This window comes from Lagopus leucura, unplaced genomic scaffold (assembly GCF_019238085.1).
Source record: "Lagopus leucura isolate 7727_CA_CO unplaced genomic scaffold, USGS_WTPT01 Super-Scaffold_100014, whole genome shotgun sequence".
NCBI classification, from domain to species: Eukaryota; Metazoa; Chordata; class Aves; order Galliformes; family Phasianidae; genus Lagopus; species Lagopus leucura.
This window is the reverse complement of record NW_024962268.1, coordinates 4,592,815-4,714,710: the sequence shown is the minus strand read 5'-3', so window position 1 is coordinate 4,714,710 and position 121,896 is coordinate 4,592,815. Positions and strand designations below refer to the sequence as shown.

Below are 121,896 nucleotides of genomic sequence, written 5' to 3'. Positions count from 1 at the left end.
TTCCTGAGTTTAAACATCTGCTCATTTCGTACAGATTTTTTGTCTTTTCATTAAGTGATGGTAACTAGTTTTCTGTTTGCACTTAAGCTCAATTACCCTGCACTACTGAAGAGCAAGGTTCTCCCACAATACCTGATTTATTTATGCAGCAGTTTACAAAGATTCTACACGGGTACAATTATTCCCTGCAGCAGTTCAGCTCAGGCATCACTACCTGCCATTAGTGGCGGTTGGGCAGCTTGAGGAACTGAAAAAGCAACAGAAACTTAACAATGGATGAACATTTTTTGGTAGGAACCAAACTGCACTGTTTTTATATTTTCAACATTGCTATGTACTCAAATGAAACAGTGGTCAAATAAATATCCTTTAATAAAGAAAAAAGGAATCATTTTTAAGCACCAAAACTGTGAGTATGATGTTACATCGCATGTACAAGGTGAGCTCAGTACTTGGTGTACAGGTTTAAACTTCTGAGTCACGATACTAAAAACATGAAATACACAGCAATAAACTTGCATGGCAGGGAAACTGCACTAAAGAAAAAGAGAGCAAAAGGCATACAGTTACAGTTTTTTTAATTTTTAGGTATTGCTGGAAATGTTTGCTTAGTTTACCTTTTTTTATTTTAGGAGATACTTGTTGCCTAATACTTCATAGCCTTGAGCATTTTTAGGTATAGCAAATCTGCAGAGTTGTTTACAATAAAATACGCATTTAATATGTCTTCTTTGAATACAACGGTGTTAAAGGACTTCCTTACTGCCAAGCACTAGTGTTCGATTCTGCCAGTAATATTGCACAAAGCTAGTGAATGGCAAACTGGTTTTGATTATTTCTCATTTATTCAACAGGTTTTAAAAGAAGAAGTTAACATCATTAACCTTTACCGATGTCATTCATGCGAGACAATCTGCAGTCATCTGAATTCCTTTAATCTCATGATGATGTATCTGTAAATACGTAAGACTAAATCCAACACATACAGCAAGCACAGTAACACACTGGAAGATGTTGAGTGAGTGTCCCTGATCCCCAATACCTGTTCCACAACTCAGAAATCAAAAGTGCTCCTGAAAGGATCTGAAAGTCAAAGCCACCTAAGGCAGAACAGTACGGAACAGGTAACAATCTCTGCAGTGACAGCGCTGCAGAGTTAGGGCTGCACTCACAAAAGGCAATCGTCCCTCTGACTCTTTCCAAATGCTGGTTAACAGCTTCAGATACTGGCTTTAAATAATACTCTACAGTCATCTTGAATTCAGCAGAGTAAAATTCATTGCCTGGTCATTTCCACGTTAGAGGTACATCAGGGTATTCACATTTGAATGGAAAGACCTTTTCTGTCAAATGCTGAAGCTCGGGGCCACAGAAGGTGGACCTCCATCACAATAAAGTCCATAAATGTCACAGTCAGAGCTGGGTTTGGGTTAACAGTTAAACTGAATGGGAAGTGCAAAGAAACGTATATACAACAGCCCAGAAATACACCGGCATGCCCACCCACCCTCAGCCCTGCTAAAAATCCTAATTTTAAGTACATGTATTAGGCAGCAATTAAATATAAACTCATTTTATAGGAAAATTTTAAATTACAGTATATTTATAGGTTAAAAACAGCCACTGCTGGGCTTCTTACAGCACTGGCAGCAGTGTGTCAATGTGCTTACTACACTGAAGAGCAATTTGCAGTCAAGTCTGGAACGACCTCCTGTCTGTCAGCCCCGCAGCACTCCAATCGCAGTGCGCTCTCCCAGTAAGGTGCTCCGTTTGCTCCTTAGCAATAAGCTTCGCTTGTTCTTAACGTTAATTCTGTAGTGCTAAACATAACAGTATACTGTCCATGCTTATGGAATCATTACCAGAAATATACACAGGTAAGTTAATTACATAAGCATTAAAATGAAAATAAAATCTGATTACACATGTGAAGAAAATTGATTTACAAATTACACCCTTGAAGTTCAGTGCAACAAACAAGTGAGGGGAACATTGACCAATGACAGTTTCTGCTTCCTCCTCTCAGTAAGTTGCATTTCAACAACACATCTGTCATTACTTAATATTAGACATTACAGAATATAGTGCTTATATATCAAAATGATTCTTTACAAATAACATAGTGAAGTTGAGTTCTATCCCCAATGCAGCCACAAAAAAACCACAATATATAATAACACTAAGTTATTTTACAGATGCCTGGTTTAGGACGCAGACTGTCAGATTTTTTTAGAAAACCTTAGAAGTGATGCTTAAGCAAGGTAACTACAACGTGAAAAGAAAGTGAACGCACTAAGAATATTGGTCGTTTTTAAGGGATCTGGGACCTCTGTGAATGAGAGGATGAAATTCACGTTGATGCAGATGCAGTTTCTGATGAAAGGCTTCCTGTTTGTCCGATGTTTTGGTTACCTACAAGTTTCGTTTTTCATTTCTTGTTCTCACTCACAGATGCTTCAGTCCTTAGATAAGCATTTGCACAATAAACATACCTCCAACTCCTTACCACGACGGATCAGTCATACCATTTAAAACAATTTTAACCACAACCATGAAAGCAAGTTCCTAAAGATGGAAAAAGCATGAGAGTTGACAGACTGCTTAAGATAAACAAGCAACAGATGGATGCAATCACCACAGTGAAGTCCAGCCAGAAAGGAAAAACATCAGTGATACGTAGAAAGGCCTTTTTCATGGATGTTCTCCTTCCTTGCACACGTCTAAATGATTTTCCTGTAGTGATGCTTGCCATGGTTTCTCAAGGACCAACACATTCGTTAGAGCTTCTATCAGCTATGAAAGAGCCAAATCTGCAGGATTGTCAGAAGTTCTGTAAGGTTCTTGTGACCACGCTCTCCCTGTTTGCTGCTCCCACCCCCACTGCAAACTGTCAAGTTGCAGAGAAGGATGGAAGATGATGCATTAGTTTGCACACTACGTAAGCACAATTTCTGTATCACAGTAGGGATGTGAAATTGTGACATCTAGTGACTTGTTTAAGATTAAAACCTAGGATTTGGTGGTTTTCTGTTTTTTGGTTTTCTTTTTTTCAGCAGTATGTGAAGGAAAATGCCATTTTCATTCCATCTGGAAGATGGCCGTTCTGAACTGATATAAGCTGCTATGCTCAGCACAACAACTACTCTTTGTGTGCACATAAAACACTTGCTCCCATGAGAAATCCATTTCTATAAACTAAGCTATTACAGGAAACCTAAGATTTCAACTAAATATAAACCAGATTAAGGACAGTAATTTTTCTCAATCATGCACACATTCAAGGCAAAGTTGACAGACCACATGGCAAATAAATCTGAAATCTGCAGTAAAGCACTGAGCTACCTATATTTATCACAACACAACCACAAACCGTAGACACAAACACTGTGCAAAGGGACCACTGCACCTATATTTTAGAATTATGATATTTTGTCTTGACCTCAAATTTTGCTAGAGTCCCATATGCATACTGTAAGGAATGAAAATGTAAGCTGGAAAATAGCAAAACCCGACATAGTTGCTCAATCACCACTATTTATACAGCGCTAAGATTCAGATGAACTGTATAACCTGAATTACCATTCTGCAACAAATTCTGCTTTGTGCTGTGGTCAAAAATTTAATTAACTCAGTTTCAAAGTGCAGTGTGACTGTAAGTGATGATAAACGCAGAGCAAAAATGCACCACTCACAGTACAGGCCACGTCTAATGATTAACTTTGAAATCACTGTTATTGTTGCATGAGCACAGTGTTTGCTTACAACCACATCATTAACTGAATTCAGAAAAGCAATTTAAGGAAAATATGCCTTGCAGCTTTAGGTTCTTGGAAAGTCAGTATCAAGTGTGCCATAGAACTGATCTCAGGAGAGAAGCATATAATCTGACCACTAATACATGCAGCAAAAATCAACACACTCTGAAATTACGCTACTCATGGGTGCTTTAAGAATGGATGTTCACTTACTGTAAATAAGGCAACAAGGTTAAGAAAATGCCTGTCAATAGCAAGGGTACTGTGACATCCTTCTGAGATGTCCAATTGAGTTTTAATTTCAGGACAGCCAAAGCAGAACAGCTGAATGGTCTGACCTCTGAGGTTCCTGCACATAACCTGTTACTAAGGAGTGTGCTTCTGTTCCTATTTACAAAAGTAAATAGGAACACATGCAATCTCCTGTCAGGAACAGTGACACAGTACGTGTTCTGTTGTATGACAGCAGCAAAGCACAACTCCACTCTAAAAAAACACTATCCCCATAATACTTGGTTATTTTACAAGAGGAATGATGAATGGGACGTACTACACATGGACACAGACCGCAGACTTTCAACGCAGACTAAGTCACATCGATAAACATAAAATGCTGGTGAGAATTTAGCTTCCTTAACATTTTAACAGGCTGAATGTAATATCACATGGAGCTTCTGGATGTTCCAAGACTCTCTCTCTCCTGATACCTCTTACCCTAGTGACACACGTTCTCAGTGCAGCTGTCTGCAGCCATCAGCCATGAAGCTTAGGATTAATTCTAAGCATTCACTGCAGAGGAAGTTGTAACTTTTTTCCTTTTAAAACAAAAAGTCGTTAACAAAAGGAAACCTTTTTTTTTTTTTTTTCAGCCAGCAGGCCTTTGGGTATAAAATACAAATACTTCTGCAGCCATTGAAGAGAATAGCTAAAACAAAAAGCAAGAGAAGCATATTTTCAAAACAGAAGTGTCAATTACGCTTAAGTGCTTTGATCTTTTTAAAAGAAGGCTGCAAACAGTATTCAAATAAAACCTTTAGAACCAAACAAAAATAATTTTAAGTATGAAATTACAAAATATTGCTTCTTACAACAAATGATAAAGTATACTTGGTTAAACACAGCTGAATATTATTTTAAAAAAGCATGAAAATGTCTATGTTAGAAAAGTTTAAGATTACAAATGATCTTCTAAAAAGGTGCTGCCAGTATGTCTTGCTATAAATGCACCTTGCTGGAAACACATTCTTAAATATGTACTGAAGTCTGCTCCTATTTCTCATTATGCTGTAGTCACTTGCTGTTTTTCATACTGACAAACACTTCTTCAAACTAAGAAGAAAAAAGTAATAGTTGCACATTACTGAATTTCAGCTACTGCAGTGCAACACGGAATTCTGCTCTTTCTGTAACATCACTGCTAGCTTTCCTGCGAGGACCTACTTAGTTGGTTTTTAAGCAGATGATATATTCAGTGCTGTGAAGGGTAGATTTTATATCTGTTCTGTTGTTTCAGCCAGATCACTAGTTCCTTTAACAGCAAGTATTCTCCCAGCTCAAAATGCTCTCTCCACTTAACTGGCCACACACTACTAACACAGATATGAAAAGTGCTGAAAAGTCAGGCATTCTTGATTATATAAAATGCATGTCAAAACAACTTAACTTTCTACTCAAACCAAAATTTTTAGAACAATTAATGAAAAAAGTGACCTGAAAAATTTACATTTCAAGCCATTTTTTCCAGATGCTGAATCATTTGCCCAAAGAAACACTATTTCTTTGTGAAAGAAAGCCGCCTGTGGAACTCATGGTCAAAACTGCTGGCTCTGAATTTTCAAAATGAAGAGGAAAAGTGATCTTCAACTGGGATTTCTTGTCTCACTTCAGAGGCTGTATATCACCTGTTCGGGAAAAAAAAAAAAAAAGGAACATCTGAAAAGCTAAAGAGCTTTACAAGTCCTCTTATCAACACATTAGGCAAGTCCAACATGCAAATCTGCTATGTGTCTAGGAAAAGCCCCAGCTCTGTTCCCAGGGCAACATTGCTCCCAAGCTAATGATACCTTAACACACAGTATAACAAAGTCTCCCTTTCCTTCTGGTATTTTTGCACTGAACACTGATCTGAGCTTGGAGAAGCCCTGGATTAAAAGGCTGTAGAGAACAGATGACTTCTTCATCCGGTTACTCTGTCCATCATTCCCAGAAACCCACACTTTGCAACTGCCTACAGTACTCTGAATGTAGTATGGCCACCTCTGTGTACTATAAAATCTTCGGATACTTCTGATAAATAAAAATCTTGTTCCGTTTTTTTCCCCACACAGAATCCATTGCATCTTTACGCTGCTTGTTCAGCTGTACCCCAGATACATGGAATGCCTCAGCATTACTGTATGTGGCTTAGAGTGAGGTGTGAAAGACACTGCTCTTAAAAAAAGGGAATCACAGTCTTAGACAGAATTTAACTCACACAGTACCTAATACAAGATATGGCTACGTCTCCCGCAGAAATTGTGATTGTCTTCAAACGTCAGTAATTAAGAAAATTGGTGTACAATAATATTTTTTCATCTACTATGCATATTCTAAGACACTTTTTGGCATCTGATAAACATATAGATTTAGCTTCTATTCTTAAGGCAAATAATCACATTACATTTAGTCTATGAAGATGCACGCATACTAAGCTAAATTTGAAATGCAGCTGACAAAATTCTTTTGTAAAACTGTTTTGAACCTAATATTCCTATGCAACTGGTTTTGGATATGCAGATCTTACAGATAAAAATCAGTATATCAATTCTTTTTTAATAAAGCATAGTATCAAACTGATATCAATAGTAACTTATGGTAGTAAAAACAAAATACTATTCTTCAAGTTCTTTTTCTTCTCTACTACACTTCTGTAACAAGGCTATATGTTCAAGCACTCACCTATGGAAAAAGTATTTATTCTGCTGAATTTCAACATGACTTTGTTTCAGTCTTTCTGTTCTAGCAGATTATTTCACATATTTTGATAGCATGGGTCAGTTTTTAATTTCTGCTCTGTTAGCAAGTTTGCACAACCATTCTTCAATGAAATCTAAGTCTCATCTCATGAGAAAAGGATTGTTTTCTTAATAGAGTAAGACACTAGTAAGAGAAAGCAGGTTCTGGATGGGTGAAAAACTCCAAGTAGTACACGCAACTCCAACACTGCACCCTGCTTTAGGTTCACCTGATTTCACAGGATCTCAATGTTTGTCTGAAGTGCATCCTTAAAATGGGAAATGGCCACAGCTGCAAATTGACAGGATACTTCAGTTCAGTACTGCTTTAAAAGGTGACATGAATTGGTGCACTACAGGTACTGCATAGCAGTGATTTTCAATCTACACTCTAAAATGCATCTAGAGGGCTGTAAAAGGTAACAAGAAAAATGTTGATTTATATAGTACAACAGTGAACTTGTAAGACTTCTGTAAGGATGCAGTTCCAATGGAAAGTGTTTAGGGAGTCCAGCAATTGGATTAAGAACATTCAAAGTCACTTCTGGATGCATACATGTATAAATCCAGAAGCGACTTCAAATATGTGTGTGTATATATATATATACACACACACACACACACACACACACATACATATATATATATATATATAAATGCTCTTTAGTGTTAAATAATACTCTTGCTAAGTGATCTGGGAAACGAAGAAAATAACTGCACTGAGAAAATCAAGCCAATTCCAAAGCAAGCCTTTTCTTTCACCTATGACTTGCTTTCTAATGGTCTGTGAGAGTTTTCAGAATGCAAAATAATATGAATGAACTTTCAGTTTCAGCAAGAGTTTATTATACTTGTCCATAGAATCACAGAATGGCCCAGGTTGGAAGGGATCTCAAGGATCATGAATCTCCAACCCCCCGCCACATGCAGGGCCACCAACCTCCATACCTAATACTTGACCAGGCTGCCCAGGGCCCCATCCAATCTGGCCTTGAACACCTCCAGGGATGGAGCATCCACAACATCTCTGGTCAGCCTGTGTCAGTACCTCACCATTCTCATAGCAAAGAACTTCTCCCTGACATCTTCCATGGGGAAATAAATGCAAAATTTACTTTCCTTTCTAAAAGTTTTAAATATAGTTATTTGAAAATAGCATATCAATGTGCAGTTCAGCAGGTGATGCACTACACCACCAACACACTTTAAACAGCTGTAGCACTTTACTGTAGCTGAAGAGTGACAACTGACAAAAACTAACCAGCATAGAACTGCTTGATGGAAAGCATCAAAAAAGGTTATCCTGCTAGCTGTGTTGCAAGGATAATAAACATTTACCTACTCTTGAAATAGCCTTTGATTTTTAAACAGATTTATAATTTTTGTTCACAGGTTGTCATCTCTCTTCTCTCCAGATTCTAAATAATCACAAATAAATTTAGGGGGACCTTTTATTCAGACTGTCTCTATTCAGACAGCTCAACCACACGTCAGTAACAGAAAGGAACCACCACAGAAGACCAGTGTTGTATGCTGCTGTTGTAATAAAAAAAAAATAAGACTAATACAGCCTTAATTTTAGAATCTAATGCCAATCCCTGTTTAGTTCTATCTAACTTCATCTGTTGAAGCCTAAGATAAGTACTATCAGGCACTGTAGCTTCGTATTAAGTAAGTTCATGGGATTTCTGTAAGGAGCAGAAGTATAAATTGTATTTTTTATGTGTGTGTATATTTACTGCTTATAGTCTAGAAATTCAGAGTGTTCACAGATTGAAACCAAGCTATCAAAGAGTCACACGAGTAGCCAATGAGATTTCAGTGTGCTCAGCAGTCAAATCTATGATCCTTGACTTGGAGCTATTCAGTTGGAAGTGGTAGACCCTACATTTTTTACAAGGCCAGAAGTAATTAGAAAATAATAATAGCATATGTCCAAGAGTGATTGTGCTGCTTTTGCTTTGCTACTTAAAAGTTGCAAACACTCCCTTCAAATTTCCTAAATGAAACAAGGATTTTTATAGCAGCTGTCCTGTCACTATTCAGCAGAAGTATTAGAACAATAACAGACTAAGATGTTGTCTTAAAAAACTTTTACTTAATAGAAACCCTAATTTGCTTAAAAAAGTCAGTGATACTAAATTTCTGTGTGCATATTTTATCACACTGGACATCACACAGTTTAGTCACTTTCATACTACGTATCCTACAATGCATGACCTGAGGCTTAGCAGCTGTTGTTATAAAAAAGTGTTGAAGAGATATGTGTGTATTTTAAATTGATTTAATTACATGTTAATTTTCCCAGTCTGTGCAAGGCAAACTCTCCTCTTCATCCTCTGATTCAGGCGATGCTTCTTTAATTCGTCGTAACGCTTCATGGATGCTCCTTGTCAGAGGGTCAGTATCAGGCAGAATTGTAAAGGATTCTCTCAACACGTCTTTCTGCACTTTCTTCAGTTTCACCCCTTTCCTGATCTGCGCCAGGATGTTATTGCTATCATCTTCATCAGGAAAAGGAGGGAGACTTCTCTGCTCCACTTTTCTTAAGTGAAAGCTCCCACGCTTCAAAGAAGCCAGCACTTCATCCATCGGGGAACTCACTGCAGTAAAATCAAAATACCTTCAGTACCATTTTTACTAAATTTACTCAGTGGCTATTTACATTTCCTACACAATTAAAAGCAGCCATATGCAATTAAAGTAAGAATCCGACAGTATAAGTATAAAGGAGACTGCAGTTTCAATTTCATCATTCTGCAGCTCTATTTTTGTATTAGCTTCCAAATTTATCATTCCTGTTACTAGATCAAAACTAGATTATACTAGATTATACTAGTTTATACTAGATTATAACTTCTGCAATGAACAAATTTCATAATAGGTAAGTACAAAAATTTATTGAAGATGGCTTTCCTATTGTAAGTCAGGAAAATCAAAATATCTGCAATGAATAAGACATAATGAAAGTGCACATTACTTTGTATTTCTTGACTTGGAAACTTATGTAGTGAACAGGTACTGGACTGTTCAGCAACAGGGATGCACGCATAGAGGAGAATCTACATTTTCTGCACTTACATTCTGCGGCCAGTTTTACCTACTGCGTAAGTACTAATGCATACAAGTGAGGGAAGCAGTACAGCCACAGGGTGCATCTCCCTCCTCCTTTGGGTTAAGAAATGTACAAGCACCTAGTTGCAACTTGCCTGTACAAATTACTTTCCTTCATAATTAATTTATCACACATCCTTTCTTTACAATCAATCTGAAGCTAATTCTCTGCAGAAATAAAAATTGGGCTTTGTCTCTTTTAAGAGCTACAAGTAGGTAGGACTTCTATGTAGAGAACGTGATACAATAAACAGTACAAACTAGTTAGCAAACACTAGCACATATCAACAGATGAATATCCAGCTCTAACTCTTTTCTTTCTAAAACCTCCTTTGTATTTACAAGTGGACCTTGCCCAGATCACTCAATGGCTCAACTGGAAAATATGTGAAGAAAAGACAGAAGAAAAAGGATTGCATATTTGAAGGAGAAAGCAAAGACTGTTAGGCACTCGTCTGTTGTAGGCTGACATCACTGAAGCTGCACAGAGATTTGGAACATCTTTCTTTTGAAATCCACAGAGGTAGTGTACAGCTGCTAACATTCATGACACTCTTAAAGAGTATTTGATTTTCTATTTGTCATTTTATGATGTATATCAAGTTGCACTTACAATGTATGTTTTATATGAATGGAAACAAAGCAGTATCAGAAAACATATGAAAATGAAGCATCAGTATTTATAATGAACTTAAGACACTATACTTATGATACTTATGACTAGACTCATAACAGCTTAAGAATCTGTAACTATTCAGCTGTTTCAAGATAATTCAATCCGTTAAGGAGCACTAAAGAGAAACACTCTTGTTTCTGCCTGATAGGCACAAACAGCTCAAATTCTATATGCATGAGGAAAATCGTCAACTGAGGGGTGTTTCCTGCAGTTGTAACTGACATACCCAAATAGAATTCTAATGAAAAGTCATGTTACGGTACTGCAAATCAAGGCCCACCTCAGGTACTGTTCCTCAACAACATTCAGTACAACAGTTCAGTGCTTTTGAAAATTCTATATCCAATTTTCATAAAAAGACCCCACTCTAATATAGCATATTTTATTTAAAAATTGTTCTGTTCAAATGTGGCTGCCACCTCCCCATTTTTATATGATATAAAGTTAAAAGCAGATAGCAGTTACTCAGTGAAGTTGTAACAAATCCACCAACTCAGCCCGAGTCCTACTTACTTACCAATGAAGTTTCTAATGAAGTCACATGCTTGGTTGATTTATTATAAATTTAATTCTCAACTGTAGTTAAATGTGTATATTCTTACTCGGCTCTCAGGATGATTTAAGGAGTTGTGGATTTTTCTATGAAAATTTCAAGAAACCTTGAAGAAAACATTCTCAAGGTTTCCTATGTCCCAAGACAATACTTGTTTTACTAGATCTTAAAATTTGTCAAATTCTGTTTTGAAAAAAAAACAAAAAAACCCACAACATTGCACCCTCAGTTGAAGCTAGCTGCAAGCAAGATAAGAAAGGGTTCTTTAAGGCAACTTCTAGCTACATTTCTAGCTGATTTGATATAGTGTATCAGATATTCAGTTTCACAAGTTGTTTTCTGTTTAATTCAACATACATGTAATATGCTCTCATAAGGATCCTACAATTTGTTTGCCAACAGTTGCCAACATTCTTTAAGTCATTAATGATTGTACCTAAATCACAGCACAGACTTCCCTATATATTCCTCTGCTCAGTACAGCAGAGGAAAGGATGTACACTGCAGTTAAATGCAGAAGAATGCAAACGTTACCTCTCCTTCTCTGTAAACCCTCAAGATCACCTGTCTTCTTAAGCTTCTTCTTGGCACTGACTAGTTGACTGCTGTCAAACAGATATGCTGCTGGGACACTGGAAGAGTGCTGGACTCCCTTCTCTTCACTCTGGCGTTTGACAAAGCTGCCGCTTTTCTCCAAGGATTTGGTGGTATCTTCCTTGGAGGGCAGAGGTGGAGGTGGAGGCAGAGGTGGTGGAGGCAAAGGGGGTGGAAGTGGTACTACACTAACAGTCTCTGTTTGTAGCTCAGTATTGGTGAGTGGAGCAGGACTAACTTGAGGCAATTCAGACGTAACACTGCTGGGAGGTAACGAAATATCCTGAAGTTGTTCCAAGCTCGTGGATTCCTGCACTTGCAAAGGCTGAACTGCATTTTCCAATTCCACCTCTTCACTTTTCTCTTGGATTTGTATGGTTGCTGGCAAAGATTGAGGCTGATCTACAGAGGGCGCTGAGCTGGCTGCACATTTTCTTCTTGCATGAGCCAGTCGTAGTCTGGTTGATTTAAGTATTACTTGGCCAGGGTACCGCTGGAGTATAAAAGTTAATTACAGTTAGGTAAGTATATATAGAAGACTTTTTTAGATACTGAATGCTTGTCATTAGAGCTCACTTTTCCAACCAGTAGAATTCAACTATTGTTTTCATTCATTTTGCTCTACACATAAAACCAAAGCAAATATATGCATACCTTTATGTACATATAATCCATTTTTCTAATTTCAATTCTTAGTTAAGCCATAAATTATACATGACTGGTCTAGGGATACACAAGTTAGAATTAGGATTTCACTAAGTACATTCTGAAGTGTTTTCTTCTGAAAATTGATAATTCCTTCTTGCTTCTCTTCTCTGAAGCTGGTTAAAGCTCTCCTCACAAAAAATCCTCTCCAGCCTAAAACACTGACTTTAGATGTGAATCACACCATTCAAAAAGTTACCTTTAATAGATATCAAACATTCTGAAAATTTCCACTGTTTTTAAATTTAGTTCTTGAATTTATTTTCTCAATATGTCTTTTCAAATTTGCTTCATCCATGGACATTTTTACACAAAAGTAAAAACTTTGAAAAGTAAAAATTCTGAAAGCAAGGTATAAAATATTTTTCAAAAATCGTGACATTGTGTCAGGTCATTATGAAGTGCTGGTTAACATAAGTAAATTTGCTTTAATTTACAGAATGCATATTATTAAAAAGCCTTGCAAAAAACAAGGATATCAAGAGCGTACTGCAGAGGAAGACAGTTTTCCAATAACTTTCTCATGTCTATTTTTATAGCCTACCAATTAATACAATCTTCATTTCAATGTATCTTAATCCCTCTCCTTGTTCTCTACCTTTTATGCAACCTTCTATTGATTACATGACACTAACATTGTAACGGAAAGGGACAGGTATTGACAGATGTTCTGAAGTCAGTGGCGGTGCAGCTTTATCAGATGGCAATGCTCCTTGCAGGAAATACCATTTGGATTATATTTCTAAGAAAGTCTGTTAAATGTCTTGCCACAATGTGTAGATGTACAACAGAAGCTTATTATGGCACTGATAACGTAACAATGAGAGAGATTTGCTACTACCAGTGCCATAATTCATGATAAATTTTCCAAAGAGTAATTCATTACACAGTAGAAGAAATTAACAAATAGTATAGAAATAGTACAGTCTGGTCTGGGGAGGAGTGAAAATTCCTTTTGACAAAAAGAAAAAAAAAAAAGCATAAAAGTTGAACAAGTCTTCTGTTACCTGTTTAAATGTGCGAAGTCTGTCCAGTGTTTTCTGTCGTTCCTGACTAACCCAGGAGCTCTTTTTTTCCTCTTCATCTTGTAGCTGATCTCGCTTCTGAGAACATACATGGAAAACATAAATGTTACATCTAAAGCTATGTTTAACCATATGTTAAACATATGTTTAATCATATGTTTTAATCATAAAAATACTGCATTTAAATAACTCTTCTAATAACTGTAATGAATTATTTAACGTTCTATTTTTCAAATAAACATATTTGAGAATTTCAAAACTTTGCTATCCCCTCAAATAACAGAGCAGATTTGCTATTTTGTAACTGTGACGAAATGCAAGGCTTGGTAAAAAGATTTCAGTGTGGAACTGGAACACTGGGACCGGAAGTTTTTGCCTTGAAAGATTAGATAAAAAGCATATTTAACAAGAATATTAAACTAAAGTTTTGGATTTTATTATCTTGAAGTGACAAATTTAATCTAGCTTGACTTCCTATAATCTTTTTTAAAAAAAGGTTTGAAGCTCTTCCTCACAGCTAAGACAGTATTATCTTTTTGTTTGGGCATCTTAGAAGAAATACACATTTGGATCCCTTTCTATTAACTAGTTAACCACTTTCAGTTATTTATTCTTTGAAACAAAACACTGCAGTCAAATTTATTCAAAATTGGTACTCAGTATCAAACGGCAAAAGTCACTCGTTGGTGTAAGTACAGAAGAAGAAGAATATGTCACAGAACAAATGGCTACAAAGAAAAACCTCATAAGCAATAATGGCGGCCTTAATTCTTAAAAGACTTACGGCATCAAATATAACAAAAAAAGCTGATAAATATTGTTAAAAGTTAAGGTGATCGCCTTCATGAACTTTTATCCTTATTCAATCAACAAAAAAGCAGAGTCAGACTACCTGCCACTTTCATTATTTAGCTAGTTGTCCTTTCCAAGAGCCAGCTCCTGTATTTTCTAATGAGATATGTATTGGTAGATGCATTGGAGAGGAGAACATGCATAGAAAATTGTTAAAACAGGAGACAGAAAAAGAAGAAAGCAATAAAAGAAAATAATTGAGTAAGGTGGAAAAGAAATTACAAGAGTACAAAGAGAAGATTATAGCAAGAAGAAAGTACAGTTCTACCACCACACGTATGTTTTAAATATCCAGAGAGTGTGTTTGTGTCTGCATAAAAACCTATTTTGCAACAATAGTGGGTATTTCTCAGTCAGGTTAGGGCTTGTCTTTATAATCTAAGTTAGCAAACCCATGAAATAAATAATAAAAAAGCCCTTAGTATTTAACAGACAAGAAAATCCACAGAATCATGGAACCTGTTGAGTTGGAAGGGGCCTTTAAAGGTCATCTAGTCCAAACCCCCTGCAATGAACAGGATCACTTACAGCTACATTATGCTGCTCAGAGCCCCATTCAGCCTGACTCTGAATGACTCCAAGGGCAGGGCTTCTACCACCTCTCTGGACAACCTGCTCCAGTGTCTCACCATCCTTACTGTTACAAGTTTCTTCTTCATACCCAATCTAAATCTCTCCTCTTTTAATTTAAAACTATTTCCACTTGACCTATCACAAAATGCACCACTGAAGAATCTGTCTCCTTTTTTAAAGCCAATAGCTTTAGATGCCAAAAGTCCACTATCAGGTCTCCTTGGAGTCTTCTCTTCTCCAGGCTGATCAGCCCCAGGTCTCCCAGCTCATACTCGCAGGGGACGTGTTCCATCCCTTGAACTGTTTTTTCTTCTGGACACACAACAGACTCATGCTTCTCCTGTAATGAGGACTTTCCACCTGGACTTGGTAGTCAGGCGAGATCTCTCTAGTGCAAAGTAGAAGAGCACGACCACCTCCCTCAACCTGCTGACCATGCCATCAAGCCTTTTGTATTTAAGAGTGATAAATGGACTGTAATCAAGATAGGAGAATTATTTGCTTTATTTTAAGAAATAAAATAAAATACGTATTCTTCCAAGCTCCTGAAAGAGTATTCTGGTAAGCGTAGCCTTTTCATAATATAAATTATGCAGCTGACTTCCTGGATAAATGTATCAGTGTTAAAAATGTAGAAGGATAACTGAGAATCATTTTTAATAATCTAACTGAAGTCTGAATTAAAAGGCTTTAGACTTCAACACATCTTTGTCAGTGATCTTTATTAAATACAGATATTACAACAGCATTAAAGACCTTGCCTATAGTTCGAATAGTCTTTAAAAAAGTCTGTTATGTACAACACAACAGTTGGACTAAGTAGCCTGTTCTGTGTTACAAGAATACACAGAGAAATGTGGAGCAAGATTCAGAAATACGTCAGAAATTCCGCATGCAGTCTAACTCTAGCAGTAATCATTTAGACTGTGAATCAAGTTTTAATGGTTCTTTTATTTGATTGGATTCAGTGTCATCCTAACAGAGCTATATGTTCTTCCTCACCAGCATAATATGAAATAGACATCTGATTTGATATTCTACTAATGAATGTATAACGAGCAATGCAAATTATCATCTAAATGCCTGCTGAATAGCAGAAAGCTCAAACTTACTAGCTGAACAGTGTGGTGCATTTTGTACTCCTCTTCACTCTGGTGATGCTGCTGGATCTTTTCATTATGCTTTGCAATACAAATCTCCTGTAGAGACACAAGATGATGTCTATAAAATGTGAATTTCAAATATCAGTGTTCAGTTTATACTGTAATATTTAGCAAACAGCACTAAGAATTGAAAAAATAGAAATTACAACCAAATTAAAAAAGTTGATTTATCTTACAGTCAAACCTTAAAATGTAAACAAAATCAAAAGAAACAAAGCCAAGCCCATTATTTTAAGCTTTCAAAAGAATACACAACTGCTGCTTGAAAAGTCTCTTCTACAGAATGAGTGCATAAGTGGCAAGAAATGCTGATCAGTTAAATACTTCACAAAACTTTTGTGCAATGCCATGATTTGTGTAAATGGGTAATAACTAACTCTTGAATAAATCACGTATTTCTGTTTCTGGAATGAGGCAGCTTCCCATTTACAAGTGTGAGTTCATCTTTACATAAACAATTTGCAACCACAAACATTAATAACATTGGTAAATTTTACATACATACAAACAGGTTCATTTATTACACCAAGTTAGTATCTATAATACATGGTTTAAAAGCAAGCATTGACACAGTATCACTGAATCACAGAGGCTGGGTGGGGCCTGTGGAGTTCAGTTAGTCTAATCCCCCCGCTAAACTAAGTTTGCTAGAGCAAGTTACACAGGAAAGTGACCAGGGGTTTGAATACCTTCGGAGAATGAGACAGACCAATATAGGACATCAGGTAGTTGAGGTATCTAAAGCTGCCTGACTAAGGGGAGCCCAATGACAAGGCCTTCTTCTTACAAATGGCATTGCACTCAGGCTCTCATCCTGATGGGGGATTTCAACCACCCAGGTGTCTGCTGGGGAAACAGGACGATGGACTGCAGGCATTCCAGGAGACTCCTGAAGTGCGTGAAGGAAACTTCCTGACCCACGTGTTGGACAGACCAACCAGCAGTGAATGGACCAGGTGCTCATCAATGGAGATGAGCTCATTGAAGAGGTTAGGGCAGCAGGCACTTGGGCTGTAGTGAACATGGCCTGCCTGGTCAAGTTCACAATCTCAAGGATTATAGGCCTGGCAAAGAGCAGAGTCAGGACCTTGAACTTCAGAAGAGAAAAATCCTGAATGTTTAACAAATTGTTCAGTGTCAGTAAGATCTGGAAACTGTTGTTAGTGACACAGGAACAGAACAGAGCAGGCAGTTCTCTTAGGAAAACTTTCTGAGACCACAAGAGTTCTCTGTCTCCCAGCACAAGCAGTCAGGCAGAGGAGGTAGGAAATAGACATGGCTGAGCAAGAAACTGAGGGATAAGAAGGACATGTACAGGAAGCAGAAATGGGTGGTTTGGGAGGAATACAAGGATGCTGTTCAGACGTGCAGAGATGGGATTAGAAAAGCCAAGCACAGCTAGAACTAAACTTACAAAGGAGGATTTGGGGATCCTGGAAGATGAGAAGTTGGAATTATGCCAGCAGTGTGCTCTTGCAGCCCAGACAGGTCAACGGTATCCAGGACTGCACCAAAAAAGAGATGGCCAGCCAGGAGTGGGAGAAGACTGTCCCTCTCTATACTGCCCTCATGAGACCCCACCTGCAGTGCTGCGTCCAGGCTTAGAGCCCCCAGCATAAAGCAGATGTGAAGCCCTTGGAGCAGGTCCAGAGGAGGCCACTAAGATGATCAGAGCGGTGCAGCACCTCTCCTACAAGAAAGGCTGAGGGCGCTGACCTTTTTCAGCTTGGACAAAAGGTCTCCCAAGAGGCTTCATTGAGGCCATCCACTTACTGGAGGGGGAACTAAGACAAAAAGGAGATAGACTTTTCACACAGTCTCCTTTTTACAAGGGGAATGGTTTTAAACTGAAAGAGGTGGAAATTCTTTACTCAGGGGCTGGTGAAGTACTGGCACAGGCTGCCCAGAGAAGCTGTGAATGCCCAATCATCCCTGGAGGAGTTCAAGCCCAGGTGCAGTATGAACCCAGGCAGCCTGATCTCACAGAATCACAGAATTGTAGGGGTTGGAAGGGACCTCCAGAGATCATCAAGTCCAAGCCCCTGCCAAAGCAGGTTCCCTACAGCAGGTCGCACAGGTAGGCATCCAGGCAGGTCTTGAACATCTCCAGAGAAGGAGACTCCACCACCTCCCTGGGCAGCCTGTTCCAGTGCTCCGTCACCTCACTGTAAAGAAGTTCTTGCGCACATTTGTGCAGAACTTCCTATGCTGCAGTTTCCAGCCGTTTCCCCTTGTCCTGTCTCCACTCACCACTGAAAAGAGTCCGGCCTCGCCATTCTGCCCCCCACACCTCAGATATTTATAGACCTGGATCAGGTCCCCCCTCAGTCTTCTTTTCTCAAGGCTGAACAGACCCAGTTCACTCAGCCTTTCCTCATAGGGGAGATGCTCCAGGCCCTTCACCATCTTTGTGGCCCTCCGCTGGACTCTTTCCAAGAGATCCCTGCCTTTTTTGTACTGGGGAGCCCAGAACTGGACGCAGTGCTCCAGGTGAGACCTCACCAGATCTGGTGGCTTGCAACCCTGTGAATGGCACTGTGGTTCAAACTAGATAATCTTTGAGGTCCCTTCTATCCTATGGCTTTCTATAATTCTGTGAAGATGATCACATTGTATTTCTTGGGGTTTTCTGCATGTTGGCAAGAATATTGAAAAATGATACAGTATTGAAAATTGAAAAAAGAACAGTACTTCAGTATGTAAATTACAGGAACATATTCTCGTAACTGAGGCCTCACTTTCCCGAAATTTTTTGTTTAGCATCAATATTTCGATCTTTCTGAATAAGAGCAATAGTGAAACATATTTTAACCATGTAAAGAAAGAGGAAAAGGTGGACAAAAACATCCTTGGTGCTGATTTCATATTAATAAAGAAATGACCTACTTTAATATAATTAGTTCTGCATGACTTGAAATAATACCAAGAAAAACCCCACAACAACTAGGAGGGGCCGAAAACATGTCACAGCACAGTAGTAGAACTCTGAATCATCTTAATTACCAAAATGTTCTTAACAAAGAAAGGCTGCAATTTCATAAGTGTGAGGTTCTACATGGAGAAGATTAACCTTCCACAAGCAAAGGATGATGGAAAAAACAAAAGTGAGGTGGAAATATAAAAGAAAATGAACTGTATGATTATGGTGGATGACAAGTTGAACATAAATCAATAACCTCATACCCTTTTATAAAAGAAAAGATTATTCCAGCTATAAAGATTGTATGATTCTTAATTAGGAATACAGCCTGGCACATATGTGACATAATCCTTCATACTCTGGACTATTTAAAACTTTAGTGGGGGCATTATGATCAGCTAGAGAGCCATGCTTCATGAAAGATGCTAACCAACCATGCAAACTTCCGAAAGAATCTAGAGTACTGTTTTTTTTAATCATCTGACCAATTTCTGCAGTTCTGTTCAAAAGACAGAAAAAGAGAACTGAATAACCATTTAACTTTTATCAATGGATAAGTTAATACATTCAAAACTAGTAATTTGTAATACAGTGAAAAGAAATCTGTATTAGTGTTGTACTTAGCTAGTTCCAGTGAATTTTACTTTCATACTGAACGTCACAGTTAAAAAATTATCTTCTCATTTAGAAAACTCAGTATGTGCAGAAAGCATATTTTAAGATTTCTATGTGGTTATGCCATTCGAACATAATAGTTATGATATTATGAAAACATACCAATAAACTTACATTAACCGTTACTGCATACATCTGCTTAGGCATGGGCTGTGCTTTAACCTCACTGCTTGTGGAACAATAAAAATCTCCTATTATATGGACATAGCAGAATGTGAAGATTGGTAGGTGAAAGTGTGCACTATAAGAATGGTCCAAATAACTGCAATCGGTTCCTTCTCTTAGCTGCTCAGGATAAGAAGCACTTTTACTGGATGTCAAATAATTCTATTCATTTCTCTGTTTTCCAAATAATTTTTCTAGACACCTTCTAGATTATCTTTATTACCATAACACTGCTAGAAATCTAGCTCTATAATAAAACAGACATTTGTTTCATACTGTAACTTAATTAATACTACTGTGCAGCCAGCAGGGGGTAGACTGAGATAACAATAGACAGAGATCTTCCATGAACGATTCATAACACGCTTTAAAGAAACAAGAAAAATACTGAGTGCTTTTTCTTGTATAACTGTCACCAAGACAAAGGAACTTCAGGAGATGACTGCTTAATAAACGCAAATAGATTTTGTGTAAGGAAATGAGTACAGAGCTTATCTTCACATATCAGAACAGTGAAATTGCACTGAGCTCACTGAAACAAAAAATTTTAAAAATTCTGGCTCAATATTCAGAAGTACAACTGAATAAGGTCTCTGACAGATCTCTAGGAGAAGTTTCTAAGTAAAGATGTCTTAAAAATATTTGACAGTCAAAAAAAAAAATCAACTGCATAAATAAAGAAAATTTCTGAAAAAAAAAAAATGACTACAATCAAAGAAATTTTTATTTACATGTTATTCTATACATAGTAATTGATTATCTGTTGCTATATTATCTCATTAACAGACAAGACCGGAACAACTTCCCCTGAAAAATAAAATCTGATGTCAGAGAATGATTTTCTGTGCTTCCTTAATCACTCATCACCATATATTGTTAATCATATAAAACACAAAATATAAAGATCCTAATTTAAAATGGGATCTCAGCTAGGACTTCCGTATATTTTGAGAATATACAAGAAGATGTGGAAACACTAAGAAGTATTACTTGTTAAACCCCAATTACTTAATACTTTTAACAAGTATTACATTGTTCTAAAAAAACTTTTATCTATTCATTAAATTATCTCATTATTAATGCATATTGATCTAAGTGTCAACTGTTAGGGAACAATGAACAAGTCATACTGGAAAAATGAATGAATATATTTATCTATATTTGACATAGCACATTAAAATCTTTGCTGCATGAAAAACACTTTCAACACAATATTTCAACCACGAAACATTAAAAAATGAAACTGAGCCGATTAATTCATAATAGCAAACCTAGTTTTATAAATTAAGAATGTATACTGGATTACATGTGTAGCTGCTTTCCCTTAAAAGGACAGAAGTAAGAGAAAAATAACTCATGAATCAGAAAACATCCCTGAAGATTTTCTTCTGCAAAATATAAATCAAGACATAAATCTGCTCTCTGTAAAATCATTCTAGAATCTCCACATGCAAGTGATTTGATAAGTGAATAGAAATTATTTTATTTGCTCTCTTCCCTGTCATTAAAAGGTTCTTTAAAGCCAAATTGAATTACCTTAAAATATCAATTTTATTATATATACTTGTTTGTCTAATTATATTTTAAAACAACTTTTAACATATAGTAAATAACAACTTTTAACATATAGTAAATATAATCCACAGAATTTCAGAGATGTGGAAGTTTAATTTAATATAATACAATCTTTCGAAATATAATTTTGAAGTTCTATTAAGTTTGCTAATAATGACAGAAATTTGCCATTTATTAGTACCTTTTTATTTCTGAGGTAGGCTTTCTTGGCTGAAATACGTCCACGCCTGGCTTCCAGCTGGCGGATTTTTTGCTGCAACTTCTGCAGCTCCTCTTTTTGTAAGTGTACAGATGATGCCGGATCTTCTTTTTCAAGCATTGCTTCCATACTTTCGTAAGTGTCATAATATACCACTTCATCTCTCTTCTCTATTTTAAAAACGTCAGCAATAAAAAAAGTACAATCAACAGTGTGTTTTTGGTCAACAGTTTGCTTTGTTACAAGACAATGCCATCCTGTGTTGCAAGATTTAATGCATAAGAATACTACAGTCATTTCAGAAGATGATAAAAAAAAAAATGCAGAAGGTTAGATGGTTGTCATTCAGGTAAGCTCAAACATTAAAGAACAAATGTTACTGAAAATGTGGCACTTCTGACTGTAAACAAACTTGATCACAGTGCCCATGAATGCCTTTGGATCACTTAATACAAGGGACCTACACCATACAATAATATCCCCTGGTCTACACTACAAAGTTCAGAACGTATAGATTCTTACTGAAATCTTTAAGCATGAGATTCTTCTGCCACAACCCACAAGGGAAGTTAGACAATACATTGCCAAAAAACCTCTCAGGATGTTTCTAGCCTTCCAGTCACTGTGCATAGTGGCAGCAGTGGGAAGCCTGTGCAATTCTATGATTCTATGATTCCTCCTTCATCAGCTACATCTTAGGAAGATCACGGATTCCACCTACTTCTGCCCTTAGATAATATGGGAAAGAGGACAGGGTCTTCTTCAGAACACCATCAATTTCAAAAGTGGTTGTTAGTTCAATCATTTGTGCATAAGGTCTCTGCTGCAACCAAAATTTTTATTACATAATGTTGATATTGAGTCAGCAGGATATGGATACTATCAGAAAAAACAACAATAAATATCAGACCTATTCAAGTCTTTAGTGTAGTGCACAGTTTATACAGAATTTCATCCAGACAAAGTTGCTAAATCATTAGAACCCACTTTGAAATAGTGAGTAATAACAAGAACTATGGCTAAAACCTATTGTGTTTCCATACACACTTATAAAATGGAAGAATTCACTTGCTTTAAAATGAGATTTCATTAAGAGTTAAGGATAGCTATTTACAAATGAAACCCTAACAGATGAGCTGCAAAACTGTCAAATGTACAAGACAGAAAACACAGAATCACAGAATATCCTGAATTGGAAAGGACCCACAAGAATCCAAATATAGCTTCACACAGAGACAACCCAAAATTTAAACCCTGTGCCTGAGAGAACTGTCCAAATGCCTCTTGAACTCTGGCAGCTTGGGGCTGCTGGGGAACCTATCCCAGAGGCTCTGGTAAAGAACCTTTTTCCTAATATCCATCCTGAAACTCTTTTGATGTCAATTCCCACTGAGGTCAACATGTTACATATTGTTTTACTGTTTGGAAAGAAGAAAAAAAGCAACACCCATCAAAAATCCCAAAACATTTCTGTAAAAAACATTAGAACTTCCAAAAATGTTATAACATCTGTTCAGGACTTAAACATTTTAATGACACAAATACTTAAAATAAAAGAATTTTTCACCTTCAGATACAATCCATGTGATTTCCAACTGTTAACACCCTCTCATCCAAAACAGTAACCAGCTAACTCATTCTCTGGAGATGCCAATGCATTCACCACAAATCCATCTCATAAAGATATATAGCTAGTTTGTACAGATAGGATAAGAATCTTTCTAAAATTCTAACATAATAAATTTGCATTTTTTGAATGCTAGTATTTGATTAATGAAGGTAAAAGACTACTACTGCCATTTAAAGTAAGATGATATATTATTTAATAGTTTCCAAACCCAGTGTTGGATTTGCAAAAGAAAATATTTATTAAAGAGTATTCCATAAATTTAAAAGAACAAAGGAAGCCAGAACAGTCAACTATTCAGTTGTTAGCAGAGTAAGGGACAGTTTGTATTTTTAGTTGGTTTGTGGCTTTGTTTTTACTATGGATCAAGTCGAGAGGCTAAATTTTGGGGGGTTTTTTGAGATCTCTAGACATAACATTTGTTAAAACTTGTAATGACCAATTATGTTTTAGAGGAGACTTAATCTCTGAAGGCCCTTTGGTTCTACTATCACTAAATGAAAGGATTTTGATGCAAACTTCTGATACAAATTTCTTCTCAATCTCCCATTCAAGTGTTTTCTTTCAATAAAATTAATCAGTGCTCATTACTCAAGTACAAACCACAACACGTGTACAGCAACAAGAAGCTTTCCACGAAGTCACTTAAGTCACAGCCATTTAAGTCACTTAAAGAATTTTCAATCCCTAGCTCCTACACATGCAGTTAACTTTGTTGCCATCACAAACCTGAAGGTAGGACATTCACAACAGTGAGAGGAATCTGTAGTACTCCATGTTTTTGCTTTCTCCAGAGGCAACTCAAAAGATTTAAATCTCTGCTCTTTCAAATGACTTTTCTAATCTAAAAAAAAAAAAAAAAGCCCTATACTCTGAACAATAAAACAGAGCTTATGTGAAGAAAAATATTAAGCATGAAAAGGTCCAAAGACACAACTAGATTCAAAAATGCTGTACAGTTTTCTTGTACCATTTCTGTAGTTTCTAAGTACACAATGCCGTTTGGAAATAAGAGGCTTACACCACTGCTCTACACCAGTGAGACTGTGATAAAAGCTGCTTCAAGATTTTCTGAAGAATTCTGTTTTACAGGAGTCACTTCGCAGGTTTTTATCCCATAAGACCAGCAGTGCAAACATTTCTTCCTGCCTGAATTTAGTTTTTCTAAACTTTACACAGAACCTTATTTGCTCATTTTCAAACACAGATAACGAAAATCATACGAAAACTCCTGCATCTGTACTGCCTATGAACAAGTGTAAATTTAAGTCAGAATATCCAGCTTGTCACATAGTAGAGAAACTGTTCTCATTTCATTCCCGCAGACTTTACTAGACCATTAAGAATAGAATTATCTCTTTTTCAGATCATGTATTAAGTTAAAATGCATGAAGTACCTGATATCAGTCTTCTGATGCTTTCAAGTTGTGCTGTCAGCAGCAGCTCTTCATATTTCAAGATCTCAAACTGCACTTCATATAACTGAAGCTGCAGATCGTAATAATCAGCTTCTAACTGATCCAAGTGGGCTATGGCTTCTGTACCACCCTTCAGACTTTGCATCTAAATGGAAAGAGGGAACAGAAAAAAAGAATAAACATACACTTCCAGGACAAAGAAACTTAATACTACGGATTTTATCATTACATCTAGATACAGCCTGGTATGTTAAATACAGCATGTTAAAATTGAATGCATCAAGAGGCTGGTTTTGATAAGCCACACACTATCAGGCACCTACAATACTTGACATTTTTTTCAGTATGGTACATTACTCCTGATGGCTAAAGTGCAAAATCATACAGTAAGCAGCGTGAAATAACCCTATCACTCTTCTACCTGATTCTCACAAGAGATACAATGACCTTATCTTTAATCCAAAAAATGTAACAGCATCTAGAGAACTACCTCAAAATTACTGTAGTTGAAGTAGGGAAAAAAGTGAGAGGTGGCAGAATCAGGGAAAATGACATGTATGGATTTCTGATAAAGACAACTTTACTGAGAAGGTTATTTCAAAATTAAAAAAAAAAAAAAAAAAAAAAAAGGCTGAAGAGGTGGTTTTTTTTAATTATATTTCCTATCCCAACATTACAACATAAACATTCTTGAATACAGGCTTAACAAAGTAGAATATCTGCAGAGCCAAAGCCTTTTACATTATTTTTTTTTCCAAAATATTTATTAAAAAAAACTTCAAATTTTTATTAGTACTGCAGCTTGGAAGAATCATAGAATCATAAAATCATGGAATCACAAGGCTGGAAATGACCTATAAGATCATCTAGTCCAACTGTCTCTTCATCACCATTGCCACCACAAGCACTAAACCATATCACACAGCACGTCATCCAGGCGCCTCTTGAACACTGCCAGGGACGGCAACTCCACCACCTCCCTGGGCAGCCGTTCCAGTGCCTGACCACTCTCTGAGAGAAAAATTTGTTCTTCCTTGTGTCTAATCTAAACCTCCTCTGGTACAACTTGTGGCCATTTCCCCTTGTTCTGCTCATCGCCTGGGAGAAGAGGCCAGACCCTTTTGCACCACAACCTCCCTTCAGGAAGTTGTAGAGTGCAATGAGGTCTCCCCTGAGCCTCCTCTTCTCCAGACTGAACAATCCCAGCTCCCTCAGCCGCTCCTCACAAGATTTGTGCTCCAGACCCCTCACCAGTTTTGTTTCCAGTTTCTCTGGACACGTTCCAGGGCCTCAATGTCTTTCCTGTAGTGAGGGGCTCAAAAGTGAATACAGTACTCAAGCTGAGCACAGGGGGATGATCACCACCCTGCTCCTGCTGGCCACACCATTTCTAATGCAGGCCAGGATGCCACTGGCCCTCTTGGCCACCAAGAAGAAGGGAAAAGCATCCAAAAAATTTAAGAAGATACGCAGGTATATCCCCTCAGAACATACGGAATCTTGTAGCAGCCTTGTTTCTGGAGCCTTTCAAAGGACAAAAAAGAAGTTTTTGTATTTTTTTCAGTAATTAATTGTGGCTTCAGTCTGAAAAAGTGACACCAGAAACATCAAAAATGAACTTAGATCATTCTCTTGACTTCAGGCAAGCATGCATTCAGCAGAACAATATTTAAATATTGTTGGTTATTTAAATAGTTAGCCAGCAGAAGTGCTAAGGTCAGAAACAAACTTTCTACCTTCTCAAAAATTAATCCCTTGCAGTTTCTCCCATGCAGGAGAGGATGAAAGTAAATCTAACCCTTACTGAAGACTTGTGATCTATCTTTCTTACTGTTCTAACGGAAGGGGATCCAGTTACCATAGGACAGCAACTTCAACACTAAAGAGACATCTACCTAGAAAAAATAAAGGATCTATCCAACCAACCATACATTTTAGAGAAGATAAATGCTACCAGGTTTTTACACTTTGGTGGTCTCTTGAGGGATCAAGGCTGTCAATAACAGACAATAACACAGAAGAGTTTTCTAGGTTTAATCTATCATATATATTTAGACATAATTACACTAGATCAGAAACACCTCTGTACTAAATCAAACCAAAAAAGTATCTTATTGTTTCAGACAAAGGTTGTAAAAGCAAATATCCAGGAAGATGAAATGTAGCAGACAGTGCAGCAACACTTCCCTAAAACAGTTCAGCAGTCTCTCAGAGCTTACAGCTCCAGACTTCTTAAGCTGCCTTTTCTGTTGAATACACTCCCGATTTTACTACGTGACTTTGTTCTATCCCCCTCTTTAATAGCGTGTAAGCTCTTAGCACTTGAATCATTATCCACTGACAGAGATTTCACAGCTTAATTAAACAGTGAGGAAACAACTCCCTAAATTATACTTTATTTTGCCTGAGATTAACAGATGGAAAAACTGTGAATCAACTCTTAGAATTTCTGTTCTTAAAATTTCTTTTACTAAATTATTTACTAAATGCATTTTTTTCCCCAGTTATCAGCCAGAAAGGATGAATAAGTCTTTAAGCGATTATCACAAATCTTACCATCAATAATGCATAGTTCCTATGTTTTAGTCCAGTGACACCACTGTGTCATGCTAAGGTGGTCTACTATTCTACATCCATCTCTCTGCATCCAATTATTTTGTTTACCGTTCTGGTAATAAAGATTGCAAGCTTTCAGGGCAAAACGACCATTTCTTCTGAATGTCCCAGCTCTTAATAGGAGCTAGCTTACAAGAGACGCTCCTAGGTTTTGGCATGTTAAAAGGATTCTCTGTAATACGTTTTTATTTTTCAGCAAATTAACGCAATGTCATTCAACTTCTACCACAGAACACAAACTTCTACTACTTCTAAGAAGTCGTGCTTTGTCAGTGAACTGTGAAATTCACCCAAACTTTTCTTCAAAAAAAAAAAAAGTCCACAAATTTTAAGCCTGCAAACATTGCAGACTGCACAGACACTAAGTATAAGTATCAGCTAATGAAGTTAAAGCAGCTCAAAGTTTCTTTCAGCTGTACAAGAATCTGCAACACAAAGGCCCAAGCGACAACAAAATCTTAGCCTTGCAAGCATGCATTAGAGACACTGCCACCTACTTGATCTATTTAAGGCCTTTGACATCACTATATTCAGTTTTCACATGAAACAGAAATGTAAAATGAATATCGTTGTATGGTTCTCAGATATCTAAGCTATGTAAAAGTGCATAATAAAAAAAAAAAACTGAACCTTTCATTACAGTCATTTGTGAGTGTCTAACCAATGTCAATACCGTGGAGAAATACCAGGAACTTCAAAGTGAGAATCTGTTTACAGGAAATAAATATTTTGCAGCTGGACAAAGAACTAGAATTGAGGAGATTTTAGTTCAATTTCCTGATATGCCTCAACTGCTTGCATTCATTATAACAAATAACTCAATCTGTGTGGCCCTAATTGAAGTAACAGAGTTTCTTTGTTGTCTCATTCATACTAAATGAAGATCTTAATCAGGAACTTAGTTTTCCTAACATTTCTATGGCAGAATGTAGACTCAAACACAGATAGCGTAATGAGGACATAATAGATTAAAACACAAAGACTCTGATAAGAACTCTTAACACACTTTCTAAGATAACAAAATCTAAAAACATAACAATTTAAAAAATAGTCAAAGAAGAAATAGAGAAGTAATGATAATTAAATCTACCTTTCTACCATAACAGAATGCTTGCAGACAAATTAAAAAATAATTGTGGTGTCTTTAGCAAATTGCTATCCATTGCTAACACATATATTGCTGCTAACAAAAAAAAAATGCTTTCTAGAAAGACTTTTTCAGGTTTTCTTGAATAAAATCCTTAAATGATATTTTTATTTTTGAATGCCTGATGCATTCAACACAGGCAAAAGCAAAATAACAGTCATGAAATTCAATACATGCTTACATATTCGAAGTCATCGGAAGTAAATGTATCTTTAATTTAGGCTCACTGCACAAGAAAAAAAAAGAACTTCTACAATTACAAACTACAAAAAAATTACAGAACTCAACCTGTAATTTATTGGAATATATTTTTATGAAAACATAACTAACCACTTACTATGGTGTTTAAAATGAGTGTTTACAACTGTACTGTAACACTTCTAAGGAAAGAAAAAAGGAAATAAAAAAATACAAAACTAGTTACTGATTCCTACATGCCCAGGAAGAGACTTGTTGGTTTTTAAGTGTTTAGCCACACATCTCCATTTGCCCAAACTATTTCACATACTTACAGAATTACAAAGGATTCTCCCTGTGATTTAATGTTTCTGTTTACTGTCATGAGGACACGTCTTGGGAACCAGTCCACAAAAACAGACTCTGGTCTGCCTCAAAGGAAAGTTTTCATCATTCTTCTCAAACAAAATTAAGAATAACAGATGGAATTTACAGAGGTACTGAACAGGAAAATTAAAAGATCTAACTGTTATTTGGGTAGAGTTCTACTTTTGATAAAAGTACTGATAGCAGTAATGCAAACAGTTTCAGCTGTTAAGTAAACCAGTAACAACTGGCCTAATTTAAACTCAATTCAGACTTCTAAAACACTGTTCAAATCCCAAGTATCTACATGTGCAAAGTTAAAGCCCATATGTAGCTCCTTCCACTGTATCTCGTCACTCTATACTTTCAGTTACCCAACTTCTGTATGTACAGCTTCACTAACTTATGAGAAGCTAAATTAAAATATTGAAGTCAGAACTTTATTAAAACTTAGAAGACACTACCTAAATCAAAGATATCATCACTGACATGGACTTCAAGGAGTTTTTGATGTGTAATTAGAGTAGTAATGAAACAGTCTGTGCACAAAAAAAACAAAAACTATTTCTGATCTACTATTTTTTGAGACTTTGTCAAAGAGAGGAAGAAATTAAAATGAAGTATTAAAAAGACAACTTTGTTCCTGAATTTCAACTGCTCACAACAGCTGTTTTACATTATTTTATCCACAAAATGACATACATGAAAATTCAAAAGGATCAAATAGCAGGACACCAGATATTCTTCCCTAAAATGACAATTCCAACTAAACTACTTTATAATTAATATAATCTTTTAATGAGAAGTTTCACATGACTTTTGCTAGCTTGTTATACTTCAAAAATACATGTTTTGTCCAAACAAATGATTGAGTCTCCTACATTGTACGTACCTGGTACTGCTGGTAGGCAGATCACCTAACAGCTGTAGCCACCAGGCTTGAGGGCTGAAAAAACGTGCCTCACCAACTTGAGTAAAGAATTTTTACCTAACATCTAACCTACATCTCTCCTCTTTCAGTTTAAAGCCATCCCCTTGTAAAAAGGAGACTGTGTATAAAGTCTATATCATTTTGTTTCTTAATTCCCCTCAAGTAAGCAGATGACCTCAATGAAGTCCCTTGGGAGACCTTTTGTCCAAGCTGAAAAAGGTCAGCGCCCTCAGCCTTTCTTGTAGGAGAGGTGCTGCACCGCTCTGATCATCTTAGTGGCCTGCTCTGGATCTGCTCCAAGGGCTTCACATCTGCTTTATGCTGGGGGCTCTAAGCCTGGACGCAGCACTGCAGGTGGGGTCTCACAAGGGCAGTGTAGAGAGGGGCAGTCTTCTCCCACTCCTGGCTGGCCACTCCGCTTTTGATGCAGCCCCAGATACTGTGGGCCTTCTGTGCTGCAAGTGCAGTGCTGGCTCATGTCCGCCTTTCATTCACCAGGACCACCATGTCCTTCTCCCAGTTTGTACACTTATCCGGGATTACCCTGACCCAAGTGCAACACCTTGCACTTGCCCTTGCTGAACCTCATTAGGTTCTCATAGGCCCATTTTTTAAGCTTGTCCAGGTCAGTTTGGATAGCACCCCTTACTTCTATTGCATCAACTGCACCGCTTAGCTTGGTGTCACCAGCAAATTTGCTGAGGGTGTACTCAATCTTGCTGTCTACACTGTTGATAAAAATGCTGAACAGCACCAGTCCCAAGACAAACCCCTAGGGAACACCACTCATCACCAACCTCCATCTGAACCCATAGCCTCTGACCACAACTCCCTAGCTATAACCATCCAAATAGTTCTTTCACCAAACAGGCTAATCTTCAAATCCATCTCTCTCCAATTTAGATGTAAGGATGTGGTGCATGACCACGCCAAATATTCCCAGAAACCATGCATCTTTTTGGCAATTCCATGGCTACGTTCTATTAAATGAGCTTGCTAATTTGGAATTTACTTGTACTTTGCAATTTCATTCTGCTTCTGTTACATCTAGCTAGGATTACCCCAGCTCTTCTACAGTGCCATTTCAATCATTTTCGTAACAAAAATGTCCCAGCATACCATTTATGAATTCCACCTTTATTTTGACACACAAAAAAACCACAAAGATCCTCACTGTACTACAGCAACAAATGTACTGCGTGCTAATCCAACACATATCCCTTTCAACACAGTTGTTGCTGTCTGCAGCTTACACAGGCCTTACCAAGATCTGTGGGCTTTTTTGTCTGCTCAACTCTATCTTCTTGTACTAACAGTTTTTCACCAGGCTATTTGGAAAACCATGTCTTAACACTAAAATCAGAAGACCCTCTTCCTGCATAGATAATTATTTATTATTCTGAAGTACGGTATTATTCTGAAGTACGATGCACAGAGAAAATAGTTTTATTAAATGCAAAGGTAAGAAAGAAAAATTATTGGCATATCATGTTAGTTTGGAAAATGTAGTAACTTTCTGTATATCTAAGTGTAAAAAAAAAAAAGTGTTTCATTTGCATACTAAATGAAAACTATGATAAGACTGCAACCCTTCTACCACACAGGATTCGAAGGCACATTTGTCACATCCAATTTTGCACAAAATCACTAAGGCCAGAAAGAATCTTTAAGATTATCTAGTCTAATCATTGACCCATCATCACCATGCCTACTAACCCATGTCCCTCAGTGCCACATTTACTCTTTGTTTGAAAATCTCCAGAGACAGTGACTCCAGAACCTCCCCCTGGGCAGCCTGTTCCAATTCATTGCCACTGTTTCTGAGAAGAATTTTTTCCTAATACCCAACCTCTGCATACTTAGAGCTATCCTATTCTCAAAGCAATAAAAAAGGCATTTCAGAACAGAAGATGGTCTTGATATCATCCCAATCACCTTATTTTAATCTTCAACCTTATTACACAAAATCCCAAAGCACCACAATGATGCACACCTGTCAGATGCTTCTTGTTCCTCTTTTTCAAAAAGCCCCCCAACCTTTCACTTCAGAGACCTCCACCAACCTACTATACTGCATAAATCTTGTTTCTCTGTTTAATCCCGAATGCTTCTCCACATCTCAATAATTACTCACTAATCAAAATGAATCTCTATTATAAAAAACTGTAATTCTAATCAGGCACACTTTAATTTCATGGTTGCATTTACTCCCTTATACATGAAGCTGTCTTCCACAGAAGATCATAAAAAGGGACATAATCTGTCTGCAAATTTATCAGACTGTACTGTGTTAAAGTCGTGAGCTTTCTGAATAACTTTTTTCTAACAGAATTCAGTGAAATTTTGCTGGCCAACAAGCATTGGAAGAGTACTCTTAAGCCAGTAATTCTAAAATGTAAATTAATATCAGTATGCCTGTGAAGTTCTTACAATATCCATAAGACAACAGACTCTAAAAGATTTTTAGCATATTTGTTTTGAGGTAGTATCATAAAATCTAATGCACATGTTTTTTTTTTCTGCCAAGGTATTTAAACACTGTTTAATGCATGCACTCTTTCCTCAGGAGTACTACTGTTAGTACCAATCCCTCTGGAAGACTGCCTTAATAAGCAGGGTAAGCAAAATCAAAGTACTGCCTATATAACTGGCTAGTCATCTGTGTAATTACTAATGTGAAGATTCCTTCCAAACGGACTGTCAAAAATTGCTCAAAAAAAAAAAAAAAAGTGCTTGTGTCCCAAGAGGTAGGATGGAAATTACAGAGCTGCAGATTTCAGTTTCAATTCCTTTTTTAATGCATTTTAGTGGTTAGAAGCAAAAAATTGTAATCCTGGTTGACTAACCAGGGAAAGGTAAAAAGAAAACAAGTGGTACAAAATCATAGAATCACCAAGGTTGGAAAAGACCTTCAAGATCATCCAGTCCCACCGTTCACCTATTCCCAATAGCTCCCACTAAACCATGTCCCTCAACACAACATCCAGCCTTTCCTTGAACACCCCCAGGCTCGGTGACTCCACCACCTCCCTGGGCAGTCCATTCCAGTGCCTGATCACCCTTTCTGAAAAGTAATACTTCCTCATGTCCAGCCTGAATCTCCCCTGCCGTAGCTTGAAACCATTCCCCCTGGTCCTATCACTAATGACACGAGAGAAGAGGCCGACCCCCAGCTCACTACAACCTCCCTTCAGGAAGTTATAGAGAGCAATGAGGTCTCCCCTGAGCCTCCTCTTCTCCAGGCTGAACATTCCCAGCTCCTTCAGCCTCTCCTCATAAGCCCTGTGTTCCAGACCCCTCACCAGCTTTGTTGCCCTCCTTTGAACACGTTCCAGGGCCTCAATGTCTTTCTTGGAGTGAGGGGCCCAAAACTGGACACAGTACTCAAGGTGCGGCCTCACTAGAACCTTTTGAGCTGGAAAGGACCTTTAACAATCATGTAGTCCAATTCTCCCACAACAAATAGGAGACATATACAGCTAGATCAAGTTGCTCTGAGCCCCATTCAGCCTGACTGTGGATATCTCCAGGTACACCTCCTCTCCGAGCAACCCATTAGTGCCCCTCACCACCCTTATAAAAAATGTCTTCCTTATAACCAATCTAAATCCCTTGTCATTTAGTTTGAAACTATCTCCCCTCCTCCTACCCCAGCAGACTCTGCTAAAGAGTCTGTCCCCTTTCTTCTTATAGCCCCTCTTTAAATACTGAAAAGCAGCTATCAGTTCTCACTGAAGCCTTTTCATCTCCAGGCTGAACAGACCCAGCTCCTTCAGCCTGCCCTCGCAGGGGCAGTGTTCTGTTCCCTGGATCATTTTTGTGGCACAGTGGGTCCAAGCACCTCTTGTACTAAGAACTCCATAACTGGATGTGCTATTTGGGAAGAGGTCTCACCAGGGCAGAGCAGAGGGGCAGGATTGCCTTCCTATGCTTCTGATGCAGCACAGGATCCAGCTGGCTTTCTTGGCAGTAAGATCACGTTCAGCTGGATCATGCTCAACTTGCCATCCATCAGTATTCCCAAGTTCTATTCAACATAGCTGCACTCCATCCTTACACCCCCCCAGCTTATACTGATAGCATGGGTTGCTGCAAACTACGTGCAAGTCCCTGAACTTGGATTTATTGAACTTCATGAGATTCACCTGGGCCCATTGCCCGAGTCTGTCTAGGTCTCTCTGGATGGCATCTGGTCCCTCAGGCATTTCAGTTGCGCCACACAGCATGGCATCATCCACAAACTTGCCGTGTGCACTCAACCCCAGTGACAATATCATTGATGAAGATGTTAAAGATCACGCGTCATGGTACTGATCCCTAGTACTTGCCATTGATCTCTAACAAGACATCAAGCCACTGACCACCATTCTCTGGATACTATCTCACAACCAGTTACTCATCCATCAAATATTCCACTCATAAAATCCACATCTTTCCAATTTGGGGAGAAGGGTGCTATGGGGGACCATTGCAAAGACACTACTGAAGGTGAACATCCCATATCAACTCCCTTTCCATGGATGATCTGCTCCAAGGTCTTCCCCAGCACCAGGGTGAGACTAATATGTCGGTAGTTTGAAGGGTCATATTGACCCTTCTTAATTTGAGTACCCTACTGCCCTTTTTTCCAGCCACCTGGGACTACACCTGACTGACATAATTTTTCAAACACCATCAAGAGTGCCATGGTGATACAAAAGTGAATTCCCTCAGGACTCTGTGACACCTACAATAAAATTTCATTTGCTAAATATGATTGAACGTGGGGATTAAAACACAAACTTACATTATTGAAAATATGAAAAATAATGACTTTCATGTCTGTTGGTTCATTTCTTTCAAGTGTATCCATGCTCCTTAAAGGTTCAGTTTTTTACTACGTGTTTAATTCTTCTACCGATTGGTATGAAAAATTACCTCCTCTTTCAGTGCATGTTTCTTCTGCTCTAAACAGATTTCTTTAGCACGCATCAACTGCAGAGTCTCCTTAGAAACTGCATACTGAAGCTTTTCCATACGTTCCACTGCTGCTGCCCATGCTGCCTTACCAAATTTCTTCTGGTCTGCTCGCATTCGGTCATACACAGCTACAGAAGGGGAAAAAAAAAGGTAAACATTTTATCAGTCTTCTCTTCAGATCTCTATAATGATTCTACTGTAGGGACTGTGCACGTTTGTATCCAAAAACATACAAAGTTCTCTTAAGAGAAGTCATTCTACAGAGTAGTAACCTTCATATTTGAGGTTTAAGAATTCTTAGGATTCACATTAGTATGTAATTCCATATTTGTTTACCATTTCGTTATTATAAATCCAATTTTTGTTATTCAGAAAAACTATTCTGAACACATATTACCTGAATGTCAGAACCACAAGTTCATAACTTTTGACAACAAAAATACAGGTTATTGTTACCATGTGGTCTTGAAGTGCATCCCAGGTTCCCCCTGCTTCTGAAAGCCTCTACTGTAAGCTACTGAAATCTCCAGTTTCCCTTCACAAATTCTACAGTGCAGTCATAAATTTAACGCAGAGTGAAATAAGAATTCCAATTTAAAACAGAATTTGAGGTTGACTTCAAATGCAATTCAGAAAGAATAATGAATTTAACAAACCTATTTTTGTTAAACAATGCTTTCTTTTTAAACTCAAAATAAAGATTGCTTTATGGGATAATTATATAACAAGGTACAATCATCCCTTAACGTACCAACTTGAACTAGAATCTTTTAAAGAAGCCCTCAGAGTAGCAACAGTCCCATATGTGACTCAGGATTTCTCTTCCTGAGCCCCAGAAAAAATCTAGGCTAACATATTTCAGATTTTCACCATTTTTAACATACGGAACAATCACATAATATTGATCACACTTAACTTTACAGAGCAAAAGACAGGGAAGTTGCGCAACCAAAAATAGTAGCATTCAGTCCCTAGGTGTCAGAAAATACCAATCACTATTGTTAGAGAATAAATATCTATTTGCTCTCATGTTTTTTTTTCCTCTGTCATCTGTTCTTATGTATGATCTCCTTATGATCAGCAGGAGGCCAAATAAAGCAAACAAAAAAACCAACCTGCACACTTATGTTGTACATTTATCAAAAAACTCCAGGCATTTCATTTTTGCAGTGTCCTTCCCTACAATCCTGACAGCTGTACATGAAAACATTACATGAAGAAAATAAATAAATAAAATGAAAGGAACTCTAAATACACTTTTTATTAACTAATGAGGTGTTTTACTTGCCACATTTGTCATATTAAAGCAGAAGCTAAATACCTTTAGAATTTGCTCTAATTAATATGTTTGAACTAGTTTAGTCCCTTTTTCAGGTAAGATGAAGTTTCATATTAACCCTAAATTGAATTGTTTTACAGTGATTGCTTCTTTTGAAACAGATCTATTCATGGAGATGACACGAAACCTACCCATCAAAAAAGACTTTCTTCCAGGGGTACAGCTCATTCATGTATTTGCACAATCACTAGCACCAAGGCATAGAAACAGACAGGAACTTGCATTCAAGCAGGGGAAAGAGTACGACAAACTTCTGTCAGCAGTATTGCACAGTCAAACAAAAATAGAGAAAGTGAAACTGCATCCTGAGGTTTGTTTACACTAATTAACTGATTATTTTGGTTAAAACCATACAAGAATAAGAGCACAGATGTCTGCACAAGCCATATGTCCTTGCTTAACTACATTGACTCATTTAGTAAAACTATGTGAAACATTTATCTATGAAGACTTTCAAACAGAGCTGCTTCCAGAGCAGTTAAAGCTGAGCTGTTGCTTAGTGTTCAGAGCTATAAAAAATTTTACTGGAAAGGGAAAAGCAATGGACACTTACTATTGTGGTTTGCCATATCCTCTGCACAAGACAGAATCCATCAAGGATTCCATGCTTCCTAAATCTTTTGCAAATGTAATTGCCACTAATAAAATCCCACCGCAAAGCTGGTTGTGAAATTTAAAAATTTATATGCTTCTGCTATGTATATATAAATATAAACTGCTTCTGATAGCATTCTGTAAAAACTTATTTGAGAAAGATTTCAACATACACAGAAATAAAAACAAATAAGAACGACAACTGCCTTTTCCTCACAGAGGTTTGATAAAAAAGGAAATCACATGGTACTATACAGAACATGATAAAAGATCTTTAAAGGTTAATGTTTATTTCAAGTACAGGACAAAAGAAAATAATTACCTTTCTGTGCTTTAGCTGTTATTTCAAAGTATTTAACTGTAAGATCTTGAATAGAAAGTACAGCCATGTGGGCTTTCCTCTGCCAATCAGCATCTTCTTTCTGCAGACTCTCGATTCTTCTGGGGCCTAGGTAGTCATTCTCTATTGAGATCTGAAAATAAATCAGACAGTAGTTAATAATACTGCTTGCTTCTGAACAGTGATCAGATTCAGGCTAAGAACAAAAGAAAGAAAACAAAATAACAAAAAGAGAAAACTACAACAAATCATCATGGCTTTTATTCAACAGGAAAATAAAAAAAAAGGTGTTCCTTTCTGTTGAAGTAGTACATTCATGGCTTCATTATTACTCTTACTAGAAGCACAACAAACTCAAATATAAATCTGATTTACCAGTAACTTCTCATTAAATACCATATCCTCAAACAACAAGCATGCTTTACCCAGGCTTTCTCCCAGCCTGGAATATTCCGATCTGAAGCAAGTGAATGCTCTTAGATAATAATAAAGATGGAAAAAAGGGGATGTCGTGGGATGCTGGGAAATAATCATCAGTTTTAGGAATTCTTCTTTGTTTTAACAATGACTTTAAAAATATTTCCCCAGTGACTGGGAATTTAAATACTTTTTCCATTCCTAAAATGGAAGCAATTTCAATTCTATAATAACTATTTGAAGACAGCAAGAGAACTGGGATTTCTTTTAAAGTAAAAAAGTAGCTGTCTGCCCCTACCTATTTTTTGTACACACTTCTTAAAAAAGGTTGAGGTTGGTTAAGCACTGTAACTGAAAAAAACAAAAAACAAAAACAAAAAAAAAAAAAAAACAAAAAAAACACCACCTAGATTTTCAGTAGACATTTATGCTGGAACCTGCAATTCCAAAGCCTTAATTCTGAATATTTTTCATTTATGTTGGCCAAAAAGACACCTCAATACTTCAGACAATAATCCCCAAACTGAAAACTCAGTCTTCTGTGCAACCAAATATTCAACCTGAAGTTCTAATGTCTCAATGTCAAAACGTCTCCTCCCAGTTTCACAGAGCTTTGGTCAAAAAGCCATTCCACTTTGTAGTTTCACTACAAATAGTAGGCTTTTTAGTGATTGTTCAGAATCTACCTCTGCGTATCCACTTATCTCATTTCTTACAGGGATGACCGTTATAAGCAAATATATATAGATAACTTCTATCCTCAAAAAATGTTTGTAATAGTTTTATACGGTATTTTAATCTACCTCATATATACATTTCATATTTCTGAAAACCCTAAAAAGGCAACAGGCAAAATAAAAATGTAAACAAAGTGTAAGTGAATATTAATTTTTTCTTGTAACACATAATCCAATGAAGCACATATTTATCATGATTTCCATACATAATGATTATGAGTGGACAGGCAAGAATTTAAAAATAGCAGTCAAACCATAGGTATAAATCAGATAATCACGATAAAAGTAATACAGTCAGAAGCCTTCCTTTAATACTCTTGGGTAGAAATTACATAATTTGATGTTGAAATTGAAATGGGATCAACAAGTATTGTGAGTAAAATTATTACTAGACATCACTTCTAGAAGAGTAAGAAGCCACAATATAGCATCTCCTAATATGTCTTCATCCAATTTTGCCTGCCAAAACATTATTTACACATAGCACAGGCTAGAGATTTAGCATCTTTTAATTCTATTGTATCCTTGTTCCAGAGATCAAATATTTACAAGTAAGAAAAACAGGAAGCATCTTTTCATTAACTGCAATCCAATTACATCATCTATACTATCATTCAAACTGTGGTTATTTATTTGACAAAGTACAAAAAAATCTAAGCAGCTTTTGCCTTAGCAGCATTTGTGAAAGTACTGATGACCACAGAGATGGAGACCAGAGTACACCGCTTGTCCCAATCATCATTTGTCACCTGTGACAACCAGAGGTATTTGAGGGTCACAGCAACAAATTTGGATAAGAAAGTGCAAGAATAAGAGACAAGAGTCTTGGGTATCAAGAATTTCAAATGAGCTACTGAAGACTGAGGTTCCTGGGCTGACTCCTGGAGCAGGAATCCTCATCTATGCTAACATCTGTTTGAGACCATGCACTATGGACACTAGCTGCCAGCAGAACACCTCTTAGACCACTCAAGGTGCAGCAGAGGTCAAATGGATCAAAGAAGATTCAGGGAAGTTGACTGTCCTTCTGTAACGCCCAGAGCTTGGCACTGAGCAGCCAAAGATAATCTCATGCCATTGGAAGGAAAACAAGCAATTCACATTACTTCCTCAGAGGACATCATTCCATGGAAAGCACACAGCCAGAGGGACAGAAATATATTCACAAAATACATTCTGCTCTGTACCCTAAAAGATAGGCGATTGCTTCTCTGCTTTTTTTTTTTTCCCCTTCCTATTAGACCCTTCACTTTCTGAATACTCACACTTTAAGAATCTGTTTCGGTTTCTGGTGTCAAGCTCTCTGCCACTCTCCTCCACCCAGCAGGGCTTGGGTAGATGTGCCCAACACAGAGGTTTCCTTTCCTGGACTTGCCTGACATGCACCCTGCGGCCTCTGGGAGCTTCTACATTGGCCTGAACATGCTCCAAAGCTCCCCAGAGGAAAAGCAGTCTCTTCTCATCCAGACAGCACGTTCCATCTGATTCATTCTCTCCATCAAGGAATGCAACAAAGAAAAATGCATTACTGAAAATAAGATACCAATGTAAAAGAAACTACTGTTAGCAAGCTTTCCAAATTACAGTCATGGGAACTAAAAGTCCATGGGAAAAAAAGACAAAATGACTAGTAGCTTAATTAAAGAGAGATGGAAGCTGCAATAAACAGAAAAGGAGGGGAAGAAAGAGACATTGCAACTATCTACAACACCCTCACAAAACAGGAGTATTTTGAGTGGATAAGGGAAAAACACACAGCAACATGAACAGGTCCATGTGTTTTGAAGATGTTATTTTCTATCATCTCATTAAAAACTAATCTTTTTATAAATGTCTCTTTTTATAAATTTACATATTTATAAATCTCTTTTTATCTATTTGTAAAAAAAATAGATGTGAAGGAAATAATTATCACTCTGAAATTAAAGAAAGATCTTCTGTCCCACTGCATTCCAATTCTGTCCACAATGCATCTGCAATATATTTAAGATTCATTTTTCTCACTGCACATCTCTACTATGCCAGCACCTTTTTGTTTTCATTTTCCATTGAAGGACAAGAGAAGGGCCCCACAGTAAAAGATGTTGAAAAGGCCTTCACAGGAACTGGGGATATAGATAGCTAGAGGTAGTTTACAGAAGCAAACATGTAGAGGCTGTTAGAAGAATGGGGATTGCAGACATTGACATCAACAAGGCGGTAGAGAACACAAAGATAGGAGTTTGAGAACAGCCCGAGGACGTCCAGCAGGGAGGTGATAAGATGTCCTCAGGGCAGGCTAGAATAGGATCAGGGGCTGCCCCTCCTGCAGGGTCATAAGTTTACAGCCAGGAAGACTTGTTTCTTCATCCCACGACCACCAGGAGGAGACCCCCAGGACTCACTAGCACACCTGAGGGGAAGGGTCTGAATGCTAAGGGGTTCTCGGAAATCTAATGAATATGTATCCGAATTCCTGGAAACAATTGATTATGTATTAGTGTTTGGCCTATATCCGTAGAATGCTTTTTCTTCATGGTGTGCAAGTTAAGTGCACCTAGCCCCTTGCACCTAGCGTTTGCACACTGCTGGTATAAACACACTTGCTCTATATCCTTAATCTGGCTATAGAGTTTGATTTCTGCACATCACCATAAAAGAGCATAGGTCATTTTACCGATTAACAGAAATAGAGAACACAGTGCAGCAAGAGAGGACCTGGGAGTGCTGGTGCCAGCAGCTCAGTGTGAAACAGCAGTGTGCCCTGGGGACACACCATGAGGGCAAACAGGGATGCTTTAACACAGCACAGCCACACAGTCAAAAGTAGTTTACTATTGTACTTAGTTAGCACTGATGTGGCCTCACTGAATACTGTGCGCAGTTCTGAGCTCCACAAAAGAGAAAGGATGTTAAAGGCCTTGAAGGCATCCAGAGAAGGACAACAGAGCTGATAACAAGGCAGGAAGGCACTTGATATGAGGAGGTGCTGAGGGCACTGGGATTGCCCAGCCCAGAAAAGTGGAGGCCAAGAGGCAACCTCAGTGCTCCCTGCAACTCCCTGAGGAAGGGAGACAGATGTGTTCTGCTCCTGGGAACTGATGGCAGAGTGGGAATGGCAGCATGGGAACTGCCAGAGGAGGGCCAGGCTGGGCATCAGGAAACAGTTCTGCGCTGTCAGGGTGGTCAGGCACTGAAACAGGTTTCCTAGAGAGGTGGTTGATGTCTAATGCCTGTCAGCATTCAAAACGCGTTGGACAAAGCCCTTATTCATACACTTAACTTTTGGTTAGCCCTGAACTGGAAAAGCAGTTGGACAAAATGATCTTTTGTGTCCCTTCAAAATGAATTATTTTATTTTTTTGTAGTGCTAAAGTAATGGAGTTGGAGAAGACCCTTAAAATCAACATGTCTGATCACAGAAGTAACTACCAAGTCTGCCACTAAACAGTGTCCCAGTGTGCCACATCTGTATGTTTCTTAATTGCTGCCAGGGATGGTGACTACACCACTTCCACCCTATGCAGACTGCTTCAATGCCTAAGCATATTCTCTATGAAAAAATCCTTCTTGATATCCAGCCTAAACCTCTCCAGATGCAACCTGAACCGTCTCATCACACCTTAAATTCCTTCTAATAACCATTTTCTCAAAAAGCACATTTCACTCTTCTGCAATAACTGCATTCATTTTGAGAAGAACCATGGTAAAAGTCTCAAGATAAAATCAGCTAAGATAGTTTTTTTTTCCTGAAGATGAATTTTCTTTTTAAGACTTTCATATTTTTCAAGTTTTACTTTAGATTATGCTTTGAAAATAAAAAAAAAATATATTAGTTCTGGCTTTCTCAAGTGATTATCAGTGTTACGGTTTTATGATTTTTGGTTATCAGTATTCCACGTCATAACATCATGTAGTACACTGGGAGTTAAAGAGTTAATGCTCCAGTTCCGGGCACCTGTCTGGAAGAGAAGAACTACATATCCCCAAGGACTTTGCGTTGTGAGAGGAGATATAACCCCTGGCAAGGTCACAAGACCTTCCCCTTTTTCGGCTCTCCCTCATCCCTGCTGCTCGACTGACTGTGCGCCTCACCTCACCACTATGGTGAGGCCTTTACTTCTTTCAGACGGACGTGTTTAAGGCCAGATTGGATGGGGTCCTGGGCAACCTGATCTGAATGTGTATGTTTGGTGGCCCTGCTAGGCAGGGGGGTTGGAACTACATGATCCTTGGGGTCCCTTCCAACCCGGGTGATTCTGTGATTATATTTATTAACTTCAATTTAATTATACTGTATTATAGCATGTTATCTTGCATTCTGATACCATATTTAGTAAATTAGTTTGTTTCTCCTCAGATCACTGCTGCTGTTTTTAATTATTCAGAGTTCCCTGTTTCCCTTTTTCCGGAGGCGTGGCTCTGTGGGTCCCTCCGCCCTGCCAGTCACACAATTGGGTTGAACCAGCCCGTAAACCGCTGACAATCAGAAAGCACACTAGAAAAGGAAGAAAATGCGTCACCATCAACACATCATGTCACCTCTGACTTCCATGTGCTATTTTTCAGGGTAAAAGAGCATAAAAACATATTACTAAACTGAATAGATAAGCACCATAAAGAAAAGCAATTCATTCTTCAAGGAAACAAACTAAAATGAAGTCCCAAGTCCAGACTGTGAGCAAGTGAGAAGGAAGGGGACAGAAAAGTCCTCTTTTCATTGGAATATGCTTTTTCCCCTGGAAAAGTTCACAGACCTTGCTTTAACGTTACACCTTTTTCCCCCCTTTAAAGGGCATAAAATAAGATTACTGTGATACTAGAAACACACTTGCAACTATAAGATTTTGTTAAGTTTTCTGCAATATACATCACCTAAATAGAAAAATATTTCTTAATGCTCTCAAGTATTTTCCATCTCTGACTGAAGATAGCTAGGAAAATAATGGAGGAGACTGGCAAAAAATAGACTTAGTCCAGATCATATTTATAGCCTGGGCAAGGATCTGTTGTACACCTCTCACGCTCCATTTGTTACATCCCTAGACAAAATTGCAATAGGCAGAAAAGGAGAAAAAACAAAAATGAAACAACAGCAGGCCATTATAAAAAAAAGATAAGTTGAGGGGGTGCTACATATAGCAGGAGTCACAGAAAAAGAGGAAAACAGCTTCATACACAAGATTATTTCACCTTCATTCTTTAGGTACCTTTCAGATTCCAACAGGCAGGACAACTAATACAAACTACAGCATGCTGGATATATTAACAAGAAAGTGTGCATTTCATTTTCCTCATCCACTCAGGGACAAAGTTAGTCTCACAGGTTTTAACTTAAACTATGCTCTCAGCCAGTTAAATTAAAACACTCAGCATGATTTCCCAAAATGTGTTCTAATTTTCTGTGTAAAGCTTTAAAATTCACGTTACAGCTTCACTAGTTTTATCCTCATTAATACTAGAACGGACTTTAATGTTAGTATATCTAAATCAGCTTCAATTGGAGGGCTTGATCCTCAACAAATCTGAAGCCTAGGACAACCAATACAAACTGTGGAGGTTTAGACTTTCTGTATCAATATAGAGGAGAATGGCAGATGTCAATAAACACATTGGCAGTAAACGCAGTAACATACCTAAAAGCAAATAAGATATTCACACACACACACAAAGACAACTAAACAAAATCGTCACTGAACTGCAAGTTGCAGTAGTGAATGTTTTTTCCAGACCTACAAAAAATGCTGAAAAATAAAGAAGTATTCAGAAAAGGAAGTAATAAAAGATTAAAGTTCTGGCACGAGTAAATACTAGGGCTATTCAGATTGTTGAGGTTTCTTCTTTTTCTTCTATATATTGTCATGTGCCTGGAAATGTTAAAATTGCTAAATTAAATTAAAATATTTTATACTGGCAATTAATGGGACTAAGAATGTGTACTTTGAGTTGTGCCTTCCCTTGATTTATCCTCCATGCATCATAATTTTAAATGCATTTCTTCATTCTCAGACAACTTCACTGACTGAGTTCCAGTTAGAAAAAAAAAGTTCTGAAAAAAAACTACCTAGTTATTTCAAAATGTCTAAGCTAGAGGTTTTAGCACGTCAGAAAGTTGCATATTACATTTACAGATGCAAATAATTGGATGTATTTCAATCTTCAGTAAAAAAAAAAGCAACAAAATATGAAGCACATGTACATCAAGAATTCATCAAGATAAGGCGGACAATTTTTATATATATAGATACAATGAATAAAAGTAAAATTAAAAAAAAGTAAAACCCTTATGGAAGAAGAAATCTGAAAGAATATATATGAATACCCAAGAACAGGATTAATGAAAGTAACTGTAGTAATACAGCAAATAAAGCCAGTAAAGATCATGAAAGCTGTGAAAACTTGTTTCAGAGTACTACTGAAAAAGGACTAGACCTAAGTCTATTTACAGAATCATATAAACTTGGGACTTGTAAAATTTACACAGTGAGCCAGTTTGAAGGGCTTTTTCAAAGATCTATCTTTGAAGACCTTCTTAAGCCCTTTTCCTCGCCTTTCACAGCCACCTTAACACTCCTGCAATGTCTCTGCCTCATTTCTTTCTCCTTCCCCATCTTCAGCTTAGTAGAAGAAAAAACTTTAAAAAATATCATGCATTTCCAGTTCATATCCTCCATTACTATTACTGCTGCAGCAATACAATCTGATATTTTGCACATTCACAACCTTTTGTGTTTTCATCAAAATGCCTTTCTATAAATGCATGTTATATTTGTGTCTTTTCTCACTCTTTTCCCTAATACTTAGTTCTTCGGTCAGGTACGAGGCTGTCCTGGCCTGTAATTATCATTAACAGTTGGTGAACAAAAAAAAAAATTAACCCACAAAGTGCGGACAGAGCAATACCTCCTCAGCTTCTGTCACTGAACAGCTTAGAAGCTTCTTGAGCTGATGGCTAATCTGAATCACTATTAACAGCCAATGAGGGAACCCGCCTCCTTCTGAAACATGTATATATCTCAGCGTCCATAATTAAACTGGAAATTATTGCCAAAGGGTATGTGAGGTATGTTTAGTAGGAGTTTAGGATTCTTCTTTTTTTTTTTTCCTCCCTTTGTTTGCAGGCTGTTTTAGTAATGCCAAAAGTTCACTGACAGGGCCCTTGATTTCGTGTGTGCACATAAAATAGTGAAATCATTCAGTATTTCCTTTCCTACAACTTTAATGAGTTACAGAAACATATCTTACACTAACTGCATGCTTTGAATGACAAAAATAAAGCCATCTGATTGATCTGAGATTGTTGATATGAAAATACTTTTACCATCCTTATTGCTATTTTGCAACTATTCTTACTCTACAGTTTGTCTTTTGGAGACAAACTAAAACTTCTATGTTCAGGACATGAGTACACACAGACAAATAAAAAGTATTATTCACTTTTCTATTTTTTTCCCCCCCATCTACTAGTTCAAAGTTCTCCTTTCATCTTTAAGAATGCTGAATGGCAAGTTATTGTCAAAGAACTGAGGTAATTCTCATACATTTTTTTTGCAAAAGTAATAGCTAAGTGCATACAAACGTACATGCAGATTCTAATATGTTATCATCACCAGTTTGTACGTGCAATGTAAAAAAATCTATTGACAACTTTACCTGTCACTTCATCATGCAATTATAAAAGAAATTCCCCAAAAAAGGCTTTTGTCAATTTCTATATATCAGTTGATTTCACAGTTGAACATACAAGCAGTCTGTATTCTATTCAACTTGCACATAGATTTAAGTGATTGAATATATGTTACAGTTTTGTAGCAATCTCATGCAAAATGTTCAGTTTCCTCATCACTTAGATTAGCAGCTGCCCAGCTCTAACAAGCTTCCACTGTGTGCACAGAATATGGTGTTTCTCCCTTCTCTCCTGGAAGCCTGCCGGCCTGCCTCTCACTTAACTTTCCAGATTAACAGCAGAAATTCAACACCCAGATACACACATATCTTAAAAAACAAACAAACAAAAAAAAAAAACACCACTGTATGTTCTGCATCAAAAGCAGAGGACACTAAACACTTTTTTCAAGGACTACAGGTAAAGCAACTCATTTCTTCCTGATCTTATTCTGGAAATAGACAAAAAACGAAACTGATTAAACTACTCAGTAAAAAAACAAAATCCATAAAAGAAACAAACTCAAAACAAAAATGATGTCTTCACTACAGAAGGCACAGATAATTTTGACCAATATTTGTATAGACACATACTTATCCCTGTAAGAAAACAATTATCCCCGTAAGAAAGGCTCTGCCTTTCTTACCCTGCCCTACCTATCAACTTTTTTCTCATGGTTGGTATTTAAACAGTATGTGTTCACTAATCTCATTAACTGAGGCAGGATGCATCAAAAATAGTAGCTTTATGCATGAAAATAGAGCTAATCCCCACCATAAAGGTTTATAGAAGCATTCCATTATCTAGTCTTCCAGAAACATGTATGTTGCAAGTTAATAGAAACCATCTCAAGCACAAGTTCTATTTATAAATGAATTCGTCCACCCTAGCTACCCAGTGTACTATATATATATATATATATATTTTTTTTTCATCATAGATACAAGTACTGCTTTCTCTCAAACAATGAAATAAAAACAAGAGATGGCATCTTTCTCAACCATGTAATACAAATGACCAAGTTCTATAACTCAAAAATTGCCAAATTAGGAAGAGAATTTAATGTCCATTAAATGCAACAACATATGAATAACACAATACACCAGAGCATATGCCTCTTTAGCTTACCAAGGTTATTATTTCACAAAAAGGGAAAAAAGACTTTTTAAACCTAAAATCTAAGAAAACAATGAATTTGAAACTAGAAAAGACTCAGTTCATGTTGCGTCCGAAATACAATATTTATCTCTTCTTTTCAAGAGCAATTCCTTTTGTACAAATTAAAAAGAACTATTTAATCATGCTTTGAAAAAGGCTGTGTTGTTCATAATCTTGAACAGCACAATAAATCCAAAAAAAAAAGTTTGATTTCTCTGTGCATCAACATCTATAATTGTGGAAAAACAGGCTTCCAGATCAAGTATCATTATGAAAAATTGACTTTTAGACATAACAATGGCTCAGAATAAAAGTAATTAGAGAATCTTAAGTCCTCTTGCCTCCTTCCCTCATTCTATACTCAACTATAGACAAAAACATACTTGTTTTTAATTGAAAGTAGTAAAATCAACATTGGCTAGCTGAATAAGCTCACACAAATTGACATTTACACTAAAGACTGAACAAAATAGGCCCATTTTAGCTCCTATGTCACGATATTTCTTTTAAAAGACAGAGGGCTACAGTCTATTCAACTGCATAGAAACTATGATTAGTAAAAGTACTTCTGTGATGCAGTAAAGACATCATTTGTTTGTTCTGGTTAAACACTTGAAAGAAATAAGTCTAAAGATACTACAATTTTTATTTTTAGGCGAAACGTTATAAAAACCAGATCTATCAAAATCATATTCTTCAGCTCGTCATAATATTATACCTCCTAGGAAAATATACTGTTAAAGTTTTACAACAAACTAAATACCTTCAGCATGCTTCTACTTTTAAGTGTTTCACAACATAAGTTTAGAATCTACTAGCTTCTAATGGTTTATCAGATTACCTCAGAAAACTAAAATGAAATGTAATTTCCCGCAGAACCTTGTAAAATAATTAGCAATTAAAAAGATACTGTGCAACACTGTTTATATTTTATGCATTAGTACCCCTCCGTAATAAATATGTTTAATTCCACCGGCTACATTCAACAATTAAACAGTTTAACATAGAAATGTAGAAATTAAACAGGTAATGGTTAAGCCACATGTCAGAGATGTCCTCACTCTGCAAAAGCACTCCTCTGAATTAAGGAATGAGAACAGTTAATGGAAAAAACATCACTAAGCATACTGCATAATAAAAGTACTTGTTAATAAACAGTAAATAAAAAGCATGGTTTTCCCATGAATGAGAAGTTCACTGGCTTTTGCCATACCTTTATCTGTTGTCTTCTAAGCATTGCAAGTTCTCTCATATCTCGGAATGGTTGTAGTAAGTACTGGTAGAGCTCTGTGGTAGCTTCTGCAAGACTGCTGTAGGCCTCATCCTCCATCTGATACAGTTCAAGCAGCTCTACCATGCTTTCTGTGTTTTTGTGTTTTTCCAGTAGCTATAAAAAGAAAAACACCAATTTTAATGAATGTTTTCAAAATTCCTGCTGAAAGCAATAACAGTTTAAAAAGTACTTTTAGCCCATCTCTTCTCTCCTCCAAAAATCCTCACTTGGACAGACCAAATAAGAAAGTCTCAATTTTCCTTTCACATCTTGAATTTAGCTAATCAGATATGATCACTTCTCTGGCAACCTTAACCCAGAAAGTATGGCACTCCTATTGATTTCCTCCCTACAAAAATCACAATAAATAATAAAAGAGTACAAAGAGCACAAAAAGTAACATATTCATCAGATAAGCTACTTCAGATGTTTCCCACTTCCAGATGTAGTAGGAGGAATGATGGGGAAAAGTAAGTCAGAAGACAACTCAGATGTTAAGATTCCTAGCTCACCTATTACTTCGTACCTACATAGCTTCATTATATTAATGCTGCTCCAGACACAGACAGAAATCTATGTGAAACGAAACAATGATCTGCATTTTACCCAGATAATTTAGGCATGAAGATCAAATCCAGAGTGTCTATTAGATATTTTTAACAAGGAAATCATAAATGTATTTTAAAATTTAATTAATTTTTTTTTCAAAACATGTGTTTTCATTTAAGGAGACATCCTGTCAGTTCCTCCTTTCAGATCTTCTGAAGTGGAAAATTTATTCATTGCTACAAATCTGCTACAATGTATGTTTTTAATTTATGTTTGCTTTGCATCTATTTTGGGCATCTGTCTGAACAAACCTCACATGTTGCTGAAAATCTTTTACCATTTCCAAAAATATATTCAACTGTTCAGCTATACTGATCTCATACAGATATGTGGAGTAATTGATGTGTTCACCAAGTCAAGATTATCTGAAATAAAATCTTCTCTTACTCTCAGACCCTGAAAGTGAGTCTCTTGTCTTTTCTTTTCCTTCACCACCTCAAAAGCATATACTCACAGTCAAATGTTTAATTAAGCACAGATTCGGAAACTACAGAATAACCATTTTGTATCTTCTCTGCAGTCACGTAAACTGGATTCTCAATTTATAAGAAATATTTGCTTTATACGTGACTGCATCAAGCATGAATACTGGAAAACAAAATATAGGGAACTGTAGATGAGAAAGTGAATCTTTGATCAATAATTCTCTGGCATCTGATTTATCTGTATCCCAGAACTGTCAAAAGACATTTTTTACCACAGTAGTCTACTCTGTTCCATTATGTTCATACTATTCTGCTGTGTTTGTTACTCAAAAGAAAAAAAAACTCTAATACAAATTTTGCATCTGATGATCCCCACCACACTGCGCCAATTTCTCTGAATCTCTAAATATTGGACAAGATTAAGAAACAGGAATCAGAGAGGCTTGTAGAAGCTTAATTTGCTCACTGATCATTGATATGATTGACAGATGACAAGCCATAAAATATTTCCCTCAGCAAGGCTTGTTGGAGATGAGAGGTCTGGATGAGACTGTAGAACAGCGATGATGTTTCTCATCAGCAGTATGACAGTTTGTTGTTTCACCTAAACAGTTCCACCTCAGAAACTGTTCCTACTCCAGGCTCATTCACTATGCCCTTCTGCTGACTGCCAGCACATGTAATAACCTGTGGTGTTCAAGTTCTCGGTGAAGGTACTGGGCAGTGTTCTGTGGTTTGCAGTCCATTAAACTAATGTTTTATGCATGTTCTGTGCTAAACACACACAAATGAACCTCCAACTGAATGGACAGCAGTCAGTCCAGGCACTCTGGATTTGACTCCTAAGTTTCTGCAGACTACACATTATTCCAGCAGTTTTAGCCTTTCAGACTATTAAGCCACCACTTCCCTAGCTCTTCTTGCTGCTGCCAGTGTCTTAAAATACAGCTGCCATACTCAAGCCATCTCCTGTTTGTACCAGGCATACCAAAAAACTTTCCTGTAAGCCCAGAGCTGTAGTTACTTCTCCATCAACATACTGAAAAAAACAAACCTTCTTTTCTCTCAAGCCAACTTTTACAATATATCTATAATACACTACAATGTTAGTTTTCTGGTAGTGGCTTAGGCTGTATTAACTGCTTACTGAGTACACAATTTCATTTTAGGATGTAATCCTACTATTTTGTAGATATACAAACTATACAGGGCAATAAAGAGAAGTAACAAAAATTAGAAAAAATATATCAATATCACCCTTTAAAGGAGTATTTTAAATAATCTAATTTAAGGATAAGAGCAATACAATACAGTTGGTTTTTTTTGTTTTTCTTTTTTTTGTTTTGTTTTTCTAATTATTTGCAGATGACTCTTAAGGCCTTTGTGATAATTTTGGTATTGTGGAAGGCAGTCACAGCTTTGCAGAATTAAGACTAAAGAGGCGCCAGAAACTGAAGATTCATTTCAAACGTATGTCCATCCATACAGTGCAAAGGTATTTCAGGACACTGGCAGCATGCATCTACTTACAGTGCTAGTTATTCAGAGAAAATTCCATAAACAGAAATGGGACTGATATCGTAATGAGGTATCCCGACACTCATGGATAAAGCAAGTAAACAGGCATAATTTCAGGGCCTTGTCCACATTCAGTTTCATTTGGTCTGTTGCTGGGATTCCCCTAATTCTATGCCTACAAATGCTTCCCAACTTATTCAAAATACCAAATCCTCAAGGAGTAAACTCTTAAAAACAAATACAAGCAAGGGCACGTTACGTTATTCACAAACACATATTGTTGTCTTAAATTATTAACACAAGGCCTTTCTTCATTCCTACAGCAACAAACCACACATGCTGCATGTCCCGTGCCTAAAAAAGACTTTTTTTTTTTTTTTAAATTAAAATGGTGATGCAATTTCCACACAATTAGAGTTTCAATAAAAAGACAACACTGGAAAGCTGATTCAGAAACAACCAAGTATCACCTTCTTTGATTTACACCAAAGGGCCATCAAATACGGATATTCTTCAAAATAGGTAGGAAAATTACCTGCCTCTTAATACAGACTACACACACCTGCCTATTAGCACATTTGTATAAAGGCTCAGTCTGCATTTGAGATCTAAATCTCTTACAAAGGCTGCAAATCAGCTCAAAAGCACGTATACACTTTCTTCCATCAGATCAATACCATAAAGCTGTTGGCTCAAATTTCACTTGAATTAAAAGCTACATGAGGGAAAGACGAGACTGAAGAAATATAAATGATCCAGTTTTGGAAAACAAACAACGCAGAAATTATGACCGACATTTGAAGTGATAGTTATGATACGCACAATCTAAGGGTATAAAGAGAAGCATCAAGCTACCCTCTCCCCTTTTTTGAAACTGATGCGATTACCACACTCTTCACCAATGCAGTGAGGCATGATAGCTTTGATTCTCTTAGTAGACATGGCCAGTAAGACAATGAAACGCAGAGGCTGGTTTGTTGTTATCAGTTCTAAAGGGGAGAGCAGACAGATGTCGTTAGCTGTGCCCTCCCATTCTGCTCTACAGTGCAGTCTGAGGGAGCTTTTCCTGTCCAGGAACCAAGTCAGATGAAGTTGGTGTTTTTGTTTGTTGTTTTTTGTTTTGTTTTTGTTTTTTTTTTTTAACTGGCTGCCATCCAGACAGTATTTAGACTATCAGATAACGTTAATCCACTGAATTAATAATGTCATAAGAAAAGCCTGGCCCCCCACAGCCTCACAGTTAATTTAACTGTGCATGTTCCAATTTTCACGCAGGAAGTATCTAAAGGATCTAATTTCTATTACAGAAATACAAAAACTCAGCTATTACATTCTGGTAAGGCAGAGACACTGGTTAAGCTGGCTAAATGCCTAAACCAACTCCAGCACCTTAAAATTGTACGTTTTCCAAACCGTTAGTATAAAATAAATGAACAATTTCTGTGGCATATTTTATGTCCCACCAATGGTTAATTCTTAACACTGACATTCAGTGTTACCATTCATTTACTTTAACCACTTCAACACGAATATTTTTACTTCCACTTTTTTTTTTTAAAAAAAGATATTATTTAATGAAGTGGGTGGAGGAAGGCAGAGTAATATCCTGTACAGGCCTGACTAGTGCAGTAACCATTCAATACTGTATTTATTTTAAGAATGATGTTTCACAGATGTTATATTGTTCACAACTAAATGAACTCATGTATTTTAGGCAACTATTATGCAGATAAACTCTAGTCAGCAGGAAACTTTTTTTTTCCCTGATTTAACTGCACATACACTTCCACTATATACCAAACACTATTTCTGTCTACAATATTAAAAAAGATTTTGTCCATAAATCTTTAAAATCTATACAGATGGCAGTGCAATTGTGTGAAAGTCACCTTCAGCTAGGCTACTTCAAAGCCATCAGTGAAAGGCTTTTTCTTACATTACCTTTGCTATTATTTTCAAAACTTTCACTATTTATATTTTGGATAATCTATAAAAACTCTATGAACATACCACAAAACCAGCTGTAGCTAAAATGAAAAGTAAATATCTCAATCCCTACCTAAGTGCACACACAATTTTAAAATAATAGTAATTACAGAATAGACTATCATAAAATCATGTAATCACCAAGGCTGGAAAAGTCTTACAAGATCATCCACTGCAAATGTCCACCAGTCACCGATAGTTCTCACTAAACCATGTCCCTCAACACAAAATCTAAACATTCCTTGAACACCCCCAGGGTCGGTGACTCCACCACCTCCTGGGCAGCCCATTCCAGTGCCTGAACACTCTTCCAGAGAAGCAGTATTTCCTAATATCCAGCCTGAATCTCCCCTGGTGCAGCTTGAAGCCATTCCCTCTGGTCCTATCACCAGTTACAAGAGACAAGAGGCTGACACCCAGATCATTACAGCCTTCCTTCAAGCAATTTATAGTTATTCTTCTATTAATTTCAGTTCTCAAAGCCTGTACATATTACTTGCCAATCTTGCCAATTCCAGGAATAATTGTACACATTTTTAGTGTATAATTTGAATATTTGAAATAACAGATAAACATGCACAGCTTTTTTTTTTTTTTTTTTTACACAGGCATATGAATTACAATACTGCAAAAGAAAGAGAAAGTACTTTAAGATGCTCCTTCCTTCCCACTAAACATTGGTGCTATGTAAAAAATACTGAATACTCCTGCTATAAACTTGCAGTAGACTTCAAACAATAAAAATAAAAATAAAAAAAAATCTCCCAGAGCACATAGAATTTGGATACAAAGTTTTAGCAACTAATTTTGAACTTCAACCTCTTACATTAGAACATGTCTTAAACTGTTTCTGTTCTTTATTTTCAAGCTGCCTTTAAACAAAAACCATTCTAGTTAATGCTCATAACCCACACATGCATCTTGGTGACACAAAATTTGTTCTACACGTAAACAACTCTTCTCTCTTACAGGTGTGTTCCTTTAGTAGTTAGGTTAAAAGACCAGTCACTTCTAGGACATCCTGGAGGTTGGTGGCCCTGCCTATAGCAGAGAGGTAGGAACTTGATGATTCTTGTTGTCCCTTCTAACCCAAGCTGTTCTATTATTCCATGGTTCCATGACATTCAGATGTTTGCATGAGCACACCGCCATCAACATCCTCGGCTTTGTAATACAGAATGTCAAATTGCATAACTATAGCTGACAAACGCATCAGTAACCAACAAAGCTTGATTCTCCAATCAGATCCAAAATATATTCTATTGTTGAGATATAAATCACCTAAGTGAATACAAAAGTTGGACACAGAGTTGGAATAGCATAAATAAATCACACAGTACTGCTCAGAACTAGAGGTGTATGAATCAGCATTTCACCTCATCTGCCTAAGCTCTTAAGACTGGAAGAAGGTACAAATGAGTGAGTTATGTATTAAACTGATTTGGAAACCACAGGTTATAACTGCTGCATAAAGCAATCCTCCATCCACTGAGTTGACAAAAAAAATCCAGGTGTTTTTTTTTTGCCCCCCAGTCAAGCTTTAGAAGTTAGAGGATTCAAGTCCACACCAATGCATAGCAAAGGTTATTGTCTGGATTTTTAAGGAAGGAGGATTCTGAGTGGCTGTCTGCAGAAGGACTGATCTGAAGTAATAATCAAAACTAACACACATAAAACACACAGCAAACAAGTTTATCAAAATTTGCAGCTAATTTATCAAACAAACACTGAATACAAACAAAGCAAAAGACAGCAGCAGAAAAAAGGTATTGGGAACTAAAACATGTTTTGTTTAAGATCTAGTATATAAAATGCAGAACTTCTGTAAGATGTCCCATACTACCTTCCAGGAGTATGGAGAGCTGCTCACATCAACTAAGGCACTTCATTTTAAACTCCATTTAAAACTGTCTTTTAGCACAGCACCTGAGAGAACATTGTAAGCTTAAGACAGCAGGCTGCAGACTGACCATTACAGTCTCTTTTAATTTGTGCTCAGGTTAGCAGCTCCTGGGACAGCAATAATCACTAAGTTCATTTACACCACTTACCAAAATGCACCTCACTGCAATGCTCTACCTGTAATTCAAGTCAGCAGAACGGAACTGAATTATTGAAGGAAAACTGAAGCAGTATTTTAATGCAGTCAACTGAGCCCAACATTATTTTCATGCATGCAGTGTTACTGAACAATGCACTTTCTCTCCTTCCACTCAACACTCTAAATAGAAATCTTAGCAGTACATTCCACATGGAACTTGGAACATCACAGGGCTCGTTTGCAGCTGCCAACTCTGACAACAATGTATGGCACACAAAATCTCTTCCTAAAAGCTGAAGAGGTGCATGTCAACAAGTAAGTAAAAACTATGTATCTCCTTCTCTGTGAACAAGACAAACATAGGCACAACAGCATACTAAAGTTGCTTTAATTTTAAGACATTGAAGGTGGTACTTGTCTAATCACCTTGCCATATTCCATGGTGTGGCTGTGCCACTCCCAAATTACGCTGTTGCATAGTGAGTAGCCATAAAAGCCAGGTATTTGAATTCAGTATATTACTTTGAAACAATACAGCTACAAATAAACTCCATAAATCATGCAAACAAAAGCTAATTATATAGGACTGCTAGGCATTTTTCTGCTGTTAAGAACAAAGAAGTAAGTACTTACACTGCAATGTAACTTGAGTAAAATAGATGCAAGGTAAATACCTTACTTCAAAGTTAATACAGTAGTCTGGAACTCTTTCACTTTGGAAAGGGTTAAAATAACTAAAACATAAAGTCACTAATGAATCACCAATCACTTGGAACACTACAACTTTGAACAAAAACTTCTACACAACACCTCACCCTGAAGGCTTGGCAAAGAGCTGTCATGTACTAATGAATTCTAAGGAACTTTTTCTGCAGTGGCCCAATTCCACCCCCCCCCCCCCCGCCAAAAAAAAAAAAAAAAAAAAGAAAAAGAAAAAAAGAACATACGTGATGCAAAGGGTTCATACTGTGCCATTATATAGATCAATTTTTGGTCCATGAACACTATTCTTCCGTGCAATGCTAGCTGGCAGAAAAAGATATTAAATGGTGTCAATACTGACAACACCTAAAACTAGCATTTAATCATCTAATGTACCCCTTAAATGCAAGTTATTACTACACTACTCTAAAGCCCCTTTCATTGCGTACAGCTTGCAATGTCAGGATAGACACACTGAGTCAAAACCACTCTGCTGAACAGCAAATAGTCTTCCATGTAAACAAAGTGAGAATTTGATGGCAACAAAGAAATAAAAACAATGTTATCAACATCACACTGAAGTTAACTCCTGAGATTCAGACTTCCAGTGCAGAATTAATACTCATCAGTGCAATGCACTGGCCTGGTAGCAGATATGCTCAAATGCTCAATATTAAGGTAGTGTTCAGCTTTTTAAAATCTAATCCAAAAGTCATAAAGCATTACGCCAACACCAGATTCAAAGCAATGGTAAAGCTGAATTAACTTTTCAAAGCTGAGCTGAGTTTATGGCTTGCTCTTACTGAAAGCATATCCCACTTCCCATTACTTTTCCTTTCCTTCTTCCAGTTCCATCCCCACTCCTTTTTTTTCCCTCGCACAAAAAGCGATGTCTAAGCAGGAAGCACAAATTTCTAAAGTTTATTAGCTAAAATAATATTTTTTTAGAAGTTGAATACAACATCTAAAATGACCAATAAAAAGCCCACTATTACTATTGGAAGGCCGATATATGAAGGAACTCCTGAAATCCCTTATCATGCAATGCCCCATTACCTCCCACTCTAGTAGCAAATACCACATAAATAGCAAGCTATTAATTACCTTCACAAAATGAAAACATTTCAGATGAAATATTTCAGAAGAAATTTTGACTATTATCAGATGAACACAGACTTCTATCCATCTGGGTTAGTTTTATTCTTTCTTTCATGGCAAGTGAGAGGAAAAGAATACAATGCGTAAATAAAATATACGTGATACAACAGCGTGATAAAGCAAAGTTGAGATGTTACATACAATTTACCTATCAAACAATTCCAGGACCACTCCAATATCTGAAGTAGTTTGGAATTTTTATTTATTTAATTCTGCCAGAATCTGTTTATTTTCCTGAATTATACTACTCTAGAGTAACAAGAGCTCAATCAGACATTCTGAGAACTGATGACTGCAAGCTAACATCACACTACTTCCTAGTCTGAATAACTCTTAGAGCAGTTAACTGCACCAACTTGGGCTCTAAAGTCACAAACCTATTTGAAGATACATTACAACCTTTTAAAAACTTCTACAACTACAGATTTTCTCCCTCAAAAGCTTCACGTCAGAACTGTTGCATTTATTTTTTTTCCTTTTTGGAATTTCCTTAAAATTAATATAGCACATGCAGTTCTCATCAAGGTGTTAAAAACAAACAAGACTCACTAATCTAAATCAGTATCTCCTTAGCAATGGGGTTTGACTAAGAAATCTGCAGAGGCACCTTCTAACATCATAATCTAGGATTCTACATTATTGAAAAGCATTTTACACAATCCTCTCCCTACAGTGTCTGAAAGAAAAGCCACTATGCAAAGCTGGCGTACAAAAAGTAGAGCGCTACTCGTTTTAGATGACCTGCATACACTGCCCGCAAGTCATGGCAAACAAATCTGAACTAATTACTTGAACACTTTTCAAAGGAAAAATAATCCAGGTTCACTACGCCAATATCATTGCCCTTTTTTTCCAAAAGAAGGCTATGTAAATAGCTATTTACAAATGCATTTTGGGTAAGTACTATAACAATAGTACAAAGCAGACAAGCATTTTCAGGATTGAGAGAAAAAAAAAGAAGTTGTTCTGCAACATCTCTTCTTAACAACTACTTGAGCAAAAAAAATAGAAAAACATTCAGTGAGCACTCAAATTTTTCTGAGCGTGCAATTGTGTCTGTCCTACACAAAGGAAAAAATTCATATCCATTTGATAATTTTTATTATCCGAATACTACAAGCAGAAAAGAATAAACTGAAAGGAACTGCAGAGATAGGGGTTTATGGGTGAAAGGTTTCTTAACTTAAAACAATCTCTGTCATAACTTCTGTGATGAGTCAAATGACTTATAAGCAGATAATCAGCAGGAGTTTCTTTACATCTAATCTCAGTAGTGCCACATGACAGTTCCTAAAAATCAGCGCTCCAGGGAGCTGACTTCACACAGAAGCACCTTTCTGGCTACAGGTATAAGAGTTAAACAGTAAAATCCAAACTGCAGAAAAGAGCCTTCAATCAGGAATTATCAGGAATCAAGAACATGGATGAAAAGTAGAGGTCAGAAAACAAGGAGACATTTATGGATATGCTGCAAGTTGAAATACAGCCCATGTTAAAATTCTTCATAGAGTCTTCAGACAAACTAACAATGGCCTGGTTCATATTTCAGGCCCAAGTTTTTCAGAAAATAGAAATTAGGCAAGTTTAAACAACAAACTAATTAAAGCAGAAACACATTTCCCTTATTAATTTATACAGTTTATGACTGGCAGATACCAGGAGATCATCCAATCTCCAACCCAACAAATTTAGACTATTTCCTATATTTGTATAATCCCATTTCAAGTTATGCATGGGCTTTAACAATTGTTCTTAGACATTACTCATACACTTGCAGATACCATTAACAAGTTTCTGATGAGTCTGAACTACTACTTCTTGTAATGGCACAGCAATTTGTTTTTCCTTGTTGATCCGAAAACGTTCTTACATATTTACATATTTACTATTAAATAGTATTGTTCTTAAAGCAGGGATTTGGATTTTTGGTGAACTATCCAGGATCCTTATTCCAAATGGCTGCAGAGGCATTAGTACTATGCAAAAGGCATAACTCAAATTATTCTAAAGTATACCAGCTCAGGCTCCTTTCCTCAAAAACATCAAGATCAGTATACAATATGGTTAAATCTACACAAGCCATAAGCCATATACGCCCCTTCCCTGGAGTACTGTCATGCTGGACAGCAGTAGAGCACAGCGCTCATTTTTTAAGACATCTTCTTAACACATCAATTTTTAAAGCATCTTACTTACAAGCTATCTATTGTACTGTAAATTAAAAACTTGTGCTTTTTTTTTTTTCTTCAGTAAGCACCACTGATCACCTACTGGCAGTATCTTACAGAAAGAAATTTAAGAAGACACAATTATTAGAAAGAATCTGCTTTCTAATTCTACACCTCTCTATACAATAGTATCATAGAAACCAAGGAGAGAAAAAACTTACTGGATATTGAAAGCAGCTTTAAAAGGCATTGTCCTGTAAGACATTAAACTGAAAGAGAAGGAAAGCAACGCTGGCAAAATGAAGAAAAATATGCAAGACAAAGTAATGTAAATATAAAGAAAAAAACCCACACAATTCCATATCTAAAAGTGTTTTTATTGCACACATTGTACAAACTTCTTCAAAGTATTTTCACATATGAGAATGCTCTAACTGCCTAACAGCCAGAACTTCAAAAAAATTAAAACAGAAGAAGCCTCTCTCCACATCTAGAGAAACAATTCAAGTTTTGAGTGTAATATCAAATAAACTTCTCACCACAATACTTCCCCAACTACAATATTAATGTGATTCCTCAACCTCAATTCTCATTGCTAAACAGAGCATGCATTGCATTTTATTTCATTTTCCCTTTCCCCCAAGTATTTGATTAAGGAAGAAAAACACGAGACAGACTGGCAAGCTGCTGTGTGCAGTTTCTAAACATTAGGTCTAAGTTTACTAAGCATCATCCTGAATAGTACTGGTACGTTCTACAGAAATTATTATTCTTTTTTTCATGTAGTACTTAAATTCCACCAAGGAAAACTTAATTTTACAAGCAGATGTACTTTTCTTTGTGCACATAGCATGTAAAAATCTTGATAAACATAATTATTTGAAAAAGAAATTATTTTAAAGATTTCAGTGTTTTCAGATACGGTAATAGTATACACTTTCAGCTAACTCTTGTCAAACTAAGAAGATATAAAAAAAAAAATCCAGCACATTAAGTTCATCTACATACGTATGCCATTTAGAATAACAGGAAGGAAAACAAAATTGAAGAAGAGCTATAAATTCAGATACAACACAAGGATCTGACTGAGGCTGGAAAAGACAGTACAAAAAGACTGGTAAAAACAAAGGCCGTATCCAAAACCCTAATTAACCTGCAACCACAAGTCATAAGCAATCACAAGCAATTTACTGCTAACTATAAAAGAGAAATAAAGGAGAAGAACAGAAGAAAAACAATCACTTAATTGGGAAGATATCAAATGGAAAAAGAAGGAAAGATAAAAGATTTCCAAATTAAAGATGAAGTTATTTTACTTCGGACTCAGAAGGTTTTAAATCACAGGCTGAAGTGAAAACAACACTGTAGTAAAATGGTCTAAATGTACTCTAAATGTTGATTTCCTAGAAGACATTTTAAAGCACATGTTTTAAAATAATATATAATAACAGCTATGATTTTCTGCAACAGCGTCCACCATATGGTTAAACTGCTGATATTTATTCATCCCTGCTACAGGGAACCAAGCATCTCTCAAAGGATACAGCCCTCTCAACTTTACTTCCATGTCTTTCAGTAATATCAATTCCTTACAAAAAACATTTAACCTGTGTTCCGTGCATGTAAATAAATGTTACATTTCAGAAACTCACTGAAATCTGAAAGTTTAGAAACTTCGAAAAGCGAAATACCTACCTGGTTTACACCTTCATCATTTGCAGAAAATGCAGAGAGGAACCACTGCACATTTAATTCTGCTTTTGTGAAAACATATACTCACTACCGTGACTAGTGGATATACTTACAGAATGAGTCAGTCATGAACTTTCGGCCACTAAAATGCAGAACATCTGAAATGTTTATTACCTCAAGACTACTCTGTAACGACCAAATGTGACTGCCAATGACTCCAACTGCTGACGAGGTAAGTAGGTGGACGGTGGCCTTCAAGAACATATTGAGGGGGAAAAAAAATGTTTGGTTGGACAGCAACAGAAGTTGCTGAGAGCCAGAGTACAATTCTCAAGGAACTGGTCTTAAGAACGTGGGGCTGATTTACCTGTTGTACAGAGCACGCTCTACAACTGCTGACACTACATTTTCTAGTAGTAACTTACAGTATACTACTTAAATGGCTTATTTACGAAGTATTCAAAATGAATCAAAACAGTTTTACTGGAAAAAAAGTGTTACCTCTGTAACTGAGTACATAAGAACAGAACTCAAACAAAAACAGGCTGCAATTCCAGAATGCTCAGCAATAGTCTGACCCCACTCTATATATTTCAACAGAGATTAAAAACCCCCAAAAAACTAGAGCATATCTCATTTTAATCCTCCATGCATGCCAATTTAATTTAGGCTATGTTCTTTTGTCCCATAAGGCACCGTATGCATCTCCAGAATGTAGCTATTGCAGCTAACATCCAACATTCAGTTTTCTGTATCTCTTTCATAGACATGTTACACTGGTTTTGATAGAAACACCACTGCCAGTGCTTATTTTTTGTGCTAGTGCACTAAGTACTTCTCCATACCACTACGGACTACTTAAATTTGGATAATTTAATACCTTGATGTTGAAATCTTTGTAAATCACACTGTGCTTAGCAGATCATCGAATACAAACAGGTCACTTTACCTACGGAAAACTAATTTTTGTGAGAGCGCCTCCCTACAAGCACACCTACCAACTAAGAAGAAAGTATCATAACAGCTTTCTGTAAAGGAGACAAACAAATGAAGAAATAAGAACCACCACACCAACAGCGAACAAAAAAAAATTTTCTTCTGAAAAAAGTTGTTACCAAGACAAAATACATAAAACATTCCGATCTTATGTTTTGCAAACCTTTCTAGTTGCAAGAAAATAAAGTCAACCAACACAAAACTGAAGTTCACACAGTTAGTTTGGTGCTTAACATTCCACTAAACAAGAGGGATGCTGCCAGCCCCAAGGCAGTCAGAAGTTAGACGCTGAAAACAAGATGCTCTCAGTACTTCTTCTGAACTAAACCATTTACTGACACACTTCTGAGCTTTCATATTGGAACAACTCAAAAGAACCCAGAGAACAGATGTGCAGAATGGTCTCTCAGTCTGCCTACAGTAATAAGAATCCACAAGTTATGTAGAGAAACAGCAAAATGAAAGCAAGTCCGCAACAGGTTTTGTAACTGACATTCAGCGTCACCTGCCAAATTTCAGACCGCTGCAGCTTTTGTGCTCTAAGGAAGAGAGATTTACAGGTACCATTAACTCAAACATGCCAAAGTAGGCATGAATTGTAAAGAGAGGCTTCTCTACTTACAACTTGCTATGCAAGAGTAAGAAAAGGATAAGCATACAAGAGAATGTTTGTTGGCACGACTATGCCACCAAGCCCTGTTAATCATAGTTTATACTAACAGCACTTCTTATTCAGTAAGACTGTGACGAATTCAACCTTTTGCCAAGATAGCTATGACAAATATGTAGTAACCATCTTTGATATTACTGTGTTCACAAAGACTTAAAAGCATGTGCACTTAGCCTGAAAAGGTCCTCCCACATTCTAACAGCCAGAAAACTGTCAGTAACAAGTAGAGAAAATAACCTTTTCTGCCTTCTAGATACAAAATCTTAAGGTCTTAGAAATACTGGCCAAGAAGCTGTAATGCTAAAGAATGATTTGGTGGTATCCACTGCTTTGAAATAGTAACATCTTTTTATCTGGTCATTAACTGGTTTTACATCATGTTTCTACTTGGGAGTTTAGCTCTGTAGCTCAGCACCCAAGGAATTTTTAAACAGGCATAAATCTTAATAAACCAGGCTGCAAGTAAGAGTTTAATAGTTGTCCAAAAAAAAAAAAAAAAAGAAACAGAATAACTTTTACTCCCTTAGATACGAGAATTTACTTTGACATAGTTGCCCTTAAGAATTAATAGTTTTGTTAGAAAAAATAAAAGATGCACTGTTTCAAAACACTAAGTTATGCAGAAGAAAATAATTGCATGTCAAACAACTACTCTGCAACTATTTTTCCTCTCATCTTGGGTCTGTTTCTACTTGTAAAATTCTTCTGGCGTACCACAGGCTTATAATTGTGACAGAGATAAAAATGCCTATTACAAAAAGAAACAACCATTAATTACTTTAAGAATAAAGTGGAGCAACAGATGGCCACGTAGGGTATGCAGAAGCAACGAACAGGACAGGTTCTGCTTTTCACTTTGTCCCTTCACACCAAAAAAAACACAAGCATAAAAAACTGCAAGTTACAGTCTGAAGACTGTAACTGCACATAGAAAATTGTCCTGGAAAAGGAGATACAGGAAGTAATGATAAGCCTCAGAAGCATATCTTACCATGTTAAACCAAATTCTTGGTGTTCTAAACTTGTATTCCTTGCAACATTACATAAATTAAAGTCCTGTACACACTCCTCAGTATTTAGTTGCCCGATGGCCTCCACTCCCTTTCCCACCTTCTTAAAAATTATTTCAAGAAGTAAAATCTGAAAGTAAAATGCTTAAAATTGTTACATCAACTAATCCAACATTCTCAACAGGCAGATTTCAGGCATAGCTAGAAAAGTAAATCAAACTATGAGATGAAACACTGAATTAGCAGGTTCTACCTAAAATTAAGAGAAACCTTTACATCAGAAATACCAACACCCATCTCCCATTGCTTCATTTGCTTAGAATTCGATGGCAGGCAATATCAGCATTTGCTTCAAAGAAAAACACTGTGCACGAAGTAAACCACTAACAAGCAAGGAAAAGAGAAACTTGAGAGCCAAGAGGGAAAATGCAGGTCATTCTATTGGTTTCTTTTCTTAAACATGAACTACCTTTAATTAAAGAAGGATTGACTTACACCACGGACAGTGACAGAAATACTGCTTACTGACACAAGGCACACTAGTAGACTGGTTACCACGAGAAAGGAAGACTACTGTGGTCAAGTAGACAAACATGATCTGCCATTTTGTCTGCACCAGATTAAGAACATTAAGCAGAGAACTGTAAGTTTACGGAGAAAGCTTGTAGTGACTACTGATAACTGATTTATCTGTTGACTACAGCACTGGTGCTCACAAGATCAAAGTTGAGACCCTTTAAGAAGCAAATAGTTTTTGCACAGTAAATTTGAAAGGGTGTTTCTTAAAAAAACACCATGAACTTTAAGTTAGATAGCTAGTACCTGAACTCTTCATTTAACAGGAACTTTTCTCATACTGATCAGCTACTCCCAAAAACTGCTCAGCAGAAGGCCAAGTGAATCTAGGCACATGTTACCAATCATTTATGCAGCCAAAAGTGGTAGATTATACAATTCCACATGCTCTGCATTAATACTTCTGCAGAAGATCGTTAGACTGATGACTAGTAATATGCAACAATTAACAATGATTAATTCAGCCCTTTAAAAAGCAGTGGGAAAAAATAACTAATAAAAAAATATTCAAAAAGATATTTTCTAATTTAACAGTTTGGAAATAAACATGCATCTGACAGTGCTACACTGAAATGCCCTTGCCATGATTTCATCACTGAAAAGACAACATTCTTCTAATACTCTGTAACTTTAATCACTACAGAAATCATAGAATCCTACCCAGACTCAACACTATGCCATCTACACAGATAGCACATATGTATGTTCACACGTCATTAAGGATTAAAAAAAACTAAGATTCACCACCACACATTTCTGAAGGCACAACACCATAGGATACAGGTGAGCTGCAGAAACAGCTAAATTTGAATTACAGCCATACAGCAGAACTTTGATGGTGTTTACAAAAACCCAAAATGCCACAGCCTGATACACGCACATAGACACACCTAGACCTAGTGCATTCTACATCAGGTGACAGAAGTACAAAAAAAAAACAAGAATCTTCTTTTCAACAAGGCAAATCTAAGGTCTCACAGACTCTCCAGTATAGCAAGATGTTAAAAAAAAAAAAAAAATGCTGAATCTGGAAACTATCAGAAGCAACCTCCTTAACTGCTTCTATCTGAGCAGAGCAAGGTACGAGGACAGCACATCTAGCAGCACCTGAGGCCATCAGACACTGGCAATGTGCAGAGCTCTTGCTAGGAACAGACTGCTCTAGCTGAAAACCCAACTCTGAGAACCTACCAAGGCTGCGCAAACGCTGTAGCTATGCCAGTTCTACAAGACATCATCTCACTTGAAATACCAGATTCAGCATCCAGAGCCCAAATTTTTTGGCCTCCAGTGACCAAACTGTATTATCAAAATAAACACCACATGTTGCTGCTCCTTTTAAACAGGCTCCAAACCCATCTCAGCACAAAGCAATGCTACAGCAGAAGTCTGGCAGCAAGGCCTTGCCAAACCCTCCCATCTTTGCTCACAAACACCTGCATTTGATTGCAGAGAGTAAAGCAACGAACCACACCGAGTTGAGACTGAAATCTGCACCTTTTAAATCCTGGCCGTGGAGACTCTGGAAAGGTGAAGCTCCCTGCTCCTACTCATCCCTAGCTCGGTCAATTCTGCCAAGGCAGACCGGCCCAAGCGCAACGAACTACTAGTGAAGGTATTACAGAAGAAAGGAAAGATAACACCGATGTGCAGACCGTGTTGGAGCCTCACCTCCTGGATCCGCCGGCGGGCTCGCTGCAGCACCTCCTCGTAGCCCTTCTGCCGCAGCTCGCTCAGGCTCTCATAGTACTCCTCGGGGTCGTCGGTCTCTGTGAAAAGCACCTGTGAGAGGATCTTCCAGCCGCAGGTGTCTAGGCTGTGCACCAGGTAGACCTGCAGCCGGTAGCACAGCGCGTCCATTTCCTGCTCCGAGAGCTCCGGCGCCCCGAACAGCACGGTCCACATGCCCGAGGGCTCCTCGGGGAAGGCGGGCAGGTAGGGCTCCAGCTCCGAGTTCACCGAACACAGCTGCTGGTGCACGGCGCGCAAGTCCTGGAAGGAGAACAGCCCGGCCCAGCTGCACTCCTCCCCCGCGGGCTCCGCGTCGGGAGCGCCTGCCTCGGCCGCCTCCTCCCTGCCCAGCTCCAGCACTTCCATCTCCTCGGCGGCCGCCTCCGCGCCCCGCGCCGCCCTGCGCGCCGGGCCGCCCCTCGAGGCGCGCAGCGGGCTGCCCGGCAGCGCCTCGGCCCGTTCGGCGCGAGGCGGCATGGCGGGCTCGGCGCCCCTGCGCGCCGCGGGGCTGGAGGCCTTGGGGGCACCGCGGGCCTCGCGGGAGCCGCTGCGCTGGCGCTGCGCCGTGCGGTTGTGGCAGGTGATGGCGAACTTGCCCTCGATTTCATTCCAGGCCACGATGAAGACAAACTTGTGCTTCTCCCGCTCCTGGAAGGCGTGAGGCCTCACGGCCACCCAGTCGGCCTCCAGCGTCTCCTCTAGCGCGAAGGCGGACATGGCGCTGCGCGGCCGCCTCCCCCCCGCTCCGCTGTCCCGTCGGCCGCCCCCGCTCGCCGGCCGGCCGGCAGCCCGCAGCCCTCGCCGCTCACCGCCCACCGCCAGCCATCTTAGTTCCAGGGGGGAAAGGGGCGGCTGGCGCTGCGCGTTGGGGGCGATGCGCCGCGTCCCGGCGCGGGAGGAGAACGAAGAGGGAACGACGGCAGGCGCTCGAGCGAGCTCACGCCACCCACCACTGCCGCCGCGGCGGACAATGCCCGATGCCCCCGCGCAGGTACCGCCGCACGTCACTCGGGGCGGGATCTGTTTACAAGCAGCGCTGGCGCTGCGGCAACTCAACGCCGCGCCCGCCGAGCTCCGCCCGCCGCCCCGCCAGGCGCCGTCCCCATTGGCTGCCGCCGCCCTAGCGCCGCCCGCCCTCCTCCGCCGGCCGCGTCCCGTCCTCGCGCTTCGCAGGCCGGGCGGGGAGAGGTCGATGCCCGCCCCTTCCCTTGGACGTACGACGCAGGCCGTTCGGGCGCGCGCGGGGCGTGATGGGAGGGCACGTGCTGCCGTTGGAGGGAGGGCCCGCGCGGGGAGGGGTGCGGGGTGAGGGAGTGCTGAGGGGAAGCGGAGGCTTTACAGCGCGTCCTTAGCGTGCCTCGCTGTGCCGTGCCCGTCCGCTGTGCGTGGTGTTGCGTGGCGTAGCCCGGCTGCGAAGGGGTGCGGAGTGCGAGGAGATGGGCACGGCTGTCTTGGTCAGTTCCGTGCCTTCAGAGCCGAAACCGAGTGGCTGTTCTCAGCGCTGTGCTCTGTCCCTGTGTTGGCCCATGCCGGTGGAGACCCCCGAGCGTATTCTAGGGCCACGTAGGTTCGTTGCACGGAGCTGTGAGCAGCCTCGTGGAAACGTGCTTGATAGGCGTGGGTATCCAGACGTGATCCGAGGGGGAGCATTCGCTAGATCTTGCTGCCCTTTGGGATATTCTGTTTCACTTTGTGCATAAATGAAAAAAGCAAGTCCGAAATACTTGCATTGGAAATAGGCTAGGCAATGTGTACTGACCCACCTGTGATGCTGTTCCTCTGCAATTTAGGGGAAGCTGGGGGATAAAGTGTTTTCAATTGAGTTTATGGAGAAGCAGAGTGAATCATGATCTCCCTTTTCCTAAAGTTAGCATGCTGACTCGCGTCCTATCCTTGGGGACTGGAGTGCCTGAGGAGCCACTGACAATCCAGCCGTTCTCTAATCATTAACTGAGCAACCTCGTGTTCCGGAGAGTCACATATTGAATACCAAAAGTAACAGCTGTTAGACAAAAAAAAAAAAAAAAAAAAAAAAGAAGGAAATGACAGTTCAGCAGCCAGAGGAAAGGACAGAATTGGGTTCTGCTAATGGTGATGGTGTGCACTGTACACCTCGGAGAATGCCATTGTTTCCTAGCACTGTGAATTTCAGCGCAGATCAAAACGTCTGTGAAATTATCTGAAAGATTTGATTGTAGGTAGCATGTAAATGACCAAGCAGGCAAATGACAATACATTGGTGGAGGAACTGTGTTCTGTGATTGCTAGGTGTTCAGAAACAAATTTGCATTGGATGATAGTAAATAGCAGTCCAATTTTGTAATTAGAAATGCTTGAAAGAAAAAATAAAGAAGATGTGGATCTGTCTGTGTGTATATATATGCACATAAACACAAGCCAAGAAAATTAAACATGGATTCAAGATTTCTCATCAGGCGAAGGATCAGAGTCCTAGTATTTCAAGTATGTTATTGCGGAGGCCAAGGTCTTTGAAGTAGTGTTAGCCTGGCTTTTCTCAGATAACAGAAGGACAAGCCGGTAGAATTTAAAGCAGATATTAGGTAAGTGCAGTATTTGGGAGCTGGATGAAAATTAGTCTAAAACTTAATAAGTTTCTGGTAGTCCTGTTCTAATGCAGCACAAAAGCTGTGCGGTCAGGTCTCAGAAGCTATTCCATGTTGCCAAAGTTGTACTCTTAATGAAAAAAAAATAATTGCAAGGAAGTGGCAACTTTTCAAAATCACATTATTAAGGAGCCTCAGTAACCTTTATAGCAATTTCTTTATTGTTGAGCATCCATAACTAGTCACTTAAAATTACAAAGGGCAGGCTTTCCTGATTTTGTTGATTCGTTTTTGTTGATTCATTGACTAAAGAAGATAAGTCAATGAACTCTACTGAATAAGACAGCAAAAAATTAAAACAGCTTTCTTAAAGACTAGGAACAACTCTTCTGAACAAGGATTCTGGTGGAGTCTGCTGGTAGCCCTGGGCTGCCTTAAGAAGAACGTTGCCAGCAGGTTGAGGAAGATGAGGCCATAGCTGGACTGCTGTGTGCAATGCTGGTCTCCTAGTGTAAGAGAGTCCTGAGTATGCTGGAGTGAAAATGATGAAGGGCCTGGTGCTCCTCTTCAGTGAGAAGAGACTGAGAGAGCTGTGCACACTACAGCCTGGAGAAGAGGAGACTTAGCAGGGTCTCATCAATGTCTATAAATACTTGAAGGGAAAGTGCAAAGAGGATGTAACCAGGCTCTTTTCAGTTGTTGTGCCCAGTGCCAGGACAGGAGGCAATGGACACAAACTGGAACTCAGGAAGTTTCTGCTGAACATCAAGATGCACTTCTGTACTGTGTGGACAGCTGAACACTGACATAGGTTGTCCCAAGAGACTGTAGCATCTCCATCTTTGGAGATGTTCAAAAGCCACATGGATATGGTCCCGCTTGAGCAGGGAGGGTGTACCAGACGACCTCTGGACGTCCATTCTAGCTTCAAACATTCTGTGACTGTACTCTTCATCAATTCTGTATTCTTCATCAATAAGAAGAAGTTAGTTAGGTAGCACCCAATAAGCCTGGCCAATCAGCCTGACTTGTGGTTGATTTCCACAGTTTAGAAAAGTGAAAAGTTTGCGGTAACTGAAACAGGTATTGGAGAGTGTCTCTGTCTCCTAAGAGAATCTGACTACCTGAAGAGAAATGAGCTGCTACACTTCAGCGTGTGTGGATGTTATCACTAAACTGGTAACCATGTATGAGAAACCTCATTAACCTTATGAGTGGGAATATTGGAAGTAGCTGTTTCTCAGTCAGTAAGCTAGATTATTATGTTTCAAAGAGACAAAGGTTTCTGAGAGCCACAAGCATGTATTGCCAGTGAGCTGAAATGTAAGCTTGGGAATTTAATTGATGTCATGCTATTTTTTTAAAGAATTGGGTCAAGTGCCAGAACTTTTATACAGGGAGTACAGGCACTGATTTTTGATATAATTTTGGACTAGTGATCCAGTGATAAATAAACTTCCATGAGTTTCTCTATACTTCTTTCTGCCTTGCAGTTTCATTTACCTGAGCCAGTTCTCAGACCGGCCAATTTTCAGACATGATCTCAGTTCAGATTGGTGTTGGGAAAACAAGGAAACTACACAATAAAAATTCAGCAGTGAAGGAGATAGACTGAATGCTTCTCAGCTCCATTAACTGCAGACTGCCCAGGAAGATCTGTATGCAATAAAAGGGCTGGTAATAACAGGATGAAACCCTATGGAATTGCATGTATGTACTTTTGCATGTGTCAGGTGGGTTTGCAATTTCCTGTCATAAAAGGCTGAGTCCTCTGTGAATTGAATAACCTGTGGTCTCATCCAGCACTGTCCAAATTGTCATCTGCATGCTGGTGAACAAGATGAACAAGAACAGAGATACTCCCATCAGTATTTATACAAACATTCCATCTGATGTGTGATTCCTGTAGATTGGTCAGGCTGAAACACTGTCCTGATTTTGATTTATGTTTCTATGCAAGATTGATGTGATCTCAATTGTACCATTCTTTACAGTAGCTGAGAATGAAAGTGGAAGAGATTCCTTAATGTGCTTTGAAGTACTGTAGCAGTGTGAGTATCTTTAGGTGTCCTGAAATTGGTGTTTAGTATTATGTTAACACAACTATTGCAGATAAGCATTTTTAATAGGTTTCTATTGATAGCATGATTCAAACTTTAGCCAAATAGAAATGTCTGTTGTTAGTGGAAGTCTTTTTCTGGCAAAAGTTTAGAAATGTTTTTCTAGACTGTGTGAAGCAAGACTAGAAGCTGACTACATGAAAGCAGTATTGAATATGTGATGGCTTAGTAGCACTCATACAATAAGAAAACACACTTTCTGTTAATAGTTTTATCTGCTCTTGAAATTCTGAAAATGACTATGCTTAGCAACTTTGATATAAGAATAATTTTGGGACAGTTTCCAAGAATAATGAATTGCATTGTGCAGAGGAGAAAGTATAGCTGCTGTGTATGTAATAGTCCATCCGTTCTATAGTGGAAGACTGAATATACTGTATATTTATGCTGGCTCCAAACTGAAAAATTTTCTGCAACCAAATATTATTGCAGTTGTAGAATGTGGAGTTATTACTGCATGGTAAACTTTACAGATATGTGATTAACTTGAGCAGCTGAGAAAACCCAATAGTTTAAATGCAAATCAATCTTTTCTTGAATGGAATCATTTATAAAAACAAGTATTTTCTCTCTAGCCAAATGAGAGGACTTATGCACTTAATTTGTCTGAGTGACAATGGAGAAAAATATGTTGGTAATGCTCAAGTATCCTTCCCAGGAAGCTGATGGTATAAAACCCATTTTCAACTTAGAAGTGCTATCATAATTGGAAAATTCTAATTTTAACAGGAGTTTTACTGAACTATCTAAAAGTAGTCAGTAGTCTCCTTGGCAAATACAAAAACATTTGCTATGAAAGACACAGTTAGAGCAGTCCTGTCTTTCAGGCTGGGTGAGTTGGGAATGATGGTGTTTGCAGCTCTCTTTAGTGGTTTACAGAGCAATTCTGCAACTTGTTTGTTTACAGAAACTATATTCTCCTGTGCTCCACCCAAGCACATGGGAATAAAAAAAATGATCCTGATGACAGAAAGGACAATTAGTAGTTCTGAGAAAACAATTTTTTTTTTCAAGTTGTTTTAAGTGCAGAAATTTAAGCAACATTTCTAACTTTTTTTTTTTCATGTTTAATTTCTTATAATTAAAAGAAGGAGTTGCATTTTCTTTGAGGATACGCGTGAAAAATTCCAGTCTGAAATATTTTGAGAAATAAAGAAAATGATTTCTTGGCTCCAAACAGTGTCAGCAAGTGCTGCAATATAAAGACTGTAGTAGAGCATTGGAAGCTGTTATTCAAGGAAAGAGGAAGCAATACATGTAGCCACATCCACAGTTTTACTGAGTCAATCAAGAACATTTGTAAGTAGGCAGGGAAAGCCTCAAACCACAGAACAAGCATTGAGTTATAACAGACAAAATACCTACGTGAAGCTAAAAAAAAAAGTAAATTATAGTTCTTGTAGTAGTGAATATAGTCTGCCTTCTGATTAATCGTGTAGCATATGACAAGAAAGCCACTTAGATGTTTTTAAGTAGCTTCAGAGTTTCCATGTTCTCTGTGTCTAATTTACAGATAAATCGATAGACTGAGAGCCTGATCTATCTGCAGGATCACATGAGGCCTACGTTACAATACTTCTACTGTATGAAAAAATATTTATCTGAGAATTTCTGGCCTGACTTTTGGATGAAGAGAGTGTTTTGAAGACCACTTAGCTTTTGATTTAGTGTGTGATCCTAGGACTTCCCATAAACATGTATGCCACTCTTCCTTTGGTCTAAAAACTTTGAATCCTCCATGAGTCACTCCCAATACATTTCCAGGCCATCTGCCCCCTCCAAGATTCTGCAGGACTTGTGTCATTGCATTATACACTGGCTGAGATGAGCATAACAGACTATTGTATGCAGAGCCAATACTGTATTTTGGTCACAATTGGATGGTAAAATTTCTAAATGCTTTCTTTAACTAGCTAGGAATAGATTGAGTAATGGGAATATCAAAACTGTCAAAAATCTCCACTGAACCAAGAAAATGATGGAATTTCTTTGGACTGTTTGTAACTTCCAGAGTTATCTCACCAGACAGGGAGTTCTGCCTCCTAAGATTTCAGGCATGACAACACCTTAAGGAAGTGATAGGAAATTTGTCTTTAGCTGTCCGATTAATCTTCATTGCTTTCTCTGTGTTGCTTAAGTTTTAGTAAATGTGAATGATGTAAGTGAATAGTACATCTGATAAATGTAAATTTTAATTTTTCTGTTTGATGGTAGTTCTATGCCTGTGCGATCTATGGATAAAAGCTATTGAAAAATAATCATAAAATAAATGATAATATCACAATAGTAGAAATTATAAGTCAATTACTGAATTAAGTATCTTGACTTATAAAAATCACCTGGACACTGTTGATTTCTTTTTCAGCAAAACATTTTGCTCCTCTTTCATATGGGTCAAAGAAGACCATGGATATTTATGTTTAGTTTGTTTATTTGCTTACTGTCTTCAGGATTGACAATGGGTTTTGAATCATTTGCCAACTTCAACACAGAAACTACCTAATGTCCAGGCTATATGTAATCTCCCTGAAGCTTCATCTGTACCATTGTTAACTACCCAACTTGCTTCTGTTAAAGTCACCATGTAAACATTTGTGCAAGTTTTAATCAAAGCTCTGTGGTGTAGATGTACCTAATACTCTTTGAAGAGGAACATCTCAGAAAATGTCTACATTTGTCTTCAATTGGCAGCAGAGCACACTGATGTGAAAGGCAGAGTTGGGGCAGAAGGTAAAACACAAGGCAGAATAATGTCTGTATCAACAGACTTTGGAACATAAGAAGTATCAGACTCATATGATGTTTACTATGTATTTTGAAAGCATTTTGAAAGTTGTCGCCTACTAAAATGCAAGTCGGCAGGATAGAGAGAAGTGTAAACTCTTACCAGTTTTTGAACAAAACTGATAGCAATTACTGCTTGCCATATATGTGTTCCAGCAGTTTGGGGATATAACGAGGTTGGAAACAGTTCAAGAAAGAAAACAGCCTGCTGAGTAAAGAAACAGATACTAGTGAGAAAGTCTGGTAACCAAATTCCCCAGAGCAGTCTGGAAATAACACCACACAATAGAATAAACTCAGCTTATGGAGTGAAAGGTCATAACAATGCTGCTGATGCTATAGGAAGCCTGAATACCAAGTGCCCTCATCAAAGAATGTTAGGATGAGAGTCCCACATCTAAGGGAGCTTAGGTGCTCTCTTGTATGCGTCAGTGGAAAACCTGAGATTTAGCCTCAATTATGAAACTGTCATCCTGATTAAGCTCTTCTGGAGTAATGCTGGTTATATGAGCTGCTGTCTATGGACATAACTACATTTGAAGCTGCTATATACTTGAGTCTGATCCTGTTACTCAGCGTGGGAGAAATGGAGAAATAGATGGTATCTTCATCTGGTTCCATCTTCAGCTGAACTGCCCTGTGATCCCACTGGCGGCACTGAGGAAGGGAAGCAGTCCCTGTAAAAAGAAGTCTAAATCTTCTGCTGCTGGGCCTGCATACTATCCTTTGAGAAGTTAAATCCCTCGTTCAGTCTATGTGATCAGATTTCAAAGAGTAGCAAAGCCCTAGAGGCATTTCATATAGATTTCATACAGAGCTGCAATTTGTAGTTTAAATGAAAATGATAAAGGAAAGGTGAGTTTTGTTTCTTGTTATAATGTCACTGGATAATATTGTTTGTCAAGCTCCTGCATTTTCATTCTGCATTGAAACAACAAAGCTCATGGATGTGGGATGAGATAGAGTGTAGTGTTAGGAATAATATGATATGCCATTCTGTATCCAAATCAATTTTAGCATTTATAGAAAATGCTTGCGTATCTGATTATTTTATTACTGTTAGGGTTGTTAAATAGCTGGTCTGAAAGCAAAAGAAGCTTGTCAGACAAGACAGCTTTTCTTTTTAGAAATAAATATTTCTCCTCTTAAGCAGTATCTCAAATTCTTTGCACAAAAATTCGCCTTCTGATTGTGAGTCCTTGAGAATGGGATGCAGCATTCAAATCACTAATGCACAGAGATGTTTTCAGGCAAAAATAGCACATAGTCTTTTTAATTGAAATCAGAAGGTCGCTTGTGTCAGATTTTATGAAGAATATTAACACTGCTATTCTCTAGCCTATTTGATGAGTCTTACTGTTTTCATGTTAACATTTGTGCCTCGGGCAAACAATTTATATTATGAGCAATAGAATATTCAAAACTATTTCCTTTCAGATTTATGTTCTGCTTCCTCAGTTCAACTTTGTAACCCACCCTATGCTCTTACAGCATGCCTCCACATCTGAGTAAGCATCAGTATGAGCAATGACTTGCCCAAAGCTATACTAATAAAGGAGTGTATGTCTTAGTTGGTCAGTCAGCTGAAGTATAAGTCGTGTACACATATGTATAATGATTGATTTTTTTTTTTAAACTTGTAAAAAATGTGTTTACCCTTTGACTCTTTACCAATTTAATTAGATGAACTCTTTAAGTGTCATCCAACCTGAATCATTCTGTCATTCAACACCGTTAAAATTAAGTTACAGCTAGACATTTAGGCAGTTGGATTCATCCAACCTGAATATTTTGCAATTAATACTGATTTCAAATTTGATTAGAACTGGGCAACATGTTCAGATATTCTAAGACATGGAGTAATGGAGGCTCAAACTGGTGGTGACTGTGGAAGCTTTGCTTTCTCACAGAATCAGGCTACCGTAGCATTCTAAGCAATGGGCTCTGTGACTGGCAATTCTGTGTTGCTAAGTCATGCTCTGCTTCTCATATTACCAAGGTTTACTTTCAGCATCCGTTCAATAAATATTCTCCTGACATTGCTGAAAGGAAATGTAATAAGACTATGAAGACCTATTAGATTTTAGCGTGATGTAAACCAAGTCAATTCTCATTACAGTAATGTATATTTGTTTTAAGACTGTGGTCTTGTTTTCTTTTACAGAAGAACAGGACATCCATAGGAATGGTTTTTATTAATGATTTATCCTGTGCTTGTCATTAATCACCAGCTGACACCTTTTCCAGTCAGTCATTCTTTATTCCTAGAATTGCATCATGCAACAAATACATCTTGACATTCTTTGCTGTTGATGCAAGAACTGAACAGGTCTGAATTGTTATTCAAGTTCCTGTTTTAAGTTACTGTCATCATCCTGTGGCAAATCCTTTCTGTTTAATTGTATCAAAACTGCATTTTGTATCTTTATTCCTTTTGGAGATAACTTGGTTGTGGTAACTGTGGTTATAAAAAAGAAACAACATTAACTATTGAAAATAAGGGAAAGATAGATCTTTTACTAGAGAAATACAGCTAAGTGCCCCTCTTCAAGTTTTGTTAATTGAATTCTATCAGTAGGTTGTTGGTAACTCTTTTTTTTTTTTTCTCTACGCTGTCTTCAAGATCCATTTTGGTCACAGAAGAATGCTTGTTTTCTTAGTGATTGTGTTAGTTACTATTTGTTGAACACTGAACGTTGGCCCTTTTTATTTTGCTTGTTGATGCATTGTTTGCCTACCAGCACAGCAAACTCATTTGTGCATTGATGTATTTCTGCATATTTAGTGAATCACTGATTCTGCTTTAATTAACATCTGCATTCTTTTGTGGCTTAGAATAAATTGACAGACTTTAACCTGTGTTCTGTCTTTCGATCATTTTCAGCCGAGGTTTTGAATATGTCTGCTGACAGAAACAAATATATTAATAATCCTCATTTGTTGTAAGTCAAATCAGCTGTAATATACTCTGATTATATTGGGTATGTCAGTGGAGTTCAACATTTCAGTGAGATACTCATTATTTCCTTCTGAGAATGGAGGTGTTAATAGCAGGGTCTCCTCATCAGGTGAATTTGTTCAGCATCCCTTCATTTAAGTCTCACTCAGTACTACAGAGTATATTTTATATGGCAATGAAAAATTGTTTTACTGCAGAACCCTGCTTTTACTTAGTTGAACTGTAAAAGCACCAAATGCCATTTCAGTCATCTAAAGTATACCTTCATTGTGATTTGTAATTCCTTATTACAGCTGTCTTAATTTGTGTCCTCATAGTCCCTTAAATCTGCACTGTTTTATTACTAGTATTTTACAAGTATGGATGTGCTCCACTTCTTTGAATTGTGTCACTGACTTGAATGGAACATCTTCCATTCCAAGATGCCTGGCCAAGATTTCTCGTAAGCTATTTGTCCAGACTTGTTTGCAGTCAGAACAGGCATTAAGAAGCTGATGAAGGGATATGGGGAGAGGCAGATGCTAAGACTGCGTCTTCAATAGGGCCATAAGTGGTGGCAATGTATTTCTTTTGTTAAACAGTTACCAAGAGCGTAGTTTCAGTGTGATTTGACCACGGGTTTGATGTGACAGCAAGTCGGCTATCTTGGTTACTAAACAGAAATGGGATGACAAATCATGCCACTGTTGTAGGCCAGAATTTTGAAGGCAAGAATATGAATGATCTGAAATATAAATGATCTGAAATCACCACCAGGAGTAAGTAAAGAGTGTGGTATTTAGCATAAAGGACTGCCTTTCAGCTTGGTAAGAGATCTCAGAGTAGCAGCAGCTTTTTCCAGGGAGAGCAGTGATGGTGGGGGCTCTTAAGTCAGTGGGGAGAGGGAAGGAACCCAAGGAATAGCAGCTGAGCAGTGAGAGAAGCACTGGAAAGAAGAAAATAATGAGGAAACAATGGCACAGTGTTTATGGAGTCATCTGTGGGGGAAGGAGAGGCAATAGTGACATCCTGTATTAATTAGAAGCTTTAAGCCTGTTTTACTGTAACAAATGAGTCAGGAGGGTCAAAGGTATTTATTTATATGACCCACTGTACAATACTGAGTAGTTAAATATGGACATTCAGAGATAACCAAATGTCTTGCAGCAAAAAACATCTAAAATATAAACCCAGAAGTAAAAACTTTTGTTAGCTACAAATAAGAGTAAAAAAGAACATGGAAAATGGTTGAATGAGATTTTATCTACATCTCTTATTTCCTTTTCCAATAGCTGTAATAGTCTTTGCTGGTTTTGTTTTGTTTCTTGTAATAAGGGAAGATGTTGTATTTGGCAGCCTGTTAGGTAGTATTAAAGATGGTAATAAGTTCTATTTTGGATGAAAAATAAGTCAAGATAATGAGCCAGAGCCGCTGTTATTACTGCTACAGTGAGAAGCCTGATTCTGCCTCTTCAATGATAAATTAAGACAAGAACACACAAAAGGATAAAGGGGAAAAATGCCAAATTAGGAAGTATACCCTCTATTTCTGCTCCTGACTTTTTTATAGTGTTGTTGCTAGAGGAGACTAAGCACAGTAGCCAGTGATTTGGCTAACCTGTACAAGCAGTGAACGTTGCTTTCCTGTTTTAAACTTAAATCAGTGCTGCCAAAAAGGGTCTTCCAGCCAGCTAAAGTGTGAGCTGGAGGCATAGGAAAAGGAGCAGAAACAAGAAGATCTACACTGGTGAAGCAATGGGATACAAGTGAAGGGATACAGCAGCAAGAAACCCTTTTGTCTTCCAGCCCAGCATTTGCTGAAGCTGGCAGAAGAGGCAGCATCATGCATGCACTGCCCTTGGCATTCCCCTTGTCAAGATGTTTCTTAGGGCTGAGGAAAGAGGATACGGTGTGGTCATGGTGGATCTGTTTGTTTGCCACAGCCTTCATGGTCCCTGGTGGGTACCTAGAGGCCTTTCTAACCTTAACCTTTCCTGACATGTACAAATACTATAGTTTTGCAGCCTGCTGCCTCTGTGCAACACTGACATTTCCTGGCTGACTTTTCCCTGACAGAGCTTCTTTCAGGGCATGTCCCTTCGAACGTCAGGCAATCTGAGCTGCTGTTCCTATTATAGTTTGACAGACATGCATAGCTCTTCAAATACCATTATTTACCATGCTCGTGGCTGTGTTTTCTTAAAGAGCCATTACACTTTTAATTGAGTTGGAGTGGATACAAGGGAATAACGTATATGAATAGTTAATGAGCTAGCCCTCATTAACTATATTTTCTTATCTTGGGAGGAAAATCCAATTTTGTAAGGACCTTTTTTTTCCTTCATTTTAGGACTAGAAGATACAAGTGTTTAAAACAGTTGGTCTGGCTGCACTTCCATAGAATGGCCCAAACCTCTGTGCTTCTGCTCAGCCAGCAATGCATGTTGTCTTAAGGAGCACATAGCGATGTGTCCCATCATACAGCCTTCTTAGTAGTTCTCATCTTTCTTGTGCCATTTCAGATTAACCTTGTATCTTCTTTATACCAATTGCATTGGACTTTTGTACTTGGGACGATTTGAGATTTAAGACTTCATTGAGACCAGGGCCTTGGGGAAAAGCCAAAGCTCTTCACACTGTTTGGTTTGCAGGGAAAGAGATTTAAAGAAATTGCAAAGATGTGAAGGAATCCAAACACTTTTTTTTTTTTTTTGTATTTTGGGACTCAGGAAACATTAACTGGATAAGATTGTTTGATAAGTAAATCTTCAAGTGCCTCAAAAGAAGTATTTTCTCCCATTTAGCCACCTGAATCCATTTTCCCATGATGAGCTCTGTCAGTGTTAGGAGACACAGCCTGGAAGGAAGTGGAAGGTGCAGCTATAGAGGGACAGGAACTTCTGGGTGGGAATCTGCAGAGATGAGTTTGTGGCAGACAGACTGATTGCTTAGCTGTGCACTCCAAATAGCTTTGATTGAGTGCTGTCAGTGAAGTAGGTGTGATGTATGTCAAGAAAAAAAGTTAAAAAAATGTGGGTTATATTGTGAGGCAAATGCATTCTCATGGTGATGCACCTCTACAGTTAGAAGACATGGAGACCCTTGGGCAGGAAACTGTAGGTGTAAAATATAAGCCAAACTGAAAACATTTCAGTGGGCCACAGCAAGAGGTAAGCTGCTCTTTTTGTTTCACACTTATGTTCTACATGGAATCTTGATAAACTTGGAAGATGGGCCCGTGTGAACCTAATGATGTTCAACAAGGCCAAGTGCAAGATTTTGCACTTGAGTTGTAGCAATCCCAGATATATGTATAGACTGGAAGAAGAGCCCCTTGTGAGTAGCCCTGCTAGGAAGAACTTAGGGGTCTTGTTTGTATATGCTTGCAGTCCAGAAGACTAATTATATCTTGGAGTGCATCAAAAGAGGGGTGGTCAGCGGGAAAGGGGAGGTAATTATCCCCTTCTACTCTGCTCTTTTGGGGCCCCATCTGAAGTACTGAATTCAAGTCTGGGGCCCCCAGCATGGGGAAGATGCAGAGCTGTTGGAGAGGGTCCTGAGGAGGGCCACTAAGATGATCAGAGGGCTGGAGCACCTCTTCTATGAAGACAGGCTGAAGGAACTGGGCTTGTTCATCTTGGACAAGGTGCCGGGAGAACTTCCAGTCTTCCAGTATTTAAAGAGACTTTATAAACGTGAGGGAAATTAACTTTTTGCACAAGTAGATAGTAATAGGACAAGGGAAAATAGTTTAAATTAAAGAAAGGAAGATTTAGATCAGATAGCAAGGGGAAGTTTCTCACTTAGAGGATGGTGAGGTGCTGAAACAGGTTGCACAAAGATGATACGGATGCCTTGACCCAAAGTTGTTCAAGGCCAGATTTTATGGAGCCCTGGGCAGCCTGATTGTGTGCCTGATTTAGTGGGTGGTATCCCTGTCTGTGCAGTGGGTTGCAACTTGATGATCCTTGAGATCCTTTCTAACCCAAAACATTTTGTGATTCATTATATGATACTTTCCCTGTTTTTTTTTTATTCCTAATTTGCTTATTGATTTCCACTTTCCTCTAACTCCATCATTTGCGTTCTTGTTGCCTGGCCTTTAGCTGTCCCAATTACTTTCTAGCTGCCCTTCTGGATTAAAAGTGGGATTTTTTTTCTACTACTACCTTTTCCTTAAAAAATATAATCTGACAAAATTTTGTTGAAGTTTTGACTATGTTTCTCAAGTTTAAATTTTTTTTCTTCCTTTTTCATGACTATATAGTTAATAGAGACAAAGAAATATTATCTTCTTATCTTCTTCCCTCAAAAAGTATTAAAATTTAAATCAAAGCAATAGTCTGTATGCCTTTATCTTTGGCCAGCTCTGCTCTGTATTCTTTTTACTTCCATTTTCCGTGATTTTGCAATTGCCACTTCCAATTGCAAGGTTATTTCTGATTTCTAGTTACAATTCCCAGTTGCCATGATACCTTTTGTAGCCTCTTGATTACCTTATGGACTCATCTCAATGAAAGGACCATCATTTACAACCTCTTGTAAGCTCTTCCAACAATAGGATGACAGTGACAGTCTGAGTAAGTTCCAATATTCACCAAGTACATGGGTTTGTACCTCAACAAAAGTAGCATCTGCAGCAGCACAGACACTGAAATACAGTGTAGTATATGTGAGTCCGGTTGAATCACTGCATTGCCTTTTTTTTTTAAAAAAACTTTTGTATGGTATAGGAAGTTATGAAAATTGTACAATTAATCTGATACATATGTGTCATATTTCTTTTCCAGTGTAGTGATTTAATTCAAGAAGAACAACACACAATCACAGGTGTTGGGAAGGAGCTCAAGAGATCATAGAGTTCAACCCCTCTGCTAAAGCAGGAACCCTTCAGTAGGTCGCACAGGTTGGCATCCAGCCTGATCTTGAATATCTCTAGAGAAAGAGACTCCACAACCTCTCTGGGCAGCCTATTCCAGTGCACCATCACTCTTACCATAAAGAAGGTCTTCCTCATATTAGTATGGAGCTTTCTATATTCAAGTTTTAGGCCATTACTCCTTGTCCTATTGCTGCAGACCACTGAGAAGAGGTTTGTCTCATCCATTTGCCTTCCACCTCCTTTTGGATACTGATAAACTTATCAGTATTGGCAGACTTAACAGATCCCCTCTCAGTCTTCCCTAGGCTGAACAGACACAAGTTACTCAGCCTTTCTTGATAAGGGAAATGTTGTTAATCATCTTTGTGGCCCTCTGGTGGACTCCTTCTGGGAGATCCCTGTCTTTTTTGAACTGGGGAGCCCAGAACTGGGTGCAGTAATCTGAATGTGGTCTCACCAGGACAGAGGTGAGGGAGAGGATAAATTTTTAATGCACTCCTGGATACCATTGGCCTTCTTATCACTGCTGGCTTATGGCCAATCTGTTGTCCAGGACCCTCAGGTCCTTCTCTGCAGAGCTCCTCTCCAGTAGTTCATCTCCCAACATAGTGTAGTTATTCCTCTCCAGGTGCAAGACTCCACACTTGCTCTTGTTAAACCTTATCAGGTTCCTTGCTGCCAGACTCTCCAGTCTGTCCAGATCCTGTTGAAGCTGTTGACACAGCTTTCAGGTGTTCTAGCCACTCCTCCCAGCTTTGTATCATCAGCAAACTTGCTGAGGATGGGCTCTATTCCTTCATCCAGGTCACTGATGAAGATGTTGAACAAGACTGGATCCAGCACCGGCCCCAGGAGAACACCGCTCTGTTACTGGCCTCCAACCACTCTGCACTACTGATACAGCCCTCAGAGCTCGGCTAGTCAACCAGTTCTCAATCCACCTCACTGTCCACTCATCTGTCTCGTATCTTCTAAGTTTCATAATAAGGGCATTGTTTCATAACAACATTTACTGTTTTCACTAACGCTGTTATTCTGTAGAATTGTGTTCCCTTTCTATTAGTTGAGATGGGGAAGAAGCAGGGTAGAGAAGGATGGCAGCCTGCACTCTTTGCCAAAGAGAGCACTATGGAGGATTGCTCTCATCAGAACTGAATTGCAGCCTTTTTTTTTTTTTTTTTTTTTTTTTTTGGACAACAATTTTACTCATAAGCTAAGAAACACAGAATTAGCATAGTAGCATTGTGCAACTCTTATAAACCAAGTAGCTGAAGGCATTGCTTATTTCAATTTCAATAATATGCACCCAGAAATTAAACTTGTTGCAGATAAAATCCGGATAACTTTGAGTTAAGATTTTAGTTCAAGTACCTTTAAAGCATCCCTAATTTTCTACTGTAATGTTGTATCCTCATTGGATACGAATAATTAATCAGTCAGGAGAGAATCTTAGGACATTTCTTGTAAAAAAAGAAACTGAAAATGTAGGTAGGTGTTTTTAAATGCAATCCTGTGCCTACACATTATTTCTACAGATAAGCTACAGATTATTTATCTGAATATATCTGCATTCAAGTCACAGGGGCAGATTTCTCTGTTCTCAGTTCCAAGCCTCCTTCAGTACAGACAGCCCAAAAGCTCTTGCTTGCTTAACATTTGTTCATGGTCGTGTTCCAGCTGCTGTTTCTCTGGTTGGGTTCCGTTTTTCTGTGACTTGTTTGTATCTGTAAAGTTTCACAGCTCTGTTACACATACATATTTTTGCATGCATTCTCAAACACGCCTGCATGCACACACACTGTTCTGCACTCAAATCAATCCCATCCGCCCGCGCTGCTTTCCCACGCGATGGGAGAGCCCTTTGGACCCCAGAACCGAGCGGCTGTTGTGCCCTCAGTGTGCCGAGTCCCCGTGTGACTGACTTGCTTCTCTTTTGGCCATCCTTGAACAAAGGGTTCCCTCTATAACTTCTTCCCTGAATTAAGCTGAATGGAAGACAATTATCATGCCCAGAAACTTCAGCTAAAAGTGGTGCAATTGCCTGCAGACCAAAGACAACTCACTTGAAATGTAGCTGATAGAGAGTGACATTATGGCTCTGTCATTCTGGAGACAGTGCTGTGTGGGACTGAGCAATATCTGTCCTGAAAAACAAGGTGTGCCTTGTTACTGAAGAATATCTATTGTCTTTTATTTGCATACCTTCACAGTCACTGTTAATTGGTGTACTTTGAACTGTTCTGTCTGCAGGAACCTATAGTGCTTGTGAATGCAGAATGCTGAAACATTACTGAAGGGAGGTGCACAGGAGACCAAGTGAACAGAAGGGATTATTTCTACTTCTGCATATGCATTTTCTGGATTTGTCTTCTTCAGTGAGCACTAGATTGTCTACACTTCACGTATTTTAATGTCATTTTTAGTAAAAATTTTCAGCTTATCTATTTTTTCTATTGGGTATCTAGCAAACCTGATCAGTATTTTTCTTATATAAGTCGGATATTTTTATTGGAATACAGTCAGAATGTCCAAAGAGTCCAAAGTTACTCTGTGAATTTTTCTGTTTTGTTTTGTGCTTCAATTTTAAATTTAGAAATAACATCTTGGACTGGAGGAAATTATCACAAGTTGTGCCAGGAAGGTCTCATTGAGAAGAATTTCTTTATAGAGAGGCTGGTTAGCTCTGGAATGGGCTGCCCAGGGAAGTGGTGGAGTCCCCAGCCTGGGAGGTATTCAAGAGATGTCTAGATGTGGCACTAAGGGATGTAGTTTATTGATGGAACCTGTAGGCTAGGCAAGGGGATGGACTTAATGATCTTGAAAGTATTTTCAAACTTAAATGATTCATCATTCTGTGCTCTTGTATATTCTTCTCCACTGAATCCCTTAACTGCCAGCTTTTATTTGTGACACATAGTTGAAAAGTATGTTGAAAGTTTTCTTTCCCTGAGAGAAAATACTCCTTGTGGCTGTGTTTACCTCTCATCTGGCTCTCAAAGAAGTACTTTTGTCTGTGCAAGTTACCATTTAGCTTGAAACTGGTTAGACAAGAAATCGTTCTAATAATTTTATTTCCAGGGGTTTAACAATAGTGATAAAATGCATATTGATTCTTGGAGCAAATCTTATTTCCTTTTGATAAAAAGCAGCTCAATACCTTTCATGTAGCAAGGGGCCCAAAGCTGAGTGTAGGCGGGTCTGTGTCACCAGCTCTGAGTACAAAGGGGCAATCAGTTCCCTATGCTAGCTGGCCGTATGATTTCTAACGCAAACCAGGATGCCATTGGCCATCTTGGCCACCTGGCACATTGCTAGCTCATATTCAGCAGGCTGTGAACCAGAACTACCAGGTTCCTTTTTACCAGGCAGTTTTCCAGTCACTCTTCCCCAGCCGTGCACCACTGCATGGAGTTGTTATGACCCAAGTGCAGCACCTAATGTTTAGCCTTGCTGAATGCTGCACAACTGCATGCAGCCATTATTGATGCAGCCTATCCAGATCTCTCTGCAAATCTTCTAACATGCAGATCAACTCCTGCCCAACTTTGTGTGTCATTGGTATTTCCAAACTGTGTTTACAAAGATGGTGATTTAGGATAAGACTATGGTCTAGCCTGTTTACTTGTGTAGTGAACGCAAAAGGGTTTAGGATGCCTTCCTTGTTCCCAGTTGTCGCTACCAGTACAGTGTATGGAGCATGACAGATGCAGTGGTAATAACAGATGATAAGTATCGAAAGACTGTGGATCTCTGATTACATAGTTCCTAGTTACTGGTAGTAATGGTAACTGTGTGCTGTTCTGCTTTTGTAGGTTCTTTCAGCTGAGGTGGAAATGAACTTTTCAAATAGTAGGGAGAATTTTTCCAGAGACCCGGGCCCTTTGGTAGCAGCATGATTCATGCTCTTGTAGCCAAGTAAATTGTGCCTAGCACAAATCTTGGCTACTTTGATCTCAGACTTGCAAGGATTTGACTGTCCTGAGCAGAGAAAGGCAGATTTTATGTGGTCCTGAAGTATTTCAGCTACCAGCTGTCCTTCAGTCTGTTCCACACCTCGGTGTAGCATCAGCATCGCATTCCTTCTGTCCAGATACAGCAGCCTTTTACTGACTATGGATTTCTATACAAAGAAAATTATTTCTGTAAACATGGTTCTTCACAGAACAACACAGATATGTAGTAGCAACAAAACATACACTATTAAGTAATGAGACTCACTGTGGATTATCATCATTTGTTTTCCTGTTAGTGTATTCATAGAATCATAGAATCATAGAAAGAGCTGATTACAGATGATAACAGGCAATTCTATGTATTTCCTCTAGAGAGCTAGTCACTTGGTTATTTATCACTTAGCATCTACCTATCTTTGCTTGGTTTTAAACTTTTAAGCTGAAATCTCCCTTTCCCTTCCACATATAAAAATAGTTTCTGAAATATCAGGCATCTCAAAGCTCAAGAAAACCATTTTCTACTAAACCATTTTCTCAGTTGGCTTGGAAAGAAAATACCAATCTAGAAAAAAAAAAAAAATAAAGCAACAGCACCATAGAACATGCAGCCTCTCACTGTCAATACCATGAACATAATGAATGCTGCTCTTTAATTTACTCTTCTCCATTCATTTTCTCTACCTGTATTCCAGCTAGGCAGTTATTTGTCTGTAAATTTGGAAGGGCAGGATTAAATCAAGGCCATATGCAGTTGTTACCTCTGACAGCTGCCCACACTAGGAGAGCATTTTCTTAAACCGAGCTCTGACACTGGATTCCCATGCCAGCTGCACAAGTTGTTCTGCCCTGGTGGATGTTGAAGTTATTCAGAAGTAAAGATATTAAAATGAAATCTCACTGAAATACTAGTGAGAACACAATAAAGAATTGGGGATGAGTACCATCTGGCTCCACAGTCACTGTACTGTGGAATGGAAGGATGCAGGTATTTGATGAAAAATATCTATGCAATAAAATTTTCCACCTGAACTAAAGTGATCTGCTGGAGAGGCCATTGTCTGGTTCCACCACCAACACTGAGGGATTCAAACGTGTTTCTGTCATTTCAAGTGCAGAAGTTTTATTTTATTTAATAGCTGAGATCCAAATGGATCATCCTGAGAGGATGTCTCAGCTGATAGAGATGGCTCTCACTGGGAAGTTTGAATCTATTCTTGTCCTTCCCACACCTAATGCAAAGAAATGCTCTAGATCTTTATTTTCATCCTGCAGTATTTTGTATTTGATACTTTTTCTGCTCAGTTCTGTCTCTGTAGATTTTAAAGTCTCTGCTCATGCTCAGTAACAGGCACTATCCCCAAACATACCAAAACAGTCCCGAATTCACTCACAAAACGCCCGTCGCTGAAAGGCCGTTTGTGCAGGCAGACATTTGTGCCAGCAGTATGATTCTTACAGGACTGTCTCCTTAGGCAACAAGTAATATATCAAGTAGATTAAAAAAAAAAACAAAAAAAAAAACAAAAAACAGTGAAATATAAGCTATTTTACTATATATTTGTTTCTATTGTTAATATAGATGGAGATGTTCGTGGAATCTAAAGGACTACATGTTTTGGCTACAGAATGGCAAGCTGTTTTATGTATGAGCTGTATGTAATTATATTGAAAACAAACTTTGCTTCGAGAACATTTTTGGCTCTGCTGTGCAATAACACAAAGGGCCTTTGTTTTGCTCTCAGCAGAGCTATTTATGTATTGCAAAGGACTTACTAAAGGACATTTTCATCTGATGGTATTCATGCACTAACTCAAACTTAAATGTAGTGACTTAAATTCATACAAAACATAATTACTATATCAACTAGACAATATAATCAACCAGAAAAAGATCTATGAAATGAAAAAGGGAACTGATATACAGTTTCAGACCTGGAACAGCACTGCAGATTGGGGTTTGAGATCCAGGGCTTTGAGTCAGCCAGAATGGAAAATGTGACAAGAGGCTTTGCATAATTCACATCAATTATAATCATCTTCAGTTGAATTGGAAATGAGGCTTTTGGTCTCTTAAATGGAAAAAAAAGGTCTCAGAGAAGAGAGGAGCTAACTGGCTGTTTGGAAGAGAATCACAGAGTAAAGCATGTGTGTGAACATCTGCCAGAAACTCCTGCAGGACCTTAGAAAGCTGAGTAAGGGGACTGCACTTTCTCTGGCACACCTGAAATTGTCATTACGTTAGAGGATTACTTACAGAAATTCTTTTTCTCCACAGTTTTTCTATCTGCCATGCAGGAGTTTGGAAACACCTACCTACAGCTTTCTTTTTTACTTCAAGCAAAATGGGATCATAGAAAGGCTCTTTGGGCCATATTCAGGACAGCTTGTCTTAGTACAAACCTTAGGTTTTGTATCTGCTGTGGCATCTGAGCTTATGAGTGAACTTAGCAATTCAGAGCTCTGTTTCTACAAGACAGGAACCTCATAGCACTGTGGAGGAGTTACGGTAGCAAAGTTAACTTACACGAATCAATTGGAATGTAGCTCTCGTTTTTCTTTTGCTTTGATTTCCCACCTGTGAAACAGGTGGTTGGTAGTTACTTGCGCCACTGGATTCTTGTAAAATTAAGTACTTTGTAAGAGTATGGAGCACTGAGATATTGCAGAAAGGGAGGTTATATAAATGCAAATCAGTTGCATTAGTTTCTTCAGATGAACTGCACCTTCATTACCATAACCCACTGCTACATCCCTGTTTATTTATGTTATTAGTGGTTGCAGAAACTAGATGTTATTTCAGATGAGGAATCCCAGTCTTATTTTTTTTTTAACTTGTAGAAGAATTTTGTTTTGATCATACAAATGGCTTGTAGATCACATTGGCTTTCTGTAGCTGCAAACACTAAGTGTTTCTAAACACTGAGGCCAGCTTCATTAAGAATTTCAGAATTTCTTTACTCCTGAGTTTCCATCTTTGCCATTTCCAGGATCAGCAAAGACTTCAAGCTATAATGTACCTCAAATTTAATTGTCACTGTTTTGGAAATGACAACAAACATTATTCAGAGAGGAGGAGGTTCATGGGCCAGGCTCAGTGAGTAAGTAGACCAATGTGGCATTGTCATTAAGTCTTTGTTTAGAAGGTATTCCTTGACTTCATGCTTTTGATGTCAAGAAAGATTTAAATTCATTATTAACCCAGTAGAGTAGATTCTCATATGAATGATTGATGACATTGTTCCATTGCTTCTTTTAGAAACCACTGAAGGCCAGCAGGTTCTCACATGGAAAATATGACTGTCTTTCACTTTTAAGGAAATACTGACCTATGAGTATCATAGATTTTATTATTTTAATGAACTCCATGCATCAGCTCATTGAAAATTATAACAAATGTGTCGCTATATGTTCCCATAGAAGAATATGATTTTTTAAATCATCATTTTTAAATCATCTGTTTTAAAGAAGCTTGATTTACATGTTCTCTATAATGGAAAAAAAAAAAAAAAAAAAAAAAAAAAGAAGAAGAAGAATGCCCTAATAGATATGTCTGCAAACTGTAGGGTGCCCATTAGACTGAATTTGTAAGTGAATCTATCGCATGTGCAACAAACGTTGAGGCATTACTTTTAGAAATGAGGCCAGGATATTAGGATAAAAGAACAAGAAGAGCTTTGATTTATTAGCTGCAACTAGGCAGGTGAGTAATGGAATAGCCAGTGTTACTTAGAAATCTCTTTGTGCTTTGGATAAATAAGTGCTTGTTAGCCAGACACACTATTAGAACAGATACTGTTCCAGACAGACTGTTAAACCAAGCCATGAACAGTAAAGATGTACCTAACAATGAACACTGCTTCTAGTTCTTCTGCAGCAGTGAACTACGCTATGTGCTCTGCGTATTGCCTCAATCCCAGCTACTCAGTTATGCCACAGAGAAACAACCAGCATAGAGGTCTGGATCTGGAGTGGATCATTTTGATCTGCCAGCATTTAACGCTCACTTGTATGATAGATGCAACTATTAATAACCCAAGGGAATAGTGATTTAGATCTGTGGTTTTCTGCTTTTGGTCATGAGTACAGAATAGCTAATCAGATTTCTCTGTGGCTCTTTTATGAATGTTTGAACCAAGGGACAAATTCTTTTTGGCCAGACAATGTTCTGCATAGAATCATAGAATCATCATAGAATCATAGAATCACAAAGTTGGAAACGACCTATAAGACCATCAAGTCCAACCGCCTTCTCATTACCACTGTTACCACAAGCACTAACCCATATCTCACAGCCCCTCATCCAGGCAATCCTGCATGTAGTGCTGGCAATTGCCATTTGGACATCCTCCTATCTCCTTTCTGTTCTCAGGTGAAGACAACATTCTGGCACAGCTTTTCATTATTCATTCATCTCAGGGTACAAACAAGGTAAATAGTTTAGTGGAAATTAAAGTGAAAATCAAAGGTCTAAATTGCTCTGCTGTTAAACCTGGGGCAGCTGGTAGGAACGCTATTCAACATGAACATTAAACATGAATCGATCATAGTTCTTTGCTTATATTTCTACGAAGCCTTTTTCCATAAACTTAGGTGACAAATCTGATTAACTATTTTAATTTTTTAGTCAAAGGTAGATGTAGTGTGAGCAGTAGTGTGGCCACGCTGACACACCTTCAGAATGTTCCATTTCTCGTAAGTAGGAAGTAAACAGTGGTAAGAGCCTCAGTGTCATCTTTATGCTATCCAAGGATTGTTTCATTTCAAGGCAAACATAGCTAATCCAACCTCTACTTATTTCTGTTGTCATATCAGTGTGAACAGAATGGAACTTCAGGACTTTCAAATCTGAAAAAACAAATGCAAATCATCTTTCAGGTCAATGGTGCAAATACTAATTATCTTTAAGACCTGTCTGCCTAGCATAACCAGCAGAACCAGTCAAACTAAATGTAGGTGCAAAAGTAGGATAGTAGGAAGGAATAGCAAAGATTTGTCTGTGAAAATAATTCTTAAATGAATAAAAGCATTGAGAAAGCCCATAAGGTTTAAATAATAAGGTCTCAACTCATTTGCAGTGCAGCAGAAACCAAGGCAGCAAACAGAAACCAGGCAAGTTCTGGCCTTGTAGAGAGTTGTGACTACAGTGGATGCAGCACTGTGTGCCTGTCAAGTCAGCTAAATTCTGCCCCATTGTGTGCTGGATACAGCATTGTACTGCGTTTAATATTGCACACAGTGCCTCTTTGTCTGCGTATTACTCACTGGATAGAATGAGCACCCACGTAGGTAGATTTAAGGACATGGTTACATTTCTTAACTACTGAGAATCAAGCTATGGAAATTCTGCGTTACAGTAAGGTTGGGCCTTGGAAGTAGCGCTAAATGGAAAGCTGGTATTTAGCTATTTTTTAACTTTAATGCTTCTTAACTACCTTCTATCTTCATCTTTTCTCCACTGTCCTGTTTCATACAATTTTAAATGCTATGCTGTATGCCATATTACAGTCTGTCTTTTCAGAATAAGAGATGACCTGACTGTGTCCAAAGAAAAAACTTCAATCCAGCTCTTTTATCTTGGCAGCAAAATAAGAATGAAATGTTGCACAATTGGATGCTTAATTATCTTTGACAGTTCTTGAGAAAAATTCCTCATTAAGCAACAAATACAGGTATAATTAAGTCTGTTTTGAAGTTAGATAAAAAATAAATCACTCTTCTGCCTTTTGCCTGTGTATAAACCTGAGAAGCCCTCTGAGATTCCACCTTCCTGTTTTGTTGCCTTACAATAGCTCACCAGGAGGCAGCATTTACACATTTTTCTACAAGGCTGTGTATATAATTGCAGTTTGATGACAAATCACACAGAAAAACAGTCTAAGCAAAAACAAAACAAAATAAAACAAAAACAAAAACAAACAAACAACAAAAACAAAAAACAGGATAAGAAACAAGGTTTCCAGAAATCATTTTATCTTTATAGGACATGTATTCAATTTTACATAATGTTGTAGTACTGTGACACTACTAAGAAATGCTTTTTTACAGAAAGGTTTGAAGGAAAATGTAGTATCTTTCAGCAGGCCAACCCCAAACTTTTTCTTACACTGTGCAACTATACAATACGCAGAATATGGAAACATTAAACTTTTTTTGTGAAAATTATTACATTTTTCTAATGTAACAATCACTGAGCAAGGAAAGACACTGGTAAATTTAATAATCTGGATGACAATAATTATATCCAGTTTCATGAAATTAAAATACTGTGTCACAGTCTATACTTTTAGTCTTTTGCAGCAACTCTGGAGATTCAGCAACTTTCATGATATGCATCAGCAAATGCTTATGGTTTTAGCTTTTGTTTACCAGGGATATAACTTCAGATTAGGCTGCATGTAGCCTTTTACTGCTTGCAGTTAACATTTTTACAGCAACAGCATAGGTCAGATCTTTAAAAATGTCCCAAAACTGCAAGACATTCAAAATAAATAGCAGCAAACTAGCCAGTTCTCACAGCCTGATGTTTCAACACATTAGGGTTCGTACAGCTAAATGGGACCATGAAGTCTTGGAAGCAGAACTGGTACAGCTGTGAGCTGGTAGAGCTGCGAGGAATCAGCCTATGGACTGACTCCCAAGACAAGATAGAGAACCATGGACTAGATACATGGAATTTAGAAGGTTGAGATAAACTGGCAAGTCAGGGAGTAGGAATGTTCTTCCTTATGCCCTTCATGGCGCCTCTTTTGTAGGTAAAGTCTTCATTCCCAGTGTGAAAGAAAAGCACTGTTGCTTGACCCAGAGAATAGTACAGTTTTTATTCTTGATTTTTCTTGTGTGGAACTGCTCTGCCTTTCTTTGTTTGACTGAAAATAAAAAATGGGAACATTTTGCTTAATAATAGCTATAAAGCTTGATGCATAAGCTGCTGAAAGGCAATGACTAGCCTACTGGGCTGAGTAAGTCTGATGTCTTGACCTGCAAGCAGATAAACTGCAAAGCAGTGTTTATTCATGTCTCACCATTCTCCTCTTTTGTTTCAGTTGCCAATTTGTCTCTTTCTTCCATTGCATTGAAATGATTACATAAAAACATTTGCAAATTAAAGCTGCAAAACATTCCTGAACCACTCATTGATAACTGATAATGCTTGTAAAGCAGCTTCTGTGCAGTGTGTATTTGCTGTTAGTCATGAGATGGAATCATGCTTCTCCCTCCTACTCCAAATATACATAAGTTGTTCCAAAAGTAATGCCTTCTATTTATTTCCATAGAAACAACAGAAACATAAAGCACCATGACACTGTTTGATACAGCAAATTCTCACATACAAAACACTATTTGTCATTAGAGTCACACCACTAGCCAGTTTGCACAGATGAGCTGATCCAGATGCTCTTTATTTTGTTGTGTAGTTGTATGACACCTGTGCACGGCTGCCTGGATTGTTTTTTCACCGCCTCACTGTGCTCACATCCACATAGAAGTTCAGCAAGCATTAATGAAAGTCAGTGGGTGCCATTTTTTTTCGCATACAGGAACTCAGTGACGCACGTTTGTTTCATACTAATTTCCATGACAGGTGCTATTTTGTCAGACTGCCCCTCTGCTGCCATCTGCCATTTTTTTTTTTCCCCATCCAAACATTATTGTTTGTTCAGATCCCTCTTGGGCCTATGTTCAGTCTAATGAATTAGAGGCTTATTCTTTAGATAGTGAAGACTTTTGATTTTCTTTTCGGGACTCAAACTACTAAGGTTCAGATCACTTCACTTCTGCTTCAAGGTAAAATTAACTTAGAACAAGGACTCACCTCTGTGCCTGGGAAGACTGCGGTACAGATCCTCCCAGAACACAAGCTAAGGCATTGTGAGATGAGGATGTGATCCAAGATAGCCAGAATAGCTTCACTAAGGGCCTGACTAGTCTAGTGGCCTTCTACAGTGGCGTGACAAAATCGATGGTCAAAGGAATGGCAACTGATGTTATCTACCAGGACTTGTGCAAGGGCTCTGACATGGTCCTGCACCACATCCTTATCTCTGCATTTGAGAGACAGAAGTTCAAAGGGTGGACTATTTGGTGGATAAATAATTGGTTGGAAGGCCACAGCCAGAGCATTGTGGTCAACGACCCTATGTTCAAGTGGAGACCAGTCAAGACCCCCCCTCCAGGGGTCCATCTTGGGACCAATGCTTTTTAACATTGGTATAAATGACTTAGATGGGATTGAATGCAACCTCAGCAACTTTTCTGATGACATCAAGCTGAGTGGTGCAACTGATATAAAAGAAGGAAGGGATGACATCTAGGGGCATCCCTGGGCAAAACTGAAAGGTTGGCCGACATGAATCTGATGAGGTACAACAAGGCCAAATGCAAGGTGTTGCATTTGGGTCAGGGCAATTCCAGATACGTGAACAGACTGGGAGAACTCATTGAGAGCAGTCCTGCTGAGAAGGATTTCGGGGTTGTGGTAGACAAAAAACATGAGCCAACAGTATCCTGGGCTGTATCAAAAGGGGGGTTCCAGCAGAAGAAAATGACCAGCAGGGAGAGGGACATTTTCTAAACTAAAAGGGGGAAGACTTAGGTTAGATGTTATGAAGAAATTCTTTACTCTAAGGGTGATGAGGCTCTGGCACAGGCTGCCCGGAGCAGTTGAGTTGGAACTGGGTGATTTTTAAGGTCCCTTCCAACTCAAGCCATTCTAGTATTCTCAGATTCTCTGATTCTGTGCTGTGGGAAAAGACTGGATGGAGGTGATCTCTAGATTTATGATGAATAATTCACTGAGGCCACAAAGAAGGAGTGAACAAAGAGTCTGTTCAGTCAGGGAAAAGAAACAGGGAATGCATGTTAATGTTCAAATGTATAAAAGGCATCAGCAAAGACAAATGGAATAAATTATTTCTGTATGTAATGAGCTGGAAATAATGGATTCAAATTCCACCAAAATACATTCAAATTGCATCAAGGAGTATTCAAATTAGGAACAGTTTGTTAAGATAAAGGAAGTAAGAGGATTGGTGGGTATGGCATAGAATCTCCATCATCAGGTGTGTTTACAATCAGTGTAAAAAAATGATCCTGCCTCAGGGTACTAACTAGAGGCCAAGACCTTCTAAAGACCCCTTCACTTTCAGTTATCTAAATTTTCAAATAGACTTTCTGAGGAAACAAATTTCCTAGATTTGTGCTGTCAGTCTGTGCCTTGTTGCCTTAACAAGTCACTTAACAGACCATGAGAAAGAGGTGGGAATTAAGACTTTGTTGGCTGATTTTATTTATGCTATCTTCTTGGCTGATTTTTTTGTTTGTTTTCCTGAAGAGTTTGGGACTCTGAAGTGATCAGTAAATCACCCTCTCAATTAATTTTCATCTCACTGGCTGAGCAACAATCAAACAAGGATTGTGCATCTTCCCCCTTGGGCACAATTTCATTTTGGGTGGTTTTAAATCTCCTCAGTGCTTCTCTTCACTGTTAAATTTTGTTCTTTTTAAGCTGGCTTTCTTAACTTTCTTAACTTCAGTAGGAATTTTCGCACGTTAGGACAGTTTTTAAAAAAATCAGACCAGGAGTCCCTAAACTGGTAATGATTGCTCAAAGCACTTTTTTAGCAACTGTATTTTAATCCACTTCACATGAATACACCTTTAACACTGAAAACATTTTGGTAATAACCAGAGTGGATTATTCCACAGATTTTGTGTTATTCCACTTTTTGCAGGAGGAACTGCGAGAAGGATTTAGGAAGAAAGGAAGTTTAATGTAATGTGTTTATATCTAAACAGATGCTTTTCAAATAATCTACATTTAAAGATACTCTTTTTTTTTTTTTTATTTGTGAGCTTTTGGCACTCAGGCATAATTTCTAACTAGAAATTATTTTAGTCTGTTGAAGACATGGTGAAGGAAGGTGGCTTTCTCAAAAGTCTCTATGCCAGTAACAGACTGAAGAGTATACCACAGAATCATAGAATGGCCTGGGTTGAAAAGCACTGTCATGATCATCTAGTTTCAATTCCCTTACTGTGGGCAGGGTCTCCAACCACTAGACAAGGCTGCCCAGAGCCACATCCAGCCAGGCCTTGAATGCCTTCAAGTTATACCTCAAGTTTCCCATTTAAGTGCTCAAATATTTCCTGAACTATGAATAACAGCATGGACATAGAAATAATGAAAAAAGCTGATTCATAATAAACAGTCCAACTAAGGCTTTCAAAACTGCAACTTCAAGCATATCTTTGCAGAGGTATTGACTTCAATGCAGAATGGGTGGGAATGAGATTCAAGATAGAAATCTAAATGGCATAGTATTTCACAAAAATAAGCTGTGGAAGCCTGTCCATCATGTGTAATGTTTTCCAAGTACAGCAATACCTTTCCTAAGGAAACCCTCCAGTGTTCAAATTTCCTTGATTTTTTTTTTTTAACTAGGTGGATTAATCATGGAATATTTTACTATTCATATATACATGAGTTATATTTAGGAAGCTTCAGTTTTTAAGATCTTGTCTGAGATAAGCACATTTTTTTCAAGTGAGATATATAGAAATCAGTTGGATCATTTGGAAAATTACAGTAGTTTACTTGAGGTACGCTACTCAGAGCTCATATGATTTAAAGTGTCAAGATAATACAATACAATTCCGTGATATTTTTAATTTATTCCGTATTTTCTATCTATCACAATAATCTCTTAAGCTTCTCAATCTTCCAAGCAGCAAATTGGGTGTATGTGACTGGTGTCACACTGGAATTTCCAGTTTACTTCTACGCTCTTGAAGTACATGAATTTACTATAATTAACTGAGCCTGAAGCACTGGCAGATTGTTCATGCCTGAAGCTGGCCCTCAGCAAGTCCTGAGGTCTGAGCTGCTCTCACAGATTTCTAAACTAAAACAGACTCAAGAGTACTAACGTAGTGTTTATAGATGTTTTTTGGTCTATGCACAGGTCAGTTGAGCCTAGTATTACTTATACTACTTCCATGTGATCTGTGTCTACCCAGTAAATGGCATCTAGCTAACTAACAGAAGATCAATTATAAGAATCCAAACCTCTTCCCAAACTATTTGGGAAAGATTTTATTATCAATGCTTCTCATATTTCATTTGTAATCACATTTTCTTTGCCTCTTTCATTACACGTTAATTGAACAAATTAATAGGGCATTAATCTTCACAAGTTTTCTCTCAAAGGATGAGATGTTCTAACATCCTAACATTCAGACAATTGCAGCCGATTAGAATTTCTGTTTCTGGAAAAGCTCCTTCAGCTGCTGTTCAGTTGTTGCTTCTTTCTGCTGCATCAGCTCCCTGGCTCCTTTGGTCACTCCCCAGCCATCTGGCTTTGACATTGAAGGACAATATGGCCTGCCTGAAGCAGGCTTCAGGTTCTCCCAGTATTCTTTTCTTGCTCTAAAACAAAGAAAAGCAAATACAGCGTTTGTTTCAGCACTTCACAATACCGAAGATATTGCGGCCATTACAAAGGAACCTCTGACTTGCAAAATCAGACTTTATGTTTAGATACAGAAAGATGAACAGAACTATACAAAGAACTGCTGCACTTTTCAAAATAATCTTTACATCCTCAAAAAGAGCACAGTAAGCTGTCAGTAGTCTGTCAGGTTTCCATTTTAACTTTCATGAATTATTTTCACATTAATTTTTATCAACTTTTGCAGCTCTCCTACCGCCTCTGCATCTCTTTCACTGCTCCCAGATCAGATTTAATTCCTCAAAATTATTAACATGAAGAAAACTTAAGATGATACTTAGATCTCTGAATTCCGTCTGCTTTATGGACCAATATAAGTCTTTGCAAGGATTGCTTTGTTGTGCCTTCCAGTTCAGATATACATACCTTGCTCTGACCCAGGGTTTAGTATGCATGCTCAGGCTATTGCCCCAGCTACCATGTTTCTCAGAACCTTCTGGCAAAAATCCTCTTTCAGGAGCCAGCTCTTCAGCTATTGCTCGGATGTGATATGGCTCAAATCCACAGCAGCCTCCAATATAGCGGATTCCTAAGTCATAAGCCTTTCTTGCATATTTTTGAACATCCCATCTAGTGATGATTCTTGGTTCCAAACCTGCAAAGACATTCATACCTTGGGCTTCCACAGCACTCCACTTCAGCAGATTTTTAGTGAGAAAAAAACTTATTGAAACTTGCACGCTGTTTGGAAAACTGATGGTAAATACAGATATTTCAACTGTCTAAGCTAGAATTAATGAGACAAAGTTTCCTAAAGCTAGCTTTTAGATTCTATTATGTGCTTCTGAACTATGCTTGTCTTAAGCTTCTTTCACCTAGCAAAACAGCAACCAATATCCAGTGAGAGTGATCAAGCCCTCAGCCACACACTTGCCATTCTGCTAGAGTTCTTTGCTGGAATACTGGACTGTTTTCCATGTTACACTCACAATGTGCAGCAAATAGCTGGGAAATCTTATTCTAATCTGTAAAGGAGATGATGCTGGCTTTCCTGCAACTGCAATAAGCCTGCTCTTTATTAATCAAGAGCACTTAACTTTTTTCCATGACTAGCTATTGGCAGCCAGCTGTTTGCTAGCCCATCCCTTACTTAGTTATATTCCCATCCACTGCTTCATGTCCCTTCCTTCCTTCTGGAAAGTTCTGAGTGCAGAATGCTCAAAAGAAGGGTGTTCCCTTGGTTGTGCTGAGTCATTCTTCCTACCGTAGATCATAATGAGCTGACTGGATGGACAACAAAGTTGAGGAAACACTTGTGGAAGAAAAGCAACAGAAAATGTGAAGAACAAGAAAAAGCACAAGGTAGGAAGGAGGCACAAGAAGTGGCAAAACTGGAAAGAAAGAACGAAGGACTGCAAAAGAAATTTGGAGAAATTGTAATACAGAACGTCCTCCTGCTCCTTTATGCACATCTGTAGAAGATTAACAAGCATGAGGAGAACTTAAAGTCCAATGAGTTGCTAAAGAGACAGGATTAAACAAAAAGCAGAAATGTTCCTCAAAAGAAAATTATTGGTCACAATGAAAGTGGTCAAAAGAAAATAAAGTGACTCATCTCAGAGGGAAAAACAATGCTATCTTAAAATGCTGTTCAAATATAGTAAGTTGATGTACAATCCTGTAGATGTAAGAGAAAGCATCTGAAGAACCACTTCACAATTTCCTCATCTCTCACACATTATTCAAAAGCAAATGCAAAAATCAATACAAAGTGATGAATTGTAAGAATGCAGTATCTTTCACTCAACTGATGCCTGTATAAACAACTGAACTTCTGGGGAATGGTAGAGGGTGTTGTCTTGATTTTTTGATCATCTACTCGTCACAACCAGTCCTTATGCACCAGCCATACCCCTCTAAAGAAACAAGCATTGATCTCACTGTGCCAACTGGCCACACATGGGGAAACACGATGATTAAAAAAAGAAGCATTCAATGAAAAGTTGCCACTTAAATCATGCGTTTCCTTTGATTTCTTTTTTTTATTGTTGTTGTCTTTTCTTATTTCCCCTCTCCAAAGTCATCTAATATTCTATTTTCAATGCATCACTTTTTACAGTACTTATTTTCTTATCTTCACTCAGATTAATTACCTATAGCTTAACTGTTTGGTCATTTATAGTATAAAAAGGTTGATGCTTTCATTGATAAGATTGTAATTGGCTCCTAGATTTAGCCCTTCCATGCATTCACTCTTGAAACAATTGAGAATGCTTTGACTGACCAGCACGCTTCTTTCTAAAACACTGTCCTTGCCTTACTGGTGATTACATAGAAGGGCAGACACAAAACTGGAAAAAGTTCTAATGGTTGATAAACATTTCTGACAGCTGTTGCTGGAGTTTGCCAGTATGAGGTTTTCTTGGCCTTTTACATTTCAAATATCTAAGTGCCTCTTCTGCACACTATCTTTCACATTAAAAAGTTAACTAAGTCATTTTAGTAACCAAACTGCTTATCTGCCATCAAGTGATCAGTTTCCCCTTCTGGACTGAAAGATACTCATGGCATGAAGCTTCTGCAATTGAGTCATGATATTTCTGAAAACTAAAGTCTCACGTGGACTCCATGTAGTGTTCAAGCCAAGAACCACAAGAAACCGAGTAGTGAATCCTTCTAATAACTTGACTATTTTCTGGGTCTGTTCTATCTTTTTGCTTGCAATCAGAGAAGCCGTACGAAGGAATGAATAGCAAAAATGAGTTCCTGGCATTTCAGTATTCCCAAATATTTTCAGAACACCATCATGCTTTTATTGCCTAATGAATGCCTTGTGCTCATGCTTCCAGTTTTCCTTTATTTAAAGAAAGGAATTTAAAAAAAAAAAAAAAAAAAAAAGATATTCCTGAAAATTGCACCTACTTCATTTTTTCTTCCTACAAATTCAGTTGTTTTATTACCTTATGTTATAGACTGAACTTGAAAAGAAGAGTGTATGATAACTGAAAACAGAGACATTTCTCAAATCAATTTAACAGTATTTTGGTTGATTTAGTCCTCTCATCTTAGGAGAATGTGATCTTTTACACCCCAGGTGTAAATAAGTCACAAAATACAAAAACCTTGTTTTTGAAAACCTTGAAACCTTACATACAAAGTGGCTGAGTCTTTCAGATTTCATGAAATTAATTTCTCCTGAGCACAAGTGATGAAACGTCTCCAAATTGCTTATCCATTTGTTAGCAACATCAAAGAACATAATACTTCTGGTTTCCCTCTAATCTTACATAAGACTGTGACACTTAAGAGACTGAACACTGGTGGTGAATGGAGTTAAATCCAGCTGGCAACCAGTCATGAATGGTGTTCCCCAGGGGTTGGTATCAGAGCCTGTCCTGTATCTTTATCCAATATATTTAGTGATGACCTGGATGAGTTTGCAGATAACACCAAGTAGGCAGGAAGGGTCGATCTGCCTAGAAGTATGAAGGCCCTATAGAAGGATCTGGACAGGTTAGATAAATGGGCTGAGGCTGATGGAATGAGGTTCAGCAAGACCAAGTGCTGCACTTTGGTCACAGCAACCCCACTCATAGCTACAGGCTTGCGACAGAATGGCTGGATTACTGTGTAAAAGAAACAGACCTGGGGGTAGTGGTCAACACTTGGCTGAACATGAGCCAGCAATGTGCCCAGGTGGCCAAGAAGGCCAACAGCATCCTGCCTTCTATGAGAGAAAAAAAGCAGCAGGGAGCAGGGAAATGATCATTCCTCTGTACTCAGCACTAGCGAGGCTGCACCTTGATTACTGCGTTCAAAACCTGAAATATTGGTGAGTTCCAGTCCAAAGGTATTTTAAACTCTGTGTTTTTTTAAGTCTATTTGTACTTACTTATTTCTTTACTGTTCCACGGTGGTCTTGAACAAGGTTCTTCAGCATGAGGAAGAACTATACATTTAATTGAGTTCAGGTCATAGCGTTTTAACAATTTCCATCAAAATTTCATTTTCAGTAACAGGCTGTAGTACTACTGAAATACTCCTGCTATGCGGATGAACTTTAATCTGATATTACACTGCAAACCCTCTATGCAGAATGCCAGACAGGATAGTGGGGACTCATCCTATTGTATAAAAGGACATCTTATAGCTTTGGTTTTGATAAAAAACAGGAAAGAAGGAAGTATGTAACAAAAAGCATGTCTTACCAAAGGGAAATTCAGGAAGATCAATAAACCCCTGCTTCCCACAGTCAGGTGTATGGAAAGCAAGTGGTTGAGACATCAGGTGGGCCTTCAGCTTAGCAGCTTGCAAGCCCTCTTTCATCAGTTTCACAGTTTCCAGTACAGTATCTGGATCAAAATGGCAGTTAACTCCAACAATGGAAGCACCTATGAGAAGGACAATAACTGTTTAAGTCACATATTCCCAAGAAATAGGCAGTGAATGTTTTTAGACACAGCACTCCAGAAGCAAATCAGTCCATCTGCACACCAGCCCTATGAAAAGGCAACTGAGCTGGAGTCAGTCTCAGCTCTCATGTGGCAGATCATACTATCTGCATTTCAGCTGCTCTCCTCTTAACCTTCCAGATGAAGTACCAAGATGAAAAGCATCCACCGTCACATAGGCAATTATCTAACAGCTTTCTAATGCAGGTTCTGCCTTGGAATTTTAACTCTAACTCCAAAGGAAAAGAGCAGTTCAGGACAGATATAACGAAGCCCTTGTATCATCCGTTATGCCACCATTCCTTCTGTCCTTCCAAGCCAAACCATTCTATGATTCTACTTGTCCTGCAGAAAATACAGCTTTTGTTAGACAAAAAGAATTCCCCCCCCCCCCGCCCCGTTTCTCATCCTGGATTTGAACCATACTCCAGAAAGTTTTTAAAACACAGAATCAAATGTTGCTTATGTTTCATAATTTTAAGCCTGGGATTTGGGGCTGTCTCTGTAACCAAAAAGGAATTTGTTTAGAATTTTCCTCTACTCAGCATTAGCTACCTGTGACTACCATTCCCAATCTTGGTTAATATGATTTCTTAGCTGCGGTATTCTGTGTTTTCTTGCTACAAGACTTCCTACAGAAAACTAAACGAAAGTTCTTTTTAAAGACATAATCAGGAAGTTATCATCTCCTTCACATACCCCTTCATGTATCTGAATGCCTAAGAAATGTGTTTTGTCCCATACTTTTAAAAGCAGTTTAAAACAGTTTCTTACCAGCCTTCACCAGTTGGACAGCACACTGCCCAGGAGGCACACCATGCATGTCTCCTTCTGGACCAATGCACATTGTAGCTGCAACTGGCTTGCCAGACTCTTTTAGGACTTCAACTGCCCAGACAGCTTCTTCAACATGTTCAAAATACTGCAAGTTATTAAAACAGAACTAGTTTCATTTCTTGGAGATGAAGCATAAACATTAATTCAGATGCCAAATTCATAAGCAACACAATAACATACTCTAACAAAGCTCTGTTGAGTTCACTGACCATACCATTAGAAAATAATATCAGTTGAATGCATTTATTTTTAACTACAAATGTACCTCTGCAATGAGGAAGTCCACATTCTTCTGCATGAAGATATCAAGCTGCTTTCGAAAGACTGCTTTAACCTCTGTTTTGTCCTTGCAGCTTAAGTATGATGGTGTCTGACTAACTCCTCCAGCTACTACAGCATCGCCTTCACTGGCCACTTCTCTGGCAATGTCACAAGCAGCTTCATTCACTTTCTGGCACTGCATGAATACAGATTACGTTAGTTTTACCCCATCAGAGATAAGCATGAAGCTTTAGAGCACAAAACAGATTAAAGTCAAAATCCATAGTAATTTCTTCATATTCATTTATAATTTAAATGTATTTTTAAATGACATTGATTAGAAAGATTAACAAACTTTCAAAAAAGTAACAAATGTTAGGAAACAAATTTCTTGTCACCTCTAAGCTATTATATCATACTATCAAATACTAATAAAAAGCATACTATTTTTAACACAGTTTAAACAATTAAAGCTATAAAAAGCAAATAAATATTTGATATTTAGTACAATTATCTTCATTCTTTCATAAAATGATAAGAATTTAAGTGTACATTTTTGTGGGTGGAAGAAAAATACATAGTTATCTCAGCTGATTTTTCATTCTATTTTTAATTTATCTTAGTATTTTGAAACTCATCAAAATATAATATGTTTATATAGATCTATTTATGACTTTATCTTTAAAAAAAATATATAATTCATTATCACATATTAGCATGGCCAATTTAAGAACATTAAGGCGAAACTTAGCACTGTATATAATTAATTACCTAGACTGAAGACATTCTGATTGTACTCAGAGGTGTCTACAACAGCTTGTGAAAAAGACACTAAGTTGAGGAAGAAGATTTTTGGAAAGGAAGCATTCGGGATAGATAGCAAGCACTGGTTAGAGCAGGTCTGTTTCTGGCTCACGGTTTATTCAGAAACTTCAGTCTTCTCACAGCTGAAGTGTTTCATGGATGCCCCAGAAGATCAAGCTGTTTTTTAACATTGTTCCTGACAAAGTGACTTCCATTTGCACTGGCACTCACATTTAGTAATTCCAGGATCTGGAGCCATACACTAAGCCAAGCCCAGAGAACCTGTTCTAGAATAAGCAGTGAGTCTTAAAAACTTTGCTGCAAAGCATTTGCTGCACTGGTGCTCTTCCCTCCTATCATTTTGCGTGGCAGCAGGTGCTGCAGCATGGCTTGTTCCACAGGCACTGTGCTTCTAGAATAGATTTTAAACGTTGCATCTGTGGAATTCAAAGTAAATTTGGTCATACAACATTATGACTGATGTTTCACACATTGAACAGCTTCTGGGGAATAGAGAGAATGTGGTGGTTTTTTTTTTTTAATGCCCTTGAGTTGGGATTTCAGCTGTAGTGACAGGAACATTTCCGAACTGCAATGCCACAAGCAGCAATAAAGCATTATTGATAGCATACGAATGAATACATAGAAACATCCATGATATGCATGCACTCAGTTGGCTGGTCTGAATGATTTAATAAAAATGTTGGGTAAATGTGGCCATATTCTAAATGGATATAAGAAAAAATGAGAAAGTACTCATTAAAATGTTTGTTCTGACTACACTTAATTAAAAAGAACCAGCATCTTCTGAATCACTCCCACACCAGTATCTTCTAAACTGTGTACAGTACCTCAGTACTTATGATCAGTGTTTCTCCCTTCCCCTCCTTAGAATATGAAAAATTCTGATTAATTCTACTCAGAATCACTTACATAGAAAGTGGCTCCAATTCTCTTATTAACTGGAAAGCAGTACAAGAACTAGGCTCTCAGATGTTTCTTTTATTTAACAGGTTGCCCACATAGATGAGAGCTGGTGTCAAACACTGTGATTTGAAAACAATGCTGTAATAGCTCAGCCTGACCCATACAACAGTTTTAGGGTAATAGTGACCTCCCAATTTTAAGCTACAAGTGTTCCACTAATGTCCAGTTTCTGGCCCTGCAATACCTTCTTCCCCCAAGAGTATCTTATCTATTTTCCAGAGGCTAAAGCAGACAACGTGACCAAAGGAGAAGGGATCAGGGAAAACACACTGGCAAATCTTCCAGTCTCAAAGGAACTATCTAGAAATGTTTATGACCAAAGTCCCAGGCGAGCTGAGGCCTACAGTTAGTAAAACCACTCAGCATCCCATGTGTCCTTAGTGCACAGAGTGAGAAAACACCACCATTGTACTTCTGTTGCTGTTCCAGACTACCCTCATACATGAAGATGGGAATACCGGCCACAGAGCAAACCTTGAATTTTTAATTATTACTTTATTAAAGAAATGACCTTAGAAAAAACATTCAATACTTTTAAACCGGCTGCTAATTTCTAGAATTCTTCACCATTTTAGCAGTTGATTTGTTTCAGTGAGTGTTAAAGTATTTCTTCCCCTCTGCATCCCCAAATGATTTTGCTCTCTGTGCAAATGATTTTTTCCCCCTACTCTTCGTATCAAAATTCCAGTAAGCTAGTCTCTTCGACAAGAAAAATAAGATGCGGGTATCCTCTAGTCCCATTTTGTAATTTTGCTCTCCTTTAACCACGTCCTTCTTATTATTCCAAACTCTGCATCATCTCATTTTTGGTCCTCAAATATAACCAAAAAAATCACTCCAAAGAACATTTAAATTGAATCCACTTACTTCATATCTCCATCAAAGTTTTATTCTACTCACAGTTATTTTCTCAGCTACATAGTTGCCTCTGTTCTCCAGTTTGTCCTCACTGGCATAAAAGGTGAATGTTTGAAGAACATTGGATCCAGCTCTGAGGAATTCCCTGTGAAGCTGACGAACTAAAAAAAGACAAGAGATGCTTGGTACAGTTATTACTGTTGGTATCCTAAAATTAAATGCTTACTGAAGTAATGTTACTTTGACATAAGTGATATAGTATTTACTAGTAAAGCCTGTGAGAAAGTAGCAATAGTAGTATATGCAGAATTTCTTCTTCCCCCCCCCCCCTCAGTCTTAAACATTAGGTAGAAAACGTAGTTATTCCCTGCTATAAATAAAGAAGGATTTCTATTCAGTTTTCTATCAGCAGATCCAGTTTTGTCTTGCACTTCACCTATCTCCTGCTTTCTGCACTCCTTCACATCTCCCAGTTTCACATAATAGAAATGCATCATAGTTCAGGAACGGAAAGTAAAAAAAAAACCACAGCAAAAGCCTGTGAAAGAATGACAAGGAATAACAAGCAAAAAGAACATCACATGAAAGAAAGAGCCAGTTTCTCAGCTTCCAGATCATGACTGCATTAAGAGGTTCAACAGCTTACAGCACATACAAGAAATCAATTAACCTCTAGATATTGCAAACAAACAAGAGAACGCTGACGTTTCTATGGCAAATGTTTGGGGAAGTTTTCCTGATGTCCTGGTTTCTCATACCTCCTTGCCCACAGACAATCTGTGTCATTAGCAAAGTGTGTGACTGTGTCATAATGAAGCTACTGCCTTCAGCTACAGCAGATACAGCATTCTACAACAGGGAAGCTCAAACAGAAGTTGCTTGTATCAATCACACGAACACATCTGCTTTCAGTGAAGGAATAGTGTCATATTGCTTGCTTTTCTCTGCTGGTGCAGTATTTCATTTTCAGTAACAGCCTTGGCCAACTGCGGTGTGACTTAATACGGTGCCTGTTTACCCTGCAGTCAAAAAGACCTATTCAGAAACACAGATTGTAGCAGGGCTACAGATCAAAAAGTCCCTGGAATCTGCCTAAGCTATCAGGATCAGATTTCAGTTTTTACAACTTCTACATTAATTCAAAACTTTAATATTTCTGAGAGAATTCTGCTTTCTATAGCATTAAAGTAGAGCGTTAATCACAGAAAAAATAGATGTTTCTATATGTTTGTAGTGGTCCAAAGTGGTTTTTGGTTTTGTTTTTTATTTTTCCATGAGGAAGAGTAGAAAACACTGGTGAAAACTAGCCAGGAAATGGGAAAAACTGAAAAAATTCCACAAATATTTTCTACAAATGCACTGACTCCCATAACAAACAAGCTTTATTTACCCACAGTGTTAGTTTGGTTTTATTTAAAATTACTGCATTCCTGGAAAAAGTCTTGGGCTTTGGGTAAATAAGGACAGTGATATAGATAAACAAATGAAACAGTAAGAAACTTATTTCAAACTGTTACTTACACAGACCCACTCAGGAGTCTCTGTCCACATTTGGGGAGAAAAAATGGCCTTATAAGTAAAGTATCAGTCTGAATCTCATTCAATCCCAGGCAGATGTTATTATACCCACAATATTCTGTTACTATTTTAAAGCCTGCAACAGCCTGCACGACACTAACAGAAAACCCCAAACCACCGTGTAAATCATTATGTGACTGCTAGTATATTACTCAAACTATGGATTCCTCCACCATTTGACAAATGAGGTTAAGAGCTACGAGTAGGGCTAAATAATGATTTCAATTCACCACAAGTTGGATATTTAACAATAGACAGACTTAAGCTAACAGGAGATGGAGAAAGTACATATGTACACTGCCCCATGCAGAGCAGTAGTTCAAATACCTGGTCTGGCTCAGGACAGTTGTCAATCTCATAGAACTTCTTCCTTGTAACAGAGTGAATGGCTTTCAACTTGTCTTTTTTGTTTGTTTGTTTTTGGATTTTTTTGCACACGCCTTGCTGCATTCTAAGAACCTCCCCCACCCCCCTTTTCCCTCTTCCCTTACAAAGAGGAGGGGGGCTGTTAGCTGTATGGATTTTGTACCAGCTGGCCCAGCCAGTTGCTCCTTGTGCTCTTTACACCTGCTTTCCAAGTAACATGACTCTTAAACACGCAGGAGCAAAAATCAGTAATGGAGGGGAAGCAACACACCACACTACAAGAAATGAACATATTCCCAGTTGAGTGTATGTTCATAAATCGCCTATAAAAAGGTTTATTAAACTGTTGTAACTATTACAGACATAAGCAGCATGTTCTATAGATAGCTACCAGCAAATCAGCAGTAATGCTTAGATGGCTGAGCTCTAACCAATGACCGCTAGGCAGTTAATTAAAGCAGGCCTGTGTGCTCATTTAGCCCAGCTAACTCACCTATGAGAATATTTTTCTACATAGAACGTGTCGAAGAAAGTAAACAGCAAAATTCCACTGAAGGCACATCCAATCCTTTAAAGCACAGTCTGAGAACAAGAATTCAGCATGAAGCAGAATCTCAGCAAGGCAATTAGCACTGTCTGGGTTAAGCCAGCTGATGTTAGCTCATAACCAAAAGACCCTTCCCAGATTGAATCGCTCAGTAATATATACGCTATTTCTCAGGTGTGACAATTAGAATTAAAAGTGTTGTACAAAAAGGTAAACAAAATGCACATTGACTAACAGAATCTGTTTTAGCACTATTTATGCTAACTAGTCTTTATGCATTACAATCTTTATGCTGTAAGGCACTGTAATTGCTCATTTAGTCCCCCTCCACTGCTGGCAGTTACTCCATTAGACAGCACAGGCAGAGAAAATGATCTTATTTCACTGTAACAGTTGGGTTCTCATTCCCCTTTTCACAGTGGAGGCGCATACATTAAATACTCCATTCCCATTCGGTTGTTTATTTAAAGCCACTACTTTCATGAAAAAGAAAATACACAGACAGTATTGATTTACAGCAATATAAAAATCCCAGAATGGTCAAACCCAACAAAACAGAGAGTCACCTGTAGAACTCTTTGTCACAAGATGCTGTCAGTGATAAATTTGATACTGGCTCGAGGACAGACAGGACAAGTGCATGAGAGAATATTACTGAACACAAAGATAGCATATCTGGTTCAAAAATTATTGAAGACAAGAAGCATTCTGGAGAGGTATGACTATATCATGTATAATGAGGTACTACTCATTCTTCTCCAACCAGCTGCTTTTAGCCGCTGTTACAGAAAGAATATAGGGTAAGTTGAGCTTTAGGTCTACAGATCTTATGCTGTCCTTCACAGTGTCTAATTCTACAGCAACATTTCTATTTAAAAACTTGCTGCAAGTTCTATAAACTAATTATTTTTCCAACTACTTTTACTTTCGTTACAGGTAAAACTGACCTGCTTCTGGGTGTTCTACTGTTGCTTCGGGAGTCCAAGGTCCAGCTTTCACATATCCCCTCTTTTCAAGGGCAAAGACAAATCCCCCATCTCCAATCACAATCTCTCCAGCATCCAAGCGCTCTAGAATACCCTGAAGAAAAGGAAAGGTTAATAATTACAGATCTTCAGTTTCGTGGGCATATGTGACTTGTTGTCATATCCTGTATTTGACAAGACAGAAATATCCGTGGGCCACAGAAACACCTTTACTATAATAATAAAACGTCATCTATTTCCTTCTTGAAATTCTCTTGAAAGAATAGTAGTAGACAGTCTGTTTTAAAAGCCTTCTTTTTCTATGGGAAACACATCAAAACAATATATGTTGATTGCGCCTAATTAGATATATGAGTTTTTGTATTTGATTCATTGCTTCATTGTCCTGTTAAAATTCTCCAAAATGTTCTATGCTATTACACTGAACAGTACTACATGCTGCATACAGATTACTACCCTAATTCCGTAAGATTTCAAGAAATGAATGAATGCAGACAACACATTAACAAATGTAAAAGGTACAGAAAAAATTATGGCTGTATTTTTCTGATGGCACATTTAGTGGTTTAGCAAATGAAATCTGAGGGAGCAAGAAAAGGAAAAGCCTGATGGACAGAGTTGAGAGTTATTTGTGTACTCAGAGTGTATCTTGATAATTTCTCCGCTAATTCATTTATGCTATCACACATATCAGAAAGACAAACATCTACAACTTCTCATCGCTGCCCTTTAGGTGGGATGAGAATATATCCTCTCAACAAGGAGTACCATTTATCTCAGACAGGTCCAGTACCTGTATCTTCAGAGTGCAACCACACCAGGGTTCAAAGCTCTGCTGACACAGTCAGCATTTTTGGTTCAGGGGCTGACATGGCAGTAAGGTTATGGGGCTGCTGTGCAGATATGAGCCTGGCCAAGTACTGGCTTGCAGATCTTGCATCACATTCTACTGCACACTGTGGACTTGCCAAAACAGCAACCTGACTAACTCTAGCATTTAAGAGACTACACAAGTTTCTCATTTGGCAGGACCCGGGCAAAGTTCAGTCTACAATACTGTATCTACAAAACTGAGCAACTTTCAGCAAGCCCACCACTCATACCTCAACAGATGGAAGCTCTGTTGTACGTCCAAGTGTTGGGAGGCTTCATGAAAACTGCAGTTAGACTGAATATAACTCAAATGGGGCTAAAGAAAAGCAGCTGAGGAACTAATGACTGAGTCCTTCCCTCTCCTGCTTGCCAAGGAAGGTTGAACAAAGCCTGCTTCAGAACTTTAATGTGCAGGGAATAGGACCACAGAGGGAAAAACCCTGGAGGTAAAAGCAATTTCAGGTGCTGCTGATTGATTGAAGTTGAGGGAATAGATACATGTTGACATCATATGTACATGTTATATTTAAATGCACTACAACACTGACTTTTTTCTTTTAAAAAGTAATTTCTTGGACCTGATAGAAGTTTCCCTTCAGTTATGGCTTTTTAAAACACCACTTTAAAATAATCTTCACTTTTGTCACACTGAAGCAATGTAAGTTAAAACAGTATTATCAGCTGTATTACCAGCTCAGGTTAGTTCAAAAATGGAAACCACTTTTTTGCAGGTTAGTACAGATGGATATTATCCCAATGCACCATCGTTACTTGTCCTCACTGAATGAAATACCTTTATTTCAACCAGCATTTTGTCCTCATTTTGTCCCGTGCAGCTGTGTGTTCATGCCTAATCTAGATCAAAACTAAACCATGTGGTGATCCACTAGTACAGAGATCTGGCATAAAGTAACAGGGAAAAAGAGATGTAAAATCTCAGGCTTTCGAGACATCTTTTCACTTTTCGCCACCACGAATGACATTGCGTCACTTAGGGCATTCACCAAAGTGGTCTATCTACTCACCAAAAGAGAACAAATGATTGTATGAAGATATTTCCAGCTTGCTTAGGAGTGAAACTGAACCACGTCAGCAGCCTGCTTGTTTTACCTATGCCCTACCTTTCCATTGGTGAAGAGAAAGAAAGCGTCTGAAAACTCAGATCTTACCCTGACTCCCTCATTCACAACCGGTTTATGTGAAAGAGCCATAGACACAAAAATGAATGATAACTCCTCTAAGAGCTGTCCTACTGCTAAAAGCACAGTCACGGCAAGAAGGAAGAATGTGTTGCTTCATGCCCCTGCCAAACAGTGACAGGCAGCAGCACTTCTATATGCCAGAGTTTGATTCACACATTGCTAGAAGTTCTGTCTTAACAGGCAGAACAGCTGATGCCAGAATAACTTCATACTGACTAATTTCTTCAGCTGAATGAGAGTGCAAAGGGCATGCATACACTGGGGGTGGTACTCATGTTACACTGCTGGTATTCAGTCCTATCAATCAAGGGAAGAACAGTTTGGGACTTTTAAATAGAGTTGACTGGAAGCAGAAATCCCACCTAATGAAGGTTCGTGCTGACAATATCCAGAATTTCAGTGTGTTGCAAATCTTGTTTAATTTTTTTAATCAAATACTGTAAAGCTAAATGGATTTGGCGGCTGCAACGTGTGCGTTCCGAGAAAACTAAAATTCTAGGGGCTGGGGCAGCACCAACTTCAATTTAATACGCCCGACTATCCCACAACAGCACCCGATCTCTTTAAGAAGCTTTGTGCCCAGCAGGCATCGTTACCACCTGCCTTTAACCGCAGCCCCACTCCGCGCCCCACCCGCAGGAGCAGCGGGTCCCTCCCGCGGGGTGCACAGCACCGCGCGCGGAAAGGCGCCCTGAGCGCACGGCAGCACGGCAGCACGGCAGCACGGCAGCACGGCAGCACGGCAGCACGGCCCCCAGCGCTCAGCCTGCGCCGCTCTCCAGATGCGGTGCCGGGAGCGGGGCCAGGAAGGGGCGGGGGAGAGTTACCCTTTTGCCCTGTTTCAGGGTCTTCGCGATCGGCAGCATCTTCCTCGCCCGGGGACGCCGGCTGTTCAACTGCGACCCGACGGCTAGGCACGAAGCGGGAGGCAGTCTCGGCGTTCAGACAGCGCTTTTATAGCTCTGGCGGGAGGCGGTCCGCGGGGCAGCGCTGCGGGTGACACCCCTGGCCGGGCTCGCCCCCCAGCCCCTGACCTCCTGACCCTGCCGGCAGCCCCCGCTCTCCGCCTGCCCCGAGGCGGCTCCGCGCCCCTCGGCCCCGCCCGTCCCGGCCGAGGCCCGGGGGTGGGCGGCCGGCAGCGCGCCCGGGCTAACCCGTGCGGCTGTTCCAGCCAAGGGGCGGGCCGGCGGCCTCCGCGGGAGGAGAGTTCGCGGCGGGGCAGGAGTCCGTCCGCCGCCAGGAAAGGCGCAGCGGTAGCGTTCCGCATCCCTGAGCCGTGCGGGATGAGCGCGATGCTGCGGGCTGCCTTGCGGCGGCTGCGGCTCCCGCGCCGTGGCGGCTGTCCCAGCCCCTCCGCTGCCTCGCGGGCCCTCGGCGGCGCCGCGGGCGCCCGGGGTGGGTGAGTGCGGGCCATGTGCCGGGGGGCTGCGAGGGATTGCGGGAGCGGGGCTGGCTGGCTGTGGTGATGCGCGGGAGGTGTGGGAGGCGTCGGCCCCGATTACGGCCGTCCCACCGGGGTGACTTTACCTGCGAAGGTACGGGAGCCGCACCAGAAAGGTGAACCCCGTGGGGCCCCTCTGTGGGGCGGGGTGTGCGCCTGGGGAACCTCGCCTGTCGGAGAGCAGACCTGCCCGTGGGGTTGTCGTTGTGCCGAGCCCCCCGGTGTGTTCTGGGTCAGGTGGGCACACACACAGTGACATTTTGTCGCATCAGGTGGAGTTTACAGGGGACGGACTTAGTGGATTCTGACCCTGCTTGAAAAATGTGGAGGGCCAAGGTATGAAGCCTTAAATTCAAACTGCAAAAGAAGTTCAACGCTGATTAATGTGTACCTCACTACAGTATTCAGTATAGGAGCTGTTGCTCTTTACATCAGGCCATTAAACAGTTTAGTGATAACTTGGAAGAAGATTAATCTGTAACCTCAGAAAAGATCGTGTGTAAGTGTGTGTAGCTCAAACACAGTGAACTCATGGTGTCCGCTGCTTCCCTCTGCTTTGTTTCGCTGCCACGATTTGTTTCGCATGCGTATTTATCCCCACATTTATATCTACGATATGATTTTGTAAGACTGTTCATAAAGCACATAACTAGCAGCTTGGATTTCTGAATGCAGGTGGGTGAAAGTTCAGTTAATGCATTAGATAGCCTTGTGTCAGAGAAGTTGGCAAAAGTAACAAGCAAAAAGCTGTGTAAAGGTATGGAGATAAAATTAAATGAGTATTGATTAGCTGTCCTTGAGCAACAGATGCTGTGGTTTCACAGCTATCTGGAACATCTCCTGCACAAAGAGGTGTGACCTTGTCTCACTCATACAAAAAATGGCTGGTTTTAATTTGGATAAATTTCCTGATCTGCTTGCTGCTTCAAAGTCTGTGGAAGAGAGAGCAGAGGGGAGGATCGCACAAGGTAGAGAAGGATGGGCTACCTTTGGTATCAGTTCTAGTTTTTGCTGGCTTAACGTGACTGAAACTGTGGTGCAGCTTAGTGGCTGTATGCAAACAATTGAGAAAAAGCACTATTTTTGTAATGCTCTAACTTCAGTAGAGTAAAACATGTCAAAATATACAGAGCATGGAAATAAAAACTGAGTTTCATGGTTCTTGAACACTGATGTAGCCTGCTGACACATTAAAGAGCTTTCCTAAGTAGGCACTTGCACAGAATCATGAAACCCCCCATGTGGGGGGGTGGAAGGGACTTCTGAAGATCATATAGTCCAACCTCCTGCTAATGCAGGTTCATAGAATCATAGAATCACCAAGATTGGAAAAGACCTCCAAGATCATCCAGTTCAGCTGTTCACCTATCAGCAGTAGTTCCCATTAAATCATGTCCCTCAGTACAACATATAAACAGTTCTTGAACACTATTCTAGAGTTGGTGACTCCACCACTGCCCTGGGTTGCTTGTTCCAACACCTGACCACTCTTTCAGAGAAGTAGTATTTCCTAATATCCAGCTTGAATCTCCCATGGTGCAACTTAAGGCCATTCCCTTTAGTCCTGCTGCTAGTTACATGGGAGAAGAGGCCAACTTCCACCTCATCACAGCCTCCTATCAGGTACTTGTACAGAGTGATAAAGTCTCCCCTGAGCCTCCTCCAGAGTAAATAATCCCACTTCCCTCAGCTTCTCCTCAAAAGACTTGTTCCATGCAGTAGGTTTCACAGGAAAGCGTCCTGGTGGGTTTTGAATACCTCCAGAGAAGGAGACTCCACAACTTCTATGTGCAGCCTGTTCTAGTTCTGTGGCACCACTGAAGTGTGTAAGTTTTTCCTCGTGTTTGTATGGTACTTCCCGTGCTACAGTTTTGTGCCCATTGCCCCTCGTTCTGCCACCCAGCAACACCAAGAGAAGCCTGGTCCCATCCTCTTGACACCCACCCTTCAGATATTTATAAATATTAATCAGATTCCCTCTCAGTCTTCTCTTCTCCAGGCTGAACAGTCCCAGGTCCCTCAGAAGGGGGATGCACCAGGTCCCTTATCATCATTGTTGCACTCTGCTTGACTGTATGACCAGTAGTTACCGGTCTTTCTTGAACTGGGGAGCGCAGAGCTGTACACAGTATTGTAAATACAGCTTCACCAGGGCAGGGTAAAGGGGGAGGATCAGCTCCCTCAGCCTCTTGCCCATGTTCTTTTTAATGCATCTCAGGGTGCCGTTGTCATTAGGGTACACTGCTGGCTCATGGCCAACCTGTTGCCTACCAGGACACCCAGGCCGTTCTCTGCAGAGCTTCTTCCCAGCAGGTCAGCCCTTTACCTGTACTGATGTGTTATTCCTGCCCAGGAATGTGTTATTCCTCCCCAGTTTTAAAAATACACACTTACCACATTGAACCTCATAAAATTCCTCTACCCAACTCTCCAACGTGTCTGACTGAATGGCAGCATGGCCTCCTGGTGTGTCAGCCACTCTGTCCAGCTTTCTATCGTCAGCAAACTTGCTGTGGGTGCATACTGTCTGTTCATCCAGGCCACTGATGAAGATGTCAAGTAAAAGTGACCCAGTACAAACCCCTGGGGAGCACCACTAGCTACAGGCCTCAAACTAAACTCTGCCTCACTGACCACAACCATGCTGATCACAATTTTCAGAAGACTGTGTTGCATACACCATAGCATCTTTGGGAAGCCAGATTTTTGTTGCTTGAGGTTGTCATTAAGAAGTGAGAACCAGAGGTAAGAGTAAATGGGACAAATAACAAAGATTGGAGTTACATTTGCTTTGTGGGTTTATTAGTAATATATGTGTGTTAAGACTTCTGAAGAGTGTTTACTTCAAAAGAAGATAAATGTAAATAGGTTAAGTTCTAAGGCACTTGGACAACCAAGTGAAAATGGACAAATGTTCAACTGCCTTTCTGTAACTGTACTGTTTTGTTTACCCTAGAAAAGAACACCGATCTCCTTCCTTGGGGAAAGATAGAGCAGACACAGTGATCATTGGAGGTGGCTGCGTTGGTGTTAGTCTAGCCTATCACTTGGCTAAGGCTGGCTTACAGGATGTCGTTCTACTGGAAAAATCTGAGCTCACTGCGGGATCTACTTGGCATGCAGTAAGGAATATTTTGTTAATCTCTGAGATTAACAAGAGTTTGTTACAGTTTTAGCTCCGGGTTCTGTATAGACTTCCTGTGTGAGTTTTGAAAGTTGATTTAGTTATCTGCAGTATACTCATTTGTGAAAATTTGGGCAAATACTGAATGTATTTTTGGAATTGCTGAAAGGTAACTGTTAGTACTGCTACACATTTTTGGTAATTAACTGGATTTAGACTTTAAACTTTAGTTTAAGTTGGATTTTTAAAACTTAAGTTTTTACTTCATAAGTAATTTAGCTTATACTGCACAGTTTATTACTGGAAGTGATGCATAAACCAGAAGTGTGAAATTTGGCATTGTTTTATGCTTAATCACTTTTAATATATGTGCTATCCTGAAAGAAAAGTGATAGAGAAGCAGCAGCAGTGTCTAGTTTTTGGGAAAATCACTGTCCCAGAAATTGATTCTTCTTAGAGACAGCAGCTTTCTTTCCTGCCACCTCTGATGTTACACAGAATTGTGGAGGAGCAAAAGTAACAACTGTACACTATGATTTCCTAAGGCCTCTGCTCTTAGGAAAAGAACTAAAAAACATATGTGCAATATTGACAGGTGTGGACACCTCCTCTTACAGTGCTGTACAACGTGCATGTATGTAACTACGTATTTTGTATGTCAATGTCTGGTGTAGGTAGTGTGCTGAAATAAAATAAAGCTTGCCACAATAATAGATGCTTTTTACATTCATTTCAGTCTACACTCAGATGAGGTTAGCAGAAATCTATTCCCGTGTGTAGTAATAAAAGTGGATATAAAAGCAACAGTTTGCTGTCTCTGGATTTACTCTGTTAATATACAATAGAGCATTTATGCAATATTTATAACTAATACCTGAGTGGAGGATGACTCAAACAGATCATGTTTGATTTATATTCTCATGCTTTTCTCGGAGGAGCAGGTCTGAAGTCTGAAATACTTCATTATAGTGCAGATGCTTTGTGTGTTTGGAGCCTTAGAAGACAATAATAGCAAAATATGATTTAGAAAAAAATAATAGCAAAAAATGATTTAGAAAAAACACTGCCTGAGATGTTTAAGTATATTTATGTTTTCTTTTACTTGGTTTTCTACAAACAGAAGAAAACACACTTTGTGGAGTTAGGAAAACAAAATCCAGTAATTACCTTTCTTTTAGACAATCATAGCATAGCTGATGGCAGTAAAGAGAACAGAGCAACGTCAGATCATGCATCTCAAAATGGAATGATGATTGTGAAATGTCTGAATAAATATTTTTTAAGCATGTGAGAGTTGCAGACTGGATTCTATTTACCCAGTGCACATACAGAATGATGTGTGTGTAAAAAAAATAATAAAAATGCCCTCATTGAATAAGCAACCAAAGTGGTGAAGGGGGAATTTGTTTCTAAGTGTTTTTTTTTGTTATACTCGCCCCCTAGATTGTTGTTTGTAACTATGTAAACCAATCCTTCAGTATTTTTGCTCTCACATCTTGGTGAATGTAATGATGGAGCACTGGGTGAGGAGCTATGCTGTAAAGATGGGGAGGGTACCGCAGCCAAGAAGAGGGCTGCTTTCTAGGCCCTGATGCAACAGAATGCAGTGATTAACACAGTAAGACACCTAGTAGGAGACGGGTCATAAATGGATAGCTATGAAGTAAAATACATAGTCTAGTATTGCTCTTCATTGAATTCAGTGTTACAGTGCTGTATCTGAAGATGAAAAAGTTCTTTCACCAGATCAAAGAGATCAAAATTGTGATTGTCAGTTCTTCATTGCAGTAGGTACTGTATATTTACCAGTGACCTCCTCAAAGTGTTTCAATACTAGGTTTAAATGAAAATTATATATGTAAGTAGCATGTTGAATGGCACATAGCATATTGTCTGCAGCCCCAAAACCTGAGAAAGCCTGGTTCGGATATTGCTACAATGTACCAGATTTTCTCACTTTCACAGACCAATAAGTCCTGCCAGAGCTCAGGATTGTTTCATATAGATCATACTCCTGTTACTGCCAAAACTTCATTCCATGTCTCAGGTCTGAGATAAATTTGTCTGACTTTCATTACATTGAAATGAAAACAAGATGGAGAGAATGATGAGAAGCAATGAGTAGGTAAAAATAATGGGGTATGTGCTGCTCTTCTACCTAACCACAACAAAGTAATGATTATTATATGAATGTAAAGGCTTCATGAACTCGAAGAGTTTTTGAATTTATATATAGTGCAGATCAGACTGTTGGCAATCTTACTACTGAAGCTGTAAGAACTGAACTATGCATATATTACTCACTCAACAAGTAGTTTTCTAAGAAAATGTGGGATGTATCATTTTGTTATGTAATACTGATTCTTGCAACATTCAACTGATTTTGCTGCTGATAGTTAATAAATCACAGCACAAGACAAAAACTTGTTAAGATTTGGTCAAACTTGCAAGAGTGATGTAGCAGGTGGTTAACAGTGTTAATTCCATTTCACTTCAGAATGCTGAACAGACTTGAATAAAATGAAAAGAATAAATCAAAATGTAAACGTCTAATCTATAAACATGGTTTGAAATCTCTGTTTTTAAAGCATAATGTCCGTTCTAAGGAAAATTACTTTCATTGCTCATGTTCACCTACAAGAACAAAATCTATCTCACAAAAATAGAGCAAATCCTAAAGCAAATCTTCAGATACGAGAATGGTTCATTGTCTAATTCAGGGTGGCATTCTGGGAGGCCAGCTAAGCTAAACAGGGAAATCATGACAATTTCAGTGCAATTCGTGGGAAGTGGAAGCAGAAAAAGGCTATGAAGAAGTAATTTTAAAAAATTGTATAGGCATGCAAAAGATACATTACTCCAGTTAAGACTGGAAAGGAACATTAAGGCCAACAACATCTTCCAGTGTTACGTTAGTAATAAAATGCTGAAGAAGGGAAATATGGGACTCCTGCTGTATGAGATGGGTGATTCAGCCACACTGAACACTGGTAAGTCTGAAGTACTCAGTGCCTCCACTACCAGTCTCCACTGGCAAAGTTTCTTGTGCCTCTCTGATTACAAACAGTTTGGGGAGTAGAGGAGCTACCAGTAGTAAGTATCAAGTCAGGCATCACTAGAACTTGATTGATGCAGATACATTGGCTCACATGGTCTGAATCTAAAGATGTGTTGATGGCATTGCAAGATTGCTGTTACATAATTTTTGAAAGACTGTGATGTTAAAGAAAGTACCCAATGCCTGGAAAAGGGCAAAAGTGTCCAATTTTATAAGAAGCCAGAGAGATTACTGGGGAGCTAAAGGCCAGCAACTAGCCTTACTTTGGTTCTTAGGAAGTCATGAAGCAAGTTTCAGATATGTGTCTGGGCCCATAAAGAAGAACATAATTGGGAACAGTCAGCATGGATTTGTTGAGCATAAAGCAAATCCAGTACCTTCCATGTCAGAATGACTGAAACTGGGGACAAGAGGAGAGTAGCTGAGTCATTCTCCTGAACTTCAGCAAGACTATCATGACTCCCATAATACTTACGTATTCAGTTACAGATTTGATGGACTGTATGGCAAGGACAACTAGGTGGGTAAAAGACTGGATGCTTGAACTCAGAGTGTAGTGGTTAATGGATCATACTATACCCAAAAGTTGGTAACAACTGAGTTGCCACATGGGTCTGTCCTTGGACCCATCTTGTTTATCAGTGATCTGGAGCAAATAACAAAAGTGCATGCTTATCAAGTTTGCAGTTAACACCAAACTGTGGGAACCAATCAATACAATAAAGGGCAGGGCCTTTTCAGGGACCTTGTTGAGGAACCTGGGTAGACTGGAGGGATGGAATGACAAAAACTTCATGAAATTTATCAAGTAAAAATGCAAAGTATTAAAATAATTGTCCATGGACAAACAACAGTTTCTATCCTTAGAGATTTTCCAGACAAGAAAACTGGGGAAACTGATTGGATCTCATAGCTGACCCTGCATAAAGCATAAGGTTACAGAATTTCTGGCGTCTTACTCAGCATAAATTATTCTGTAATTATATTATCTTAATTTTATTGTAGTCCAGTCAAGTTATATTTGCCTCATCATTACATTTCTGAAATCAGAAACATTTTTCATGAGAAGCCAAAGACACAGAGTGCGTTTAGAATTCTTTTCTTCACTTAAAAATGTCGTGGATTCTTGAAATGGAATGCACTTTGCATGGTTATAGCTAATTTGTAAGTAATTTGTGATTCACTGTTAAAATGACTTCACTAATAGTGGCCACTAACATGGAATTTCCTTAACTTTGGAAGAGGTATTGCTAAATTCAGAAAAAGAAGAAAAGATCAAACAGAAAACGTTTTTATAAATAATAGAAGACAGTAAAAATAATATGAGATGGAACAACTTCCAGGTACAAGTGAATGAATTACCCATTGATACTGTGAACAGCTGAAGAAATGTAAACACTTCAGTGGCTAATTTATTGCTTTATTCTCTATACACAGAAAAAAGGTTATTAGGGCTTATTTTTTAGGAAGCAAGAAAGTTTTAATTACAGATTTTCCAAGGAAGCAGCCCTGGCTTTTAGTTGACTGAGGAAATTATATAATGTGTTCACAACCTCGTAAAACCATGTGAATCAAATGAGATCAAAAGCACTCAAATATTCTGTGTCCATTGTGATGTAGATGGTGCAATATCCTAACAAGAAAAGATAAGCAATATTTTTGTAGAGTATTTACCTATCTTAAGGATCTCCTTGTTTTGCACTTAATATGGCCCTTGGAGGATATTTCTTGCTCCTACAGATTTGCATGATTGTTTTTAAATTCAGATTGTTTGGGTAACAAACAATATCATACATGCTCAGGGAACTGCAGCCAAATTTATGAGTAAAATGCATTCACAACTGAAAAATATGTAATTTCACTTATTTGGTAAAAAATGGTGCTGCATATAAACTTTAACAAATCAGGAAGATAAAATCCACATGAAGGGAAGTAGGAAAAACTTTTTACAGTGGTTAGCCTAAAACTCTGCTGTGTTAATTTTTACCTTTGGATTCCCTGCTGTTTTTACCTCAAAATGGCTATGAACTCAAAGGTGTACTCTGGTGTCTGTCTCCTTTAACTGGTTTAAAAAACCCTGTGCTGTATTTTAGTACATCCGTGTAAGTAAATGAATCCTTTATATATAGTTTGAATTAATAAGTAAAGCAGTCATTATCTATGAATAAGGTCTATTTTAGTCAGCAAAGGGGATATGCTATGAAAATATTTAAAACAATGTAGTTATTTAGCTTGAAAATGTAATGTGATTTTTCACTCAGAAGAAGGATTTCAGTGAGATGCTGAATTCTGGAGCTACAAAGACATGTGCCTAACTACTCTAAGATCTAAACTCTGCTTTTCTTAGTTGCTCAATACGTGCAGTTATGAATGTCATTACAGTGATACAGCTGGCTCTAGAGGAGGCAAGTAAATAGTTTCCTTAAATGCAGAAAAGGCTGTAGTAACTTCTTGCTTTCATGTTTGCACATGCCCAATAGGGCTCCTCAGCGTTCTAAAGTCAAACCTAGAGAAACAGTGTGCAAAATACAAATACCAATATCTTATATTACTTCTTGAAACACAGCAACTGCAGAGACTGAAGTTGATGAGGGTTGTGTGTCACTTCCAAACAACTCTATAATTTAAGGAAGAAAGGAAACCATAGGAGAGGACAACTGCAGGAGTATCAGGAGCTGCCAAATTTGATGAGAAAGGGCAGGTGGAAAAACAAGTGTGCAGAGAAGAATGCCTTAAGTAGGGAAAGAATTTTGGTCTTATTTTCATGGCACTCGTCTCTATCCATGTGTTGCTTTTCTTTACAGTATCTTGACAGTTCCTGTTTGAAGGACAGTTGAAAGGAGGGAAAGAAAACATTGCATTTCTAATTGTATCACTATGTTGTTGTTCCTATTTCTTTTTTGAGGCTGGCTTAACTACTTACTTTCACCCTGGAATTAACCTGAAGAAAATCCATGCTTACAGCATCAAACTCTATGAAAAGCTGGAAGAAGAGACTGGACAGGTAACTGACTTTTTAAGTATTAATTCAAATAAATATAAATCTTATTAATAGTCTTACAAAAGAGTTTGGAATGGACAGATTGCATATAATTGTTCAAGACTATCATAAGTCTTACCTTTTATTTAAATACGTTCTTCTGCCTGCATGTCAGTGCTAAAGTCTGGTGCTTAATCAGTAAATATTTTAGATTGTTTCCGAGATCTTCCTAAAATTTAAGAAGATGGTTTTCATCAAACATCTCAGAAGCTCAGCAGATAGAGTGTCTGCAACTTTAGCTTCATGTATGAACAAAAATAGCATCAAGGATCTGGAATGAATGGATTGATTATGATGCATTCCTGCTTTAAACATGTCCACTTTTAATTTCATATGATATGATAGATCGTATTTGAGAAGATTGCTGCAATTCTTCCTATCCCTTTAAGAGGCATGTTTTTATTTAGTGACTTAAGGAAGGGGTATGCAGAGAGGGAGTTGTATTCCTTATCTGGCATCATTCAGCCATTCATTTACTACACTCATGCTTGCTTCAGCAGAAACTGCATGATACACATAGTAGCATGAGTTGTTAACTTCTTAATTGTCATAAAAAGCTTTTTTCTTCTTTCTGTTGCCATTTTTTAAAGCTACCTAGTCAGCAAATAGTCATTAGAAGTTCTACTAAAAGTCATATTAATGCCCTGTGAAGTAACAGAGAAAAGACAATGTACATAACATATACCAAAAAGTGAGCGTTCGGTGTCTAAATGTGTAAGGATGTATACTTCATTAGAAAGATAAAGGGGAGAGAGATTATTCATTGTATTAATAAAAGTGCTTGATCAGCTAGGTTTATTCAGCTGTATCTCAGTAGAAAATTATGTAGGTGATAACTTTTAATGTAAACTATTACATACTATTTTCAGATGTATCTGATTGTTTTGAAAGTGAATCTATAAATTATTATTCAAATCTTAACAAAAGCTTTTTAGAACTTTTGACGGTATTATGTATTTATTTGGGAAGCTAATTTGATAACATTTAAAAAAAAATATCAAAAGAGTTTACTTATAAATCCTGTTCCTTCAAGACTGCTTGACTTACACGAGTCTTTTTTGTCATGTTAATGACAAAATTTATGTGGACTTTCCATAGCACAGGAACATGCATTTATCGACTTCACTTCTACTTTTTCATTTAGGCTGTGGGGTTTCACCAGCCTGGAAGCATCAGAATTGCGTCAACCCCTACCAGGGTGGATGAATTCAAATACCAAATGACTAGAGCTG

General features: G+C 38.5%; 3 protein-coding genes across 3 annotated transcripts in view; 1 reads left to right on the top strand and 2 right to left on the bottom strand.

The window, feature by feature from the left end:
- Positions 1 to 348: 348 nt before the first annotated feature.
- JMY (junction mediating and regulatory protein, p53 cofactor) lies at positions 349 to 66,296 on the bottom strand. The gene is made up of 11 exons (XM_042875260.1): positions 65,504 to 66,296; positions 48,222 to 48,395; positions 37,034 to 37,184; positions 34,737 to 34,906; positions 24,562 to 24,727; positions 21,520 to 21,707; positions 15,953 to 16,039; positions 13,398 to 13,493; positions 11,626 to 12,178; positions 9,041 to 9,351; positions 349 to 5,656 (listed from the first exon to the last, which is right to left on the bottom strand). Exons 1-10 carry the CDS (start codon positions 66,278 to 66,280, stop codon positions 9,044 to 9,046), a joined length of 2,670 nt encoding a protein of 889 aa, XP_042731194.1. The 5' UTR covers positions 66,281 to 66,296; the 3' UTR covers positions 349 to 5,656; positions 9,041 to 9,043.
- A 29,159-nt stretch (positions 66,297 to 95,455) lies between these two features.
- Positions 95,456 to 110,936, bottom strand: LOC122182138 (betaine--homocysteine S-methyltransferase 1). Its single transcript, XM_042875181.1, has 8 exons — positions 110,829 to 110,936; positions 107,888 to 108,020; positions 104,492 to 104,610; positions 101,805 to 101,996; positions 101,477 to 101,624; positions 100,460 to 100,642; positions 96,678 to 96,906; positions 95,456 to 96,229 (listed from the first exon to the last, which is right to left on the bottom strand). Exons 1-8 carry the CDS (start codon positions 110,865 to 110,867, stop codon positions 96,055 to 96,057), a joined length of 1,218 nt encoding a protein of 405 aa, XP_042731115.1. The 5' UTR covers positions 110,868 to 110,936; the 3' UTR covers positions 95,456 to 96,054.
- Positions 110,937 to 111,245: 309 nt separating this feature from the next.
- Positions 111,246 to 121,896, top strand: part of DMGDH (dimethylglycine dehydrogenase) — a 50,250-nt gene continuing 39,599 nt past the window's right edge. Inside the window, exons 1-4 of the mRNA XM_042875322.1 lie at positions 111,246 to 111,400; positions 114,399 to 114,564; positions 120,530 to 120,628; positions 121,809 to 121,896. The exon at positions 121,809 to 121,896 is cut by the window's right edge and continues 77 nt beyond it. Coding sequence (XP_042731256.1) covers positions 111,285 to 111,400; positions 114,399 to 114,564; positions 120,530 to 120,628; positions 121,809 to 121,896 — 469 coding nt within the window. The 5' untranslated portion in view covers positions 111,246 to 111,284. The remainder of the gene's footprint in view (positions 111,401 to 114,398; positions 114,565 to 120,529; positions 120,629 to 121,808) is intronic.

Excerpts from the sequence above, each read along its gene's own strand:
- JMY (XM_042875260.1), bottom strand. The coding sequence starts at position 66,280 with ATGTCCGCCTTCGCGCTAGAGGAGACGCTGGAGGCCGACTGGGTGGCC. Across the intron at positions 24,728-34,736 it reads AACATGCACTGAAAGAGGAG|ATGCAAAGTCTGAAGGGTGG; the intron begins GTAATTTTTCAT and ends CTTTCCATTTAG. Across the intron at positions 9,352-11,625 it reads GGGTTTACAGAGAAGGAGAG|TGAGTTCCCCGATGGATGAA; the intron begins GTAACGTTTGCA and ends ATTTTACTGCAG.
- LOC122182138 (XM_042875181.1), bottom strand. The coding sequence starts at position 110,867 with ATGCTGCCGATCGCGAAGACCCTGAAACAGGGCAAAAGG. Across the intron at positions 96,907-100,459 it reads TCTTCCTGAATTTCCCTTTG|GTTTGGAACCAAGAATCATC; the intron begins GTAAGACATGCT and ends ATGTCTTTGCAG. Across the intron at positions 96,230-96,677 it reads AAACCCTGGGTCAGAGCAAG|AGCAAGAAAAGAATACTGGG; the intron begins GTATGTATATCT and ends TCTTTGTTTTAG.